Below are 144,179 nucleotides of genomic sequence, written 5' to 3'. Positions count from 1 at the left end.
GGCTAGAGCACACTTCTCGGCATTTATGGTCAACCCTGCATCACTTATGGTATCCAACACGGCCTGTACCTTACAGAGGTGACTTTCCCAATCAGGGCTAAAAATGACCACATCATCGAGGTAGGCGGCTGAGTAATCCCGATGTGGTCGCAGAATCAAGTCCATCAACCTCTGGAAAGTTGCAGGCGCTCCATGTAACCCGAATGGCATCACTACATACTGGAATAGCCCATCAGGGGTGGAGAATGCAGTTTTCTTTTTAGCCTCGTCAGAAAGTGGAATCTGCCAGTAGCCCTTTGTGAGATCGAGGGTGGTTATGTACCTGGCGTTACCTAACTTCTCAATCAACTCATCTACCCTGGGCATAGGATAAGCATCGAACTTGGAGATCTCATTCAACTTTCTGAAATCGTTACAGAACCTCCAAGTTCCATTGGGCTTTGGGATTAGCACAATCGGGCTGGACCATTCACTCTGTGACACCTCAATTACCCCCAGATCAAGCATACGTTTTACCTCGTCAGATACGGCTTTTCTACGTGCCTCCGGTATCCTATAGGGCTTTAGGTTTACTCTGCTTCTAGGCTCAGTTTCAATGTGATGATGGATGAGGTGGGTACGCCCTGGGAGGTCAGAGAACTTGTTTTTGTTTTTCTGTAAAAATTCCAGAGCCTCCTGTTTCTGTGACACTGATAGAGCATCACCTACTTTGACTGGAGGGATTGGTGGTGACAAATTATTAACAGTATTTGTCGCCACCAAGGATTCCCTGTCTTTCCAGGGCTTGATCAAGTTTATGTGATAAACTTGGAAAGGCTTCCTTCTACCTGGTTGGTGCACCTTGTAGTTCACCTCACTGATCTTTTCAACAATTTCATAAGGACCTTGCCACTTCGCTAAGAATTTACTCTCAACAGTGGGGACTAGTATAAGGACCCTATCGCCTGGGTTGAATGTCCTGATTCTTGCGGACCGGTTGTAAATTCTACTTTGGGCCTCTTGAGCTCTCTGGAGGTGTTCCCTTACCAGGGGCATTACAGTGGCTATACGGTCCTGCATTTGTGCTACATGCTCAATAACACTCTTGTATGGGGTGGACTCACTCTCCCATGTCTCTTTTGCAATGTCCAGTAGACCCCTAGGGTGACGACCATAGACCAACTCGAATGGTGAGAACCCTGTGGATGCTTGGGGCACCTCCCTAATAGCAAACATGAGGTAGGGTAATAAATGATCCCAGTCACAACCATCTTTTCCCACCACTTTCTTCAACATATGTTTCAAAGTTTTATTAAATCTCTCCACCAATCCGTCCGTCTGGGGGTGGTATACAGAGGTACGGATGTGTGAGACTTTAAATAGTTTGCATAATTCCTTCATCAGTTTTGACATAAATGGTGTACCTTGGTCAGTTAGGATTTCTTTGGGGATCCCAGTCCTAGAGAACATATAAAACAACTCACGTGCAATTGTTTTAGATGCAGTGTTTCTTAAGGGTACAGCCTCAGGATAGCGGGTCGCATAATCTATGACTACCAAAATATACTGGTGTCCTCTAGCTGACTTTACCACGGGACCCACTAAATCCATGGCAATACGCTCAAAAGGCACCTCTATAATAGGGAGCGAAACCAAAGGACTGCGAAAATGTGACACTGGGGCACTAACCTGACATGTGGGGCACGACTCGCAGTATTTTTTAATGTCATCATATATCGCCGGCCAAAAAAACCTCTGGAGAACCCTCTCTCGCGTTTTGTCAGTCCCCAAGTGTCCCCCAAGAACATGGTTATGTGCCATGTCAAGCACCTGACGCCGGTACGGCTTAGGTACCATAAGCTGTTCCACAATCTCATCCTTAACCTTATTGACTCTATAGAAAAGATCATTAGTCACCGAAAAATGTGGAAATCTTTTTTCAGCATCTGGTTCCTGAGGTACCCCATTCATAACAGCAACCTGCTCTCTCGCATTTTTGAGAGTGGGGTCCTGTAATTGTGCAGCGCCAAAATTATCCCTAGACACCTCTAAGTCTAGTATATTTTGCTCAGTGGGAGGAGCCTCCTCCTCCCCAGCCAGGACCTGCAAAGGAGAACAATCATTTTCATCCTGCACACTTCTATCATTCACAGGGGACAAAGCAACCCCCTTAGAGGTATCCCCACTCCTTTTGGGGATTTTTCTTTTTTCCCAGAGAGCCCAGAATAATGGAAAATCGCGCCCCAATATTACATTATGCATGATGTTTTTTACCACACCCACTTCATATTGTACGGTGCCTTGTTCAGTCCCGACTTTAGCCAGCACCATAGGGTACACTTTTGTATCACCATGTATGCACACAACACTCATATGCTTTTTAGACTCTAAGTCCCCAGCCACCAGGCTAGCATGCACCAAGGTTACGAGGCTTCCCGAGTCCATTAACGCCTCAACGGGAAGGTCATTGATGGTAATATTGCAGATTTGCGGTTCAGTCTCTAGTCCAGGAACTGCAGCACAAGATGGTTCCGCAAACAGCGACTGACGCCGGCTAGCGTCACACTCCATGGGTTCAGTGGTAAGAGGGCAATGGGCCGACACGTGTCCCGCCTCATGGCATCTCCAACACTGGATAGGGCCTGGTCTCTTTGGCAAGGAGTCCTTTTCAGAGCCCCTTAGCCACCCGGGACCATCACCAGTCTTTTGTCCCTGAGACACCACTTGAGCCCTTTTCCCGCCATCAGCACCCCTCCACACTCCCCCAATAGATGGAAGTCTCTTACCAGCTGACGGCACAGATCTGGCGCTCCGGGGAGGTGAAGATGCTGCAGGAACATCACGGAGGTAGTCCTCAGTCGCCTGGAACCTCTCCACAAGGTTGACAAGTTCGTTTGCACTCTTAGGATCACCTTGTCCCACCCAGCGTTGCAGGTCAGTAGGAAGCGCTCGGAGGTAGCGATCCATCACGACCTTCTCTAGGATTTGTGCAGGAGTAGAAGTGTCTGGCTCCAACCACTTTCTTGCCAAATGGATTAGGTCATACATCTGGGACCTCGCTGATTTGTCCAGACTGTAGCTCCAGTTGCGTACCCTCCGGGCACGGACTGCAGTAGTAACTCCTAGTCGGGCAAGTATCTCCTCTTTTAGCCGAGTATAGTCCTTAACCTCTTGCTCACTGAGGTCATAGTAGGCCTTTTGAGGTTCACCTGTTAAATAGGGCGCAATTACCTCTGCCCACTCAGCGGCTGGTAACTTCTCTCGCTCAGCCACGCGCTCAAATACTGTTAGATAGGCTTCAACATCGTCCTCAGCAGTCATCTTTTGCAGCGCTTTCTGCACAGTCCTTCTCCCAAAAAAAATCTCTGGAGCGGCTCCCATCACTGTGGGTGGATTAGCAACCACAGGCGCCTCTCGATTTGCTATCAGGTGCTCGATAAGTTGTTGTTGTGCAGCCATGGACTGTTCATGTCGTCTATTGGCCTCTGTCTGAGCCTGCTGTTGTTGCAAACACACTTGCATAAACTGCTTCAGCATCTCCTCCATGTTGCTGGACTGTTCTTGGAGTGTAGTTGCAGCTTTCACCCAGGACATCAGCAGCTGTAGCCAAGTCTGTCCACACCGTTGCCCCTAGCAACCGTGTTGCCCGCTACCTCCACCAATTGTAAGGGATCTTCCCGGGGTAGGGTGTGTTTGGACACAGTTCACAGCAGACTTGGACTTTATAAAGCAGACCTTGGCGTTTATTCGTGGTACAAACAGTCCAACAAACAAAGTATACAGCAACACCGTGCTTCTTGTGTATAACAGGAACAAAATAATAACAAAAACAAACAACCTAGCCCGGCTGGGCGCTTACTAACAGGTTCTTCTCACCTATCTGACACTTATAAACACAGCGTCTTTCGCCTGGATATCGCAGGGTGGATTTTAGCTCCAGCAGTGGCTGTGCTTGCAGCTTCCTCAAACACACAGACTGTTCGTTTCCCTGGCTGAGAGCAAACACCTGCAGGCCCGCAGAGCCTTTACCTTCCCAGGCTAATTAGGATCAAAGCTCACCTGATCCAAAACCCAGAACTGGAACGAGGGATGGGGGGTGTGGAATGACAGGTCCCTCTACCAAACCTACCTGCCATTCCATATAAACCCAGGCCCGGCAAGATTAAATAACAACTCAGCAGCATATTGCTGCTGAGAAACTGATCCATCCTGGACTTACCATCTCACACTGTGTAGCAACCTAGGTGAGATGTACACCCCCTCAACCACTTCTCCAGTGACATGTCTACAATATATATATATATATATATATATATATATATATATATATATATATATACAGTCTAGTATATATATATATATATATATATATATATATATACACATTATCTCACAAAAGTGAGTACACCCCACACATTTTTCTAAATATTTTATTATATCTTGTCAAATGTAAAGTAGTGAGTGTACAGCTTGTATAACAGTGTAAATTTGGTGTCCCCTCAAAACAACTCAACACACAGCCATTAATGTCTAAACCACTGGCAACAAAAGTGAGTACATCCCTAAGTGAAAATGTCCAAATTGGGCCCAAAGTGTCAATGTTTTGTGTGGCCACCATTATTTTCCAGCACTGCCTTAACCCTCTTGGGCATGGAGTTCACCAGAGCTTCACAGGTTGCCACCGGACTCCTCTTACACTCCTCCATGATGACATCACAGAGCTGGTGGATGTTAGAGTCCTTGCGCTCCTCCCCCTTCCGTTTGAGGATGTCCCACAAATGCTCAATAGGATTTATGTCTGGAGACATGCTTGGTCAGTACACCACCTTTACCAACAGTTTCTTTAACAAGTCAGTGGTCATCATGGAGTGTTTGGGGTAGTTATCATGTTGGAATACTGCCCTGCAGCCTAGTCTCCAAAGGGAGGGGATCATGCTCTACTTCAGTATGTCACAGGGCATTCATGGTTCCCTCAATGAACTGTAGCTCCTCAGTGCCGGCAGCACTCATGCAGCCCCAGACCATGACACTCCCACCACCATGCTTGACTGTAGGCAAGACACACTTGTCTTTGTACTCCTTACCTGGTTGCCGCCACACATGCTTGACACCATCTGAACCAAATAAGTTTATCTTACAGGACATGGTTCCAGTAATCCATGTTCCTAGTCTGCTTGTCTTCAGCAAACTGTTTGTGGGCTTCCTTGTGCATCATCTTTAGAAGAGGCTTCCTTCTGGGATGACAGCCATGTAGACCAATTTGATCCAGCATGTAGCGTATTGTCTGAGCACTGACAGGCTGCCCCCCACCCCTTCAACCTCTGCAGCAATGCTGGCAGCACTCATATGTCTATTTCCCAAAGAAAACCTTTGGATATGATGCTGAGCACGTGCGCTCAACTTCTTTGGTTGACCATGGCGAAGCCTGTTCTGAGTGGAACCTGTCCTGTTAAACCACTGTATGGTCTTGGCCAACATGCTGAAGCTCAGTTTCAGGGTCTTGGCAATCTTCTTATAGCCTATGCCATCTTTATATAGTTACATAGTAGGTGAGGTTGAAAAAAAGACACAAGTCCATCAAGTCCAACCTATGTGTGTGATTATATGTCAGTATTACATTGTATATCCCTGTATGTTCTGGTCGTTCTGGTGCTTATGTAATAGTTTCTTGAAACTATCAATGCCCCCCGCTGAGACCACCGCCTGTGGAAGGGAATTCCACATCCTTGCCACACTTACAGTAAAGAGCCCTCTACGTAGTTTAAGATTAAACCTTTTTTCTTCTAATTTTAATGAGTGGCCATGAGTCTTGTTAAACTCCCTTTTGCAAAAAAGTTTTATCTCTATTGTGGAGTACCAGTATGGTATTTGTATATAGAAATCATATCCCCTCTGAAGCGTCTCTTCTCCGGAGAGAATACATTCAGTGCTCGCAACCTTTCCTCATAACTAAGATCCTCCGGGCCCTTTATTAGCTTTGTTGCCCTTCTTTGTACTCGCTCCATTTCCAGTACATCCTTCCTGAGGACTGGTGCCCAGAACTGGACAGCATACTCCAGGTGTGGCCGGACCAGAGTCTTGTAGAGCAGGAGAATTATCGTTTTATCTGTGGAGTTGATCCCCTTTTTAATGCATGCTAATATTCTGTTTGCTTTGTTAGCAGCAGCTTGGCATTGCATGCCATTACTAAGCCTATCATTTACTAGGACCCCAGGTCCTTTTCCATCCTAGATTCCCCTCAGAGGTTCTCCCCCCAGTATATAGATTGCATTCATATTTTTGCCACCCAAATGCATTCTTTTACATTTTTCTACATTGAACCTCATTTGCCATGTAGTTGTCCACCCCATTAATTTGTTTAGATCTTTTTGCAAGGTTTCCACATCTTGCAGAGAAGTTATTGCCCTGCTTAGTATCGTCTGCAAATACAGAGATTGAACTGTTTACCCAAACCTCCAGGTCGTTTATGAACAAATTAAATAGGATTGGTCCCAGCACAGAATCCTGAGGGACCCCACTACCCACCCCTGACCATTCCGAGTCCACCCCATTTATCAAACCCATCTCTCCTCCGTGTTCTTTGTTCCTAAGATTTTGTCCCAATTTATGCCTTCTAGTAAGGTTCGTAGTTTAGGGAAGTTGGCACTTTTGAAATTCATTGTCTTTGTATTCCCCTTATGTTTCCTATTAGTGAGATTTATATGGAAGCCAATTGACCTGTGATCGCTGTTCCCTAAATTGCCCCATATTTCCACATCCGTGATCAGGTCTGTATTGTTGGTAATCAGTAGATCCAGTAACGCTTTATTTCTAGTTGGTGCATCTACCATCTGACCCATAAAATTGTCCTGCAAGACAATTAGGAACTGGCAAGCCTTAAATGAATGCACGGTTCCCTCCGCCCAGTCTATGTCTGGATAATTATGATAACACTTCCCATCCTTGCCGCTAATCCAAATTGTGATAGGAGATCTGTCTCCCCTTCTTCCCTCAGGTTAGGGGGTCTATAGCATACTCCCAGTATTATTTTCCCCTTCGCTTCATCCCTTTGGAGCTCTACCCATAAGGATTCCACCTCCTCTCTAGCTCCCTTAGTGATGTCCTCTCTCACATTCAATTGTACATTATTCTTGATATATAGGCATACCCCTCTTTCTTTTTTACCCTCTCTATCCTTGCGATAAAGGGTACACCTTTGAATGTTTGCCAGCCAATCATGAGAGCTGTTGAACCAGGTCTCTGAAATTCCCACAAAATCCAAATCCTCCTCGTACAATAGTATCTCTAGTTCACCCATCTTGTCCGCCAGGCTCCTGGCATTGGTGAACATGCCACGTAGTTTAGACCAGTCGCATATTATCCTCTTTTTGGATGTTCCGAGATTGCAACTAGGCCTTGCTACTATACTATACTTACCTTGGGTTTATGTGCTTTGGTCAACCTACCACTAATGCCCTCAATACTACCCTCTGGAATATGTTCTGCGCTGACTATGTCTACCTCTTGACCCTCCCCCCATCGCCTAGTTTAAAAACCCCTCTAAATTTTCGGACATCTTCATTCCCATCTGATCTGCACCTTCCTCATTTAGGTGCAGTCCGCCTCTTCTATAGCACCGGTTATCGACTGAGAAATCATCCCAGTCCTCCAGGAACCCAAACCCCTCCTTGCTACACCAGCTCTTCAGCCACTTGTTTACTTCCCTAATCTCCCTTTGTCTTTCTGGTGTGACTCGAAGTACTGGTAGTATTCCTGAAAATACTACCTTTTCCTCAATTTAGCTCCTAAGTCCCTAAAATCATTCTTTAGGACACTCCATCTGCCTCTGACTTTGTCATTGGTGCCAATGTGCACCATGACAGCTGGGTCTTCCCTCCAAGTAATCTATCCACCAGATCCGTGATCTGCCATGATTATCTAGAGCTACAATTCTTTTTTTCAGATCCTCAGAGAGTTCTTTGCCATGAGGTGCCATGTTGAACTTCCAGTGACCAGTATGAGAGAGTGAGAGAAATAACACCAAATTTACACACCTGCTCCCCATTCACACCTGAAACCTTGTAACACTAACGAGTCACATGACAACGGGGAGGGAAAATGGCCAATTGGCCCAATTTGGACATTTTGTTGCCAGCGGTTTAGACATTAATGGCTGTGTGTCAAGTTATTTTGAGGGGACTGCAAATTTCACACTGTTATACAAGCTGTAGACTCACTACTACATTGTAGCAAAGTGTCATTTCCTCAGTGTTGTCACAAACAAAAGTTATAATAAAATGTTTACAAAAACGTGAGGGGTGTACTCACTTTTGGGAAATACTGTGTGTATATATATATATATATATATATATATATACTCTGCATTCAGTGTAGACAATATATACAGAGCATTTGGCGGTGTACAGTATATAATACACTTCAGGAGGTGTATTATTATATATATAGTCTAGTGTGTGTGTGTATATATATATATATATATATATATATATATATATACTGTATATACTCTGCATTCCGTGTAGACTATATATACAGGCATATCCCACTTTTAAGTACACAATGGGGTTTATTTACTAAAGCTAGAAAGTGCAAAATCAGGCTCACTTCTGCATAGAAACCAATGAGCTTCCAGGTTTTATTACCAAAGCTTAATTGAACAAGCTAGGGTTAGAAGCTCATTGGTTTCTATGTAGAAGTGAGCCTAATTTTTCACGTTCTAACTTTAGTAAATAAACCTCATTGTGTTCTTAAAAGTGGGGTATGCCTATACAGTGCATTCGGCAGTGTACAGTATCTAATACACTTCAGGTGGCATATTAATATATATATTATTATTATACAGGATTTATATATAGCACCAACAGTTTGTGCAGCGCTTTACAACATCAATTAGAGCCGGTTCACACAGGGGCGACTCAGATCCGACTTCAGGTCGCCCCTAGTCGCCTCAGCTCGGACAACATGTAAAAATCAATGTAAGTGAATGAGAGCCTTCTTAATGCACACTACTGAAGTCGCTCCGACTTCAGAAAAGGTTCCTGTACTACTTCAATCTGACTTGTAGGCGACTGGTACCCCTTGATTTCAATGGAGGCTGCCTACAAGTCGGATCTCCGTCTATACAGAGGCGACTCTGACAGAATTATCAGCTCTCAAGAGGGAACTCCACGCCAAATTTATGAAAAAAATGTGGTGTGGGTTCCCCCTCCAAGAGCATACCAGGCCCTTAGGTCTGGTATGGATTCTAAGGGGAACCCCCTATGCCGAAAAAATGGCGTGGGGATCCCCCCCAGATCCATACCAGACCCTTATCCGAGCACGCTACCCGGCCGGCCAGGAAAGGGGGTGGGGACAAGCGAGCGGCCCTCCCCCTCCTGAGCCGTACCAGGCCGCGTGCCCTCAACATGGGGGGTGCCTTGGGGAAGGGGTGGCCGTGCGGCCCCCCACCCCAAAGCACCTTGTCCCTATGTTGATGAGGACAAGGGCCCCTTCCCAACAACCCTGGACGTTGGTTGTTGGGGTCTGCGGGCGGGGGGCTTATCGGAATCCGTGAGCCCCCTTTAATAAGGGGGCCACCGGATCCCAGCCCCCCACCCTATGTGAATGAGTATGGGGTACAATGTACCCCTACCCATTCACCTGTGAAAAAAATGTACAAAAAAACACACAACGCACAAGGGTTAAAATTGTTTATTGCACAGCTCCGGGGGTCTTCTTTCGTCTTCGGGGGTCTTCTCGCCAGACTCCTCCACTATCTTCTGCTCTTTTGCTAGCTCTTTCACTAGCGGAGGGGCCCGGCTTTCTTCTTCGCCGCCTCCCTCTTCTTCCGACTTCGGGGGTCTTGTCCCCCCGCATCGGTTCTTCTTGCCGGGCCAGCGTGCCTTCTTCTAGCTCTTTTACAAGCGGTGGCCCGGTCTTCTGTCGCACCCGCCGCCGCTGTCGCCATCTTCTGTTCTTCTCTTCTTCTGTTCTTCTCTTCAGGAGATGTTGCCTCGTCGCTGTCTCTGCTCACAATGACAGGGACGTGGCGTGCGGCGACTTATATAGGGACATCGCCGGATGATGTCCCCGCCCATTATGATGTCACAGTCCCAGAGGATGCTGGACAGATTTGACGTGACTCTGACAATAACAATCTGTGTCTATAGAACCCGTGGTCGAATGTGCCTAACCTTACCTCTATTAGTCCAAGATTATATAGAATATTCGACAGAGAAAAAAGATTTGACAGAGAGAAAATATTCTGCAAGTTACTGTCCTAAAAAGTGTTTGGGGACCTGGGTCCTGCCCCAGGGGACATGTAAAGTTTTAAAAATGGAAGTTTTTTCACGAGCAGGGATTTTAATGATTAACCACTTGCTTACTGGGCACTTAAACCCCCCTCAGTCCCAGACCAATTTTCAGCTTTCAGCGCTGATGCACTTTGAATGACAATTGCGCGGTCATACAACACTGTACCCAAATGAAATTTTTATCATTTTTTTCCCACAAATAGAGCTTTCTTTTGGTGGTATTTAGTTACAGCTCGGAGTTTTATTTTTTGCTAAACAAACAAAAAAAAGATGCAAAAAAATAAAAATAAAAAAATCATGTTTTAATAGTTTGTTATAAAATTTTGCAAACGGGTCATTTTTCTCCTTCATTGAAGTGCGCTGATTAGGCGGCACTGATAGGCTGCATTGGTGGGCACTGATGGGCTGCATTGGTGGGCACTGATAGGCTGCATTGGTGGGCACTGATAGGCTGCACTGGTGGGCACTGATAGGCATAGTTAAGGCGGCACTAATAGGCACAGATAAGGCGGCACTGATGGGCAAAGATGGGCACAGATAAGATGGCACGGATGGGTGGCATGGATAAGTGGCACGGATGGGTGGTACGGATGGGCACTGATAGGTACCACTGATAGATGGGACTGATGGGCACTGATAGGTGGCACTGATGGGTGGCTCTGATAGGTGGCACTGCTGGGCACTGATGGGCGGCACTGCTGGGCACTGATGGGCGGCACTGCTGGGCACTGATGGGCGGCACTGGGGTGCAGCACCTTTGAGGCTGATGTCCCGATCACGGCCGCCGGTGATCGGCTTTTTTTTTTCTCCTCGCGCTGTCAGCGCGAGGAGGAATAATAGCCGATTACCGGCTCCGTTCTATCACATGATCAGCTGTCATTGGCTGACAGCTGATCACGTGATAAGGGGTCGGGATCGACCCCTTGCACGGATCGGTGATCAGGCGAGTCTCATGGACTCGCCGATCACAGAGCGCGCCGCGCGCGCCCCTCAGGGGGCGCGCAGGCCGCTCGTACACGGGACGACGTCAATAGACGTCGTCCCGGAAAAAGTAGGTCCGCGCTAATGCCGTCATTTGGCAATAGCGCGGATCCCAAGTGGTTAAAGTGAAACAATAAAAGTGTAATATTCCTTTAAATTTCGTACCTGGGGGGTGTCTATAGTATGCCTGTGAAGGGGCACATGTTTCTGGTGCTTAGTGTCATTTATGCAGGAAAAAAAGTCCTTTAAAATCACTCGCAGCTATTATGAATTGTCGGCTCCATAATACAGAGAACACTCATTGAAAGTCATTGATAAAAAAAAAAAAAAAAAAAAAAGCGTGGGGGTCCCCCAAATTCAATTACCAGGCCCTTCAGGTCTGTTATGGATATTAAGGGGAACCCTGAGTCAAATAAAAAAAAAACATTTGACGTGGGGTTCCCCCTAAATATCCATACCAGACCCTTCAGGTCTGGTATGGATATTAAGGGGAACCCCACGTCAAATAAAAAAAAAACAGGCTTCCCCAGTGACGTATGGGTGACACCGCCCCCTCTGATGTAACGGAAACCTGCCTGTGTTACATCAGAGGGGGGCAGGGTCACCCATACGTCACGGGGAAGCCCGGGTTTCCCCTTGCGTCAGAGGGGGCGGGGTCAGGTGAAGGGTGGCCCCGCCCTCCACATATAACAAACGTCAGGCCGCCGGGATCCCCGCAGTGTCGCAGTGTCTCCTCTGTGGAGACAGAAGATGGATGGATTTGCTGCACTGGATCTGATCATCCGTCGCTGGATAGCAAGAGTGGATTACCACCGCTGGAATCTTTTTTTAATTTTTTTTTAATAAAGGAATTTTTCAAAAGTGTGTTTGTCTTATTTAACTATTTTTTACACTTTCTTTGTGAAATGGTACCCCCTTACCATTTCAAACAGGGGGGGGGCGGGATCTGGGGGTCCTCTTGTTAAAGGGGGCTTCCAGATTCTAATAAGCCCCCCGCCCGCAGACCCCCACAACCACCGGCCAGGGTTGTGGGGATGAGGCCCTTCTCCACATCAACATGGGGACAAGGTGCTTTGAGGGGTCACAGACCCCCAAAGCATCCTCCCAATGTTGAGGGCATGTGGCCTGGTACGTTCAGGAGGGAGGGGGGCCGCTCTCTCATCCCCCCCTCTTTTCCTGCGGCCTGCCAGGTTGCATGCTCGGATAAAGGGTCTGGTATGAATTTTTAGGGGGACCCCCACGTCAATTTTTTTTTTATTTGACGCGAGGTTCCCCTTAATATCCATAACAGACCTGAAGGGCCTGTTAATTGAATTTGGGGGACCCCCACGCTTATTTATTTATTTATTTATTTTTATCAATGACTTTCAATGAGTGTTCTCTGTATTACGGAGCCGACAATTCATAATAGCTGCGAGTGATTGGACTTTTTTTCCTGCATAAATGACACTTTGTGCAGGGACAGTTCTAAGCACCAGAAACATGCGCTCCTTCACAAGGCATACTATAGACACCCCCCAGGTACGAAATTTAAAGGAATATTACACTTTTATTGTTTCACTTTAATCATTATTAAAATCACTGCTCCCGAAAAAACAGCCGTTTTAAAACTTTTTTTTGCATTGATACATGTCCCCTGGGGCAGGACTCAGGTCCCCAAACACTTTTTAGGACAGTAACTTGCATATTAGCCTTTAAAATTAGCACTTTAGATTTTGAACGTTGGAGTCCCATAGACTTTAATACTCTAAAGTTCACACGAAGTATGCTATATACTAGCTCCGTCGAATCTTCTTTATACATTCGACAGACACCATAAGCCTTCAAAGACAGATTCGACCGTAATTCATGTGGATTTTTGGACGAATGCAATTTTTGAACGAAAAACAAAATAAATAAAAACGAATTTCGGGAGTAACTAAATAAATACATTTTTCGGACGAAAACGAAATTACAAAACAAAATATTTTACTCTGTACATGTCTAGTGTACACAGTATATAATACAGTGTGTACAGTTTCTAATAAACTTCAGGTGGTGTATACAGCATATAATACAGTGCAGGCAGTGTACACAGTGTATAATACAGTGTGTACAGTTTCTAATACACTTCAGGAGGTGTAAACAGCATATAATACAGTGCAGTTGGTGTACAGTACATAATACAGTGCAGGCGGTGTACACAGTATATAATACAGTGTGTACAGTTTCTAATAAACTTCAGGTGGTGTATACAGCATATAATACAGTGCAGGCAGTGTACACAGTGTATAATACAGTGTGTACAGTTTCTAATACACTTCAGGAGGTGTAAACAGCATATAATACAGTGCAGTTGGTGTACAGTACATAATACAGTGCAGGCGGTGTACACAGTATATAATACAGTGTGTACAGTTTCTAATAAACTTCAAGTGGTGTATACAGCATATAATACAGTGCAGGCGGTGTACACAGTGTATAATACAGTGTGTACAGTTTCTAATACACTTCAGGAGGTGTAAACAGCATATAATACAGTGCAGTCGGTGTACAGTACATAATACAGTGCAGGTGGTGTACACAGTGTATAATACAGTGTGTACAGTTTCTAATACACTTCAGGCAGTGTATACAGCATATAATACAGTGTAGTGTGGTGTGAAAAACAAAAATCCCCATCATGTCTGGAAGGCCACCAAGTAGAGGCAGGGGCTCACAGGCCATTAAAAGAGGGCAAGCGGCCTCTATGTCTACAGGGAAAAGGGGTGGTGACGGACATGGTGCATCCTCTGCAGGCGGGTCACGCTTGTGTTTTTTTCTGCTGCTGGCTGTGTTATTGAGGCACAACGTACATAAGAGTTGGTGGAGTGTATAACCAAGCCGTCCTCGTCCTAATCCTCTGTCACCCAAGCTCATACTAGTTTGCCTTCCAATGCAGCTGCCAAAGTGGCCTATTTCACCCGCTCCTTGTCCACACTTACTCCTTCCTTAACCCCACCATCATGCACGAAGAAGTCACCAGAATTATTCAACCATAGTGCTGGTTACATGCTGATGGAGGATGCGCAGCAATTTGAAGCCTCCGATACTGGTTCCCAGGTTGAGGAAGGGAGTAACGTGAGCCTAGAGAGAGGGAGTGCCACAGAAGGACAAGAAACTAGCAGTCATTAGACATGTGCATTCGTTTTCGTCCGAATGCATTTTCGTCCGAATTTCAGCTATTTTCGTTTTCGTTTTGACAAACGATAACGAAAGCACAAAATCCGAAAAATGAAAGATCCGACATAAATAAATGCTTTATTTTCGTTTTCGTTGTTACAACAGTTCGATATAGAATAGGAGATTCGACATGACTCTGACAACGTGTCTATAGAACCTATGGTCGAATGTGCCTAACCTTACCTCTATTAGTCCAAGATTATATAGAGAAAATATTCGACAGAGAAAAGATTTGACGGAGAGAAAAGATTCTGCAAGTTACTGTCCTAAAAAGTGTTTGGGGACCCGGGTCCTGCCCCAGGGGACATGTATCAATGCAAAAAAAGTTTTAAAAACGGCCGTTTTTTCGGGAGCAGTGATTTTAATAATGATTAAAGTGAAACAATAAAAGTGTAATATTCCTTTAAATTTCGTAGGGGGGGGGTTGTCTATAGTAGGCCTGTGAAGGGGCTCATGTTTCTGGGGCTTAGAACTGTCGCTGCACAAAGTGTCATTTATGCAGGAAAAAAAGTCCTTTAAAATCACTCGCAGCTATTATGAATTGTCGGCTCCCGTAATACAGAGAACACTCATTGAAAGTCATTGATAAAAAAATAAATAAATAAATTTTAAAAAAAGCGTGGGGGTCCCCCAAATTCAATTACCAGGCCCTTCAGGTCTGGTATGGATATTAAGGGGAACCCTGCCTCAAATTTAAGAAAAAATTTGACGTGGGGTTCCCCCTAAATATCCATAACCAGACCCTTCAGGTCTGGTATGGATATTAAGGGGAACCCCGCGTCAAATTTTTAAAAAAATTGACGTGGGGTTCCCCCTAAAAATCCATACCAGACCCTTTATCCGAGCACGCAACCTGGCAGGCCGCAGGAAAAGAGGGGGGGACGAGAGAGCAGCCCCCCCTCCCTCCTGAACCGTACCAGGCCACATGCCCTCAACATTGGGAGGATGCTTTGGGGGTCTGTGACCCCTCAAAGCACCTTGTCCCCATGTTGATGAGGACAAGGGCCTCATCTCCACAACCCTGGCCGGTGGTTGTGGAGGTCTGCGGGCGGGGGGCTTATCAGAATCTGGAAGCCCCCTTTAACAAGGGGACCCCCAGATCCCGGCCCCCCCCCTGTTTGAAATGGTAAGGGGGTACAAAATTACCCCTACCATTTCACAAAGAAAGTGTAAAAAAATGGTTAAATAAAACAAACACACTTTTGAAAAATTCCTTTATTAAAAATAAAAAAATAAAAAAAAGATTCCAGCGGCGGTAATCCACTCTTGCTATCCAGCGACGGACGGTCATCTCTCCAGCGATGTCTCATCTCTCCAGCGCAGCGAATCCTTCGTTCTTCTGTCTCCGCAGGGGAGACAATGCAAGGATTCCGGCTGCCTGACGTTTCTTATATACGGAGGGCGGGGCCACCCGTCACCTGACCCCGCCCCCCTCTGACGCAAGGAGAAACCCGGGGTTCCCTGTGACGTATGGGTGACCCCGCACCCCTCTGATGTAACACAGGCAGGTTTCCGTTACATCAGAGGGGGGCGGGGTCACCCATACGTCACGGGGAACCCCGGGTTCCCCCTTGCGTCAGAGGGGGGCGGGGTCAGGTGACGGGTGGCCCCGCCCACCCTATATAAGAAACGTCAGGCAGCCGGAATCCTTGCATTGTCTCCTCTGCGGAGACAGAAGAACGAAGGATTCGCTGCGCTGGAGAGATGAGACATCGCTGGAGAGATGACCGTCCGTCGCTGGATAGCAAGAGTGGATTACCGCCGCTGGAATCTTTTTTTTATTTTTTTATTTTTAATAAAGGAATTTTTCAAAAGTGTGTTTGTTTTATTTAACCATTTTTTACACTTTCTTTGTGAAATGGTAGGGGTACTTTTGTACCCCCTTACCATTTCAAACAGGGGGGGGCCGGGATCTGGGGGTCCCCTTGTTAAAGGGGGCTTCCAGATTCTGATAAGCCCCCCGCCCGCAGACCTCCACAACCACCGGCCAGGGTTGTGGAGATGAGGCCCTTGTCCTCATCAACATGGGGACATGGTGCTTTGAGGGGTCACAGACCCCCAAAGCATCCTCCCAATGTTGAGGGCATGTGGCCTGGTACGGTTCAGGAGGGAGGGGGGGCCGCTCTCTCGTCCCCCCCTCTTTTCCTGCGGCCTGCCAGGTTGCGTGCTCGGATAAAAGGTCTGGTATGGATTTTTAGGGGGAACCCCACGTCAATTTTTTTTAAAATTTGACGCGGGGTTCCCCTTAATATCCATACCAGACCTGAAGGGTCTGGTTATGGATATTTAGGGGGAACCCCACGTCAATTTTTTTCTTAAATTTGAGGCAGGGTTCCCCTTAATATCCATACCAGACCTGAAGGGCCTGGTAATTGAATTTGGGGGACCCCCACGCTTTTTTTTTAATTTATTTATTTATTTTTTTATCAATGACTTTCAATGAGTGTTCTCTGTATTACGGGAGCCGACAATTCATAATAGCTGCGAGTGATTTTAAAGGACTTTTTTTCCTGCATAAATGACACTTTGTGCAGCGACAGTTCTAAGCCCCAGAAACATGAGCCCCTTCACAGGCATACTATAGACAACCCCCCCCCTACGAAATTTAAAGGAATATTACACTTTTATTGTTTCACTTTAATCATTATTAAAATCACTGCTCCCGAAAAAACGTCCGTTTTTAAAACTTTTTTTGCATTGATACATGTCCCCTGGGGCAGGACCCGGGTCCCCAAACACTTTTTAGGACAGTAACTTGCAAATTAGCCTTTAAAATTAGCACTTTAGATTTTGAACGTTGGAGTCCCATAGACTTTAATAGGGTTCTAAAGTATGCTATATAGTATATATACTAGCTCCGTCGAATCTTCTTTATACATTCGACAGACACCATAAGCCTTCAAAGACAGATTCGACCGTAATTCATGTGGATTTTCGGACGAATGCAATTTTTGAACGAAAAACGAAATAAATAAAAACGAATTTCGGGAGTAACTAAATAAATTACGTTTTCGGACGAAAACGAAATTCCGAAACGAAATATTTTACTCTGCACATGTCTAGCAGTCATGTTCCCAAAGCTGCAGCATACTGCCAAGTTTTCTCCAGTGACAAGGAGGGAGGGATGATGAGGTCACTGACTGTACTTGGGTGCCTGAGAGAAGAGAGGAAGAAAGTGAGGAGGAGGAGGCACAACTCCAATGAGGCAGGATGTCCTCCAGGGGTCAGCTCAAGGGCAGCCATCCTATTGCATCGCACCACAGAGCTCTACAGGTGCAGGGCGCTGCTGACTCACTACTGATTTCCAAAATGTCATCGGTGTGGGCTTTTTTTGACAAATGTGCAGTAGATCTCACCTTTGCTGTTTGCAATCTATGTCTGAAGCAGATCAAGTGTGGCCAAAACAGCACTCGCTTGGGCACCTCATGCTTGACAAGACATATGACAACCTGCCATGCAGTCTGTTGGCAAAAGCACCTGAAAGACCCACATAATGAAAAAAGGCGGACTTCTCCTTGCTCCTCATCTGTGATCTCACCTCCAAGTCCAGTCCACTCAAAAACCTGCACTGGGAGGAATGAAGGTATAGCAATAGGTGCCACAAGTGCTTGCAGCCAATCTGCTAGCAGTACAGCACCAGTTGATATCAGCAGGCAAATTTCGCTACCTAAGTTGCTGAATTGTAAAAAAATACTGTCCCAGCCATCCACATGCTCAGTGCCTAAATGCTAGATTGGCCAAATTGCTAGCACTGCAACTGCTGCTGCTGCTTTTGTGAATTTGCAGAATGTGCTGTACCACAGTGGCAGGTTCCAAAACAATTTTTTTTCAGGTAAGGCCATTCTAGCTCTCTACCGTCATGTCGAAGGCAATGTTTTGGCCTCGTTGGACAGGGCAATCAGCAGCAAGGATCCTTCATGGCACACTGTGTAACTCTGCTGGCAGCTAGGAAGGTTGCAGGACAGGGTTCAGTGTTGGAGCTTGTTCCGCCATCACGCCTCCAAAAAGCTGGTGGTGATTCTGCCACATCTCTCTGCTCCACCCCCTCCTCTTCTTCTTCCTTTATGGCCTCTTCTGCAGAATTTTCCTCTGAACCAGCAGTGCTCCGTAAGCATTCAAGGGCTTACACAAGCAGTCAGGCTAAAAGATGCCATGCAGTGCTTCAGTTGGTCTGCTTAAGCCTGGGGCAGAGATTCTGTCATCTCTGCAGGGGCAGGCTCAGAGGTGGTTGAAACCATGGCAGCTTGAGCCAGGAATGGTTGTATGCGACAATAGCACCAACCTTCTCTCCGCCCTCCAACAGGGACACTTGACCCATATTCCATGCTTGGCACATGTCCTGAAATTGGTGGTGCAGGATTTTCTTGACTGGGTACCTAGGCTTACAGGAACTTCTGAGGCAGATCAGAAAAGTCTGTGGCCATTTCCAGCGGTCATACAATGCCAGTGCTTGGCTGGCTGACATTCAACAGTAAATCAACCTGCCCACGAACTGCCTCATTTGTGACTTGCCCACCAGGTGGAACTCAACATTGGCAATGCTGCAGTGGCTGCACACACAGCAGAGGGCCATAAATGAGTACCTGTGTGAGTATGGCACCAGGACAGGCTCAGGGTAGCTTGGCTTCTTTTTGCCATGTCAGTGGCTACTGATTAATGATGCACCATTTGAGGAGGCCACAAGGATAGTGAGCAGTGACAATGCTTGCATCAGTGACACTGTCCCACTAGTCATCCTGCTGGAGCACACACTTTGTGGAATCATGGACAGGGCACTTGAGGCAGAACAGTGAGAGGAAGAGGAGGACTTGTTTCCTCTTAAGGCCCTCTTTATGCAAAAAGCATTTCTGTGGGCCCAAACACACAGGAAGAAGAGGAGGAGTATTGTGTCAGCATGGATGTGGAGGATAACATGTAGCAGTCTTCAAGGGCTGGTTTTTAGTCCCCAGAAGCCCAAGGAGTTGTACGTGGCTGGGAGGAGGTAGTGCCTGACAATGTCATCCTCAGTGACCCAGAGGACATAGAATCTCATGCCTCTGCAAACTTACGCTGCATGGGCTCCCTGATTCTGCAAAGCCTGTGAAAGGACCCTAGGTTTTGTGGTATCAAGGAGAGGTATCATTACTGGCTGGCAACCCTTTTTGATCCATGTTACAAGAGTAAAATTGCAGGACTCATCTTGCCTTCGCAGAGGGAGCAGACAATGAAACATCTTCAGGAGGACTTGAAGAAAAGTTTGTGTAATGCCTTTCCAGACCCTGGGAGTTTACCATTTCCTGGTGCTGGACGTGTTTCTGAGGCTTCGTTCAGTCAGAGAAAGAGTGGTGGAGAAGGTGGCTGGCTGACCGATGCCTTTAAACAGTTTTTCAGTCCTTAGCGCCAAGGGCTGATAGGTTCAAGCAACCATCGCCAGCATTATATGGGGCAGCAATATCTAGGGGGAAGAGCAGACTTACAGACTTTTCCAACAGAGCATCCACTGGGTTACTGGGTCTTGAGGATGGACCACTGGCCAGAACTTGCTCAATATGCAGTCGAGCTACTGGCCTGTCCTGCATCCAGCATGCTTTCTGAATGGATATTCAGTGCTGTTGAAGGGTTTGTAACATCAAAAAGTACACCTGTCCACAGACTCCGTTGATAGGCTCACATTTATAAAAATTAATCAGTCTTGGATAAGCAGCTATTAGGCCCCTGATGGTGATGTAACTGATTTGAATTTGCTAGGTATCTGGGATCCCTTGAAGACCGCCTATGCTGCCTATCCTATTCCTCCTGAATCTTGATAATTCCTCCTGAATCTTGATGATGCTAGATTCCAACAATATTTTTCGTTTAGGGCACCACCAACACTGAAGGCCACATTCTTCTGCCCCTGTTTAACAGGGGCATGTAATTTAAATTTTTAAAATAATTGTTTACAGCAGGGCCCGTTCCTGCACTCAACAAGAGTAACTGTGAGGAGGCACCACCAACACCCAAGGCCTAATTTTTCTGCACCTGTTTGACTGGGGCATGTCATTTTAAAATAAGGCCCAATTTTGCATAGTATATAGTGCAGTCTGTCTAGTATATATATTGCAGTTCAGAGTATATAGTGCTATCCGTATAGTATATATATATATATATATATATATATATATATATATATATATATATACTGCAGTTCAGAGTATATAGTGCAGTCCATATAGTATATATACGGCAGTTCAGAGTATATAGTGCAGTCAGTGTAGTATATATAATACAGTGCAGGGTATATAGTGCAGTGTACAGTTTATAATATAGTGTATTGAAGTGGTTAAGGGGAACCCTATGACAGAATTAAGAAAAAAAAACGTGCTCCTGGAAGAATGGTTAAACATATGCATAGATACACTTCTAAACCTTGTGGACAACCTTCCCAGAAGAGTTGAAGCTGTTATAGCTGCAAAGGGTGGGCCTATGGACTAAGACTGGGGTGCCATTAAAACTCAAGTGCGTGTAAAGGCAGGTGTCCCAATACTTTTGGTTGCATAATGTAGTCAGTTATGCCCTGTACACACAAGCGGATTTTCCGTCGGAATAATCTTGGATGGTTTTCCTGACGGAATTCCGCTCAAGCTTGGCTTGCATACACACGATCACACATAAGTTTGCTGAACTTTCTAATAACCCGGTGACATACAACACTACGACGAGTCGAGAAAATTAAGTTCAATGCTTCCGGGCATGCGTCAAATTGTTTCCGAGCATGCATAGGAATTTTGCGCAGACAGACGATCAGAATTTCCGATCAAAACTTTTTCCAACCGAAAAATTGAGAACCTGCTCTCAATCTTTTGCTGGCGGGAATGCGGCCAGCAAAAGTCCGATAGAGCATACACACAGGCGCATTTTCCGACGAAAAGCTCTCATCGGTCTTTCGCTGGCCGAAATTCCAATCGTGTGTACGTGGCCTTAATGTTGCTTCTCACATGTTTTCCAGACTAACCTTGATTGCATTGTTAAAAAATCTAAAATGCATACAGTTAAATGAGTTGGAAGAGTAACTTATACCCCACATTTCTCTTTCTCTCTCTGATGTAGAACTCTGTTCAGACTAGGAATGACAATATATATACACGCACACACATATACACTGTATATATGCACTAATGCAATTGAATATTACAGATTTACTTTTTTTCCAGCCAGGAGGTAGCACTCTTTTTATTTTTGCCTGTTAATTCACTCAATTGTAGAAAATATGTTGTTTACTGAACAACAGCTCAAGCGCAATTCTACAACACATCCAAATGGCCCGTGGGTGGGCCGGGTGTCACATGCAGAGCCGGCCGCGCATTCCAACATGCGGGGGAAACCGCAGGTTCCGATATGCAGGGCAAGCCGCTGATGTTCTGCATATGCTGGGTGGAGGTGGGAGAGTGGAAAGAGTCTCCTCAATCCCCGCCTACCAAGCCGATCCATGGCTACCCAGGCCGTCACTGAACAGGAAGTCTGTGTTCGCACATGTGCCCCACAGCTGACGGTCACCTCCAGTGTGGCCAACTTTCCCTAGATATTCTACTGATCTCCTCATGAGTCACACGGGTATATCTGACCTCTCCGCTCCGTATATTCAAGGAACATTCCGAGCCGCGTAGAGAAGGTCGGGATTACAGGGATCAGAATCAGTGGCTTAACTAGAACCTTCAGGGCCCAGATGCAAGAAACCATGAAGGCCCCCCTGAACCCCAGCCAGGGCCCTTCCCTCCAAGTCTAGCGGTGGAACTCCAGGGCGTGGTCACAGGTATGACCTTTGTGAGCCCTGTAGTTCCACCACTGGCATCAGTAGTTTTTTTTTATTTTTATTTTTTTAGGTGCCCCATTAGGGGACTGTCCCTAGGCAGGATGGGAGCCGCGCACTCATCCATGTTGGCCTGGGCTCTATCCAGTGTGCTGGACGGGTGATCAGCATATCTCCCAGAAAGACCTTTCATCATCTGTGTATGACGGGGGAGGAGGGGGGCTGGCAGACAAGCCTGCAGTGTCCTCCGGGAGCCGGCTCTCATAGGGCTGCACTGCATCTGTGTGCTTAAAGTTTGTTTACCCGGGAGAAGTATGCAGTGCAGTGTGGGCCGGACTCGGGGGGGCGGGACTCTGGGGAGAACAGACATCGGACTGAGCGGCAATGCATGGAGCAGGAGAGGGGCAATCTGAGGAGCCGGCTGAGGACAGAGGTAATGCGGGGAATGCACAACTAAAGAGCAGCCAGTGCGATAGTCGAGCATGGAGCTCTGCTAGTCACCCTCCACCTCCAGCCACCCGTGTGCATGGTGCACTGGTACCCCTAGCTGCCTATGCTGCTGCCGGCCATATGTAGAGGGGGCTGCATGGGCCCCCTGCAACACAGGGCCCAGTTTCAGTCGCGACTGCTGCACCCCCTATAGTTACGCCCCTGATCAGAATGATTCTGTTCTGAGTCACCCCAGAGGTGAAGGTATGTGACTTCTCTAATAATAGATCCTTCAACTACACAGTTCATTTCCACTTTCCAGGATAGATGCATAAATATGAGATAGATAGATAGATAGATAGATAGATAGATAGATAGATAGATAGATAGATAGATAGATAGATAGATAGATAGTTAGATATGAGATATATAGATATGAGATAGATAGATAGATAGATAGATAGATAGATAGATAGATAGATAGATAGATAGATAGATAGATAGATAGATAGATAGATAGATATGAGATATATAGGCATGCGATAGATAGATAGATAGATAGATAGATAGATAGATAGATAGATAGATAGATAGATAGATAGATAGATAGAATAAGAAAAAAGTAGACAGATAGATAGAATAAGAAAGAAGATAGATGGCAAATGGTGGTTTCTGTTGTGTTCTTTTGAAAATCCCACAATGCTCTGTAGGTCCAATGGCATGGGTACACTCTCTAATAAATATTTATTTTAAAAACAAAGATTCTATGGCTAGTGACATTGCATATATAGTAAACCAGTTTAAAGCTATATAGGAGAAAAAATGTAACTGACCAAATATCTTTAAATATAAAACTCCATGATATTTAATTAGATTTAAAGATCCATTTACTATGCCTCTTACATGATGTACCCCTTGCAGCTAAGGTGTTAATAGAGACGTCTACAAGGGAGTTCATTAATTAAGATCATTCCCACCCAGTATATTGGCTCTTGACAGAAAACGTGTTCATCAAGAAGAAAGTAAATTAATTATTTGAAGTGCACATCTAATTCCAATGCACAGTCCTGTGACACTGCTGTCACAGCGGCTGATTTACAAAGGGGTGTAATTATATTTTCTCTGTGTCCTTAACATTCTGCACTATTTAAAGCCCACCACACCAACCTGCTTTTTTAAATCAATGGGCAGCGCTGCCAAAGCGCCTGCAAAACGCTTCGGCAGTGGCGCTACACGGACACTAGCTGGAGTTAAAAGTGGGTCACTAGCAGCCGAAAAAAGTGATGCTAAAACGACTGTAAAGCACCGCTAAAAATAGTGCCGCTTTACCACCGAAGACCCAACCACCTCTGTGCCCTTAAAGTATATTTAATTATATTCAGAACTGCATTAACTGGAGTCTTGTATTTGCCTGAAGTTCTGCTTTAACGTATGAGTTAGAGCAATGATTACGCCCTCATTCTACCTGAAGGCTCCATATGAAGAGTCACTAAAGCCAGCCATAGACGGATCGAATTTCGATCCGTCTATGGGCTGGCTGGTTGTGCTTCAGTTTCTCTATCGATTGACTTCAGTACATCCAGCCTGTTGATTTTTTTTCATACAATTACTGCCACTGGATATGGCAGCAGTGATTATTATATTCTGATGGCAGGGAAACCTCCTACTGTCAGGATACAATAGCGCAGTGGATGGGCACCCCCCATCAACACAGTCAAGTGATTTTCTTTCCTTCAAACCTTGGTGACATCCCAGGATTCCCTCACTTTAGAGGGATTTCCTCTCACTTCCCTTAGACCCCTTTCACACTGGGGCGCTTTGCAGGCGCTACAGCACTAAAAATAGCACCTGCAAAGCGCCCTGAAAGAGCCAATGGCTTTCACACTGGAGCAGTGCACTGTCAGGATGGTATAAAAAAAGTCCTGCTAGCAGCATCTTTGGAGCAGTGAAGGAACGGTGTATAGTGAAGGAACGGTGTATACATCGCTCCTTCACCGTTCCTGCCCATTGAAATGAATAGGGCAGTACGGCTATACCACAGGTGGTTTTAACCCTTTCTCGGGCACTAGCGGGAGGGTAAAAGAACCCCGCTAATGGCCGAATATTGCTGCAAAATTGGTGGTAAAGCAACGTTAAAATTAGCTGCGTTTTACCGCCGATGCCGCCCCCACCCCAGTGTGAAAGGGGTCTAAGCTCTTGTACACATGGTCGGACATTCCGATGGACAATGTCCGATAGGACCGTGTTGTCGGATAATCCGACAGTGTGTGGGCTCCATCGGACTGTTTCTGTAGGAGTATCCAACGGACCAAGTTTTCCAGCTGGGCTATAAAATTTTCTGACAACATGATCCGGTCGGACTTTGTCCGATCATGTGTAGAGAATTCCGATCGGACAAAGTGCCACGCATGCTCAGATCAAATTCCTAGACCAAAGCTATTATCTACTAGCCTGAATGTAGTCCCGGCCTAACGAAATAACGTCATCACGCTAAGTACGATCGGATTTTCAGACAAAATCCGTCTGACAAAATCCGACGGATTTGGTTGTCGGAATGTCCGACCGTGTGTACAAGGGCTTGCTCTATCCAAAATGAAAAAAAAATAAATGTTTTGCCTTTAGTGGCACTTTAATGTTTATTTATAAAACCAGGAAAACATATCTCAATTTAAAAAATAATTAAAATTGACCAAAATATATACCAAAACAGAACAAGGTTATTTATGTGCAGTAGTTGTTTGGTAGTCAGGGGCAACTAAGCTAAAGGCACACTTTTCCCATATGCTGCTTAGCTATAATCTCATATGTAAGAACACATTTATAGAGATAAATGACGGATAAAAGCCTCTCGCTGGAAATAGTATACTAAAAGAATTTTTCATTCAAAAGACTATTCTTGGCTCAAATTCAACATTTCTGCACAGATCTAGTAGAAAGAGGATTAAAAAATCTATATCAAGGGATTATGCTGGAGAGAAAAGCTCACCTTTTCACCCTGCACTTACTTTCTTCATTTATATAGTGTTGCCACTTTTTCTGCAGCCCTTCACAGATCCAAAAATCATAGTCTCTCTTTGAGATATATTGCAGTCTATTGTCGCTAGCAAAACCCACATGCGCACACATACAGTAGTAGGGTTGCTTTGGCTGAAAGCTAATTATGTTACAAGTATGATATTGGATTGAAGGAGAAAACCAGAGCACATACAGGAAACCCACACGCAAGGAAAACAAAAAATTCCATGCAAGTTCTGTTGTATATGTATATGTATTTAGTGTATCTTAACTCCTACAGTAAGTCCAGTGAGGAACATTTAAATCTGACATTTTTATTTTTGCATGTGACCCTCTTCTCTTGGGTCCCTCATTTCCTGTGACTATGACATGAGGTTAAGAAATGTGTGATGAGGTCATCACTGGCAGAGAAAGGCATATCACGTCCCCAGCATCCTTGTCAGGAGCTGCTAAACCAGATGCGGACAAGATTTGTACAAATCCTCACATTTGAGAAAATGCCATCCACGTTTTAGTTAATATTCAGTCCTATACATTGGGGATGATTTACTAAAACTGGATCGTACAAAATCTAGTGTAGATGTGCATGGTAGCCAATCAGCTTCTAACTTCAGTTAATTAAGCTTTGACAAAAATAATAATAAATCAACCTCATTGTCTTCTATTCCAAGCCCTAATAAAGATGCGTCTTTGGATCCCTGAAGCATGTTGACTACCCTTTTGCTTGTTCATCGGACCCTACTAGAATAAAGTTATATCGGTAGTATTGAGCAGTGGGGTGGTGTCTTAGTTCTTATTTTTACTGTATATTACAAATATTTTACTGTATATTACACTCAGTAACCAGATCACTTACACCAACATTGTTACATTATTGAGGTATACCCAAATCCGCAGCTCCACTCAAGACTTGCCCCTCCTGTACATGGAGAACCTGTGTGCTGGCCACTGTCACCACTTCCCATCAGAAAAACTGTATCACTCTACTCTTAGCTCCTCTTTATTTATTAGTTGTCAGCAAAATGACTGTCTCCACCTGGGAACCGGTGGGGGCTGGTGTTTTTTTTTGTGGGAAGGGGGCGCAAACAACCGCCCCCGGTCAGCCGGTGGCAAGATCCACACCCCCCGCTCCCACTCAGTCAGGCCACCGGCACCCTACCTCAAGGTCGGTCATCCAGCCCCACACTTACCCCATCTAGGTTCTGGGCGGGCAGCATTTCTATGGGCGGCAGGTGGGCATCTCCCCCTCCTCTGCCTCACAGAATCAGTGTGAGAATAATGGACATTCATTCGCTATTCTCGCACAACTGGGTGGGCTCGGAGAGCAGAGCCTCTGGCTCTAATCATTTGTTTCAAACCCCCCATTGGAATCCATGTGCATGTAGATTAGGGGGCCAGATAAATGGATAGGGGGGGCAGCACCAATGCGCTCCTAATGGATGGGCCTCCACTGCTGGGAACCAACCTTCCTTGATGCTTTTCACCATTCTTGGCATGCTTACAAAGATAGGGGAAGTCCCTTCCCCCCCACTTCCCCTATCCCTGTGAGCAAGCCAGGAGTGGTGATACTCTCTTTTCTTTATAGCTACCCAGGAAAGACACCAGCTCACATGTTTTTCAGGCCATTATTTAGACTTAGGGCCTCATTTGGGTATCCATTATTTGCTCTGTTGTAATTTTTTTATTCATATTTCTCAACATACTGTATATTCTGACCTGCATCAGCTCATCTAAAGCCTCATACACACGATAGGACTTTGTACAAACTTTCCCTTGGATTTTTGTACAAAGGGCGTCGGCCCTGAACTTGTATTGCATACACACAGCAGGACTTTTTCAGCCAACTTTCACCAAATCACGTGTTTTTTCTGCTCTTTACCGCCACCTTTGGTCAACTTCTGTATTGTCGTCTGATCTTTTGCATTGGTTCTGAGCATGGCTGTTTGTACTTTGTACAACAGTCCTATGGTTTTCTGTACACACGATCAGACTTTGCTCCATCAGACTTTTGTTGCCAGAAAGTTTGTCCGTTCGCACAGCCAACAAAAGTCAGAAGAAAACCAAAAAAGTTTGTCCGATGGAGCGTACACACGGTCGGATGTTGCTCCAAAACAGCTAATTTGCATGTTTTGTTGTCAAAAAGTCTGATCGTGTGTATGGGCCTTTAGGGTTCATGTTAAATCCCTTTGGTAGCCGATTATTGCCAATCTCTTGTTTGTTGGTCAATATGGGGTTCATTTTTAATTTATTTTACTGAGGAATGGGATATGTGTTTCTTTTCATATCTACTTTGTAATCCATAATGACGAATGTATATTATATTTGAGTGGTGCTGAATATTATTTAGGGGATTTCTTTTTTCTCATTTGTGTGTATCACATTAATAAAAACATTGTTCTAACCTTCCTTACTACACTAAAATGTTTTTTTTTATTGTACATGTCCCCATTTGAGAGATTTATCACTTTATATATATAGATCACAGTATCTCACAAAAGTGAATACACCCCCCATATTTTTGTAAATAATTTATTATATCTTTTAATGTGACAACACTGAAGAAATTACACTTTGCTATTATGTAAAGTAGTGCTTATACAGCTTGTATAACAGTGTAAATATGCTGTCCCCTCAAAATAACTCAACACACAGCCATTAATATCTAAACCGGCGGGCAACAAAAGTGAGTACACCGCTAAGTGAAAATGTCTAAATTGGGCCCAATTGCCCATTTTCCCTCTCCGGTGTCCTGTGCCTCGTTAATGTTACAAGGTCTCAGGTATGAATGGAGAGAAGGTGTGTTAAAATTGGTGTTATTGCTGTCACTCATACTGGTCACTGAAAGTTCAACATGGCACCTCAAGGCAAAGAACTCTCTGAGGATCTGAAAAAAAGAATTGTTGCTCTACATAAAGATGGGCTAGGCTAAAAGAAGATTGCCAAGACCCTAAAACTGAGCTGCCGAATGGTGGCCAAGACCATACAGCAGTTTAACAGGACAGGTTCCACTCAGAACAGGCCTCACCATGGTCAACCAAAGAAGTTGAGTGCCTGTGCTCAGCGTCATACCCAGAGGTTGTCTTTGTGAAATAGACATATGATTGCTACCAGCATTGCTTCAGAGGTTGAAGGGGTGGGGGGGGGGGGGGGGGCAGTCTGTCAGTGCTCAGACCATATGCCACACACTGCTTTAAACTGGTCTCCATGGCTGTCGTCCAAGAAGGAAGCCTTTTCTAAAGATGAGGCCCAAGAAAGCCTGCAAACAGTTTGCTGAAGGCAAGCAGACTAAGGACATGGATTCCTGGAACCATGTCCTGTGGTCAGATGAGACCAAGAGATGGTGTCAAGCGTGCGTGGTGGCAACCAGGTGAGCAGTACAAAGACAATAGGGTCTTGCCTACAGTCAAGCATGATGGTGGAAGTGTCATGGTCTGGGGCTGCATGAGTGCTGCTGACACTGGGGAGCTACAGTTCATTGAGGGAACCGTGAATGCCAACATGTACTGTGACATACTAAAGCCAAGCATGATCCCATCCCTTCAGAGACTGGGCCGCAGGGCAGTATTCCAACATGATAATGACCCCAAACACATCCCCAAGACAACCACTGCCTTGCTAAAGAAGCTGAGGGTAAAGGTGATGGACTGGCCAAGCATGTCTCCAGACCTAAACCCTATTGAGCATCTCACACGGAAGGTGGAGGAGCGCAAGGTCTCTAACATCCACCAGCTCTGCGATGTTGTCATGGAGGAGTGGAAAAACACTCTAGTGGCAAGCTGTGAAGCTTTGGTGAACTCCATGCCTAAGAGGGTTAAGGCAATGCTGGAAAATAAAGGTGACCACACAAGATATTGACACTTTGGGCCCATTTTGGACATTTGGCCTGGTTCATACCTATGAATGTTTTAGTGCATTTTCAGTTTTGCAGAAACACACTACAGTCCATTTAACATGATTTCCTATGGATGTAGTTCACATCTGTGCATTTTATGGAAAGGACCAGGGACTTTTTTTGGGTCTTTGGTTCCATAGACTTCAATGGATTAAAAATGTGTATTGAAAAACGCAAAATGCACCTGCAATATGCAAACTGCAACCTGTATAGGTGTGAACCAGGCCTTAGGGGTGTACTCACTTTTGTTGCCAGCGGTTTAGACATTAATGGCTGTGTGTTGAGTTATTTTGAGGGGACAGCAAATTTACACTGTTTATACATGCTGTACACTCACTAATTTACATTGTAGCAAAGTGTAATTTCATCAGTGGTGTCACATGAAAAGATATAACAGAATATTTACAAAAATGTGAGGGGTGTACTCATATATATATATATATATATATACACTACCATTCAAAAGTTTGGGGTCACTCAAACTATTTTGTGTTTTCCATGAAAAGTCACACTTATTCACCACCATACGTTGTGAAATGAATAGAAAATAGAGTCGAGACATTGACAAGGTTAGAAATAATGATTTGTATTTGAAATAACATTGTTTTTACATCAAACTTTGCTTTCGTCAAAGAATCCTCCTTTTGCAGCAATTACAGCATTGCACACCTTTGGCATTCTAGCTGTTAATTTATTGAGGTAAGCTGGAGAAATTGCACCCCACGCTTCTAGAAGCAGCTCCCACAAGTTGGATTGGTTGGATGGGCACTTCTGGCGTACCATACGGTCAAGCTGCTCCCACAACAGCTCAATGGGGTTCAGATCTGGTGACTATGCTGGCCACTCCATTACCGATAGAATACCAGCTGCCTGCTTCTGCTGTAAATAGTTCTTGCACAATTTGGAGGTGTGTTTAGGGTCATTGTCCTGTTGTAGGATGAAATTGGCTCCAATCAAGCGCTGTCCACTGGGTATGGCATGGCGTTGCAAAATGGAGTGATAGCCTTCCTTATTCAGAATCCCTTTTACCCTGTACAAAGCTCCCACCTTACCAGCACCAAAGCAACCCCAGTCCATCACATTACCTCCACCATGCTTAACAGATGGCGTCAGGCATTCTTCCAGCATCTTTTCATTTGTTCTGCGTCTCACAAACGTTCTTCTTTGTGATCCAAACACCTCAAACTTGGATTCATCCGTCCACAACACTTTTTTCCAGTCTTCCTCTGTCCAATGTCTGTGTTCTTTTGCCCATCTTAATCTTTTTCTTTTATTGGCCAGTCTCAGATATGGCTTTTTCTTTGCCACTCTGCCCTGAAGCCCAAAATCCCGCAGCCGCCTCTTCACTGTAGATGTTGACACTGGTGTTTTGCGGGTACTATTTAATGAAGATGCCAGTTGGGGACCTGTGAGGCGTCTGTTTCTCAAACTAGAGACTCTAATGTGCTTATCTTCTTGCTTAGTTGTGCAACGCGGCCTCCCACTTCTTTTTCTACTCTGGTTAGAGCCTGTTTGTGCTGTCCTCTGAAGGGAGTAGTACACACCGTTGTAGGAAATCTTCAATTTCTTTGCAATTTCTCGCATGGAATAGCCTTCATTTCTAAGAACAAGAATAGACTGTCGAGTTTCAGATGAAAGTTCTCTTTTTCTGGCCATTTTGAGCGTTTAATTGACCCCACAAATGTGATGCTCCAGAAACTCAATCTGCTCACAGGAAGGTCAGTTTTGTAGCTTCTGGAAGGAGCTAGACTGTTTTTAGATGTGTGAACATGATTGCACAAGGGTTTGCTAATCATCAATTAGCCTTCTGAGCCAATGAGCAAACACATTGTACCATTAGAACACTGGAGTGATAGTTGCTGGAAATGGGCCTCTATACACCTATGTAGATATTGCAGCAAAAACTAGACATTTGCAGTTAGAATAGTCATTTACCACATTAGCAATGTATAGAGTATATTTGTTTAAAGTTAGGACTAGTTTAAAGTTAGCTTCATTAAAAAGTACAGTGCTTTTCCTTCAAAAATAAGGACATTTCAATGTGACCCCAAACTTTTGAACGGTAGTGTATATATATATATATATATATATATATATATATATATATATATATATATATATATATATATATATATATATATATATATATATATATATATATATATATAATTTTTTATGGCAAGACTTATCATATCTCTCAACTGTGCACCCTGCAAGTATTCTGAAACATACCCTCCCTCTTAGATTGTAAGCTCTAAGGAGCAGGGCTCTCTGATTCATACTGTATTAAACTGTATTGTAATTGTACTGTCTGCCCTTATGTTGAACAGTGCTGCATAAACTGTATAATAATAATAATTTCTCAACACCAAGATTTTGGCAATATAGGAAATTAATTGATGATCCCAACATATTTGGGTACTGGCTGAGTTCTCTAGACATTCGTGCCAGACCGAATTCAAGGAATATGATGAATGGCTGTGCCCCTTTTTCTTCCACCAATCACTAGCGATTTCCAAGATAAAGCACCTTGGAGATTTCCTCTGGTTCTCCTCCTCCCTTCTCTACAGCCACAGACTTAAAAACGTTGGCAATCTGATGTGCATATTTATGAAAAGATCTAATGCAAGAAATGTCTTTTGGTGGTCAGATCATGCTGACATACTTTAACTGACCGCAGATGTTTATAAGTGGATTAACCGCTTTCCCTCCCCATCCATTTGTCTTTTTCCCCATGGAGCTTTAAAGGAAAGGTCTAATAACATGAATACTTACAGTCATTAAGTATGGCTGCATTACATATGCAAATCAAGAAGTGGGTTTGTATCTTGGAGCACTAGTGTCTCATAGGATCATCTGCATCTTTTGAGTGGAGAGGACATGGCATCTTGTAGACTCAGCTAACAGGAGCTGAGATACTTCAGAGGCAAACATACAAATGGCATCCTAGGCGGGGAATAAAAAGAAAGTGTTAGGTGTCAGCAGAAGTTCAGAGGGCATTTTATTTTCATAATGTAGCAGAAAAGTATGTATCTATTCCTAGTCATTCTATATCATATTGGCTTGCAATAGGCTCAGAGGAGCACAAGTTAACAATGAATTATCGAAAAACTGAGAAGTCTTGTCCCTGTACAGACCTACGGGTACTAGGGAGGAGTGGCATGATCCTGCTGAAAATTATTTATTCACAAAATTACTAATTTCACCTTCAGTGACATTTTGGCAAAATGAGCCTTCAAATTTCAATATATTTTCTGCATAGGAAAACATTTTCTTAAAAGCCTTCCCATGTTGTTTTGTATTTTCTTACATAAATCTGTATTATGTCATTTGCTTTTTTTTCTTAGAAAGAAAAAACAGGATATACAAAAAAACAAAAACAAATGTGTACTGTAACCTTTACTTTTTTATTTGACTTTTTTCATCATCTTTTTTTCTTTCTGGTTAAAAAGTTTTAATATTAACAGAATACACAAAAACAATGAGAAAAACAAACCCATTGGGAGTAATTAAAGGCCCATTACACCCTTCAATACCAAACACCACCTTACTTTTGCCTCCCCCACTGATTTATTTCAACAACAAATTTTGCTGAAATGTCTTGAATTTTGCCAAGATTTCAGCAACACAAAAAAGTAACTTTCAGTCTTCCCTAGCAGTTACCCTCAACTGAAATGGGAATAGGGACAACACAATGCAAATGTTTACAAAAGAAAAAAATAAAATGAAAATTAAAAAGCTCTTTAAAATCTTAATTTGAATTTGGATATGTGCCTGTATTAGATCCAACTACAGTAGATCTTAGTGTAATTTAAAATAGAAATTCAGAAAAAAAAAATTCTACATTGCCAGGCAGAAATAATTATCTTCACTCTGTGTTTTTCACATTCAGTGGTCCCACAAACCTCCCAATGACAACTATTTTGTCACCCAACATACTGTATGTACAACAGTTCATTTCACTTTAGCTACACAAATTGATGTCATTGAAAACTGAGGAACATGCTTTCAATGGGCAAATGCAGTTAGATTCTGACATCAGGTTGAGACAATTCTGAGATCGTTAGAATTCAGTGCAGTTGACCTGCATTTGACCCACTTAAGGCTCCATTCCCATCTAGGCATCCCGGATCACGAGTGGACTGGCTGTGCCATGTCTGGCGGAAACCAGGCACTGATCATCACCTGGCCAATACCATCCCTACAGTGGAGCATGGTGGTGGCAGCATCATGCTGTGGGGATGTTTTTCAGTGGCAGGAACAGGGAGACTAGTTAGGATCAAGAGAAAGATGAATGAAGCAATGTATAGAGACATCCTTGATGAAAACCTGCCCCAGAGTGCTCTGGACCTTAGACTGGGGTTAAGGTTCATCTTCCAACAGGACAATGACCCTAAGCACACAGCCAAGATAACGCAGGAGTGGCTATTTGACAACTCTGTAAATGTCCTTGAGTGGCCCAGCCAGAGCCCAGACCTGAACCCGATTGAACATCTCTGGAGAGAACTGAAAATGGCTGCGCACTGACGCTCCCCATCCAACCTGATGGAGCTTGAAAGTTCCTGCAAAAAAGACTGGGAGAAACTGCCCAAAAATAGGTGTACCAAGCTTGTAACATCATACTCAAAAAGACTTGAGGCTGTAATGGGTGCTTAAACAAAGTATCGAGCAAAGGCTGTGAATACTTATGTACATGTGATTTTTTTCGTTTTTTTTTTTTTTTTTTATAAATTTGCAAAACTTACAAACAAACTTCTTTCACATTGCCATTATGGTGTATTGTTTGTAGAATTTTGAGGAAAATAATGAATTTAATCAATTTTGGTATAAGGCTGTAACATAACAAAATGTGGAAAAAGTGAAGCTCTGTGAATATTTTCCAAATGCACTGTAAACAAATTGAAAAGTCAGTTCACTAGTAGAAGCGGTAAAACATTCATCTCTCTGGGGAACTGTTTATCCACTCCTTATCATCAGTCTCTTCAGCATTTGACACATCTAGTAGTGTCTGTTGCCTGTATTCCCAGCCCCATGCTGTGGTTCCTTGCTTCAACCCTCATATTATTGTGTTCTCCTATAAAGATGTACGGGTCAGAGGATAGAAGCACAGTGCGGGGCAGGGGGCACAGGAATTCAACACTCTTAAAAGGTGCAGAGTTGGAACTGAGAGAAGGTAGTAGACATGGGCCATCAGGGAAATGAGTTTACTACCTCTTCTACTGCAGGAAGCTGGCATTTTAATTTGTTTTGGAACCTAGCAGGGCCTTTTTAAGTAGAGATGGCTATTACTTGCATGGACTTAGATACAGTGGCAGGCATCTACAAATTCTCCATAGCAATAAGCAAAGTCACATCATTACTCTTTTAGACCTGTGCTATTTCATTATGCAAGGAAAAAAACCCATTATAGATGCATATTAAAGACTAATTTAACAAGACATATAAACTGTGTTGCTGGGTTGGACATAAAGAATACACAAAATAAAAAGTAATATAAGGGCTACAGTATGTTTCTTTGAGAAAACAGTGCTTCAATTCCTCCCTTTTCTCCAGTAAAGGTAAAAGTTTTATCTATTGTTCTTTATATTTCTAGATTTTCCAGTGCAGCTCTTTGTCTAGCCCAAGTCTAGGCTTTATAGTGTAGCTCTTTGCCTACATTAGGTGTAGGCTTTTCCATGCAGCTCTTTGTGATCTTGTCTTTTGACAGAACTATCAGCGTTCAAAGGTATGGAAATATACTGCAAGCACATAGAATAAAAACAGAACAATACTAAATTACAATGTGGTGATGGTTATCATGTGAATGCTACTTCTACAAAGAAAAACTTCTGAGATGTATTTAATTACTGCATTTAATAGGAGTAATTTTGATACACCTTCCTGCGACTTCAATTCATTAGTGACAAAAATATTACACAACATAAGCAAGCATTTTAATTTAAAGGGTGGTTTAAAGATATACTGATATAAGTAGCTGGATAAGTCCATAGGTACAATATGTAGTTAAAGTAATTTTGGATAGTGTTGGGAATGGTTAGGTTAGGTCAGGCTTTTCCAAGAGACACAACAGAAAGTAAAAAAGAAATCTCTACAAGGTAAAGAGAAATGTCCTCTTAGCCCTTGTACACACGGTTGGACATTCCGACGGAAAATGCCCGACCGGACCGTGTTTTTGGATAATCCGGCCGTGTGTGGGCTTCATTGGACTTTTTCCATCGGAATGTCCGACCAACAAAGTTTGAGAGCTGGATATAACATTTTCCGACAAAATGATCCGATCGAACTTTGTCCGGTCGTTTGTAGAGAATTCCGATCGGACAAAGTGCCACGCATGCTCAGATTAAATTCCTTGACCAAAGCTATTGGCTACTAGCCTGAACTTAGTCCCGTCGTAACTAAATAACGTCATCATGTTACGAACAATCAGATTTTCCGACAACTTTGTGTAGTAGAAATGGAACACACTGTATTAGATACTGTGTACACCACCAGAAAAGTAGTAGAAACTGTACTACGGCTGCACAGTATTGTGTACACCACCAGAAGTGTAGAAAAAGCTGTACAAAATGTATTAGATACTGTGTACGCTGCCTGCACTGTATTAGCATCTGTACAATGGCTGCACTGTATTGTAGACTGTGTACACAACCAAAAGTGTAGTAGAAACTGTACACACTGAATTAGATACTGTGTACACTACCTGCACTGTATTAGAAACTGTACTACAGCTGCACTGTATTGTATACTGTGTACACCACCAGAAGTGTATTAGAAACTGTACACACTGTATTAGATACCGTGTACACCCCCTGAAGTGCATTAGAAACAGTACACCATAGAATACACTGTAGATATAGGTTACACTGGATGCAGAGTATATATACAGTATCTCACAAAAGTGAGTATACCCCTCACATTTTTGTAAATATTTTATTCTATCTTTTCATGTGACAACACTGAAGAAATTACACTTTGCTACGTAATGAGTGTACAGCTTGTAAAACAGTGTAAATTTGCTGTCCCCTCAAAACAACTCAACACACAGCCATCAATGTCTAAACCGCTGGCAACAAAGTGAGTACACCCCTAAGTGAAAGTGTCCAAATTGGGCCCAATTAGCCATTTTCCCTCCCCGGTGTCATGTGACTCGTTAGTATTACAAGATCTCAGGTGTGAATTGGGAGCAGGTGTGTTAAATTTGGTGTTATCGATCTCACTCTCTCATACTGATCACTGGAAGTTCAACATGGCACCTCATGGAAAATAAATCTCTGAGGATCTGAAAAAAATAATTGTTGCTCTACATAATGATGGCCTAAGCTATAAGAAGATTGCCAAGACCCTGAAACTGAGCTGCAGCCAAGACCATATAGCGGTTTAACAGGACAGGTTCCACTCAGAACAGGCCTCACCATGGTCGACCAAAGAAGTTGAGTGCACATGCTCAGCATCATATCCAGAGGTTGTCTTTGAGAAATAGACTTATGAGTGTTGCCAGCATTGCTGTAGAGGTTGAAGGGATGGGGGGTGAGCCTGTCAGTGCTCAGAAAATACGCCGCACACTGCATGGCTGTTGTCCCAGAAGGAAGCCTCTTCTAAAGATGATTCACAAAAAAGCCCGCAAACAGTTTGCTGAAGACAAGCAGACTAAGGACATGGATTACTGGAACCATGTCCTGTGCTCTAATGAGACCAAGATAAAGTTATTTGGTTCAGATGGTGTCAAACGTGTGTGGCGGCAACCAGGTGAGGAGTACAAAGACAAGTGTGTCTTACCTACAGTCAAGCATGGTGGTGGGAGTGTCATGGTCTGGCTCTGCATGAGTGCTGCCGCCACTGGGGAGCTACAGTTCATTTAGGAAACCATTAATGCCAACATGTACTGTGACATACTGAAGAAGAGCATGATCGCCTCCCTTCTGAGACTGGGCCACGGGGCAGTATTCCAACATGATAACAACCACAAACACACCTCCAAGACGACCACTGCCTTACTAAAGAAGCTGGGGGTAAAGGTGATGGACTGGCCAAGCATGTCTCCAGACCTAAACCTTATTGAGCATCTGTGGGGCATCTACAAATGGAAGGTGGAGGAGCGCAAAGTCTCTAACATCCACCAACTCTGTGATGTTGTCATGGAGGAGTGGAAGAGGACTCCAGTGACAACCTGTGAAGCTCTGGTGAACTCCATGCCCAAGGGAATTAAGGCAGTGCTGGAAAATAATAGTGCCCACACAAAATATTGACACTTTGGGCCCAATTTGGACATTTTCACTTAGGGGTGTACTCACTTTTGTTGCCAGCGGTTTAGACAATAATGGCTGTGTGTTGAGTTATTTTGAGGGGACAGCAAATTTACACTGTTATAAAAGCTGTAAACTCACTACTTTACATTGTAGCAAAGTGTCATTTCTTCAGTGTTGTCACATAAAAAGGTAGAATGAAATATTTACAAAAATCTGAGGGGTGTACTCACTTTTGTGAGATACTGAGTGTGTATATATATATCGCCTGAAGTGTATTAGAAACAGTACAGCACAGAATTCACTGTAGATATAGGCTACGCTGGATGCAGAGTATATATATATAAAATAAAAAAGGATCCTGTGAGCCACCACTAACCAGATGCTAAAATAAATAAGTAAATGGCAAAAAAGCTGCTAACATTAAACATGTCACATAAATCATGCAAGGATAAATAGATTAAATATAAACGCTGCGCTACCAGTAAATAATAAGTGTAATGCACACTCTATCAGTATAAATACAAAAATGCATACATTACTATTAAATATAAAGTGTATCTTAAATAACAAATAAAAATTTAATAATATAAATGGATAATTGATAACTTAAAATAAATAACTGTCCTCCCAAATCTTCATGCAGAACTAGACCGCTATGGGGACCTCTCGGGTTACAAAATCAACACATCTAAATCAGAGGCCCTTACAATTAATATCCCGAAGTGTAAATAAAACACCTACAAATTTCTCCTACCACTGGAAGTGTGCTTCCTTGAAATATCTTGGAATACACATCACCCCAAAATTCGCCACCCTATACCAGGAAAACTTCCCCCCCTTTTTCACTCGATCAGAACCATGCTCCTGCATTGGAAAAAACACCACATTTCCCTCCTAGGCTGGATCGCTTCAGTTAAGATGACTATCCTCCCAAAGCTACTTTACCTTTTCCATCTCGGTCCCCTACAAACACCTGAGAAAACTCCAATCTGACTTACTTAAATTTATACAGAACTACAAAAGGGATAGAATACCCCAATCAGTCCTAATGGCGGCACGCTTGGATGGATGACTGGCATTCCCCAACCTCATCAAATATTATCAAGCCACCCAACTTTGTGCAATAGCGTCGTGGTTCACCCAACAATCCTATAATAAGTGGACAGAAATTGAAAAAAACTTGGCTAGCCTAGACCCACCCAAACAACTTGCTTTGGAGCACGAATGCGGAGGTGCCCCCCGAATGTCCCAACTCCGCCTGCTCTGGCGCAAACTGTCACCTTTGCACGGCCTATCCTCAGAAAGATCGCTCCTGACCTAATTTATCCACAATCCCAAGGTGCCAGATAGCCTCACACACCAAATGTCATATCCATGGTCATTGTGAAATTTATTTCACTATGGGAACTTAGTAGACCCTAGATCACGCAAGCTGTTACCCTTCTCTGAACTTTAGACCAAATATGACCTACTTCACCAGGTATTCTATAGTTATCTACAATAGGGCTTGACAAATTTGCTTGGAATCTAGGAGCCAATCTAAAAAAATTAGGTGCCAGGTTTTTTTTTTAAGGACCGACAAAACGCCCCCCCTTCTCCCGCTGCGCTCCGGTGCCCTTTACCGCTTACCGTGGCCATCGTAACGGTGGAGATGATCCGGACCTGTCCCTGGCCTGACATGGAGATGAGTGAGGGGGAAGATGGCCCCCCGCCCATCTCCAAGTTATTGCAGGGCGGAAGCAACGTCAAATCGTCACTTCTGCCCATAGCTCTTAAAAGGGACATTTTATTTTTATTTTTATTCTTTTCAAATGACAATTTTTTTTTTATTAATGCATTTTAGTTTAAATATGAGATCTGAGGTCTTTTTGACCCCAGATCTCATATATAAGGGGACCTTCCTTGTAATAGGAATAAAAGTGACACCATTTTTTTTTTTTTAAAGAACAGTGAAAAAAAAAAAAAAAAAATTAAAATAAATAAATAAGAATTTTTCTTTAAATGTGCCCCGTCCCGAGCTCGCGTGCAGAAGTGAATGCATATGTGATTATTGCCCGCATAGGAAAGTAGTGTTCAAACCACACATGTGAGGTATCGCCACGATCGGTAGGGCGAGATCAATCATTCTAGCCCTCTAGCATTCTAGATCTCCTCTGTAACTCAAAACATGCAACCTGTAGAATTTTTCTAACCATCGCCTGGAGATTTTAAAGGGTAAAAGTTTGTTGTCATTCCACAAGTGGACGCAATTTTGAAGCATGAGATGTTGGGTATCAATTTCCTTGGCGTAACATTATCTTTCACAATATAAAAAAAATTGGGCTAACTTTACTGTTGTGTTATTTTTTTATTTAAAAAAGTATTTTTTCCCTAAAAAAGTGCGCTTGTAAGTCCGCTGCACAAATATGGTGTAACAGAAAGTATTGCAAAGACTGCCATTTTATTCTCTAGGGTGTTAGAGAATAAAATGGTCCTACTGGGCCTATCCCCACTAAAGATCTCCACACCCCACAAAAAAACTAGTACGCCACATTCCCACAGCTGCGTGCTTGTTGCCCAAAACTGGAAAAGAATAAAAAATATATATAATATTTGGGGGTTCTAAGTAAAGGGAAGGAGATGGACGGGCAGTGAAAACAGGCAGACGCTCCATTAGCATTGGTGGTTGTATTGTCATACCAACGGGCACCACAAGAGGGCACCATATTCGAGCAGGAACCATAGAACTGCAGAAGGCCACAAAGCCGTGGCCTCAATTACCGGCGCGGCCCAACGCGATTGCGCCGGGGGGTCGCACAGGGACTGAATACCCCAGCTGTGCCGCCTCAGGCGCCAGGTCGCTAATTCTAGTCGCAAATGCGACCTGGCACCTGGGGTTTGTCGAGCCCTGAACTACAAATACGCCACTGCGCCCTGAACATATCCCCTTATCTGCAATTCTCCCTCCCAACCCCCTTTGAAAATCTAGTCCTAGCAGGCACGGTCCAGAAGGGCTTAATCTCTAACATCTACAAAATACTAAATGCCTACCCTCTAGATACAAAAGGCAAACACACCTATATGATTAAGTGGGAGAAAGTCCTCAATGCGGAAATCCCTATAGAACAATGGCAGGTGGTATGGTCTAAGGCGGCAAAGAGCTCACTCTGCACACTATGCAAAGAAAATGCGTATAAAATCATCCTTTTCTGGCACATGACCCGAGATGTGCTCCACACCATCTATCCCACTAGTTCGGATCGATGCTGGATATGCCAGGGAGATAAAGGCACCCTCCTCCACATTTATTGTAGCTGCCCGCTAATTGCCCCATTCTGGAATGCGGTCCAGCAGTTGCTGACCAATGTTCTAGAAACACCAGTCCCTATGAACCCCAAATTTGTCCTACTGGGCCTATCCCCACTAAAGATCCCCACACCCCACAAAAAACTAGTACGCCACATCCTCACATCTGCGCTCTGTCTTGTTGCCCTAAACTGGAAAAGAAGACCCCCCCTACCCCTGAGGCACTGTATGCCAGAATTAAAGACATGGATCTGATGGAGAAGATGACTGCCAGGATACAGGACAGGCTGGATTCTTATGACAAAGAGTGGGAGGACCCACCATGACCAGGTATATAAGCTACTATGGTGACCCTTTCCCTCTTTCTTTCTCTAGCCCTCTCTTTCTTCTCCACTATGAGTATTCTTTTGACTCTCACTACCCTACATGAATTCACCTGATCCATATCCTGATCCGTATTGAACCCGGCCTGTTCCTGACTTCGCTGTTTGCTGCCTGCCCCCGACTTTTGGCTTCCTACCCGACTACTCTTCTGGATTTCGTTTCTGTACCTGATCTGCTCGCCTGTGCCTGACCTGGACCGTTGTACTACTCTGCTACCTGCCAGTTTCCTGTTTACCGTTGCTGGACTACAGAACACCTCCCAGTCCGCCACCGTACCCGGCTGTTGTCTTCCACTGTGTCTTGTTGCCTCTTATCTCTTGCTGCGGACTATAGGACTCCTTCCACTTCCCGCTATATCCTGTTTGCACCTGCACTCCGCTGCTGGACTACAGAACTCCTCCCGCTGTCCGCTTTACCCTGCAGCCACCTGCACTCTGCTGTCAGACTACAGGACTCCTCTCGATGTCCGCTGTACCTTGCCATCACCTGCACTCCGCTGCTGGACTACAGGACACCTCCCATTATCAACGGTCTTCTGCTTCCTACACCGACCATCCAGTCAGGCACTTGTGCTCCTCTGTGCTCCCGAGCCCCTGTCACCTCTACCAGGGCCTCCCGAGTCAGAGGTCTACGAGAGGCCACTCCCTGCATTCCGGGCTCTGCCTTAAGGTACGTGACAGAGCTAGGAGGTCTTGAGGAGAGCGGAGAGGACAATTTGGGTGATATTTGGAGATAAGATTGGATCTGTAGCTCGGGGCAGAGTTGTGAATGGCTTTGTATGTTGTGGTGAGTATTTTGAATTTAATTCGCTGGGTGATTGGGAGCCAGTGTAGGGATTGGAGGAGAGGGTTGGCAGACACTGATTGGTTGGTAAGATGGATAAGTCTATTGTTATGTAATGTTAAAATGCATACACAATAACTTCAGATATGTAACTGCTGATGTCTTAGAACATACTAAATAAAGTATTGAGCATATGTTTGGAAAATAAATGCATAATACAATTTGTATATTTTTATTCTACTAATTCATGCATTGCAAATGCTAATAATAATAAAATAAATATTATTTGAAAAAAAAAACAGTGAATAGTGAGACAATTAAAAAAAATATATATAACATACTAAACTTAATCCAGAGTGCTCCTATGCATGGTTGTGCTCAAAATTCATATGTTAATAATATGTGAATTGATCATAAATCAAAAGTGCCCATGTGCATACGTGTCACTGGCAATCCTGCCAAAAAAATCTATATAACTCAAAACTAATTGGATTTTCGTAAATCAAAGTGCTCATGTGCATATATGTGGTATCCAAATGCATCACTGATGACCTTGGTGTGAAAAGTCCATATAACTAAGCAATTTGGGAGGTGGTTTAAAAAAATGCTATAGTGTCATCACTCAGGTACTCCCCTTAGGTAGTAGACGCTCACCTTAGAGAGCGCAACTTTGCAATTGAGCTCAGTTAATGCATGCATGTGAATCATCACTGGGCTCTTTAAGCCCAGTGATGTACCGAAATCCTGGACTCCTCAGTATGACCCTCTGCAGTATATGGAAATAAGAGAACTTGATAGTGTAATAAAGTTTTAAAACGTTTATTAAACAATGAAAATCCCCTTCAGAGGTACTCACACAGAACAGGTGCGCCAGTGCACCACTCTATGATAAGCGTGAATGGGTATATATCGGACTGGTATCAGGATGGTATGAGCCTCCTCCTCAGCAAACAAACTGCCTATCGTGCCGTCCTCTTCCCTCCCCAATGCGTGTTCGATATAGAGATTACAATACAGGGATTTTCCCCTGAAGAAGTTACCCAAAAATACAAAATTTAGGTCCAACTACACTGCTGTGAGCACAGACAGGTACAGGGAGCTCGCCCAAGCTCCAAGCTGTAGCAAAGGAATAGATCTATAAGCCGCACAACATGAAGCAGACCCATGTGCATGGAGTGAGATGAATGGCAGCCTCAGCCTGAACTTCACCTAGGCCACGCTTCCAAAGCATTTTTCTCTGCCCCATGGAGCTTAATCATGGGGAACATGTGTGCTTAACTTTTACACAGTTTTCTAGGATTAGTTGTAAATGTCCATTATAAAGAAACTACTGAGATAATTTTCTAATGGAGTAGGAATTACCCTTGCATTGCAGACCCCTGGGACAGGAATCATTCATTATAGTAAAAGTATATCTAAACCCAAGAGCAAAAATGTAATATATTGTCACCCCAGGACAGGCTACAGGACACCTCCCCTCTCTTCAACTCCCTACTTTAGGTGAGATGTTTTGGAGATCACAGAGATAGCTGGGAACAATGCTAACTGACAAGAGTGCAGCACACATAAAGAGCACAATAAGTTATAAACTCACAAGATTTCTGGCAGGATCAACAAGTATTTTTTGTACATGTCAAACAGATATAACAAAATGTTTTCAATGAACAGGCGCATGCGCGGAAGCTCCCAAGATGGCCGCCGGCATCTAGAGCTCCGCTCCACCGCAGCCCTGTTCTGACCACCGGAGCATACAGAGCGCCCCTACGACCCGCATAATTGGATATTAGGACAGGGGAACACACCAGGATCCCTCGGATGTCCTCCCCGAACGCTAGGAGGGACCTATCAGGCCGAATGATGGCCGAAAGCGGCCCCATCAGTTATGCCAAGATGGCGGCAGCAACACGAGGCCTGCCGACCACAGCGCCACCGGTCACATCGATAGCGGACCAGGACCAGGACCAGCTGCCTTTTCAAGGTACAGATTGTGCTCCTTTACAAACTGTTAACTCTCCCTCTTCCACGGAGTCACTACTGGGCGGATTGAGCACGGGATATCACACTACACTACTATGAGGGATCCCCACACAGGCCTGCTGCTCACAGTGAGTGAGGCACACGAGGATATTCCTACCCCCACAGACTTTCCTTCCATGATGACTGCGTTCTCACGCATGCTGTCCAAACGCCTAGCCTTACAAGCAGCACAGATCACTACTTCTCTGCAGGCAGATCTGCAGCAAATAGGGCTGAGGATGGACACTATAGAACGGAAAACTGATCCGGCGGTAACCCGGATAAATCACAACTCTGCCAGATTGGAGGAGGTTCAGGATCAATTAGAGACTGCCTTTGCAAAAATTGATGACCTCGAAAATAGATCGAGAAGATATAATTTCAGGGTACGGGGGATCCCAGAATCTGAAAAGGAGGTTCATAAGGTGGTTAAGTCCCTTATAAAGAACCTGGTTCCGGACATTCCTGACCACCATTTGGAATTGGATAGAGCTCATAGAGCACTTCAGGCTCCTCGCTCTGACGGTTTGCCCAGGGACATTATTGTCAAGCCTCATTATTACTCAGTGAAAGAGGAGGTCATGTGTAAATCCAGGTACGCGGATAATCTCTCATTCCAGGGCCACAAGATCCAGATCTTTGCTGACCTCTCCCCATACACTGTCCCAGAAGAGGCGCTCCTTTAAACCCCTGCTGCAGGTCTTATTGGACAAGGAAATCGCTTATCGCTGGTCATTCCCTTTACGGCTGAATTTCTCCTACAAAAACAAAAGTTTTGGTTTCTCCTCTTTTCTGGAAGGCAAAAGACTCCTGCCTCAAATTGGTCTGATCCATCTGGAACCCCCAGCGGAGCAATCTAACAGAGGAACCCCTGCGTCGGCCAAGAGACCACCCCCAGCGAGCCCGCTGCAACAGGTCTGGATGAAGCAAAGCTCCAAACGCTCCAAAGAAAATCTACCACCATAAAACTTCTCCCTTTCTCCCTTATTGGGATGAACTTTTTTTTCCTCTGCTCGTGCCTCATGTTTCGGGATACAGGGGAATTCCAGGTCTCCCTTTGCCTCTTCTTCCTTATAGAGGCAGGTGACGGGGAGGAACCCCTCATCCCAGACTTGTCATTTGTGCCTTTTTCTGCTGGCCACTGAAAGACAGTTACGTTTGGTCCATCGTTCTCCCAGAAGAGGATTATTTTTGTAATTTTTTATGCTCTTTTTTCTCTTTTTGTTTTTTACCTTGGTCCTGGTTCATATTTCTCAGGTTTTGACTATACGTAATATTTCACTTGCCTACACTTGATCTGTCAGCTCCAATTCCGCAAGGGGGCGGACTGTGATGGGACAGTATTTCTATATAATAGCGCTGGGACTGTTGCCAGTTGTTCCGGGGGACCCGCTTCAGTTATATCTATGGTTTTAAGGAATGGTTCATAGTAAGGAACTGTCCACCCGCTGTGTCCCCTATTTTTGGGGGGGGGGGGCTGGGGGGATGGTGGAGCGGGCTACTGGGGAATGCCCATTTAAAATGAGCTCATTCATAGTTGCCCTTATGTTCTAGCTAGTAGTGGGCGCTCTATTTACAGATGGATATGGGTCCTTTTAGGTCTCTCAGTTACGATAGTTAAAGGGTGGCGGGGCTGTGGTGGATTCAGTGCGCCTTGACTGGTTCAGAGGCCCTTTCAGCGCTTCTGGACCATTTATGGGGTACCCTTCTCTAAGGTTACCCCAGCTCTCTAAGGATGAGGGCTGGTTAGGTGGGTCCTGACCGCCCTGGGGGGGAGGGGTCAGGGGACCCCTGCGTTCATTTGATTGGTTACATAGTGGTAATGTGTCATTTGTTTGCTCATGCTGCTCTCTTTTCTCTTTCTTGCTCTCTACCCATCTCGGTATTCATCTCTTTCCTTCTTGTTTCTCCCCATGTCTATTGCAGAATTTTAGACTACCTCCTCTGCATCCAGTCAGCACACTCAGGCTCCTGTACAGCATCATGGTGGCTCTTGAATCGCAGACAGCGCGGTCCTCTTCATAGGAGCGGTAAGTTCCAGATCAACTGTATAGATCAGCCCCCTCTGGTACATGCCTGACACACCCGCTAAAGTGTCCACCCTTAAAGTTATCTCACACAACATGCAAGGTCTTAACTCCCCACTCAAACGTAGGAAGCTTCTAAAACACTATCGCTCCGTGCAAGCGGACGTTCTCCTACTGCAGGAAACGCACTTCCCTTCTACTTTCAAACCCACTTTTTTGCATCAGCACTATCCTCAGTTTTTTCTAGCATCCGCGGAGAACAAAACTAAAGGGGTAGCGGTGTGTTTTTCCAAGCATATCAACTTGTCGCAACCTGAGATTGTTACAGATCCTCAGGATCGCTACCTCTTGGTATCAGGACACATGGGGACCGGAAGCCGCCCTCATTGGCGCTTATGGAAATCCTTATTGAGCGACCACTCACTTTGTGCAAGTCTGGAGGCGTAAATACAAGAATACTTCAAGCTGAATGATACGGAGAGGTATCGCCTATCACACTCTGGGCAGTACATAAATCTGCAGTAAGAGGGAAATTAATACAGTTGTCATCTAACCTCAAAGCACAACTTTGTTAAAAAAAAAAAAAACCTCAAAGCACAACATCAAGCCGACACTCTTAAACTCACGGAGGAGTTTCGTTCCCTGGCAAAAACACATAAGCGGCACCCCACGGTGGACTCTTTCACCAAACTAGATACCGCCAGAGCCCGATTGAACATGTCTTTAACTACAGCAGCGGCACAACATCTTAGATGGACAGGGGCCAAATTCTATACTCAGAGAGACAGGATAGGATCACGGCTAGCGGTAAAACTGACCCCCAAGCCACGCTCGCAATCCTTCCCTAAAATTAAGGTACACTCTGGAGATCTTTCTCAGAACCCTACCAAGGTTATGGAAACTTTTCTGCGGTTTTACTCGGACTTATATAAACAGGGGCCCATTCCCCCCAAAAACCTATGCGAAAAACTCCTAAACACCCTCCCATTGCCTAAACTTGCTAAGAAACACTGCGATCTACTGGAGGACCCGTTCACCCAAGCAGAAGTCCTTGCCACCATTAAATCCCTTACTTTGGGTTCTGCAACGGGTCCAGACGGATTCTCCAATGGGTACTATAAAAAGTTTGGTCCTAGCCTAACCCCCTATTTGGTGAGAATGTTCAATTCTCTCAGGGATGGAGCCACCATGAATACGGATTTGAACTCGGCATATATTTCAGCTATTCCGAAACCGGGAAAAGATACCAGTGAGGTAGGCACCTACCGCCCTATCTCGCTCATCAACAACGACATTAAGATCATGACAAAAATACTGGCGAACAGACTATCAAGCTTTATCTCACGGTATATACACAAAGACCAGGTGGGTTTCATCCCTGGGAGACAAGGACCAGACCAGATTAGGCGGGCTGTCGACATTATATCACTTCTCAAGGGACAATGGGATGGGGGTCCCCCGCAAAAGGGGTTTCTGCTATCGACCGACCTGCATAAGGCTTTCGATTCGATAGATTGGACATACCTGACCGATATCCTGGAGAGATGGGGATGCGGGAAGAATTTTCTTAACCTTATCTCATCACTCTATTCTAACCCTACCGCTCAGGTGCGTCTGTTGGGCAGATACTCAAACTCCTTTCCCATTGGTAGGGGGACCAGGCAGGGCTGCCCCCTATCGCCGCTCCTTTTTGCCATGGCCATAGAAACCTTAGCCATTGCCTTCCGTTCTAATCCTGACATTAGGGGGGTCATGTCTCGAGAACACAAATGCGCTCTTTATGCGGATGATCTCTTCCTCTTTGTTACCTCGCCCTTGACCTCCTTGCCCATAATAACCCAGACTCTACTGGACTTTAGTAGGATCTCGGGACTTCGGGTTAATATGGATAAATCCTTAGCTCTGAATGTTACGATCACGCTCTCACAACTTTCGAATAATTTCATCTTCTCATGGGCACACTCTCAGCTTCCGTACCTAGGAATCAAATTAACCTTCGGACATACACACACTATTCCAAGCCAACTATCCCAACATGGTGAATAAATGTAGAACAGATATGGATCGCTGGTCTGGATGTGGTATTTCCTGGCTGGGTAGGATTCACGCGGTGAATATGACACTCTTGCCGAGGTTATTATATTTATTTCGTTCCCTGCCAATCCCGGTCCCAAAAATATTCCTGAACAAAATACAATCAGACATTTTATGGTTCGTATGGGGGAAAAAAGGTTACAGATGCTCTTCAGACACACTTTATCGTTTGAGATCACAGGGTGGATTGGGTCTCCATAACATCTGGAGCTATTATCAGGTGGCACAATTGTCCCAAATTTCCATGGCTTTCTCCGGTAACACGAAATCGGATTGGATATCGATGAAAAGACAGTCTGTTTCCCAACATACAATAGATTACTTGATGGGATGCGATCCTAAACGCAGACCTGCGATTATGGCCCCCACCCTTTCACACTCAATGGCGCTAAGCTCTAACCTTTTTACTCAGAGCTCCCTGATCTCCCCACTTAGACCTCTAACACATATCTTTCATAATGAGGATTTCCTCCCAGGAAAAATATAGAAGCCTTTAAATGGTGGACAGACAAGGGTTTATACAGAGTTGGACACTTCTTTTCCCTCGCAGGCCCTCTCTCTTTGACACACTGCAGAAAGAAACTAGATATGCCTGACTCAGAGCTTTATAGATTTACACAAATCTCTCATTACTTAAATTCCATCTGGACTACTAAACCACTTCCCCCTTCTATAATGCAATATGAACAGTGGTGTGTGAATGCAGTGGATCAGGGGGGGGGGGGGCATTTCCCTGATCTATACAGCTCTCATGACGAAGGACAACAAGCCCTCATATGCTTGAGCCTGGTAGGCTGACTTGGACTGCACTTGGGACTCTACACAATGGTTTCGAGCTTCGTTAAGAGCTCATAAAGGTATTCTTAATGTTTCTCTAATCAAGGCCGGCCTCAAGGTACTCTTTAGGTGGTACTATGTTCCTTCCAGGCTGGCTAGGGTTTTTCCGGGATCCTCGCCAACATGTTTCAGGGGTTGTGGACTAGAAGGTACCATGTTCCATATCTGGTGGTCCTGTCCGCGCATCTGCTCTTTTTGGCGGAAAATCTTTCGCACGGCCAGCTCCCTGACGGGGGTCACTATTTTGCCACACCCCAGTGAGGCCCTATTCAACCATATAATCCCGGAACTACCCAAAGTTTCTCAGACGTTGGCGTTTTTTATTTTTCTTGGGGCCAAAATCACAATAGCCAAGGCCTGGAAGAAACATGCTGTTTCCTTTAAAGTGGTTGTAAACCCTTACAACACACTTTGACCTACAGGTAAGCCTAGATTAAGGCTTACCTGTAGGTCCAAGAAATATCTCCTAAACCTATACGGTTTAGGAGATATTTGCCTGAAGACAGGCACCACTGTCTACAGGGCATGCACCGTAGACAGCGGCGCGCAGGCGTACTGAGTGCAGCATTTCCAACAACGGAGCTGCCGCGCATGTCAGCTCCCGTGCGCACGCACGGGAGTGACGTCATCGCGGCTGCGCCGGAAGACAGCGGCGGAGCTGCGAGACCCCACCGAGAAGATGGATGCGCCGGACTACAGGGGACAGCGGTGACTTCACTGGCTCCTGTGTCAGGTAAGTGACACATAATGGGCTACTATGCGATGCATAGTAGTCCATTATGCTTTGCCTTTGCAGGGAATGAAAGAGGAAGTAAACTCATCAGGGTTTACTTCCTCTTTAAGATGTTTAAAAACTGAGAGATTTCGGGCGGTCTGGGAGTCATGGGTCACGATGTGTAATATTTCCCTTATACCTGGGGTGCAACCTGGTAGTCTGGCCTCCCGGGTCCATTAGCACTGGAACAGCATATTCTGCTCTCTCTCTCTCCCCCTCACACGTTTTCCTTCTTTCCACCTTTGACACCTCCCTTGGTGCAGTGTGATGCTACCCTATTGGGTTGATTTGTAAGACAGCAGACACAGTACAGGCAAGTTAGTTGCTCTAGTTGTTCACCGGCATCTCGGGCTGTGTAACCCTAGTGGGACGGGGTAGGAGTTACCTGGTGGGAGTAGGCGGCTCTGGGGGGTCTGGGGCCCGTGTACTTTAGCCGGGCGTGTTCTCATTAGAGGAGTAGATTAAATGACACGGGTACATGACTTTAAGATCGGTTTACCGAATTAGTTAATGGTAACTGTGAATATAACGTTCCGGGATGTCAACGGCTCTGTCTTTGCTTGCCTCTACTGTCTACATGTATGAAAATGTGGATGATTATTTTTGCTTTATTATATTTTCACCTTCTCTGTTATGATGAAAAGCTTTTAATAAAAATTACTCAAAAAAAAAAAAATGTTTTCAATGGCCTACTTTACCATTTATTATATTTAAAGGAACCAAAAAATAGATACGCTACTACAGGGGTATTAAACCATAAAGCAAATATAATTATTCTTTAATTGCAGTTTACCAATTCTTCAATTTGGTGTATACATTTGTTTTCTTTTTTAGACTTCATTTTTTTTTTCACCTGGTGGTCACCCAGTAGGTAGCAGATGTAGCAGTTAGGGGGTTGGAACAAACTATTTAACATTGACAGGGGTTCTTACAATGATCAGCTTCTTTTATTTACTGTATGTATAACCTTTATCCCAAATTGAAAAAAGCTGCAAAAAGTGTTAGCTGATTGGTTTCAATTATTTTAGGGTATCTAAATCTGCTAATACATGTTGTACATCTAACACTCCTCTCCCCCAGATTAACAATGCTGATATCCAAAGGTGTCTCTGTTGCTCTTTCATACAGAGTGTAGGCGTTCCAATACAGGAGATGTGTTACTATCCACAAGGTGGAAAAAGAAGGATAAAAGCCTAAAAAAGAAAACAAATGCAACCACAACATCTAATGATTGGTAATATATTACACTTTGGTTTTGGGTTAAAGTGATTGTAAAGTCTTTTTTTATTTTTTTTAAATAACAAACATGTTATACTTACCTCCTCTGTACAGTTAGTTTTGCACAACGCAGATCCAATCCTCCCTTTCTGGGTTCCCTCTTCGGTGCTCCCGGCCCCTCCCTCCAAGCAGCTTGCTATGAGGGCACCCGAGCCGAGTCACAGCTCCCTGTGTCCATTCAGATATGGAGCCCTGACCTGGTCTGGCCCCCTCTCTTTTCTGTTTGACTAACTGTGTTTGATTGCCAGCCTCAGGAGCCAATGGTGCTGTTGCTGCGTCTCAGCCAATCAGGAGGAGAATCCTGGATAGCTAAGATACTTGTGGACATTGCGGGAAAGAGATGGGGCTCAGGTAAGTATTAAGGGGTGCTGGGGAGGATGCTACACACAGAAGGTTTTTTATCTTAATGCATAGAATGCATTAAGATTAAAAAAAACCTTCTGCCTTTACAACTCCTTTAAGGTTTATAATCATACAAATTTTACTACTATTAGAACATAAGCTCTTATAAGCAGGGTCCCCCGTAAACCTCTTAAATTGTATTGTAACTGTACTATATCCCTTTATATTGTAAAGTGCTGGGCAAACTGTTGGCGCTATATAAATCCTGAATAATAATAATAACAAATAAACCCATGCTAAGAAAAATATGTAGGCTGCCATTGCAAGTTCTTTCTTCTGAAAATGCTGCTTGTCCGGCTTTTATAAAGCTGCTTCCACTTTACTACTTTCTGGGTCAATAGCTCAGAACATTTATAAAAGTTGAGAAATACTGGATTTGTTCTGATGTTTATTTGACTCATTATTGTTTTGGGTCGGCTTGACATGGCCAAGCAACTAGCATTGTCAGAAGAAGCCCATGTCTTCATCTCATGCAAGTTACTTTAAGAGAAATTGGAAATATATCTTGAAATTAACAAAAAAAAGTATCTTGAATAAAATAATTAGATACTCCTTTGCTAGACCATGCTATACGTTTCTTTATTGCTATTGTTCATTTTAAAATATAGTGTTGGGCTTTATCAGAATAAATAATATAATGGAATTAATAAAATAGTATATTAATTAAAACTGACAACACTAGCATAGAAAACACTGTAAAATTATTTTCATTGTTTATCAAATTTGATTCCAGAGTGAAAAGTGAAAATATTTTTTTCAATACTATTTCTTGCCAGTGCTGACACAGACATGCACTGATGAGAGTGATGGGTGATGTTTTATGCAAGACTAGACCATGGCTTATAATTCAAGCTCTTTGTGATTTTGATCAAGCCTTTTATATCACTGGATAAAATGGTACTTCAGGCTCATTTGGGAAAGAATCTGTTAAATTCAAAAATGATCTGTCTCCATATATTTTATCCCACCCCCAGCACCCTTTCTTAACTGCAAGCCTCATTTCTGCAGCTGCCAGTGATACAGAGTCTGCATGAAACGTCTGTCCTATTGTCTGCTTAGTCTGGCATGGTGCCCAGTCCACACATCATAGGTCCCCTGGCATGCCGCAAACTGACATTTCTTGATATTCTACCATTGTTCTCTATCCCAGCTCACAGACGCTAGGGACAGAATGAAAAGCCTACTCACGGCACAAAGGGTTTATTGGGGTCTGGATGCATATAAACAGTACTGGCTAACAATGTAACTAATTAAGAAGGCTCCCAATCAGAGGGAAGGGGGGTCTGCAATTGCCAGCAGAGAATTAGGTACATGAGGAAATAAGATAGAAAAAACATGGAATAATAGGTTCAATGTCGATATATTGTGGTTGTAAAAACAAAAGAGAGACACAAAATAAAACATTTAAAATAAAGTATTTGAAATTCAGCCTGCATTTAATATAATTTTGATTTGGGCAATACTTAATATCTTTGTGACTGTTTATGCAGAAACAAAGGCTTATTTTATAACAGCAATATCAGATATACTATAAACTTGTTATACCTTAAATACACATTTTTTTAAAAGAATTGTGTAATGTTCAGTGATACACTGCATCCAATCAGCAATAGTTTTTATTGCTTTGAATGTTCTATGCTGTTGAAAGATGGAATATGATTGGTTGCTATTGCTATTTTGCATATCAAAATTCTCTTTGCACTGTCTTTACAATGCCTGTTCTAGATTCTAAAAAAGAAGAAACAAAAAGAATCGTAATAAGTAATATACTGTTAGAAGGAATGTATAAGTGCTGAGCTTGCCTGCTTGAGATGCAGTTGACAAAAGATGCCAAAACCATGTAGTATAAGCCTCCACATAGATTTCATCTGAGTTTCTCATTCATACATATATCAGTATTTGACAAATGTCTTAGCACACCAATTTATAGACCTTTCCTACACAAAGTTTATGGAAATGGGACTTGATTCACAGAGCCATGTCCCAGCTTAGGAGGTAAGAGGCAGGAAAGGCAATATTGGAAAGGAAAAGGCAACCTGAAATAAGATCTCTAGTTATTATAAGAGGTACTGTAGGAATGAGACAGACTGGGTGGGCCAAACTGTTTTTATCTGCTGCCACATGCTATATTTCTCAACAGCTCTAGACTAATCAGGAGCGTCTTCCCCCACCCCTTCAAAATGCTTTTAGTTGTCAGAATAAATTAGAGCAGAGAGAAAGAGACCAAGGAAACAAAAAAAAAAAAACCCACATGCTTAATTAAAAAAAAAAAAAAAAAAAATCCCCGCTTACCAGTGCTAATTAATTAGCATGAAATTACCTCCCTCGGATATGATAGCGTCTGAAGGAAATTTTCGCCGCTTCGTACGCCTGATACCAAAAGCGTCTCATCTGATATTTGTATCAGTCTAGTCCTCCTTTGGAAGCTTTAATATCGTTTGAAAATTTTGTTTTCCCCCCTCGTTTGGTCGCTGTGTAAAAATTCCGGGATGCAGAAGCAAACGAGAGGATTGGCAGCTCCAGTGTGTTCTGCTTCCGGTGCGAAGAGAGATGGTAAGCGCATCAGGAGTTTGAAGAGTGATGTGGATGCATGGGAAATCGGGTCATGTTAGGAAAGGGAGGAGGGGGAGACAGAACATTAGGAGGGAAGTGAGAAAGACCCACCCTAGGTTGAAGAACTTTCTGCTTTAGCCTGATTCGATATTAGGGTTATTTTTGGTTCCATGAACTGCACATACAGTTATTACTAATGTGGACATAACTGTCAAACAAATACATATTTTATTCATATTTTTAGGCTTAACTAGGATCTACAGTGGCATATAAGGAAACCGTTATTTTTATAGAATTGTGCGTGACAGGTCCTAATTAGATTTATTAAATTGGACCTGTCAATAACAATTCTGCATGAATAAATTCCTGGGATGTCACCATATACAGCAACAATATATAAAAAACTCTACCATTTATCATTAAAAGAGGTCCTTTAGTTCCAGTCAAGTGACTTTGCCTAGGCTGAAATTATGTCATCAGTCTGTTGCAGACAGTTGGAAGAATTTTATCATTCTCCTCACCCCCAGTGATCAGACTACTACATTGCAACTTTGTGCCAGATCAAAAGATAATAGGATGCAGCAGGGGATTATTTGTGTAAGACAATTACGAACATACCCAAGAACTGCAAGAACCAGACTTTGCATTAGTATTTAATCTCTGAGCAAGCATCTCAGTTCAGGAAGCAGAAAGTGATCCTGGATGATGCATGAACAAAGATGGCTCCATTCTTCTAGCTGGAAAAGGAAGAGGACTGCATTGCCTAGGGGAGTACAAGTATTCTCACTCATTTAGATTTTTCTCTCACTTTCAGTCCCAGTAACTAATGGCCACCAGAACAAATAGAGAAGTTAACCCTCCGCAACGGGGGCACAGGCAGCAATAAGGACCTGATGGGGGATTTAACCCACTCATACTGTAGAAAAAATGTTGGCTTTGAGTATATTTTATTTATTTATTTATATATTTGTATATCTGTATGACGTTCGTGCAGAGAACGCTAAGCCATTCATATATGTCCCTGCACAAAGGAGCTTACAATCAAAATGTTCTACTGAAGCCTTTCACTCATTATCCTTGCAGTATATAGTCTGTTTTTACCTTTTTTGTCCATTTAAAACAAAACTTTATTGCTCCCCAGCTTATTTATATTCAACATTCGTGTTGCAGCAGGTGTTACATTTAAATAATATTTTCTGTTCCCTCTCATAATTTAGATCCATCTTCTTCTTCATCTTCTCTTTCCCCCTTCTCCCCTCTCTACTTTCCATTATTGCTTTAATACCTTTACCCTTCCTTTATTTTAAAAACTACATAAACCCCCTGGGATTTACCAGAGCAATCAAGATGTGACATATTGTTCCTTGCAATAGTTCTACACTTATGTGTTGTTGTCTTGTAACAGATGTAATTTTTGTTGCTTACAAGGAGTTTGTACTTCACTTATCCATTTTATACTGTATGTCAAGCTCAGCTCTACAAACGTTTTAACTTTCCAATAGTTTAAAAATAAAGAATTATAAAAAAAAAAAAAAAAAACACAAATGTACATTTGCTATGCTATTAAAAACATTCCTGAATCTGTACCCATCCATGAAAAAATAGTGCCAGATTGTCTTGCCATTGACCTGAATGGATATTGCTCCAGCAATATGGATTTGGGGACGTTATTGTGTAGGCAGGTAGCCCAGCACAAGATTTTCAGAAGCCGTTCAAGAAGATACATACAAACCAACAGTGGGAATTTGTTTTATTGAGCTAGGAAGGGAGACTGGGGGGTGGTGCAGAAAAAGGGGAACTTGTACCTGAACATTCCCACAGAAAGTGAATGTTAGCTAGATCAAGATTTAAATTAATCCTCATCTGTTATATATGTCTGTTGTGTTGTATTAGCTGGTCTTTTCTTACAAACTATGTTTTTATCGTTGCATCGTTTGTCAGATTTTTTTTTTTTTGCTCCCTGTATCTTGTTGGAGAGATCTCCCCAAAGTAGAAGAACATTACATTTATTTTTCATTTTTTGTAGGGGGTGGGCCTTTTAACAGTTATTCCCATGGGTATATTACACAGTACTGCAGTAACGGTTATTCCTGTGAGTATATAACAAAAATAAATATCAGTATTTTAAAAAAGTTTTTTTATTATTATTTGTATATATAATATAGCTTATCAAAACACAAGGGCAACAAATATATTTACAAAAGGTAAATCCACTTTGCTCTGCAAGTGCACTTGAAAGTGCACTGAAAGTGCATTTGGAAGTGCAGTGGCTCTAAAGCTAAGGGGTAGATCTGAAATGAGTGGAAGCTCTGCCAATTTTATCATCCAATCATGTGCAAGCTAAAATGTTGTTTTTTATTTTCCTTGCATGTCCCCCTTGGATCTAGAGCAACTTTATTTCCAATCGCACTTTCAGTGCACTTTCAAGTGCACTTGCAGTGCAAAGTGGATTTTCCTTTAGTAAATTAGTGCAAACCGCTTCTTCAAGGCTTCATGATCCGTGTCTGTCTCAAAGTATCTAGTATTCACACAGTCTAGTATTCACACAGTCAAAAACAAAATGATTGACTATACAGAATTTCATACATTTATTCTAATACATATACATGTGCATATCCAAAAGAACTGTCTCCTGGCAGGAATGGGAGGGAGGTGGGGATGTTAAATAGAATTTTGATATGTGTTATTATACCTTAAAAATCTGCATTGGATGTGTTCAAGCTAAGGGGAGAATATCATTGAAACTGTATGCCACCCTTAGGTCACAATGCGAAGGCTGTGGTTCTTGTATCACTGATGTTTAATGTACATATCAAGTTCTTACACCGACACTTAAATCAACACCGTAGAACTAAAAAAAGAGAAAAAATATGCAGGACATATAAAGTCCTACATGCTTTTATCCTTTATCAAATAAATAGGGATGGAAGTATGCATTATATATAGTTTTTTATTAGTTTATTCTTACTATTCAGCAATAGTGCAAATGTATACTTTTTATACCAATTTTTTTCTCCCATGTGTCAATTTGGGAGAGGTTTACAAGAGTGTAGTATGGTATTACTATTTAGTCCCTCCCTGGGTGTCTTGTGGTCTTGTTATGGAGGTCTGTGAGTGCTGTGGATGGTTGATTCTGGCTGGTTTGCTTCACAGTTCTGGGAGCTGCGAGGCACACCGGACCCCCTCCTTTTTTACCCTCACTCCCTCTCTGGGACACAGGGATTTGGGCCATGTTCTAATGTGCATCGATGCCACGCCCCAGCATCCTGCGCATGATGCTGCCTTTGCTGACGTCAGTGTGCCGTCGCTGAGTTTTTCCATCGGCATCTCCTATGGAGAGTTTTGGCGCCATTGCGCTTGGCAGACTTGTCCGCTCGGGTGATGGCATCTCCCTTCTCATTGGCACCTGTGTGACATTGGTGGTTACCCAGCGTCTGTCCGCTGAGTATATATACTCCCGTCATTGTGTTCTGACACTCCGTTTGATTAGCTGTGTGGACAATAAGCACTATTGAGTCTAGTACACTGATTTAGACATCAAGGTAACAGTATGTTTTTTTCTCTTCCTGGCTTTTCACACTATGGACTTCTACTGTGATGGTTCCTTTCTGGGCTACTAGTATGACTCCCTCACTACTTGTTAATATTTTTTATTCACACCTTAGGTCCTATTTTCTCTACTTCACCTTATCTTGCCGATTTCACCTCTGATCACTGTCTAGTACCATCTATGGTTCACACCACAAATCTATTAAGCATATTACATTGTTATTTGTTCAATCACTAGCATATTTATTTACTTTTATAGGTTGTGGTGATGTCATTTGTATCATCCTTATTCTTTCAATTATTTTTATTGGATATTTAACATTAACAATTACAACAAGGATTACACAGCATAGATATATCAAGCATGCAAGGGTTTTATAAGAGAAGTTCTAGTACAGGTATATGAGTTGTATTACTAGAGACTTCTAGAATTCATATCAACAAACAATACTAGACCAAAACTTAACCTGGTCGCTGGCCTTTCCATGACACCCCTGACATCCCTTATTGGGATCTGGCTGTGTCTGGGGGGGGGGGGGGGGGGGGGAAAGGTTCGGCCCTTGTGTTATCTAGGATTTAGGTGTATTCTTTCTCCGTGTTTCATTAATGAGTTGTACAACTTATACTCTATTACCTTAGTCTCGTTTAAGCACATGTAATGTAGCCATCTCTCTCGCTCAGAAAGTACCCATTGTCTCCCAGGTCACAAGTGCGCTTTATCTATCTTAAGATATTTCTGTTACAGTAGTTTTAAGTAGTAGTTTCTGTGGTGTGCTTCTCGCCAATAGGTCTACAAGAGTTCTTAAGTCTATTAACATTTAAAGCTCATTGCAAATGAGTATGATTATTATACCATTTGATCCATGGGGCCCAAGGTTGTTGTTCTTTAAGATATTGATTTTTATTTGCTGTGATCATAAGTTCATATGTATGATGTGTTTGAGTTAGAGCGATAACTTCATTCAGGGTTGGAAGAGTAGCCATCTTCCATTTCCTAGTTATTGAAAGTCTGGCTGCCAATAGTATGTTTATTACTATCTTATGATATGCTTTAGGGATGTTATTCATATTTAGGTTAAGGATGGCTAGTTCTGGTGAGATCTGGATGGTGATGCCGGTAACCTTTGCTATTAAGTGGAATACTTCTTGCCAGTATGTATGAATAAGAGGGCATTCCCAAAGAATATGGATTAACGTTCCTACTTGGGCGTAGTTCTTCCAACAGGCAGTTGAGGTATTCCCCTTAAACTTTGTTAAAATTGATGGGGTTAAGTATCTCCTTTGGGCTATTTTCTGGGTTAATTCCCATAATGTGACGCAAGCTGTAGCTTTGTAGATTGATTGAAATGTCAATGCCCATTGTGTTGGTGAGAAGGTATGGCCTAAGTCTTGTTCCCATTTGGTTAGTGTGGGTAGTTTAGTAGGTATGTTTTTTTCTCTCAATATGAGATAAATAATTTCTATTCCTTTCATTGTTGTAGTATGGTTGTTTAGGAAGGACCATATTTTTATAGGGATAGAGACTCGAAGTTGAGGGTTGTGATGTAGGCAGTGAGCTATTTGAAGATATGTGAAGTGTTCAGAGGTCTTAAGTGCTAGTTCTGTGCGGAGTTGTGAGAATGATTTAAGAGTTCCTTGCTCATATAAGGAACTAATTTTGGTGTTTAGGTCTAAGTTCCATGATTTTATGCGAAGATCAGGGATTAGTGTTGTGAGTATCTCTATGGAAGGATTCTTTCAATTGGGTCAAAATAGTGGCGTCATAGTAGTCCATTAGATCTGGGATGGATGATCCACCTATAGATCTATGTTTAGTCAGTATGTGGTATGGGCATCGGGGCTTCTTTCCTTGCCATAAATATTTCCCTAGGGCACTTTGTAAGGTTTTAAAGTAGCATTTAGGGATACAAATTGGGAGAGATCTGAGTGGATACAATAGCTTGGGTAGCATCATCATTTTAAAAGCTGTCAGGCGGCCAGCCCATGAAAATTCAAATTTTCCTAGTGATTGTAGATCTGACTCAAATTGTTATCTATGTTTAGTCAGTATGTGGTATGGGCATCGGGGCTTCTTTCCTTGCCATAAATATTTCCCTAGGGCACTTTGTAAGGTTTTAAAGTAGCATTTGTGGATACAAATTGGGAGAGATCTGAGTAGATACAATAGCTTGGGTAGCATTGTCATTTTAAAAGCTGTCAGACGGCCAGCCCATGAAAATTAAAATTTTCTTAGTGATTGTAGATCTGACTCAAATTGTTTTTTAAAGGGGAGAAAGTTTGTGTTGAATAGTTGCTTTGTTGTCTTAGGGTGATTCCTAAGTAAGGAATACCCTTATCTTTCCATTGGTATGGGTATGCATTTGATAGTAGCTTTCTGGATTTGCTGTCAATTCCCAGGTCTAAAATGTTTGATTTGGATTCATTAATTTTATAGTAGGATATTGATCCTAATTCTTTCAATAAAGTTTGGATTTTTGGAAGGGAGGAAACTGGGTTGGATATTATAAGTATCACGTCGTCTGCAAATAGGCTTACGGTATTCTGTGATCTGTTTTTCCTATTTCCATCCCCGAGATTGCCAAATCGGTGTGTATGCGTTCTGCTAGGGGCACCCTTGTCTCATGCCATTTGAGATATGAAAGGGCTGGGACAACATATCATTTACATATACTTGTGCCGAAGGATGTTTGTACAATGCTAGGATATCGGATAGGATTGTTCCTTTAAAGCCAAATTTAATTAACACTGTCCTGAGGTACTCCCAGTGAACTCTATCAAACGCCTTCTCTGCGTCCAGAGAAAGGAGCAGAGAAGGCATTTGAGTTCGCTCAGCAAAATGGATAATATTAATTAGACGTCATGTCGCATCTGACGATTGTCTCCCCCTGTTAAATCCTGCTTGGTTTCTATGAATGAATGCATGCATGTATGTCATTATTCGTGTCACTATTGCTTTAGCATATAGTTTGAGATCAATGTTTAGTAGTGATATCGGTCAGAGGTTTTGGGGAGCGTTGGGGTCTTTGCTAGGTTTTGGTAATGTTATAACTAGAGCCTGTAACATTTCTGCTGGGAATGCTGAGGAGGAGGCGGCTTTGTTAAATAGCTGACATAGTTGTGGGGCCAATGTGTCTCTAAGTAGTTTATAGTATTCCCCTATCAGTCCATCTGGGCCAGGAGATTTGCAATTTGGTAGGGAATCTATGGTTTTAGCAATTTCATCTATAGTGAAGGTGGTGTTAAGTTCCATAAGTTGATTAGTGTCTAAAGAGGGGAGTTTGATAGTGTCTAGAAATTGATTTATCATCTTGGGCGTAGACAAATAGAGGGGGGAAGGGGAAATTGGGACTTTATATGAGGCAAAGAATGTATAGGTTCATCTACCTCCATCCCTGATCAAGTATTATAGGAAAAATGGGATGGGACTTTAAATGAAGCATAGCTGCAAGGTAGGTATGCAAGGACATATCTGAAATTCATTGGCTAGATATAAAATTTGAGGGTAAGAAATAATAACATGAGTAACATTAATATGAATTGATTATATTTCATATATGTATTCACACAAGTACATATTATAACATAATTTACAACGGTAATCAACATCTCATTAAAAAAAATGCATGATTACAAAAGACAGAAATAATCTTCAATTGATTGAAGCATAAGACATTGTAGATAAAGTCAGGGAGAATTTCAGACACATGCTTGCAAATGGTAGCATAAAAGCGCTCTACGCGTTTCGTGGAGTTCATCCACTCATCAGGAGCAGTTCCAAGGTTAAAATTATCTACAAAGAGATAAGTGAATGCATGAGGATCAGACAAAAGCAGCACGAAGGGCAAAGGAACAGAGAGAGGGAAGGAGACTCAGCTCCCCCAAACACTCTTACCTACAATGAGACTATTTCTTAGAAAAGAAACTGTTGACAAATAGAAGCGCTGTAAAAAAACTCGGGCGTAGAATGTGGGTTATGAGAATCTTCTTCAAGATTGTATAAGGAGCTGTAATAGCAGCTGAATGCATTTGCTATGGCCTGGGGGTCTTGTGGTTTTTCTTTGGTGGTAGGGTGGTATACATATGGGATTTTGTATTTGACATAGCGGCCTCTAATCTGCATTGCCATGGCCTTGCCTGCCTTGTTGCTAGTATGATAATATCTGGCTTTTAATTTTCGACGTTGTTGTCATATGTGTCTAGTAGTATCATTCTAAGTTCTTGTTTTAGTGTTTGAATTTTATTTTGCAGCTGCTGGGATGGATGGGATTGATTTTGGGTATCTAGTGTTTTTATTTCATTAGTAAGGTGTTCAGGTAGCTGTGTCCTCTTCTTTTTAGCCTGGGCATTTAACTGAATAAGAACCCCCCTACTGAATGCTTTGTGTGCATTCCATAGGGTTGCCAAGTCTGACACCAAGCCCACATTGTGATTAATCTGTTGCTGTATGGTGGTGGCATATGAAGGTATTTTTAAAAGTTGGGCATTTGTTCATTTGTTCTCCATAATTTATATATTGGTTGCGGATTTTTGGGTAGGATTGTTATACTGACGGAGACATGATCTGCCCAGGTTATGGGCGCGATGCCAGACTCCCCAACCTGTTGCAACAACCATTTGTCAGTCAAGATATAATCAATACGAGTATACATATTATGTACCGGAGAATGATAAGTATATTCACGGTCTCCAGGATGATGGCATCTCCATACATCATAGAGGTTGCTATTGTTTTCAGTAATTTGTTCAAAAAAAATGTTTGTCCGTTGTTTGGTGCATATAAGGTCACCAAAGTAGTGGGTGAGTTGTCAAATGTACATAACAAAATAATGTATCTTCCATTGATGTTGAAAATGAAATTGTGAAGTTGGAAATTGACAGATTGGTGTATCGCTATCAGCACCCTTCTTTTTTTCTTCGGTCTCGATGCGATAAAAATATGTGGAAAGTCTTTGTGTTTGCAGCTAGGAGTTGCTCCTGTTTTGAAGTGGGTTTCTTGCATGCATAATATTTGGCAAGAACGGGTCTTGGCTGTTTGCCATAGTGAAGCTCTTTTCGCTGGGTGATTAAGCCCATTAGCATTAAATGATAACATTTTTATGTTCATGTTGTGACAGTTGTGTTACGATGGGGTGCAGTACTCACTTTGCTTGTAGAGGCTTCTGGACGAGAGCGGCAGCTGAGGAGTTCTTAAATACTAAGTTGATCTTCTTCTAGGTCTTCCAATAGTTCACGTATTCAATATCTGGGACGTTGTAGTGCGGATGCAGTAGAGGACACAAACTTGTTCCACAGCGTAGATTCTGAGCTGTGTAAAGAGTAAAAGGGGAACAAAAAGAAAAAACAAAACCAAACTACAAACTTGGCTTGCAGCGATCTACTTTCTAGTTTGCACTGCAACATTGGAGTGGGGTATAAGTTCAACGGCCAACTGATATAGATTTTGAGGCCTTGTGGCACTGTGGGTGTTTGTTTTGTTCGGTGTCTTGCGGGCACTAGTTATGAGGTTCCAGGGATCTCGTAGTGCATTTTAATGCCATTGTGGTGTAATTTTTTTCCGGGTTCTTCTTTGCTCCCATAGGTGGAGCCGATTTGGGGATAATTCCCCAGGTGTGCAGCAGCACCGGACCCTTTTCTACAGAGGTTATCATGTAGGAGGTATCATTTTTCTGTATAAGGAGCTTGGACGGTTGTTTCCATTTATATTCAATTTTATGATTACGGAGTTCTTTTGTAATCGTTGATAGCTGTCTTCTCATATCTAGGGTGTGTTTAGACAGATCAGCATATATCTGGATCGTGTTGTATGGATGAGGGAGTTGTCCCAAATGTCTTGATTTATATAAAATTTGTTCTTTAATATGGTAGAAATGGACTCTTAGTAAGACATCACGTGGAATCTGTGGCGGGAGAAAGGATGGTTTTGGTATACGGTGTATACGGTCGATCGTGAGCTCTATGGATGGCGTAGCAGGTAAAAGATTGGAGAAGAGTTCAGTGGCGTATTTTTTAAGATCTGAAGGTTGTATTGTTTCGGGGATACCTCTGATATTGAGGTTGTTCCTCCGTGAGCGATCTTCTAAATCTGCTATTTTAGCTTTAAGCCATGCTCTTTCTTCTATATTCTCATCATGGGCATCTACTAGCTCATTAATAGTGTTAGTCATATCTCCCATTGACTGTTCAATATTATGCACTCTGTCTCCCAGGGAGTTAACTTCTCTGGAGAATTGTTTGGTTAATGTGAGGAGATCAGCATGAAGCGATTTGTGAAGGGTTAATAACATCTCTTTTAGTTGGGTGTCCATTATTGGCTGGTTTGCAGTGGGGAATGCAGCTATAGGGGATATGGCTGTTCCCTCGGGGCCTAGGGAATGAGCTTCATGGCTTACCTCCTGGCTTGTAAAATCCAGTTTGAGACAAGCCTTTGCTGGGCTGCAGCAGGAGGGACTAGGAGAGTCTTCTCTGGGTGAGGTATCTTGCTGTGCTGCTTGTTCTGCAGCAGCTGGTGAGTCATCTGGCATATCAGTATAGTGTGTGCTTGTTCTGTATGTTTCTTCAGGATGTCCGGCGCCATCTCGTCTGTTCCCCCGCGCTGGTGGGGGAAAGAATGCTGTTAATTTTTTGGATCTCCGCTCGTCCTTACGTTTCCTGGACATATTTGCAGAGGTGGGAAACTGTATCTGTGTGCCGTTTTCCACAATTGTAGCCGCTAGTTTCACATCTAGACTCCTACTTGATCCCTAGCCAGGTTTCCACTAACCTCTTTCTGTATCCCTCTATCCCATGCTGAGACATAGTGTAAATTGTAGGTAAACACTATCTATTTACATCTTTAGATACCCACATTGCATTCGCTTCTGATGGGTGGAGCTATTCCACGAAATGCGTATATCTAGAAATAATTTACAATCTGACTGTACTATGCTGACGTTATGTATATGTTTTACATTCTTCATATGGAACAAAAGAGTCTAGCAATACTATGCATTACTATTTTATTATGCTAATATACTTGTATGTCTTACTGTATGGAATAAATATTTTATCTCTATATAAAATTATTCCTTGTTTACAATTTATTATTGTATAGCAGTTTGCATATTACCAGTTATTAGCCAAGCATATTTGTACCCATTTACTTTGTATGCTTCATATAAAGTCCCACTGTTCTCCCCTACAAATAAATGGAACCGTCTTGCATCATTATTAATATAACCAAGCACAACCTTGGAGTTGGTCCAATAGTATTCACAGATACCACACAAGTCTAGTTCACTCTTGAGCAAATCACAAATTCTTGTGGCCACAACTGCAGCTTGTTACCCATTTACAATATTTGAGATGTAATATCTCTCAAATAGGATTTGGGTTAAATGAGACTTCTTGAAGTGAAAGCTTTAACACAATACAAAAAATGTATTGTTATATAGTAAAGTAGGCCTAGACTAATACACACAATCTATCTATTTGTACAGGGAAAGGGTAAAAATCATGAATTACATGAAGTATATTACAGAGCATATTCCTTACAACATCAATCTACAAACAGTAGGAAATAAAAAACTTAAGACCAACATCTTTAGATACAAGTACAAGGGAGATTTCCCATGTTTACCATTCTCATAGAGGTTCCATTCACGTGACTGCTCTGCCATAGAGTGTGTGTTTCCCTTCCATCTAGGTTGTGTATATCATTACAGGCTGATGCCTCATTAGTTGGCATAGCGTGGCTCTGATTGGTGGGCTTCCCTATTCCTGGTTAAGGGCTGGCTACATCTTCATTCCCTATACTTTGCATAAGTAAGCCCCCTTTAATGCAAATCATTGTGACTATTCTGAGCGGGAGATTAACTTGACCTTTTCCCGGGAAGTTAAGTATTGATTGCGTGTTGGCCTCCCTTCATTGCATATCCAAACATAGGATACTTTGAAGTAAATATGTGTAGAACAATGAGGTTTGGGTCCCATTGTTTATATATACATGCCTAGACATTGAATTGTCTGGTCTAACAGACACGTCTGTGAAGCTATGTTGCATGTCCTCCATAGATACAAGCTAAATGAAATACAGTTGTGCTCATAAGTTTACATATCCTGGCAGAATTTATGATTTCTTGGCCATTTTTCAGAGAATATGAATGATAACACAAAAACATTTCTTTCACTCATGGTTAGTGTTTGGCTGAAGCCATTTATTATCAATCAACTGTGTTTACTCTTTTTAAATCATAATGACAACAGAAACTACCCAAATGACCCTGATCAAAAGTTTACATACCCCAGTTGTTAATACTGTGTATTGCCACCTTTAACATCAATGACAGCTTGAAGTCTTTTGTGGTATTTGTGGATCTTATTTGTGGATCTTCTCAGATGGTAAAGCTGCTCATTCCTCTTGGCAAAAAGCCTCCAGTTACTGTAAATTATTGGGCTATCTTGCATGAACTGCACATTTGAGATCTCCCCAGAGTGGCTCAATGATATTGGGGTCAGGAGACTGAGATGGCCACTCCAGAACCTTCACTTTATTCTGCTGTAGCCAATGACAGATCGACTTGGCCTTGTGTTTTGGATCATTGTCATGTTGAAATGTCCAAGTACGTCCCATGTGCAACTTCCTGGCTGATGAATGCAAATGTTCCTCCAGTATTTTTTGATAACATACTGCATTCATCTTGCCATCAATTTTGACCAAATTTACTGTGCCTTTGTAGCTTACACATCCCCAAAACATCAGCGATCCACCTCCGTGTTTCACAGTAGGAATGGTGTACCTTTCATCAGAGGCCTTGTTGACTCCACTCCAAATGAAGCAGTTATGGTTGTGGCCAAAAAGCTAAATTTTGGTCTCATCACTCCAAACTGACTTTGTGCCAGAACTTTTGAGGCTTGTCTCTGTGCTGTTTGGCATAATGTAAGCGGGATACTTTGTGACATTTACATAGTAATGGCTTTCTTCTGACGACTCGATCATGCAGCCCATCTTTCTTCAAGTACCTCCTTATTGTGCATCCTGAAACAGCCACAACACATGTTTTCAGAGAGTCCTGTATTTGTTATTTATTAGAGTTATTTGTGGGTTTTTCTTTGCATCCCAAAATTTTTTACTGAAAGTTTAGTTGGTCTACCTAACCGTGGTTTGGTTTCAACAGAACCCTTAATTTTCCACTTTTTGAATTTGGCATCCTTAAATACTTGGATATCTTTTCCTGTTTTATACAGATCCCTTTCCTGTTTTATACAGTTCAACTACCTTTTCCTGCAGATCCTTTGACAATTCTTTTGCTTTTCACATGACTTAGAATCCAAAGAGGGGGGCGTGGCCTAACTCCAGACGAAGATGGATGCCTAATCCCTTTCCTCCAGCACTCGGGAGAACGATCTATCAGACACAGGGCTAATTACAAGGCATCCACGCCAGGGAAAGGACGATCGGAGCTCCCCATCACCTCAGGCTCAGATGGAGCAACAGCAGCAGCCGCCGGTAAACATTCCAGCGATGTTCTGGACGTTGCACAGTGAAGGCCTCAAAGCCGCGGCCTTGCCTAAGACATCTATGCCGCCCGGCGGCTCCACTCCCTTTGCGGACACTGCAAACAGCACGAACGGCGCTCAAAGCCCAGAATCACACCAACCTCAATCATTTAGCCTAGCAGACCTTCAGGCCAACCTGCAGGCTATGTCTATGGACATAAAGGCTTCCTTTTCTACAGCCATCAGTGAGATAAGAGCAGACATACAAAGTATTGCAGCAAGAACAGGAGCAATGGAGCAAGCTTCAGCTCATCAAGCAGAGGCAATAAAACAGGTACAAAAAAACGCTGACGTACACCTCAATCACATCATAGATATGCACCGCCGCATAGAAGATTTAGACAATAGGGGAGAAGACACAATATTAGAATCAGAGGAGTCCCAGAAATAACTGATCAAAGTCCGGTTGAGCAGACTGCTGCCGCATTATTTAATGATATCCTGGACAGACCCCCTGACTCCCCTATTGAATTTGAGAGGATCCACAGAGCTTTCAGACCCAGGGGTAGAGATGATGACCCCCCTAGAGACATAATCTGTTGTCTTGTTAATTTCCCCCGAAGGAAGCATTTCTTAAAAAAGCAAGAGAAAAGGCAGAATCATCTTTAATGGAAATTAAATTAAACTGTACCAAGACCTATCAAATATCACGTTGCAGCAACGCAAAGCCTTGCGCCCGATCACAGAGCAACTGCGCACCAGAGGCATTCCATACAGATGGAAGTTCCCTTTTTGCCTATCAGTCACGTGGAGAGGCCACACAGCGTTATTACACACACCAGAAGACCTACAATCATTTTCCGAAACTCTTGATCTCCCTAGGATTGAGGTACCGGACTGGTATAGTTCCTTTACACCGAACGAATCGTGGATCGCAATTTCTAATAACTACACTCCAAGAACCCAGAGGAATAGAGACCGTCACCGCAGATCACAGTCTCCGCATTACAGCAGAAGAAACACTGTCCAAAGAATCTCCCCACCCAGACGCAGAGACCGCATGGATCACCGAGAACAAATGGACACCTGAAAGCCTGTTTTCCAGGATAAGCCATACTCCTAGAGGCTCTCACAAAATGTGACATTGTCTACTCAACACTTCCAATACCCTTATCTTTTCTTGTTTTTGTTTTATTTTTATTTTTAATTTTTTTCTGTTTTTTGCTCGCCTCCCTCTCGCAAAGAAGGACGTCTCAATCAAGACCTGGTAAGAGATCCGGAGAGGGGGGTGGAGGAAAGAGAGGGGTTGCGGAAGAGAAAGGAGAGTACATTTCTTTCTTGTCTACTTTTTCTGGTCCCTTTTGAACTGATGTACTATTGGACAATATCACAAATAAGGGCTAGTAGAGCCCCCTCCCCCCCTGGTATTCACCTTTTGAGTCCCCACAGTAATGAACACTCCTTATACCAAGACAAATCTCTGAACGACTCAGACCAACCAAGTCTTAAAAGTAGATAAGCATCACTCATTGGTATGGTATAATACAAAAAAGGAATGAAAGGGACAGAGAGAGAAGACCGGGAGGGAAGAGTTAAGATTTATTGTTGAATGAGTTACTTCAATGTTTAAATATTTAGTCATACTGCTACTTTTAACATAATTACGATCAATGTTCGAAGACAAAGAATGCCGTTTTTATGCATTCTAATGAAAACGAACGTATTGATCTGATTGCAGCCTGTTATATATGTCTTTACATAACATAGAATGTTTATACATACATGTTTTGGGTACTAAAGATAATATTACCCTGATAATAGAGTTTGATATAAGGTGATTAAGATACATGCATTGTTGACACGGGTTAAAAATGTCTATAGCTCGGAGTTCTAATAGAGCTATGTTTTATGATGGTAAGCTCTGAGGAGGGTTCCTCTCCTTCAGAATTAGGAGTTGTTTATACAAGACGTTATATTATAACCAATCTTTACCCCTCCTAAACTCCGCTAGGAGAGACACCTAGTTCCGACCACAGACAACATAATCGATATTCAAACTTTGTCTGCTGTTACCAACATACTTCAAAGATACACACCTACACGCTATATACTGCCTCACATGGTTAAAAACAGACATAGAGGAAAGATCAACACTTGAAACCATAGTTGTAAGTTAAAATACAAATCTAGGTTACTGGCGTAACTCTATTTTGGTTTACTGTTCTTAGTATAATATACACCTGCTGCAAACAACTCACAGTTTTTCCGATACAATGGCTTCCTCTAAAGGCTACTCAATTGATCTACTAGCTTATTTCAGTCACTTGAAATACACGAATGTCTTAAACATGCCATATGACAAGGTACATCCTCACAACATCTGCCCCAATATGATTCTCCATTCTTACACAGGTGGTTGAACCACGTTAACTCTTCCCTAATACTATTTAAATGATATAAGATCAAACACCAATCCTTTCCCTGGCCCACTATATCAAGAAAACACCCTAAATCAATTAAACAATTTCTTACTGGCTTCTCCCGAGTGCGGGAAGTTATTTAATAGTAAGAAGAGAAATATAAAGGAAAAAAAAAAAAGGAAAGAGCTTCTTTTTTTTTTCAATTAACATATTTATTTATTTTCAAAAAGTGCATTACACGTCATGCATTACTACATCAGAATAAAACAGCTAGAACAGAAAAGAGTAGACCGCCGGGACCACCCACCTCTTGGCCCATCCCAGTAGGCCCCCCAGGGCCGGCAAATGCCTGCCCGGGGGGGCCCCCCGTGAACAACCGGGCCGACCCTGAGAAATAAAGAATGGCTTTACCCATCATAGGGTCCAGTGGAGTAGCCCCGCATCAAGTCATGGACCTCTTCTTACAGTATCAATCTCTCATAACAAACAGCATCCACAAAGTAGTGTGCTAAAAGAACAACAAAGCACGTACATACACCAGCCATGATAGAAAAGGAGAGAGAGGCTGGCAAAAAGAAATAGGGGTACTAAGCAACAGAGAGAGAAGAAGAACGAGAGCAGAGGTGAGAAGTATAGGAGATAAGAGGGATAAGAAGAAAGAAAGAGAGTTTAGCAAAGGCTAAAAAGTAAAGAGAAGGGGGGGAGGAGAGTGTGGGGGAGGAGGGGTAGGGAAAGGTAGGGGGTATAGTCACCGTGCGTGGTCTCTGCTTCTTTTTCACAGTTGGATCTCCCGGGAGTTCCATGGACTCCAGACCACATCATGGGCCTCGAGCCTGTCCTGTATCCTGGCGGTCATCCTCTCCATCAACTCCACGTCCTGAACTCTAGCATGGAGTGCTCCCAGAGCGGGGGGCAGCACCTTTTTCCAGTGTAGGGCTATTAGGCATCTCGCCGCAGTCAGGATATGCCGTGATAATTTCTTGCGGGACTTCGTCAATGTAGGGAGAGGGATGCCCAACAAGAAGGTCTTAGGATCCAGGTCCACCCGCCGATCCAAGAGATCAGCCAAGAGGCGCCGGACCCCTTCCCAGAAGGGGACCACTAGGGGACACTGCCAGAAGATGTGGAACAGCGTGCCTTTGTGGGTCAAGCACCGCCAGCATCTGTCAGAGGTGGTAGGGTAAATGGCGTGAAGGACGTCCGGGGTCATGTACCAGAAAAATAAAATTTTGTACGCGTTCTCCCTATAGAGCGTGCATAGAGAGCTTTTCGAGGCCTGGGACCATATCGTCTGCCATTGCCCATCCGTGATCTCCTCCCCCAGCTGTTCCTCCCACTTGAGCATGTAGGCATGTTTACCTACCGGAGCTAGCGGGGGTGCATTAAGGATTTTATATATAGCCGACATCAATCCCCTTTGGGCCGTGCCCTCAAGGATTATGGTCTCAAAAGCGGAGGGAGGGGAGAAGCGCAAATCAGAGGATATGGTCTGGGCAAAGTGTCGTATCTGCAGATAGCTGTAGAAGCTCTGTCTCGGGAGGTCAAATTTGGACTGAAGGTCTGCATAAGACAACATTCTCCGCGATCTGGGGTCCACTAAGGTCCCCAGGTGAAAGAGATTCCGGGAAGACCACGGGTGGGACATCGCACACGTCAGGCTGTCTGGCATCTTAGGGTGGTACAGGAAGGACGTCAGGAGCGATTTGTCCGAAGCCAGGACATATATCTTAGAAAGCTTGCGCCATAGGCCCTGTAGGTAGGACATAGATCCTAGCAGTTGGGCCCGGGGGGTTAGTGCTGGGGCGCTCCATAGCATACTATTAGGGTGCACTGGAGCCAACCAGAGCTTCTCAATTTCCGTCCATCTGTTGTACGACCTCTGGGTGAACCAGGAGGTCACTGCCCGGAGCTGAGCCGCTTGGAAATACTTTACCAGGTCCGGAAACGCCAGTCCCCCGGCTGAGCGAGAGGCTGTCATTACCGAGCGGGGGATTCTATGGCGTTTGTAGTTCCATGTAAAATCTAGCAGGTCCGCCTGTAATTTTCTCAGGTGGTGATATGGTACTGGGATAGGGAGGGTCTGGAAAAGGTAGAGGAGTTTCGGGAGAATCGTCATTTTCACCGAAGCTATCCTACCAAAGAGGGAGATCTGGTGCCTCCGCCATTGGGAAAGTAATTGCCTAATGACGCCGTATAGGGGCGGGAAGTTTGCCTGATACAGAGAAGCGAAGGTCGGGGTGATATGAATCCCCAAGTATTTCAGGGAATCAGTTTTCCAGTGGTATGGAAAAGTGGCTCGGAGATGTTCGACCTCCGGGGACGGCATATTTACCGGGAGGGCTTCCGATTTGGAAGCATTAATTTTATAGCCCGATAGGGCGCTGTAGCGGTCCAGTTCCTTATGTAAGTTAGGCAGGGATATCCTGGGCTGGGTCAGGGTGAGGATGACATCATCCGCAAACAACGACACCTTAAATTCCCTGCCCCGAACCGGGACGCCCCTGATATTCGGGTTCCGCCGGATGGACGCCGCCAGGGGTTCCACGCAGATAGCAAATAATAAAGGCGACAGGGGACAGCCCTGGCGCGTGCCATTGGAGACCGAAAACGCCGAGGAGGTAGCGAAGGGGGTCTTAACCTGGGAGGACGGGTTGGAATAAAGGTGGCGTATTGCCCGCAGGAACGGTCCCTTCATCCCCATGTGCTGCAACGTGGCGAACAGGAAGGGCCACCCCAGTCTATCAAATGCCTTTTCCGCATCCAAACTCAGAAGCAAAGACGGGATGCCCCCCCTATTCGCCACGTCGACTAAATCTATGACCTTTCTAGTGTTGTCGCCGGCTTGGCGAAGAGGGACAAATCCCACCTGATCTTTATGGATGAGGGAGGGTAGGACCCTATTGAGCCGGAGGGAAAGGAGTTTCGTAAAGATCTTCAGATCTGCATTCAGGAGTGCAATGGGCCTATAATTGGCACAGAGAATAGGGTCCTTATCAGGCTTCGGTATCAGGGTGAGGAAGGAGCGTTGCATATCGGAAGGGACCGGGGTATGTAACAGAAACGCATTGAACAATCTGCCCAAGTAAGGGAGCAGAAGGGGCAGAAACGTTTTATAGTATTCGTAGGGTAAACCGTCCGGACCCGGGGATTTATGAGCCGGTAGTGACTTGACGGTCAGTTCTATTTCCTCCTCCGTAATGGGCATATTCAGAGAGGCCATATCCAGGTCTCGAATGCGGGGGATCCCACTGTCTGTCAAATATTGGTGCATACGCTGGGAAAGCTCCGCCGACAGGGGAGCACTGGGTATGTCGTCGCTGTTGTACAGCTCCTCATAAAATTTCGCAAATGTGTCTGCTATCTCCTTAGGGTGAGAAACTACTGTGTTGTTTTTAGTTTTAATCTGATGTGGGGTAGAGAGGAGGGTTTTATCTTTAAGTTTCCTTGCCAAGAGTGAGTGCGCCTTGTTGCCCCTGTCGTAGTACGTCTGCCTAACCCGCAGCATAGTCTTTTCTACCCGGCGGAGCGCCAGATCCTTAAGCACCGTGCGAAGCTTAGTGATCTTCCGGAGGAGTCGCAGTGACGGAGAAGCCTGCATATTCCTTTCCAGCTGCCCCAGCTCCTTTTCCGTTCGCAATCTAGCGGCCTCTGCGTCCTTCTTTAAAGCAGAAGACAGAGCCATGCACTTTCCACGGATGACCGCCTTGTGGGCCTCCCACAAAGTGGGGAGAGCAATGTCCGGGGTCGCATTTTCAGCAAAGTAGAGTTTCAAGGTTGAGACCAGTTCCGCCTGCGATGGGGAATGTTGCAGGAGAGAGGTGTTGAGTTTCCAATTGTAGGGTCTACTTACTGGAGCCGCTAGATCCAGTGTTAATAGGATCGGCGCGTGGTCCGACCATGAAATTGGTAGGATATGGGCTCGTCGGGCCACTCTCAGCGTGGAATTGTTGGTAAAAAAGTAGTCTATGCGGGAGTGCAGCTGGTGCGGGGCTGAGTAGAACGTATACTGCCGGTCCGCCGGGTGAAGGGCCCGCCAGACGTCAAAAAGAGCGTGTCTGCGGGTCAGCTGGCGAAACAGTTTCGAATCCCTAAGTACTTTAGCGGAGGGGGGCCGGGTCGATGTCGCCAAACGGTCCGCAATAGCGGAGTGAGCCATATTAAAGTCACCCCCCACCACTAAGTAACCATGATCTGTCTTGAACAAGCGGGACAGGAGTCTGGAGAGAAATCTATGTTGACGGACATTTGGGGCGTACAGGGTACATAGGGTAATTGGCTGGGATCCCCACTTGCCCTTAAGTATCAAGAAGCCTCCCCCGGGATCCCCATAGTGATCAAGGTAGGTGAAAGGGGCTCCATGACGAATCAGGATGGCCACGCCGGCCTTCCTGTGAGGTCCCGAGGATAGGTAAGCTAAAGGAAAGTATCGAGAGGCGAAAGCGAAGGACCCCCCCTTATCAAAGTGCGTCTCCTGGACAAGGACGATATCCGCTCCCGACTGCCTGAATTCCCTAAGTGCCAGATGCCGTTTCCCGTTAGAATTCAGTCCATGGACATTTAGGGATAAAATCTTAGCCATCAGTCATGTCAGGGGAATGAGAACGTAAGCTGGTTCTTACCCGTAATCCACCATGCAGGACGACCGCCAGGAGCCAGGAGGTAGCTTGTTCCGGAGAAAGGGCTCTAAGAGGAGTTCCACAATGCCCACCAGCCACGACACGGTGAGAGTACAGGGAGGGGAGAGGGAGAGGAAAAAGCAGAGAAGGGGAGAGAAAGAAGAGGTTAGTATCGCAAACATAGGTGCACACATTAAATAAACAACTATTGTACATTACAAAATTGAACCATAGGAGACCATGAACAGGCAGATCGCTCAGGTCTGATCGGATTCCCAGGGGGCCACCAGGACCCGAACCCGAGGGCCGGGCCTGGCGGCCGCATGGGAGTCCAGCCCCCCCCGTCAATCGGCGTAGGTAAAGCCGGGGGCAAGAGGTGGGGGGGAGCTGAGGGAACGCCCCTGCGACGGCAGCCGCCAGACAGTTCCCAAAATCCCGGATGCAACACCAATGCATCCGGGTAGAAGGGGGGTGACACAGAGACAGTGGCAAACCCATGGTCTCAGTCTCACATTTACATCAGCCTTAAGAAAAACATAATTCAACATCAGCACGAAGGCACTTGGTAGGAGGAGAAAAAATAAGTAAAAAAACGGGAGCTCTTGAGGCAGAAAAAGAGGGCAAGTTCGGAGAGTCCGGACATCAGTCCACCGGCCAACCAACAAACAAAACGGGCCGCGATCCCTTACGCCCCGCGGGCCTACGGGATCAAAAAAGGAGAAAAAGATACACAAAACTTGCCGCCATGCAGAACTTCAGCCCTTTCCTTGGCGGGCCGTCTTCTTAGGGGCCTCCCGGTTGCGAGGACGTTGGCGGGAGGGGACCCTCTGCCACAGGGTTGGGGCGGGGGGCTGCGCAGCCACAAGATCCCAGTCAGGCAGCTGGGGGGGTTGGAGCCCCAGGTCCTCACAAAAGGTTCGTAGATCTTCCGGGTACCGCAAGGTTGCCGTCTTGCCTTGATGTTTAGCTGTAAGAGCGAACGGATATCCCCAGCGGTATGGAATATGAGCATCCTGCAATGTACGGAGCAATGGTTGAAGAAGTCTACGCTTCTGCAGTGTGAGCCAAGATAGGTCTGGGAAGAGCTGCACTGGGATGTCCCGAAAGGTCACCACCCGGGCCAGGCGGGCTTGTCTCATTATGTCCTCTTTAATGTGGAACGAAGTGATTCTACAGATGACATCCCTGGGGGTAGAAGTCGCGCCTTTGGAGCGCAAGGCCCTGTGAGCTCTGTCCATTTCAATAAACTTGGAGGGGGGTTCCCCCAGAAGGTTGTTAAATATTTCTTGCAGGATAATTTGGAGATCTTCCGGCCCATCCGCTTCTGGAATCCCCCGCACTCTTACGTTATGCCGACGCCCCCTGTTATCCAGGTCCTCCACATGACGCTGCATGTCTCTCAGGAGCATACGATGGTCGGCACCTTGTGCTTGGGTCCTGTGAATCGCCACTTTAGTCTCCTGTATCTCCTCCTCGGCCATCTCCACCCGATCCGCTAAGTGCTTGAGACCGGAGTGCAACATTTGTATTTCTGAGCGACAGGTTGATTTAACATCCTCTATCAATTGCCTAAAGTCCTCCTTAGTGGGGATTGCTTGTAGGTATTGCTGCCATTGTGGGAGCAGGTTCGGGGGGGGCCCCCCGGGGTCGCCCCCAGTCGGATACAGAAGGGACGGCAGTGGAGGTCCGTGGGGTCCATCGTCTGTCTCCCGTGAGTCTGGGGGGGGCCCGGTATGGGAATCCCACACCCCGTGCCGAGGAGGTGGTTGCGCCAGGGGAGTCATGCGGGTCCGTCCCACTTCTCGAAACGGGTCTACGCCCGATCTATGCGCAACAGGGGCCGGGGAGCCACTCCGGTGTCGCTGCGGGTTAGGGGCCCACGAGGAGGACTGTCTCTGGGGCTTGGGTGATGGGGACCGGACTCCTTGGTCCATTCGGGGCTCCTCCACACCCCCTTGTCCCCGCTGAGGCCAGGGTAGCGGGTTTCCCGGGGGGGGGGAGGGCTGGAAAATCAGTGTCCTCCATGGAAGGAGGGGACCCCAGGGAACTAGTGGGGAGGAGGGGGTCCGATGCCGCCCGCAGCAGCCTAGGGAGGGCCCCCGTGCATTGTGTGTCCGTTGGGGGGGGGAGGGGATCCGCTCCCCAAGTACCCTGGGTGCTGACCCGGCCTAGTGCGGCCACTTGCCTCCCCCCAGGCCTCCCCACTGACCTGCTCCCAGTCGGGCGTCTTGTGCGGAGGGGATCCCTGGCCCCACTGCAGTGGGCTCAGGTCCCTCATAGCCGCGTGTTGCTCAGAGTGCCGGGGGGGGTTGGATGCGCCAGCGTCCGGAGAGAGGGGCCTCGTTGTAGGCCTCGGGCCTGATCTGGTGGCCTGGTGTGCGGGCGGGGGCTGCCTAGCACTCACCGCTGCGGGAATCCGGTCGGCTGCCCTGGATTGAGGAGGCGTCCCGTCCGCCGCGGTACCCGACCGGTAACCGCTCCTCTCACTCGAGGCCGGGGATGAGGCCTGTAACGGCGCCTCCAGCGCGGCCGGCGCCATCTTGGGAGTCCCGCCGGCCGGAGCGTCCGACGGGGAAAAATAGGTCCGGAGGTCGGCTGCGGGCCCCGGAGGAACGGCAGAGGGTCCCCTAGTGGCCGTGGAGCGGGTGGCCCTCGATCTCCCCATCGGATGGGTGCAGATTGTCTCCCTACGTGCTGCTGTGGCTGGGCTGAGGAGAGAGCTGCCTCAGTGAGCGTCCATGGAAAGAGCTTCTTACTGTTTGGTATACCACCAATCACTCAGCAACAGCAAGCTTCCATTGAGTCCTGAGTGGACCCCGTTCTCACACAAAGAGCAACCCCCATTGCTCTTTGAACATACCGGATCCCTAATAGGGTAGACTAGCAGGTCTATCTCTACCCCCGGTCCACCTCCCACCACCCCCTTTTTAGTACAAACATACCTCTCTACCTAGAACTGTGAAACAAAAATCTAAGATGACTAACTGTAAACAAAAATCCACTCCACTAATGATTAAACTTCTCTCAATCAATGCCAAAGGACTTAACATACCTGAAAAAAGAACCAAACTCCTCAATGAGCTTAACAAACACAAAGCAAATATCATTTGTATTCAAGAAACACATTTCAAACCCGAAAAACCCCCGAAACTACAAGACAAAAGATTCCCAACTGCTTATCATGCCACAAACCCCGAAGGGAAAACAAAAGGGGTCTCGGTATTGATTTCCAGACAGACACCATTCCAACTCCAGGACACTATGAAAGACCCTGGAGGTAGATATATATTCCTAAAAGGCAAATTAGGACACCACCCCATAACTATTGCTAATATATATGCACCAAATTCCAAGCAGGTAGCCTTTTTTCGTAGAATCAAAGACCTATTAACGACCTTCGCTTCAGGAATTATCATCCTAGGGGGAGACTTCAACATCCCGCTAAACCCCACCAGACACTTCCAATGGAGCATCGAGCCTTCCGTACAGAGCATTAAAACAAATTAAAATCCAATTAAAAAACCTTATGCTACCTGACACCTGACAACCCTTAACCCTCAAACCAAGGACTTCACATTTTTTTCCAACGTTCACCAAAAGTATTCAAGAATTGATTACTTTTTTATAACACAACCAGGCTTAACCCTCCTGAGTAACAGTACCATCGAACCAATGACTATATCAGACCACCACCCAATCACCATGACAATAACCTTCCCAGAGAAAAACACTAGCACCAAAACATGGAGACTGAACACTTCCATACTGAAAGACCCTAAAGATATATCAGAGTTTAATGAAATATTAAAAGATTACTTCGCACGAAACGATAACGGAGAAACCTCCTCAATTACACAGTGGAAAGCACACAAATGTGTTATTAGCGGTGAATTTATAAAAAAACTAGCCATAATAAATAAAGAAAAACAATCCAAAATAAATTCACTGATAGCCCACATCCACAATCTAGAAATAACACATAAAAAAACTATTGCGATCTCAACATTTGAGGAGCTTACGAACGCGAGAAAACTTCTTGCAGAAGAATTAAATATAAAAACCAAAAGGCAATATGTCTTGAGACACAAGATATATTACGAGCAAGGAAAAAAGCAGTTCAAAACAAAAAAATATCAGCAACAATTCATCAGATAATGGACAAACAAGGCAAATTGCAATCCTCAAATGAGGAGATTGCAAAACAATTCGAACTCTACTATCAATCCCTTTATAATATCCCATCAAATCCCAAAAGTCCGCATAATTCAGACCTAAGAGCTAAACTTATCCAAGACTTTCTAGGAAAATATATTCCACCCCGAATCTCAGATACCACAGCCCAAAAACTCGAAGAACCAATTTCTGGCACAGAACTAGACAAAGCTATAAAAGAGATGAAAATAGGAAAAGCCCCAGGCCCTGATAGATTACCCCTACAATACTATAAGACTTTCATTGAAATATTAAAACCACGATTCTTGAAATCTTTCCAATCATTACATACTGAAAAACATCCCCCCAACCAACTACTAGAGGCACATATAACTGTAATACCTAAAGAAGGCAAGGACATAACCCAGGTCACAAATTATAGGTCGATTTCCTTAATCAACGTAGATGTAAAACTATGTGCAAAAATTTTAGCAAACAGAATCCTTCCTTTACTAAAATCCCTAATAACACTAGACCAAGTAGGCTTTATACCAGGCAGAGAGGGAAGAGACAATACGATCAAAGCTTTAAACATTAGTCACTGGTTAACCTCAAAACAAAAACAAGGATTCTTCCTTTACCTCGAGGCAGAGAAGGCGTTCGATAGGGTGGCTTGGGATTTCATAGACGCAGTGTTGAATCATATAGGCGTCTTACCTCAAATGAGATCTTACATCAATGCACTATACTCCAACCCGACTGCACGCGTCTGCGTAAATAACCACCTATCGAACGCCTTCAATTTACAAAATGCCACCAGACAAGGTTGCCCACTATCCCCACTTCTATTTGTCCTCACTCTAGAACCGCTACTAAATAAAATCAGCGCAAACAATGACATCAAAGGAATAGAGATCCAAAATAACACATATAAAATTGCAGCATTCGCTGATGATATGCTCCTTTTCTTATCGGAACCACACATTTCCTTGCCTAATCTCCTAAAAGACCTGGAGCATTTCCATCTTCTTTCCAATCTAAAAATCAACCACTCCAAGTCAAACGCTCTCAATATTACACTGCAGCCAAGCTCAGTAGAACTTTGCAAGAAAAATCACCCATTTACTTGGGCTGAAAAGAGTATTACATATTTGGGAATTGAAATCCCCTCGGATTTACAAAATCTCTACCACTTAAACTATCTACCCATTCTAAAAGAAACACGAGAGGATCTGAGAAGATGGAACTCCCTAAATATCTCGTGGTTTGGTAGATCCTCGCTGATAAAAATGACAATCCTACCTAGATACCTGTACATAATGCAAACAATCCCCATCAGAGTGCCAATATCCTTTTTTGAAGCCTTCTGTAAGGCGTGTTTATATGGAGGGGCAAAACCCCCAGAATAAAGTTCGCCAGATTAAACCTCCCTAAACACAAGGGTGGTATAGCTCTCCCGGATCTAAGGAAATACCATCCAGCAACACTTTTAACACGTATAGTTGATTGGAACATTCATCAATCTGTAAAGGATTGGGTGACGTTAGAGCAAGCTCAGTTTACCTCAACACTCAAATCACTTCCTTGGATTCACCCCAAACACTACTCTAAATACATCAAAATGCATCCCCTTGTTGGACCCACAATAGAAATCTTTTTCGCAACACATTCAAATCCAGGAATTCTACTCCCTGGTATAGCCCTCTCACACCTCTGAGAAACAACCCCGATTTCCCACCAGGCCTAGAAAAAAACTTTCTTAAACCTAACTGGCCTCACAAGGAAATTCTTACTAAACATTTCTTAAAAAATGGGAAAATACTCTCTAGAGAAGACCTTCATAAAACTATTACACCTCTCCAAATACCCCAATGGAATACCCCAATGGACCTACATTCAAATCAGACACTTCCTTACAACTCTTGAAGACCTCTGTACGAAAAAAAACTCCACACAGACATATTATCTCCACCATTTATAACTCATTATTTGAAGGGTTATCGGACTTCTCCAACACGGCATGTAAAAATTGGGAAAGAGACCTTGATATCTCAATATCCGAAGAACAATGGGAGAAAATACATATGTACGCACACAAAGGGTCTCTAAACGTAGCCACGCAAGAAAGTAGTTATAAGATTTTAACCAGATGGTATAGGACCCCTTCTATTTTACACAAATTCTCTCCCCTAGTTTCAGAAAAATGCTGGAGATGCAAACGGGAAGAGGGCTCGATGCTCCATATATGGTGGTCCTGCCCCTTAATCCAGACCTTTTGGGAAGCGGTTCACGAAACCATCAACGCAATCACCTCAGAACACCTGAGCTTTAATGCTGCACAATACCTCCTTCATATCAACGACATCCCCAGGAAAAAATATCTGAAATCACTACCAATGTTCATGGTTAACGCTGCACATCATTGTATCCCCTTCCACTGGCGATCCGAAGCCATTCCAACGAAAATTTAATGGTTTAGGAGAATAAATAACATAGAACAAATTGAAGAACTTATAAGTATATCTCAGGAGAATATTACAAGATTCTATGCAACCTGGCATGAATGGATAGAATATAAGAATTCCCAGGAATATAAATCAATTATCAAACAGTAACAAATGGTATTTTTAAGGGAAAAGCTCATTTAGAACTGAAGTAAAATATGATACTATAAGTATTATTCTCATTGTACTGTTCCCCCCCCCCTTTTTTTATCCTTTCCCCCCTCACCCTCACCACCACCCCCCCCCCCCCCATTCTGTTTATGTTCAACTTAACAATCAGCTGATCTTCATAAAAATGATGGAATACTATGTTTATATGACCACAAACTAAATGTATTATCCACCTGAATATAGATTCTATTTTGCTTTGTAACTGTACTTTGCAGCAAACACATGTTTATTTTGCTCTATTGTGTATTTCTATACTAAGGTGTATTATGTTTTCTTTTTCACCCAATAAAACTTTGTGAAACAATAAAAAAAAAGAATCCAAAAACATCAGTGCAGCACTGGATGAAAGATGCAAGGGTCTATCATGAGTCTAGAACTCATTGACCTTTTATACACACACACTAATTACAAGCAAACAGATCACAAGTCGGCGGCGCTCACGGCGGGAAATTTAAAGGGACATACCTGTATGCCCATTTTCCTGTCCGTGCCATTCTGCCGATGTATATCAGCATGTGCAGGTTGGCAAGTGGTTAATAGCCATTCAAACCCCTTTATGTCAACTTGTGTGCATGTTATCAGGCCAAAATGACCAGGGTATGTAAACTTTTGATCAGGGTCATCTGGATAGTTTCTGTTGTCAATATGATTTAAAAAAACGAAACACAGTTGCTTGAAAATAAATGGCTTCAGCCAAGCACTAACCATGAGTGAAAGAAAAGTTTATGTGTTATCATTCATATTCTCTGAAAAATGGCCAAGAAATCATAAATTCTGCCAGGGTATGTAAACTTATAAGCACAACTGTATATTCATAATTACAATATTTTACAGCTATTAATGGCTATTTCATATAAACTCATAAGGTAACAGATGGCCCCTTGTGGCTAGTTCAGAATATGAGACTCGGCAACACCTAAAATAATGGTTTATGTGTATTCTCTTTTAATATTTGGAACATTTGCCTTCTGAAACAAACAAACAAAAAAAAAAACTCTTTGAGGGGAAAAAACATGTTTAAACTCTTCATCTCTACAGTCCACATTTCTGAATCCCAGTATTGGTAGTCATCACTTGTTCTGGATGTAATAAGTCCATAATAAAGATCATAAGAGACAGAACACCAAAAAAAAAAGAAAAAACACGAACAAAAAATATGAGGATCCTTGTTCTCAACAGTCCAATAATAATAGTACGAAAGTCCATAATGCCAATCTGGTCATGTTGCCCTTGCTTCTTGGACAGCCTTCCCTGGTGATTCCAATTGTGCCAGTGTCCCAGTGTGCCGACCTGTGCTTGAGCCCCTCCCTCTGCCTGGCCCTTACCCCCACCTATGCAGGGCTCCACTGCGGTGGTCCGGAGGTGCCAGTCCAGTGGTGATCCTCAGCCATGGTGCTGGCACTGCCTGCTAATTGGCTTCTCCGCTGCTATCTCCCTCACTGTCTGAAACCAGCACCGCGATAGAGACTGAGCACTGACACCAGCACCGTGATAGAGACTGAGCACTGACACCAGCACCGAGATAGAGCGCACTGAAACCAGCACCGTGATAGAGAGCACTGACACCAGCACCGAGATAGAGAGCACTGACACCAGCACCGTGAGAGCACTGACACCAGCACCGTGAGAGCACTGACACCAGCACCGTGACAGAGAGCACTGACAACAGCACCGTGAGAGAGAGCACTGACACCAGCACCGTAAGAGCACTGACACCAGCACCGTGATAGAGAGCACTGCGACCACACCAGCACCAAGATAGAAAGCACTGACACCAGCACCGTAATAGATAGCACTGACACCAGCGCCGTGATAGAGAGCACTGACACCAGCACCGTGAGAGCACTGACACAGCACCATGATAAAGAGCACTGAGACCACACTAGCACCGAGATAGAGAGCACTGACACCAGCACCATGAGAGCACTGACACCAGCACCGAGATAGAGAGCACTGACACCACACCAGCACCGAGATAGAGAGCACTGACACCAGCACCATGATAGAGAGCACTGACACCAGCACCATGATAAAGAGCACTGAGACCACACCAGCACCGAGATAGAGAGCACTGACACCAGCACCGAGATAGAGAGCACTGACACCAGCACCGTGATAGAGAGCATTGACACCAGCACCGAGATAGAGAGCACTGACACCACACCAGCACAGAGATAGAGAGAGAGCACTGACACCAGCACCGAGATAGAGAGAGAGCACTGACACCAGCACTGTGATAGAGAGCACTGACACCAGCACCATGATAGAGAGCACTGAGACCACACCAGCACCATGATAGAGAGCACTGACACCAGCACCGTGATAGAGAGCACTGACACCAGCACCGTGAGAGCACTGACACCACACCAGCACTGAGATAGAGAGAAAGCACTGACACCAGCACCGAGATAGAGAGAGAGCACAAACACCAGCACCGTGATAGAGAGCACTGACACCACACCAGCACCGTGATAGAGAGCACTGACACCAGCACCGTGATAGCGAGTACTGACACCAGCACCGAGATAGAGAGAGAGCACTGACACCAGCACCGTGAAAGAGAGCACTGACACCACACCAGCACAGAGATAGAGAGCACTGACACCAGCACTGATACCAGCAACTCGCTGCGGAACTCAAAAATATGAAACCGCTCAACCTCTTCAAACAGGAGGGTATGGGCATATAGTACGGTGTGCTTTTTTTGTACAAGGAAGTGAGCCAAAGGTAGAAAAAAGGTCCGTGTGCTAGATTGAATAAATCGTTTATAGAGTTATGCATATACATGGTCTACTGGTCACGTGTGTTGAAGTCCTCCGAGATTCATGCCTCATTCATTTTTATAAGTGTAAGGTAGTCAACACTGTCGTGAGCTAGGCTTATCGGTCATGATCCCCCCTGCTGCGCTGAACGTCCTTTCGGACAGGACACTGGACGAGGGGCAAGCCAACAGTTCCATTGCAAATTGGGCAAGCTCTGGCCAGAGGTCAAGCCTGCCCACCCAGTAGTCCAGGGGTTCATCACTCCTCAGAGTGTCCACATCGGCCGTTAATCTGATGTAGTCGGACACCTGTCGGTCTTGGCGTTCCCTGATGCTGGAACCAGATGAGACCTGTTGATGGGTCGGCTGAAAGAATGATCTCATAGAAGTCACCAACACATCTTCAAACCGCCCTCTTCTTGCAGGCGCTGTTGGATTGGTACCCGCAACTCTTTCTCTGGGAGTGGGAATTCCTCCTCTGCCAGCGCACGCAAAAGCAGAATGCAGCATTTCTCAAAGAAAGGCTTGTAAGTGCTCCATTCTGACAGCCCTCTGTGATGGTGGTAAAATTTCCGTCATTTTGTGTTTGTACAGGAGGTCTAAGTACGTTGCCACCCAGTACTGGTCCTTGACCTTTATGCTTTTTATACGGGGGTCCCTGTTAAAACACTGGAGCATGAAGGCCCCCATTTGCACTAAACTGGAAGCGGTGTGGTGGCCTGGCTCCTGCTCATTATCCAGGATAATGTCGTCCTTCTCGTTCTCCTCTCCCCATCCACGGACAACAACAGGGATACCAGAAAGGTTTAAAGCATGCTCTTCTTGCTCCTCCTCATCACCGGCACCATCCTCCTCTGACTCCTCTTCAGACTCCTGTTGTTGACTTGTCTCAGATAGAGTAGCCCCCCCCGGGAATTCATCCAGCATTGCAACTTCCTCATCTTCCTGCTCCTCCATGGGTTGATCAATGACACGATGCAATGCACGCTCCATAAAGAAGGCATAAGGTACCATGTCACTGATGGCGCCATGGCAGCGACTGGCCAGTTTGGTGATCTCATCAAATGGCCGCAGAAGTCTGCATGAGTCGCGCATGAGCAGCCACTGGCGTGGTGAAAAAAAACCAAGCTCCTCAGAACCTGTTCTGCCGCAGAGTTCGTACAGGTAGTTGTTAACTGCACGTTTCTGCTGGAGCAGCCTATCAAGCATATAGAAGGTTGAGCTCCATCGCGTTGGGCAATCGCAAATAAGACGTCTGACCGGCAGATTATATCGCCGCTGAATGTCAGCAAGGCGAGCCATGGCCGTGTAAGATCTTCTGAAATGGGCCGAGATTTTCCTTGTCTGCTGCAAGATGTCCTGGACCCCAGGGTATTTGACAACGAATCGCTGCACGACCAAGTTTAAGACGTGTGCCATGCATGGCACGTGTGTAATTTTGCCCTGTTTCAATGCGCTAAGCAGATTGGCACCGTTGTCACACACCACTTTACCAACTGTCAAATTGAGCGGTGTTAGCCACTGATCTGCCTGTGAACGCAAAGCTGAAAGGAGTGCAGGGCCAGTGTGGCTCTTGGCTTCCAGACACAACAGATGCAGCACAACATGGCAACATCTCAACTGGCATAACAAACAGAAATTTCACCGCTCCAAGTCAAAACCACTGACAGGCTGCTAACTCTCCAAATGGATCGGGGTTCCAGGTGCAGGGTGATTGCATAAGCCAAATGTGTAGAAACAGAATGAAACTCTGGATAGCCGCACTCCGGATTGTGTAAAAATTAGATGCCTTTATTTCTTCAAAATGCAAGTGCAAAACTTCGTTGCACAAAACATCACAGCAAAAAGGGAACAAAAAAGGATTTTTGAATAAAATGCTAACGCGTTTCACGCTACAAACAGCGCTTATAGTATGAGTTTTGAAGAAATAAAGGCATCTAATTTTTACACAATCCGGAGTGCGGCTATCCAGAGTTTCGTTCTGTTTCTACACATCTCAACTGGCATGTCGAATAGGTTTTGGAGATCTTGGGTGGCGCAGCGGAAGAGACGCTAGCAGTGGAAAAGGAGGAGTCAGCCGAAGAAGAGAGGGAGGATGGAGTAGGAGGAGGAGAAGAGCCATGCCTGCATGCAATCCGTGGCGGTAAAACCAAATCTACACGGGTGCCACGGGTTACATGCTTGACGGCCATCAGAAGGTTCACCCAGTGGGCAGTAAAAGTTATATACCTTCCCTGCCTGTGTTTACTAGACCACCTGTCTGTGGTCAGATGTATCTTGGCATCGACACTGTGTGCCAGAGATACATTCACTTGCTGCTGAACATGGCCATATAGCTCTGGGATGTCCTTCTGTGAGAAATACTTCCTTCCTGGGACCTTCCATTGTGGTGTTCCAATGGCCACAAATTTTCGAAGGGGCCTCCGAGTCCACCAGTTTATATGGCAGTAGTTGGTGGGCTATCAGTTCTGACAAGCCAACCATCAACCGTTGGGCAAGAGGGTTATCCAGCGTCATAATTTTTTTTACGCTCGAACATTTGGCCCACGGAAGCCTGCCTTTTCCAACAAAAACGTGAGGACGGCATGATGGAAGGTGGAGTGGAGGACAATTGTGAGGAAAGAGGAGAAGGAGAAGTAGAAGACGAGGGAGGCTGGACGGTGAGAGCCTGGAGAGTGGCTTTGTGGGTTCCGTTGCTCCCACTGGGCTCGGTGATGGCAACTCATGTGCCTTCTTAAGGCGGTCGTCCCTAGGTGAGTGTTGGGCTTACCGTGACTTATGCGTTGACTGCAAAGATTGCAGATGGCAACACTATTGTCAGCAGCGGACACGTTAAAAAAGCCCACACTGTGGAGCCATGTGCCGGGGTCCTGGGAACACCAGATGTGACCGTACATGGTTGATGCCTCGCTCCTGATACATTAGCAGTCTGGTATGTCCCTCCTGTCCAAGTGTAAGTTCCGCCTGCTTCTCCTCCCTATCTGCTGGTCCATATCTCCCTCTGAACTCCCCTCCTCTTCCTCTCTTGTGGGCACCCACGTGACATCACTAGACACGTCATCATCGACGTCACCTTCCCCACCGCTATAATTAGAGATCTCAGAGTAGGCAGCAACACCGGGGACCAACCTCCTCCTTGGGCTGATCTGGGTACTGTCATCAGACTGCTGAGTGGCGGTTGTTGCTACCTCCTCTTCCTGATCCAATGCCAAGAGTGGCTGCGCATCGGCAATGTCTTGTGATGGATCGAAAAATAATTCCTGTGACTCAAGCGGAGGGTATATGGTGGTGGTGGTGGTGTTGGTGGTAGTGTCTTTGGGGGTGCACACAGCAGAGAGTGAAGAAGAGGGTGCAGATCGAGAGGATGAGGAGGGCGCAGAGGAGTAAGGCTGAGTGAGCCACTCAACCAAGTCTTGTGCATCCTTGGACGTAATCGAACGCACCTTCTGCAATTTCCCACTTTGGCTCAAGCCTGTTGCTCCTACCCTACCCCTGCCACCCCTGCAGAAGGGCCTGCCTCTTCCTCTGCCTGTCATTTTTTAAATGACCCTGTGACAAAAGTCTCTAGAGAAGTGTAGTATGTATGTGGAAGAAGGTATATAACACCCCGCTTCAATCTGTCATTTTGGGGGGCCACTGGTCTATCACACCAGTTATAATACTTTTTTTTTATTGCGTTTGTCACTCTTTGTAGTATCACTGCTTAACCGCTCAGCAGTCACAATGCTGCACAGTGGAAATGCACTATACTATGCTTTCTATATGTGCAAGTATTTTATACGTGTAATACACCACTATATACTGCACACCAAATAGTACACCTATACCAGTCCTTAAAAGGACCTTTGTGGACCTAATAGTAGCTAGCTAGTAGCTAGTGAATTGCAGACTGTCCCTGCTCCAAAACACCAAACTGTCCCTCCCTACACTGAGAAACGACAGCTGCAGAATTGGTCAGCAGCACAGCAGTGCAGTGCACTATAATATGCTTTCTATATTTGAAAGAAAGTATATTATATGTGTACAACCCTATATACTGTACACCTATACTAGTCCTTAAAAGGACGTTTGTGGACCTAGTAGCTAGTAATTTGCAGACTATCCCTGCTCCAAAACACCAAACTGTCCCTCAGTCTCTACACTGATAAAAGACAGCTGCAGAATCGGTCAGCACTCAGCAGCACAGCAGTCAGCAGTGCACCAAAATATACTTTGTATATTTAAAAGAAAGTATATTATACATGTACAACCCTATATACTGTACACCTATACCAGTCCTTAAAAGGACCTTTGTGGACCTAGTAGCTAGTGATTTGCAGACTGTCCCTGCTCCAAAACACCAAACTGTCCCTCAGTCCCTACACTGATAAAAGACAGCTTCAGAATTGGTCAGCACTCAGCAGCACAGCAGTCAGCAGTGCACCATAATATACTTTCTATATTTGAAAGAAAGTATATTATACATGTACAACCCTATATACACTGTACACCTATACCAGTCCTTAAAAGGACCTTTGTGGACCTAGTAGCTAGTGCTTTGCAGACTGTCCCTGCTCCAAAACACCAAACTGTCCCTCAGTCCCTACACTGATAAAAGACAGCTGCAGAATCGGTCAGCACTCAGCAGCACAGCAGTCAGCAGTGCACCATAATATACTTTCTATATTTGAAAGAAAGTATATTATACGTGTACAACCCTATATACTGTACACCTATACCAGTCCTTAAAAGGACCTTTGTGGACCTAATAGTAATAGCTAGTGATTAAACTGACTGTCCCTGCTCCACACTATTGTCGGGATCCTCGACAGCCTCTGATTGACAGTCACCAGTTCTCTGCTCACTGAAGACCGTGAGTTGAGCGATTAGTGGTCTTTGATTACTCAATTCTCAGTCTAGAGGCGACGGGGGACAGATGCAGCATCCGCCTACGTGAGTATTGATGTTTGGTTTTCTGAAAAGCCATATTTTTCTTGAAATGAAATCCGAACACTGGGTATAAATGAAAAAAATTACAGAACAGGGGATGACAGTGGGCTAATATGAAGACCTATAGCTTCATATTAGCAGCCCTTCATCCTCTGGTCTCAGACTGGGAGAAGGAAGAGCCAATCAGTGTGTTATCCTGCTCATTCATTGCCCAATCAGTACTTGTAAGCTGCAATATATATATATATATATATATACAGTGCCTTGAAAAAGTATTCATGTCCCTTGAAATTTTCCACATTTTGTCATGTTACAACCAAAAACGTAAATGTATTTTAATGGGACTTTATGTGATAGACCAACAAAAAGTGGCACATAATTGTGAGTTTGGAGGAAAATGAAAAATGATTTCCAACATTTTTTACAAATAAATATGTGAAAGGTGTGGCGTGCATTTGTATTCAGGAGGACAGTCATCACTGCACACAGAACGTGGCACCTTTGGGGTTACATAAACGATTTAACACTAGAGAATAAAATGAAATGGGTAGCAGCCCAATGACTGGAGTTAGATCTAACCAAAGGCCAAAGGTGATCGTACAATACAATATATGTGATACTTGTTTCCTTCTGAGGTCTGGATAAGATCCAGGAGGGAGAAAACTGGACCCAGCCAGGCCCTGCAGCAACAAATCATCTTTTACAATAGTGACCTGTTAATTTATAGTTTTGAGGCAGTGACAATACTTTGATCTTCAGTGCTACTAAAGTACTAGATTTTCACTTCTCTTTTGATTCGAGACACAGTCAAGAACATCCAGTGAACATAACATTTATTTGCTGGTGGACTATCTGAAAATAGCAAACATTTATTATATTGCAGCTTACCAATTCTTAGATGTGATGGCTGCATTTGTTTCCTTTTTTAGGCATTCTTTCTTCTATTTTCATCTGGCGATCCAGCCAGCAGTTCTGTTGTTTTTCAAAAGCAGCAGAATGTATAAGATAAATCAAGTAAAACTGGCAGGGGTGATTATATTGATCAGCTTTTATGTATTCATGCAAAACCTTTATCTCAAAAAAGATTATAAAGTGTTAGCTGGAGTTTGGCTTCTATTTGTGAGTGTATCTAAATCTGCTCATACATTTAACACTACCCCCACCTCCAGACTGACAATGCTGCTGTCTGCTGTGCCTTCTATTCTCATTCATCCTGAGTTGTGTCTCAATAATGCTGGAGGTGTGTTATTGGCCAGATCACCAGGGGAAAACAGAGGGGAAAAAAAGCCAAAGAAAAGAAAACTGATGCAGCCACCACATTTAATGATTATTAAGCTGCAAAATAAAACATTTTCGGTTTTGAGTTTAATACCACTTTAATTTTGCAACAATCGTGTGAACTTCCACGCTACCTCTAAACCACTGCAAACATATATTGTGATGTTCTAAATAATTAATTGAATATTAATTTTCCCCTGAGAAAGTCACAGGGGCAGTGACATAACGTGTGGAAGGAGCCAGGTGACGCAGAAGCCAATGAGTGTTGGAATGCGCCTGCACATTGAGTTTTAACCACTTCCGGACCGACTCACGCTGATATATGTCCTCACTTTGAAGAGGAATATCATTATTATTGCAGCAACTAGCTGCCATAACTCTGGTATGCTCTTCTTCAGTCGGTGGTCCAGTTTATGATAATAGTGGTCTCTGCGGCAGATTCGCTGCGAGATCACTTTTATATGTGAGTAGCACCCGCGTATGAAAAATGGTGTTCAAACCACACATGTGAGGTATCGCCGCGATCGGTAGAGTGAGAGCAATAATTCTAGCCTCAGATGTCCTCTTTTTTTCTTTTTTTTTTATATTGAACAGTTTTCCAACACATACATAACATACAAAAAGGTCAGTCCTCCTCCCCACCCTTCCCATCCTCTCCCTCCCCCCCTCCCAACAAACCCCCCCTCCTGTGCAGCCCTCCGTTCAACTTCTGAGCTCAGTCTATGTTCACCAACAGTACCTCACATAAAAAACATAAATTATACCGTTACTAATTATTCCAAGACCCGAGACGGGACGGGAGTCAACCCAAGCATAGCAACTCCCTGCCCCTCCCTTCACCCGACTCTCGAGGAGTTCTCCTCCCACCTAGCGATTAGTTCACAGTATCTTCGGCATCAAGCCAACACCGCCACACCCTCTCAAATTTATTAGGACATCCTCTACTGAGGTATGTGGCTTTGTAGAACGGCAGAGCTTTATTGATTAAACCCTTCCAATAAGACACCGTAGGAGGTTCAGGTTTCTTCCAACATAACAGGATAGCTTTACGTGCATAAAATAACGTCAGAGAAATCAGAGTCCTCTGCGCCTTTCGAGGTGCCAACTCCTTCACTAGTCCGAGGAAACATGCCGTGACTGTGACTGGGATCGGCACCGAAAGTACTGATTGTATAACTTGCGTTACTCCCTTCCAGAACTCCTCAATGCCAAAACAAATGATCAAAGTCAGCTCGGTTGGCTGTACAACACCAGCACCCCCCCCCCCCCCGCACCCGTACCATAAATTCTGGCTAATCTGGCTGGGGTGTAATATACTCTATAAAGGATTTTAAACTGGATAAGTCTGTCTCTAGCTGATACCAGAGTCTGGAACGGGTAATCCCACATGTCCTCCCAGTCCTCCCCCTCAAAGTCTGGCTAATGCCGCGTACACACGGTCGAACTGTTTGACGTACTTAGTCCGTCATACAATCCGACGGACAATCCGGCGTACTTTCCACTGAACGGACTTGACCACACACGGATACACAAACGTACAGCACGTACGACGGGACTAGAAATAGGAAGTCCAAGACACAGCAAAGCCCTGTAAATCCTTTCTGGGCATGCGCCATTCTTAGTCCGTCGGACTAGCATACTGACGACCGTATTGTCCGCTGAAACCAAAGTACGACGGACAGATTTTTGGAAAAACCGAAATTCTTAGTACTCCGGACTGCACGCTGAAAAAGTCAGCTGAAGCCCACACACGAGCGGATTGTCCGCTGAAATGTGTTTCAACGGACTAAGTACGTCAAACAGTTCGACCGTGTGTACGCGGCATTAGATGTCCTTTTTAACTCAAAACATGCAACCAGTATAATTTTTTAAACGTGGATATTTTTAAGGGTAAAAGTTTGTCAGCATTCCACGAGCAGGCGCAATTTTGAAGCGTGACATGTTGGGTATCAATTTACTCGGCGTAACATTATCTTTCACAATATAAAAAAATTGGACTAACTTTACTGTTGTCTTATTTTTCAATCCAAAAAAGTTTATTTAAAAAAAAAGTGCTCTTGTAAGACTGCTGCGCAAATACGGTGTAACAGAAAGTATTGCAACGACTGCCATTTTATTCTCTAGTGTGTTAGAAAAAAAATGTATAATGTTTGGGGTTCTAAGTAATTTTCTAGCAAAAAAAAAAAAACAGAGCAGCACCGCCCTTCCGTCATTTGACAGTGGATGGGCGACAAACGGTTAAATTTGGATGTGAACTGTCAGTTTACATTTGGAATGTTCACTTTAAAATATGAGTTTGTAGTTTGCATATATATGTTTATATAACGCATGAGATATTAATTATTGATTGTTTTATATCACACAGTGATCTTAGTTTTAGAGAGTGACCTGCATAATTACTCATGAGAACACAATTTTAAGTTTACCATAAGCAAACCAAAAAAATACATAATACGCACAAGGGACATTACTTACATTCAGTGTGATTTGTGCCTTGTGCTTCTGTCTTCTAGTTCGAGTAAGCTTCCTCCTCTGATGCCCCCCACCTCACTACCGTCACTTTAAAGAGGAGCTCCAGCCCCCCCTACAAAAATGAAAAGCCAACAGCTACAAATACTGCAGCTGCTGACTTTTAATATTAGGACGCCTACCTGTCCAGGGATCCCACGATGTCAGCACCTGAGCTGATTTTCCGATCGGCTCTCAGGTGCTGCCGCCACCATTCGTGGTAAGGGATGTCAACAGTCAAGCCTTTCAGCTTCACAGCCAGTTCCCTACTGCGCATGCATGAAGCATGCTGTGCTTTCTAACTGGTACAGTGGTGGAGGAAGGAGGAGGGGGGGCAAACTTCCGGGGGGCCTCGCCCCATCTCACCACACCCAGGTCTCCCGGAAGTGGGGACGGATACCTGTCAAAAACAGGTACCCGTTCCCCATCCCCCGAAAGGTTCCAAACAGTGGCGGCCCACTGATTAGGGACACTGCTTCCTAATCCATGCTTTCGACCCCTAATTTCCATGCAGGATGCTAGAATGCTGGATGCATGGATTTCAACAGCTACAGTATTTGTAGCTGCTGACTTTAACATTTTTTGGGGGAAACTGGAGATCCTCGTTAACATATTGTTATAAATTAAACATATTGTTATAAATCTCTTACCCAGTTCCTTCTCTGGGTGTAGTACTTCAAATTGTTGAATTATAGGAAAACATAATACATAATTACAACTCCCAAAATTGTGCATAGTTTAAAATACATCCATATGTGACGTAGCTAAAATTTAAAGAGGAACTACACTGCATCTGAACACCACAAGCCAAAAATGCCATTTATTTAATTTTTAAGGAAAATAGGAAAAAATGCCCCGGGAATTGTATGGGTGAGGGTCAATACATGTACAGTGAGTATGAAAGTAATGAAAAAATAAAACATTTTATTCAATATACAAAAAATACATGGTTTAAAAACAATATGTTGAACAATTCATATAGATAATCTTCTGAAAATATGGTAGAAAGGACTCTATAGTAAGAGAACACAATCAAGCATAATGATCAGAATACCCAACATGTTTCAGAATTTTGTTTGTACAGTTCTTTCTTCAAGCCTTTTGAAGATATACTGTATGGTCTATCAGAAAAATACATAAATGCGAAATAATCAACAAAAATATAAAAAACATATGCAACACATGGGGACAACAACATAGAACATAATGAATATTAGGAAGGTAAGGTTTGGAAGACCTAGTGCTAGAAATGTTCGTGTACAGTATCTGTACCACAGACAGATTATAGCCCCTTGATTTATCAGCTAACACTCCAGAATTTCAGTCTCCAAAAAGTAATGAAAATCAAAGCTGGTAAAGAAAACAGCAGCCCAATTTGAATGTTCAAAGGACTGAAGACAAGGGTGTAAAGTCACCTCATAGATTTGTCAGCAAAGATTTTCCACTGAAAGGACCTTCTCCGGGCTTGCAGCATAGCAACATTTGGAGAGCATGTGCAACCACATAGAGGGCACTGTGGGCCATGTACACAACCTGGGAGGTTGGGTCATTGAGTTCTGTGATGTCATCAGTTACTATTAGGGATGAGCTTGTTGTTTGAGTCGAATGCATGTTCGAGTCGAACGCCTGCTGTTCGCCCGTTCAGCGAAGCCAGAACTATGTGGCCCATTCACGCCAAATTCATGTGGCGCTAAGGGCCCACAAAGCACTGCGCCATCGCAGTGCATTGCTGGCTCATGATTGGCCAAGCATGCACTGTGACCCCGCATGCTTGGCCAATCACAGCGCAGGCAGCAAGGAGATCCATAATTGGCCACAGGGAGGATGCCTATGGCCAATTATAGCTCAGGGGGTTTAGAACACGCCCCACACTATATAAGGCCGCCAGCGCGGCGGCCTTGTGTAGTGTGTTCTGATGTCTGCAGGAGTTAGTGGGTGTTGTGTGCCTCCAGCGCAGTATACACCTGTATCTACCCTTTATTACTGTTCTCTAATAGAGCCATCTGCAGGAGTTAGTGGGTGTTGTGTGCCTCCAGCGCAGTATACACCTGTATCTACCCTTTATTGCTGTTCTCTAATAGAGCCATCTGCAGGAGTTAGTGGTTGTTGTGTGCCTCCAGCGCGGTATACACCTGTATCTAACCTTTATTGCTGTTGTTCTCTAATACAGCCATCTGCAGGAATTAGTGGGTGTTGTGTGCCTCCAGCACAGCACAATATACACCTGTATCTACCCTTTATTGCTGTTGTTCTCTAATACAGCCATCTTCAGGAGTTAGTGGGTGTTGTGTGCCTCCAGCACAGCACAATACACACCTGTATCTACCCTTTATTGCTGTTGTTCTCTAATACAGCCATCTGCAGGAGTTAGTGGGTGTTGTGTTCCTCAAGCGTAGTATACACCTGTATCTACCCTTTATTGCTGGTGTTCTCTAATACAGCCATCTGCAGGAGTTAGTGGGTGTTGTGTGCCTCCAGCCCAGTAAATACCTGTATCTACCCTTTATTGCTGGTGTTCTCTAATACAGCCATCTGCAGGAGTTAGTGGGTGTTGTGTGCCTCCAGCCCAGTATACACCTGTATCTACCCTTTATTGCTGGTGTTCTCTAATACAGCCATCTGCAGGAGTTAGTGGGTGTTGTGTGCCTACAGTACAGCACAGTATACACCTGTATCTACCCTTTATTGCTGGTGTTCTATAATAAAGGCATCTGCAGGAGTTAATGGGTGTTGTGTGCCTCCAGCACAGCACAGTATACACCTGTGTCTACCCTTTATTGCTGGTGTTCTATAATAAAGGCATCTGCAGGAGTTAGTGGGTGTTGTGTGCCTCCAGCACAGCACAGTATACACCTGTATCTACCCTTTATTGCTGGTGTTCTATCATACAGGCATCTGCAGGAGTTAGTGGGTGTTGTGTGCCTCCAGCACAATATACACTACCCAATTGCTGGTTTTCCTATCTCCCTGCAGGCCATTACTATGTCTGGAAGGCCAAGAAGGAGAAGCAGACAGTCACGAGCCGATAAAAGAGAGCAAGCAGGCTCTGTGTCTAGAGACAACAGTGCTGGTCGTGGACGCGGTGCATCGTCATCAGCACGTGGCCATGGGACACGCTTGTCCTTATTTTCGGCAGCTGGACGTGTTGAGCCACATCATGCCGAAGACTTGGTAGAGTGGATGACCAAGCCCTCTTCATCCTCCTCATCCTTTCTCACCCAGGCCCAGGGTACTAGCAAAGCAGCTGCTAACGCATCCTCTTCCCTCGTCTCAATGTCATCATCAGTCACTCCTTCCCTAGACCCACCATATCCTCCTGAAGAGTCCCCCGAACTGTTTGAGCACAGTGTTGGGTACATGCTCCAGGAGGATGCCCAGTGTTTTGAAGGCTCTGATGATGATACTCAGCTAGAGGAAGTCAGTAGCATGAGCGCAGAGAGAGGGGATGCTCAAGAAGGACAGCAATCTGGCAGTCATGGTCCACCAGCTGCCGCATACTGCCAGGTTTGCTCCAGTGATGAAGAGGGAGGAGATGATGAGGTCACTGACTCCACGTGAGTGCCTGATAGGAGAGAGGAGGAGGAGGCACATCCAGGGGCCAGCTTAGGGGCAGCACACCGACTGAATCACACCGCAGAGCTACCCCTATGCAGGGCGCTGCCTCTTCACGTTATTCCAAAAGTTCTTTGGTGTGGGCCTTTTTTGAGACGAGTGCATCAAATCGCACCGCTGCTATTTGCAACATATGTCTCAAGCGTATCTCGCGTGGCCAAAACATTAGCCGCTTGGGCACCACATGCTTGACCAGACATATTTTGACCTACCATGCAGCTCGTTGCCAAGCGTACCTTAAAGACCCACACCAAAGAACAAAGCGGACCTCTCCTTGCTCCTCAGCTGGGCTCTCCAACCCCACTAGACCTTCAGTCCTCTCTGAAACCTGCACTGAGAGAATTGAAGGTGTAGAATTAGGTGTGTCACAGCCAAGTACTTGCGGGCACTCTGCTAGCAGTACACCCATGACCGATTGTAGCAGGCAAATTTCCCTGCCCCAGCTGCTGACCGCACTATACACCATTATATCCACCTATATAGCTCTTCTCTAATTGAGCCATCTGCCATCTGCAGGAGTTAGTGGGTGTTGTGTGCCTCCAGCACAATATACACTACACAATTGCTGGTTTTCCCATCTCCCTTCAGGCCATTACCATGTCTGGAAGGCCAACAAGGAGAGGAAGACAGGCGCGAGCCGATAAAAGAGGGCAAGCAGGCTCTGTGTCTAGAGACAACAGTGCTGGTCGTGGACGCGGTGCATCGTCATCATCAGCATGTGGCCATGGGACACGCTTGTCCTTCTTTTCGGCAGCTTGACGTGTTGAGCCGCATCATGCCGAAGACTTGGTAGAGTGGATGACCAAGCCCTCTTCATCCTCCTCATCCTCTCTCACCTAGACTCAGGGTACTAGCAAAGCAGCTGCCAACGCATCCTCTTCCCTCGTCTCAATGTCATCATCAGTGACTCCTTCCCCAGACCCACCACGTCCTCCTGAGGAGTCCCCTGAACTCTTTGAGCACAGTGTTGGGTACATGCTCCAGGAGGATGCCCAGTGTTTTGTAGGCTCTGATGGTGATACTCAGCTAGAGGAAGGCAGTAGCTTGAGAGCGCAGAGAGAGGGGATGCTCAAGGACAGCAATCTGGCAGTCATGTTCCACAAGCTGCAACACACTGCCAGGTTTGCTCCAGCGATGAAGAGGGAGGGGATGATGAGGGCACTGACTCCACGTGGGTGCCTGGTAGGAGAGAGGAGGAGGAGGAGGCACATGTCCAACGAGGCAGCTTAGGGGCAGCACACCGACTGAATCACACCGCAGAGCTCCGCCTATGCAGGGCGCTGCCTCTGCGCATTATTCTAAAAGTTCTTTGGTGTGGGCCTTTTTTGAGATGAGTGCATCAGATCGCACTGCTGCTATTTGCAAAATATGTCTCAAGCGTATCTCGCGTGGCCAAAACATCAGCTGCTTGGGCACCACATGCTTGACCAGACATATGTTGACCTGCCATGCAGCTCATTGGCAAGCGTACCTCAAAGACCCACACCAAAGAACAAAGCAGACCGCGCCTTGCTCCTCATCAGCTGGGATCTCCAACCCCACTAGACCTTCAGTCCTCTCTGAAACCTGCTCTGAGAGGAATGAAGGTGTAGAATTAGGTGTGTCACAGCCAAGTGCTTCCGGGCACTCTGCTAGCAGTACACCCCACGTCTGATTATAGCAGGCAAATTTCCCTGCCCCAGCTGCTGGACCGTCGAAAGAAGTTCACTCCCAGACATCCACATGCCCAGCGGTTGAATGCTAGCTTGGCTAAATTGCTAGCACTTCAACTGCTGCCTTTTCAGTTGGTAGACTCTGTTGTGATATGGCTGAACCAGAGTGACTCCATCTTTATAAGTTCATATAAGATTAACTTGGGTTAACCTTACTAGTTAGCTTAAATTCTGTATCTGCAGACTGTAGCAGTTTTTCTATAAAACATGCATATAGGAAAATATAGCTTGCATAAGCAGTTTTATTCTGTACTGTCTAAATAAAGAAATTGTGTCACAATATGTCTATGCCACATATCCCATGACTGTGACACATGAAAGCAGATGACATAATTAATGATATGTAATGTACGCCTCTGTATTAACCACACCCATGTTCATAGTTTCATAGTTAGTAAGGTTGAATAAAGACACCAGTCCATCCTAAGTGAGTGTCTACAATTGTCCCTGTACATTGCACACTCACATCAGTCCCTACCCTCAAAGAGCCCACAATCCAAGGTCCCCATTCATATACTAAGGCCAATTTTATTTTGGACAGAAGCCAATTAACCTACCTGCATTTCTTTGGATTGTGGGAGGAAACCGGAGTACCCGGAGGAAACCCACGCAGGCACAGGGAGAACATGCAAACTCCAGGCAGGTAGTGTCGTGGTTGCGGATTTGAACCAGCGACCCTTCTTACTGCTAGGTGAGAACCACTATACCACTGTGCCGCCGTTCTATGCAATGAGTGGCTGATAAGGGTGCATATAAAATGCAGCCCCTCCCAGAATAAACCAGACAACTGCTGAACTGTAATCTTGACTCATCACCTTCTTGTGTAAGCCAAGATGTTGTCTCCTTAATACTGCAATGTTAAGTAAAGGGTTTCGTGAGTATTGTAATTGCGTTAGTTATACCTCTAGCTGGTCTTTGTCAGGTATATAGAAATACCATTTTAATCACAACAGAATGGAGGCACTCACTGAGATTTTGGAATTTAGGAATTTAGGACTTGGCAGGGTGTGGTCAAACTTTGAAGCTTTGAGACAACCCTGGTCGGATAGATTTTAATTAAGAAGAGAATTGTGAGACGGCCAGGCTGTTAAGAAGAGGCTCTTGGGAAACCTGTGTCCTGTGGGACTGTTGAGAAGTTTAAAACGTAATATTACACTCTTTTTGGGAAAGAGAATGAGAAAAGGGTAATGGGGCAATTACCAATTACTACCAGAACCCACAAAACTTTTGCTCTATTTGCTTAGATTAGATTAGATTAGAGTGAGGTAAATTTCCCTTGTTATGTTTAGGTATCGTGGAAAGGGTGAGTACTGTTATATAAGTTTGCTAAGGTATTCTTTGAAGAGTCAGTGGTATAGTATATGAATAATATGGTTTCTCCCCTTTGCTAGCATGTTGGTTATAGAGCTCTGGAATGATAGGTGCTTCATTCTGCTTGAAAAGTGCATAATTGTTTGGGCATGTTTAACATGTGTTTTGGTAACTCTTGGAAGGGTATCGGAATGGTATTTTTTGCAGGTTGTAAAAGTTATGTGTTAGATGGAAGGTGGTTGAAGACAGGTGGGTATTTGGTATGCCCACGAGTGATGAGATTTAAGTAAGTGAGTAGGGTGTTAATTAAGAACATCTTACATTTTGTTGAGGGTAAAGTAAGTGAAGTAAGAAGGTAAAAGAGACATTTGAGTTATTTATTAAAGGAAGGTGTGTATTTTGCAAGGTTTTTCAATGCATTGTTCTTTTTAGACAAGCCGATTTCAAAGCCGTTTTAAAACTGACACATAGAGGAAAGGAAAAAAAGTGAATAGAAAGTACATTTAAAAAGGGGAAGTTAGCAGTCAGCTTGTTTTGAGATTTAACCTCCTCCCGCCCGCCCTATAGCCGAATGACGGCCTTAGAGCGGGCGGGTTCCTTCGCCTGGCCTTCCCTGGACGGCCTGGTGTTTACTTCCGCAATGCGCACCGCCGGGGGCGCGCATCGCGGAAGTTTTGTATTCGCCGTGTCTCCCGGAGACAGGCAAATACAGATCGTCGTGAACGGCCAATCAAAGCGGCCGTTCACAGAGCGATCGCAGCTGCCAATGGGAGATGATCTCAAATGTAAACATATGAGATCATCTCCCATTGCCGTGTCTCTCCCTCCTCACACAGAGACAGCGTGTGAGGAGGGAGAGCGATATGTGAGTGATACATTGTTTCAGTGTCAGCCCCAGTGCCAATTGTCAGCCCCAGTGCCATCTGTCAGCCCCAGTGCCAGTGCCATCTGTCAGCCCAGTGCCATCTGTCAGCCCAGTGCCATCTGCCAGTAGTGCCAGTGCCGCCAGTGCCACCTGCCAGCGCCAGTGCCACCTGCCAGTGCCACCTGCCAGCGCCAGTGCCACCTGCCAGCGACAGTGCCATCCGTCAGCCCCAGTGCCATCCGTCAGCCCCAGTGCCGTCAGCCCCAGTGCCGACAGTGCCACGTGCCAGTGCCACCTGCCAGTGCCAGTGCCACCTGCCAGTGCCAGTGCCACCTGCCAGCGCCAGCGCCAGCGCCAGTGCCACCTGCCAGCGCCAGTGCCATCCTTCAGCCCCAGTGCCGTCAGCCCCACTGCCGTCAGTGCCAGTGCCACCTGCCAGTGCCACCTGCCAGTGCCACCTGCCAGCGCCAGTGCCACCTGCCAGCGCCATCTGCCAGCCGCAGTGCCATCTGCCAGCCCCATTTGCCAGAGCAAATAGCCAGCACCATCTGCCAGTGCCATCTGCCAGTGCCAGCCCCAGTGCCATCTGTCAGCGACATCTGCCAGCGACATCTGCTAGCGACATCTGCCAGCGACATCTGCCAGCGACATCTGTCAGCCCCATCTGTCAGCCCCATCTGTCAGCCCCATCTGTCTCCAGTGCCATCTGCCTCCAGTGCCATCTGCCTCCAGTGCCATTTGTCAGTGCCACGTGTTGTCAGTGCCACGTGTCGTCAGTGCCACCTGCCACGTCAGTGTCACCTGTGATCAGCGTCACCTGTCAGTGTCACCTGCCACATCAGCGTCACCTGTCAGTGTCATCTACCAAATCAGCGTCACCTGTCAGTGTCATCTGCCAGATCAGCGTCACCTGTCAGTGCCATTTGTGATCAATAAAAATGTCACAAAGATTGTATTCAGCTGAGGAGGCATATGATATCCTTGCAGCCGACGAGAGCAACGGGGAGGTTTCCGCTTCGGATTCCTCCTCATATTCAGATTGTGACTCTGACGTGGACTACGAGCCTGTCCTCAGCAGCGGTACCATGACAGCCTCAGAGGAGGAAGATGATAGTCCGCCCGTCAGACGAAGGCGCACTGGTGAGGAGGCGGTACCATCCACCAGCACCGCAGAGCCATCCACCGGCAACCCAGTGCCATCCACCGGCACCACAGTACCTCGGCAAAGGCCACGTACAAGTGGGGTGTCAACTCGGCCCCAAAGGGTTAGGTCCCATGCCAGCCTTCCCTATTCCCTCCAGAACCCCTTGTGGCTTCCTCCTAACTCAGGAGAAGCCAATGTTCCCCCTTTTACTGCCAACCCAGGAGTCCAGGTGGACACACACAATTTTTCCCTGATGGACTTTTTCCACCTAATTTTTACAGAGGACATGCTTGAATCCATTGTGGTCCAGTCCAACCTATATGCCCAACAATTTATTGAAAGCAACCCAACGTCCTCTTATGCCCGTCCCTACAAGTGGAGAGCCCTAACAGTGGAGGAGTTTAAAAAAATTTTGGGCCTCACATTTTGTATGGGACTAAACAATAAAATTGAAATATGTGCATAATGGTCATCCCGCCCCATCTATCACATGCCCATCTTTTCCTCAATAATGTCCCGGACCAGATATCTAACGATAATGAGATTCCTACACTTTAACGACAATATCCAGTGCCTTCCCCGGAATGACGCAAATTTTGATAAACTTTACAAAATTCGGCCGCTAATAAATTATTTTTCTCAGATTTTCCCCCAGTTGTTTACCCCAGACCAACACATATGTGTGGATGAGTCCCTGATAAAATTTTCTGGCAGGCTGGGCCTAAAGCAATTTATTCCCTCCAAAAGGGCCCGCTATGGGGTGAAAATGTATAAATTATGTGATCGAGCCACAGCGTATACATATTCCTTCATGGTATACGAAGGGAAGGACACCCAGCTACATCCCCCTAATTGCCCCGAATACATCGGATCGAGTGGAAAAGTTGTTTGGGAACTCATAAACCCACTCCTGGAGAAAGGCTACCATCTGTATGTGGACAATTTTTATACCAGTTTACCCCTGTTCCGCAACCTCCATAGAAAGCAAACTCCAGCATGTGGCACCGTAAGAACGAACCGGAAGGGCTTTCCTCAAAGCCTCGTCAACAAAAGGCTAAGAAGAGGTGAAGCGGCGAGTTTACGGAACGAGGAAATTTTGGCTGTGAAGTGAAGGGACAGAAGGGATGTCTACATGCTTTCTTCGATCCACAACAACACTTTTGTTGAGATCACCAGGAGGGATGGCCCAATACAAAAACCCACTTGTATCCATGAGTACAACATGTTCATGGGGGGTGTCGACTTGAACGACCAGATGCTCAAAGCCTATCTTGCCACGAGAAGAACATACAAGTGGTATAAAAAAATTTCAATTTATTTCTTTAATTTGGCCATATACAACACATATGTAATTTATCGTAAGTCCACAGAAAGACCCATACCCTTCCTTGGCTACCAGGAGGAAATCACCACTGCCCTTATATACCCCAACGGCCCACCACAAAACATTCAATCCGATGTAATTAGCAGACTCTCTGAACGCCACTTTCCTGATAAAATCCCTCCCAGACCAACAGGCCGAAGACATCAGAAAAAATGTCGGGTGTGCAGCAAACGAGGAGTGAGAAGAGACACCACTTATCATTGTGCCCAATGCCCTTCCCAACCAGGCCTCTGCATAGGTGACTGTTTCCGCCGTTACCATACTTCAGTGAATTATAAGTGAAGTATGGTAACCATAACCCTCACTTCCTGCCATTTACCTTCAAACCCCTTATGCCTCTGCTTGCTCTGTAACTGACCCTGGCTTGTTATTCGACCACGCTTCTGCCTACTGATTCTGTTATTGCCTCTGCCTGATCTGGAACTGACCCTGGACTGTTATTCAACCACGCTTCTGCCTACTGATTCTGTACATACCTCTGCCTGATCTGGAACTGACCCTGGACTGTTTAACCATGCCTTTTGCCTGCCTCTTGGACTGATCTTGTACCCTCTGTGGACTAGTGGGATTCATAACAGGGGTCTCACATATGTGAGGGGCTCCAGAATAGTTTTTTTGGATGAAGAAGACAATTTCCTTTGTTTTCTCATTCCTAGATTAGGGTCTGGAGACTCGGAGGCTTCAAAGAGATTTGGGTGGGAGAAGCCTCTACCCCTATCCCCACTCTGTCCTGAACAAGGCCCTACTTCTGCCTGCTGCCTGTAGGACCTATACCATCATGCCTCTGCCTGTCGCATGAACTGACCACACCACATGGATGGACCATGTTCCTGCCTACTACCAGGACCAATATTTTGGCAATGCTGACGATCTCTGCCTGCACTGACCTTGGAATGTATATGGACAGTATCCCTGCCTGCTGCCAATATTGACTATGGACAGTATACCTGCCTGTTGCCTGGAAAATTGTGTTCACTTTTGCTGACCAAGTCCCTGCCTGCTGCCTGGACCAGTGCTATCATCCTGTGGACAACTGCGCTGCTAAAACCACAGGTAATCTTTTGTTTACTCTTTTCTCAGTAGAATGTATTTTGGGGTGTAATTCTTGGTATGTGCATGCTATGTGTCCCTGGAACACCTGAAGGTGTTCCTTGCATGTTGGGCCTCTGTATGTGGCCAAGCTGTGTAAAAGTCTCACATATTTGGTATCGTTATACTCAGGAGGAGTAGTAGAACATATTTTGGGGTGTCATTTTTGCTATGTACATGCTATGTGTTGGAAATATCTTATAAATGGACAACTTTGCGCAAAAAAATGCGTTTTCTTTTTTTTTTCACATTTTCCCAAAACTTCTGGAAAAAAATGAACCATTCAAACGACTCAATATGCCTCATAGATTATACGTTGGGGTGTTAGCTTTCCAAAATGGGGTCACTTTGTGGGCATTACCATTGTCCTGGTGCTTCAGGGCCTTCAAAAATGTAATAGGTGGTTGAGAAATGAGATGTGTAATTTATGCCCCTAGAACGCCTAATGGTGCTATTTCAATATTGGGCCTCTGTATGTGGCCAGGCTGTGTAAAAGTCTCACACATTTGGTATCATTATACTCAGGAGGAGTAGTAGAATGTATTTCGGGGTGTCATTTTTGCTATGTACATGCTATGTGTTGGAAATATCTTATAAATGGACAACTTTGCGTAAAAAAATGTGTTTTCTTTTTTTTTCCACATTTTCCCAAAACTTCTGGAAAAAAAATGAACCATTCAAACGACTCAATATGCCTCATAGATTATACGTTGGGGTGTTAGCTTTCCAAAATGGCATCACTTTGTGGGCATTTCCATTGTCCTGGTGCTCCAGGGCCTTCAAAAATGTAATAGGTGGTTGAGAAATGAGATGTGTAATTTATGCCCCTAGAACGCCTAATGGTGCTATTTCAATATTGGGCCTCTGTATGTGGCCAGGCTGTGTAAAAGTCTCACACATTTGGTATCGTTATACTCAGGAGGAGTAGTAGAACGTATTTTGTGGTGTCATTTTTGCTATGTACATGCTATGTGTTGGAAATATCTTATAAATGGACAACTTTCCGTAAAAAAATGCGTTTTCATTTTTTTTCCACATTTTCCCAAAACTTCTGGAAAAAAATGAACCATTCAAACGACTCAATATGCCTCATAGATTATACGTTGGGGTGTTAGCTTTCCAAAATGGGGTCACTTTGTGGGCATTTCCATTGTCCTGGTGCTCCAGGGCCTTCAAAAATGTAATAGGTGGTTGAGAAATGAGATGTGTAATTTATGCCCCTAGAACGCCTAATGGTGCTATTTCAATATTGGGCCTCTGTATGTGGCCAGGCTGTGTAAAAGTCTCACACATTTGGTATCGTTATACTCAGGAGGAGTAGTAGAACGTATTTTGGGGTGTCATTTTTGCTATGTACATGCTATGTGTTGGAAATATCTTATAAATGGACAACTTTGCGTAAAAAAAATCAGTTTTCATTTTTTTTCCACATTTTCCCAAAACTTCTGGAAAAAAAATGAACCATTCAAACGACTCAATATGTCTCATAGATTATACGTTGGGGTGTTAGCTTTCCAAAATGGGGTCACTTTGTGGGCATTTCCATTGTCCTGGTGCTCCAGGGCCTTCAAAACTGTAATAGGTGGTTGAGAAATGAAATGTGTAATTTATGCTCCTAGAACGCCTGATGGTGCTATTTCAATATTGGGCCTCTGTATGTGGCCAGGCTGTGTAAAAGTCTCACACATTTGGTATCGTAATACTCAGAAGGAGTAGCAGAACGTATTTTGGGGTGTCATTTGTGGTATACACATGCCATGTGAGAGAAATAACCTATTACATTGAAAATTTGAGAAAAAAAAAAAAAATCTTTATTTTGCAAAGAATTGTGGGAAAAAGATGACAACATTAAAAACCTCACCATGCATCTTAGTAAATACCTTGGAATGTCTACTTTCAAAAAAGGGGTCATTTGGGGGGTATTTGTACTTTCCTGACTTGTTCGGGTCGCAAGAAATGAGATAGTACATCAGGTGTGATCAATTTTTTATGATTCGCACCACAGCTTGTAGACTCTCTAACTTTCACAAAGACCAAATAATATCCACTAATTTGGGTTATTTTTACCAAAGATATGTAGCAGTATAAATTGTGGCCAAAATTTATGAAAAAAAAATTATAATTTGCAAAATTTTATCACAGAAACAAAGAAATATGAGTTTTTTTAAAAAAAATTCGGTCTTTTTTCATTTATAGCGCAAAAAATAAGAACCCCAGAGGTGATCAAATACCACCAAAAGAAGGCTCTATTTGTGGGAAAAAAAGGACACAAAATTCATTTGGGTACAGTGTTGCATGACTGAGTAATTGTCATTCAAAGTGTGAGAGCACCAAAAGCTGAAAATTGGTCTGGTCAGGAAGGGTGTTTAAGTGCCCAGTAAGCAAGTGGTTAAAGGGGACATTTTACTGGCGTTGATGAAACGATTTTAAAGGACAGCGGGGATAGGAGGTTTTGGGCAGGTAAGGAAATTAACACAGAGAGAGTTTTGTTTAGAATAAGGATTTTTAAAGTGTCACAGCTAGTTTCATTTGGATTATCAGATAAAAGATGTTATTAAAATAAGGATTTTTTTGTGTAGACTTGTTACCCTGTTTGTCTGTTTGTTGATTATTTGTTGTTGTTTGCTGAAGTTATAATGAGTCGTACAGGTGGGTTGGTGGAATGTGCAGATCCCTGTTTGGCAACGGGCACGGGAAAAGGGTCAACCAAGGGTAAAAAGAGAGAGAGCTGGTGGGGAGGCTAGAACCCTTGTTGAAAGCACCCTACCTCGTGCAATGAGCAGCCCTGGTGCTGGGGTCGCATGAGACTTTTGTGGGATTACGGTACCAGAGATTCGTGGTGACATCAAAATGTTGGTTTATTGGGCAGTGATTAGATTGCTGCTGGATGCACTGACGGGGGACATGGTTACTGTTTTGTGGGGTCTGAGTTAGGTAGAGGGAGATTATGAATCTTCCTCCTTCCCCCTCGTATTCCCCCAGATTCCCTCATCGCTCCAGATTCTCCATTGTTGGGTAGTTGATATATGTCCTATGATCCTATGATGTCCTATATGTCCTATGATCCTGCCAAGACAGAGAGCATTGCTAAAGTGAGCAGGTGAAAGGGACAGGGTAGGGTACTCATCTGTGTGTGGTGCTTTAAGAGGATTGAATCGCAGATTTGGAAAAAGACAGATTACTATTTGAGTGGTCCCTCCTGTCCAAAGTACTGTTTGGCACAGTGCAGAGATCTGCTATTTTGTTTTGGGTGGAAGAGGGGAACAAACCATACCTTCACCACCACTTTTGTGGGAAGCATACTTCTACCCTGTTTCCCCTAAAATAAGACCTAGCGTGATTGTCGATGATGGCTGCAATATAAGCCCTACCCCCCAAATAAGCCCTGGTTAAAGTCCTTCTATGTCTTATTCTCAGGGTAGGGCTTATTTTCGGGGAAAGAGGGTGGGGTTTATTTGGGGGTTAGGGCTTATATTGCAGCCATTATCGACACTCATGCTAGGTCTTATTTTAGGGGAAACAGGGTATATTTGCATTCCATAGTCAGCAAGTCAGAGACTAGCTGGGGTGGAAAATGAATGTTAAAGAAGGATCTGATTCAGAAAAGTTATCTATAAAAGGTACATGTTTATTGTTAAAATGTTGCAACTAGTGTCAGTCTATTCATGAAATGTGTTGGGCACATATTAAGCCCATGTCCACTCCATAGTAAATTGGGAACATTAAAAGGGGAATGTGACATGTCACTGATAAAATTATATGTATACGCTGGTACCATATGTTTTTTTTAACCACCTTCAGACCGGACCATTTTGCTGGTAAATGACCAGAGGTCTTTTTACACTTTGGCACTGCGCTGCTTTAACTGGTAATTGCGCGGTCATGCAATGTTGTACCCAAACAAAATTTGCGTCCTTTTCTTCCCACAAATAGAGCTTTCTTTTGATGGTATTTGATTGCCTCTGCGATTTTTATTTTTTGCGATATAAACGTAAAAAGACCGCAAATTTTGAAAAAAAATGATATTTTCTACTTTTTGTTATTAGAAAAATCCAATAAACTCAATTTTAGTCATACATTTAGGCCAAAATGTATTCAGCCACATGTCTTTGGTAAAAAAAAAGTCAATAATTGTATATTTATTGGTTTGCGCAAAAGTTGTCACATCTACAAACTAAGGTACGTTTTCTGGAATTTACGCAGCTTTTAGTTTACGACTGCCTATCTCATTTCTTGAGGTGCTAAAATGGCAGGGCAGTACAAAACCCCCCCAAATGACCCCATTTTGGAAAGTAGACCCCCTAAGGAAATTGATAAGAGGCATGTTGAGCCCATTGAATATTTTATTTTTTTGCCTCAAGCGATTGAATAATGACAAAAAAAAAAATATTTTTTTTTTTTACACAAAGTTGTCACTAAATGATATATTGCTCACACATGCTATGGGCGTATGTGAAATGACACCCCAAAATAAATTCTGCTGCTTCTCCTGAGTACGGGGATACCACATATGTGGGACTTTTTGGGAGCCTAGCCGCGTACGGGGCCCCGAAAACCAAGCACCGCCTTCAGGCTTTCTAAGGGCGTAAATTTTTGAGTTCACTTCTCACTACCTATTACAGTTTTGAAGGCCATAAAATGCCAAGATGGCACAAAACCCCCACAAATGACCCCATTTTAGAAAGTAGACACCCCAAGCTATTTGCTGAGAGGCATGTTGAGTTCATGGAATATTTTATATTTTGCCACAAGTTGCGGGAAAATTACAAACTTTTTTTTTTTTTTTTTTTTCACAAAGTTGTCACTAAATGATATATTGCTCATGCATGCCATGGGCATATGTGAAATGACACCCCAAAATAAATTCTGCTGCTTCTCCTGAGTACGGGGATACCACATATGTGGGACTTTTTGGGAGCCTAGCCGCGTACGGGGCCCCGAAAACCAAGCACCGCCTTCAGGCTTTCTAAGGGCGTAAATTTTTGAGTTCACTTCTCACTACCTATTACAGTTTTGAAGGCCATAAAATGCCAAGATGGCACAAAACCCCCACAAATGACACCATTTTAGAAAGTAGACACCCCAAGCTATTTGCTGAGAGGCATGTTGAGTCCATGGAATATTTTATATTTTGCCACAAGTTGCGGGAACATTACAAACTTTTTTTTTCACAAAGTTGTCACTAAATGATATATTGCTCACGCATGCCATGGGCATATGTGAAATGACACCCCAAAATAAATTCTGCTGCTTCTCCTGAGTACGGGGATACCACATATGTGGGACTTTTTGGGAGCCTAGCCGCGTACGGGGCCCCGAAAACCAAGCACCGCCTTCAGGCTTTCTAAGGGCGTTACAGTTTTGAAGGCCATAAAATGCCAAGATGGCACAAACCCCCCCCAAATGACCCCATTTTGGAAAGTAGACACCCCTAAATTTAGGGGTACACTAGTGAGACTAGGTAATAAATGGCGGGTGCCCTGAAACTATAAAAAAATAACTAACCAACCAGCGTCACCTGTAACAGTTATATGGTGATCACTGGTGAAAGGGTTAACTAGGGGGCAATCAGGGGGCTTTATGCGGTAGTATATGGGGGTCCCTGGCGCTATAAAAAGCTGCGGCGAACCTAAATACCTACCTGCCTAACTAGCGTCACCTGTGACACTAATACAGCGATCAGAAAAATGATCGCTTATTAGGCTGGGTTCACACTGGAGCGATGCGGGAACGCCACGAATGCGCGGCGGGTTCCCGCATCGCATGCCTCCCGGCGGCAGTTCACACTGCCCTATGCGAACTGCTGGGAGTGTCAGTGAAATGTTACTGACACCCCCAGATCAGTTCGCATATCGCAGTGCGATCTGCAAACTCGGATCGCATGGTGTGAACACCCATGCGATCCGATTCTGCTGCGGGCCAAAAAAAGGGTCCCGTGCGAATTTGCGGCGGGTGCGGCGGGTGCGGCGAATGGCTGAACTCGAATCGCACAGAGATCGGATGTGATTTGCACTGCAGTGCGGTGCGAATCACATCCGTTCTCATAAACCGCTGCAATGTGAACCCAGCCTTAGTGACACTGGCGACGGGGGGTGATCACGGGGTTAAACCTTTATTGGGGGGGTTAGGGGGGTACCTTAGAACTAAAGGGGGCTAACCCTAACTGCCCTAACAGTTATTAGTCACAAATGACACCCGCCGGGTGATCAGGGGGTTAAACCTTTATTAGGTAATAAATGGCGGGTGCCCTGAAACTATAAAAAAATAACTAACCAACCAGCGTCACCTGTAACAGTTATATGGTGATCACTGGTGAAAGGGTTAACTAGGGGGCAATCAGGGGGCTTTATGCGGTAGTATATGGGGGTCCCTGGCGCTATAAAAAGCTGCGGCGAACCTAAATACCTACCTGCCTAACTAGCGTCACCTGTGACACTAATACGGCGATCAGAAAAATTATCGCTTATTAGGCTGGGTTCACACTGGAGCAATGCGGAAACGCCGCGAATCCGCGGCGGGTTCCCGCATCGCATGCCTCCCGGCGGCAGTTCACACTGCCCTATGCGAACTGCTGGGAGTGTCAGTGAAATGTTACTGACACCCCCAGATCAGTTCGCATATCGCAGTGCGATCTGCAAACTCGGATCGCATGGTGTGAACACCCATGCGATCCGATTCTGTTGCGGGCCAAAAAAAGGGTCCCGTGCGAATTTGCGGCGGGTGCGGCGGGTGTGGCGGGTGCGGCGGGTGCGGCGAATGGCTGAACTCGAATCGCACAGAGATCGGATGTGATTTGCACTGCAGTGCGGTGCGAATCACATTCGTTCTCATAAACCGCTGCAATGTGAACCCAGCCTTAGTGACACTGGCGACGGGGGGTGATCACGGGGTTAAACCTTTATTGGGGGGGTTAGGGGGGTACATTAGAACTAAAGGGGGCTAACTCTAACTGCCCTAACAGTTATTACAGTCACAAATGACACCAATGCAAAAAAAAAAAAAAAATGACATTGGTGTCACTGTGACTGGGGGGCAGGGGTAATTGGGGGGGTGATCGGGGGGGTGTGAGTGTGCCTGGCATGTTCTACTGTGTGTGTAGAGTGTTGGTGCAACTCACCGATCCGCTCTCCTCCGTGTCGGAACGAAAAATACCGACACGGAGGAGAGAATACATCACTTCCTCTCCTGTGTTTACATTACAGGAGAGGAAGTGATGTCACGGGGGATTTCTATTCGTCGGGAGCGATCGCGAGGGGGTGGCCATGAATGAATGGCCGCCCCCTCGTCCCGGATCGCTCCCGGACGAAAACCAACCGCCGCAGGCACCGGGCGGGGGCCCGATCGGGCCCCCGACCCGCGGGAGGCAAGGGACGTACATGTAAGCCCTTATGCCTGCCCGTGCCATTCTGCCGACGTACATCGGCGTGCGGCGGTCGGCAACTGGTTAAGGGAATCTGATCAGATACAAAGTCGTACTAAGACTGTTTTGGGTGTGGTTGCCTATCCTTACATTATTAAAGTTAGAGTGTGTTTTTTTTCTGATGACAGCAAATGTGCTATATTTGTGCAAATTGTTTTAATAGTGTTTAAGCTGTATTAACAATGACTTCTGGATTTTAAAATATTGATTTTGACAGGGTTGAGAATATTATAATTAAGAGTCCAGAATTCGAAAGTAAATAAAGGGAAGTTGTATATTCCAGGCGCTACGCCAGAGCAATTGTGGTTAGTAAAGAAAAAGAGAAGTAACTATGTTGTGTAATTCCGGACACTAGAGAGAAAAATATTAAGGTTTGAAGGTGTTATAGATGAATGAAGGCTGAATGGAATGGCCAAATGAATGTGGAATGAGAGAGTTGTTGTATTGTGTATAACAAATACACAGGGTATCATTTTGATTAGTAGAAATATTTTAAGTGTGTGTCTGGAATGTAAACAACAGGTTGTCTCATATTGTGTTTAGGCCCATGTTAAATTAAATTAAAAGAATTGATAAAGGGATTTTGGTAAAGGAAGGGTGAAAATTTGAAAAAATGTTTGAATAAGTTACTGAAAGTAAATGACTGTAATCAAGATACATTGCTGCGTATATTGAGTCCATGGGGTAGTAGAATGTGATGGGAAGGATTTATTTGAAATAAGCAATCAGAATGACTATTCTGGATATTTACCTTCTGAATTCCCAGGGTGTCAGTCATAAAGTGTTGGTGATGAAATGTTGTCTATCCATCAATGTTTTGTTTGTTGCTGATAATCAGACATATTTGCAAAGTTGGGAGACTTCTGAGTCAGAATATGTGTTTGGGTAAAATGTTCTGTCCTAAGTCCCTTGGGTCCACTTGGATCCTGGGAATAGAAGAAACTAAGAGGTTTAAGTTTTGTTGAAGTTCTGCTATAATACTGGATTTGGAAAAATGTTTAGTTAAATATATTGAATCTATATAATGAAAACCCTTGCTGAGAAACATTTTCATTCCTGCATGTTTTACTTATGTTTGAGTCAATTAAGAATATTATTTTTAGTATCTCCAATGGTTAAGGCCTGAATTGATCAGGTAGATTCTGTGATTACTCATGTCGGATGAGGAGTATCTGCCCCAGCCAGCCTGCATTCACCCACAGCCCTCTTCATATGAAGAAATGCCCACCCCAGTCATACCCTACACCCCATTCATACCCTGCCCTATAACCTATCCGAATGGAGTGACGACTACAGCTTTAACATGGAAATCTTCGTTGTTCATCTTCGTTGTTCAAATACCATAGGAGGTGCTCAGATGACTAAAGGCGGACTCCTGCTGGAAAATGTTCCTGTGAATGATACCTCAAGGGGGAGCCACATGACACAAACCTGGGGTACAAAATTCCTGTGAGCACCACATGAAAAAGATCCAGATGTGCCAGTCTCGCCCAACGCATCAGTTCCAGTCTGTCTGTGGATATCAAGTTCTGTCCTTACAAAGAGGCAGTGATTTGGGGTAGAGAATTCATGTCTGTACATATGAGTGAGCACAGAATTGAACCAAAAGGTTTTGGAAAAAGTTGAGCAGAATGAGAGTTATAATGTGGACATTTCCTTTTCCTTCCTTTTCTGCGAATCTAATGGACATTCAGAAGCCATCCAAGAGACTTTTCTTTTTGAGTTTTTCTTTGGGACTTTTTATTTGGCCTAAAGGCTGTCATGCCCCTCCCACTTGTTTCTATGGACTACCACGCCCCTTCCTCCCTTTTGCATTCCATGGACAATTGCTATACAGCTGAGATTACATGTTTGTTGTTTTCTATTTTTGCATGCTTAGAAGGTGGTCCGGGTGAGGGTCAGGGGGCATATTGGGATTGTTGTTGTAGTGTGCCCAGGAAATGCGCGACCATTTCAGTGTGTATACTGTTTGAAGGGATGCTGGCATAGGCACTGTATTATATATGTATTGGTTTACATGTCATCTACCAGCCTCTGTGTTCTAGGGGGAGCCTTAAGGTTATATGTGGCCCACCCGATAAAATCACTGGTAACACACTCATTGGACATAGAGAGGATGTGCATTCAGAGTCTACAGGAACTCCACAGTGCTTGACACCTTAGATCGTGCCCTACATCACACTTCATGCATGTCTCTGGCCCCCAATACTGAGATGGCCAAGCTACTTTCACAGCTTGCTTTTGCAGGATTTTCTGAAGGTGCGCAACAGGTCCTTAAGCAGACAGCCACTGGCCTTGGACAACAGCACGTACATTTGTTGTGGAAGAACATGCCATCCATGGATTTGGAATGATTCCAAGGGGTGGTGTTGCTTGGCCTCATTTGTTCCGATAGTGGTTATTCTCGGGGGCAGTGAGGAACGTCACTTGCTCAAGGCTAGTGTTTGTCCTGGATGCCCCCTCAAACACCGTTATGCTGGGTCATTGTTTCTGGAAAAGAACATGACCTGAGCATGGTTCCTCTCAGGAGCCTGAGGGGGTATTGACTTGATGAAAAAACAAAATAATTGCTTGGGAGCCCCCTGGGTAACATGGGGGGTTTGGTCTCAATGCTTGAATCCTGGATTAATCCTGGATTAGGGATATTGAAATGTGTGTTGTACTGATTTTACTTATGGTATTGCTTTTATATGCCTGCTTCAGGTTTATTATGAGCATGGTTTCCGAGGTACTTGACCTTCCAACCCAGCTGCAGCTAATAGAATATATCTTAACTTTTACTATGGCCACTGGGATGAGTATGTCACAGTGAGAAGAAGTAAGTCATGTTTATGGTTTGATTTCATGATTTAGAGGGGATTGTTGTGATATGGCTGAACCAGAGTGACTCCATCTTTATGAGTTCATATAAGATTAACTTGGGTTAACCTTACTAGTTAGCTTAAACTCTGTATCTGCAGACTGTAGCAGTTTTTCTATAAAACATGCATATAAGAAAATATAGCTTGCATAAGCAGTTTTATTCTGTACTGTCTAAATAAAGAAATTGTGTCACAATATGTCTATGCCACATATCCCATTAATGTGACACATGAAAGCAGATGACATAATTAATGATATGTAATGATATGTAATGTACGCCTCTGTATTAACCACACCCATGTTCTATGCAATGATTGGCTGATAAGGGTGCATATAAAATGCAGCCCCTCCCAGAATAAACCAGACAACTGCTGAACTGTAATCTTGACTCATCACCTTCTTGTGTAAGCCAAGATGTTGTCTCCTTAATACTGCAGTGTTAAGTAAAGGGATTCGTGAGTATTGTAATTGCGTTAGTTATACCTCTAGCTGGTCTATAGAAATACAATTTTAATCACAACAGACTCGGCCCCCTTCCGTGAGTTTGTACAATGTGCAGTTCCTCAGTGGCAGGTCCCCAAACACCACTTTTTCTCACGGAAGGCGATTCTGGCTCTCTACCGGCATGTGAAAGGCAATGTCCTTGCCTCGCTGGACAGGGCGGTCAGCGGTAAGGTGCATATTACTGCTGACTCATGGTCCAGCAGGCATGGACAGGGACGTTACCTGTCTTTCACGGCCCATTGGGTCACACTTCTGGCAGCTGGGAAGAATGCAGGACAAGGTGCAGTAGTGTTGGAGGTTGTTCCGCCACCATGCCTCCAAAATGCTACTACTGGTTGTGACACACCTCTCTCCTCCACCCCCTCCTCTTCTTTTTCCTCCATGGCCTCTTCCTGTGCTCTGTCCTCAGAACCAGCAGTGCTCCGTAGGCGTTCAAGGGGCTATGCAAGTATGCAGGCAAAACGATGCCATGCCGTGCTTGCGCTGGTTTGTTTGGGGGACAGGAGCCACACTGAGGCAGATATTTTGTCAGCTCTGCAGGGGCAGGCGGAGAGGTGGTTGACGCCACGCCAGCTTAAGCCAGGAATGGTGGTTTGCGACAATGGCACCAACCTCCTCTCCGCCCTCCAACAGGGACAGTCAGTCTTCCTGCACCACAACTAGAGTATATGGGAGAGGTTGCAGTGTCGTGGCACCAGCACCAGTGCCACCAGCCCAATTTTTCATCCCCTGTTTAACAGGAGCGTTTAATTACAATTTTTGATGCAATGCTTTGCAGCAGGGCTCATTCCTGCACCACAACTAGAGTATATGGGAGAGGTTGCAGTGTCGTGGCACCAGCACCAGTGCCACCAGCCCAATTTTTCACCCCCTGTTTAACATGGGAGTTTAATTACAATTTTTGATGCAATGCTTTGCAGCAGGGCTCATTCCTGCACTACAACTAGAGTATATGGGAGAGGTTGCAGTGTCGTGGCACCAGCACCAGTGCCTAAGGCCCAATTTTTCAGCCCCTGTTTAACAGGGGCGTTTAATTACAATTTTTTATGCAATGCTTTGCAGCCGGGCTCATTCCTGCACTACAACTAGAGTGTATGGGAGAGGTTGCAGTGTCGTGGCACCAGCACCAGTGCCTAAGGCCCAATTTTTCAGTCCTTGTTTAACAGGAGCATGTAATTACCTTTCTTGATATAATATTTCACAGCAGGGCCCGTTCCTGTGCCCACCAAGAGTAACTGTGAGGACTTATAGTGTTGTGGCACCAGCACCAGCACTAGAACCACCAAAGGTCCAATTTTTCTACCAATGTTCAACAATGGCATGTCATTACAATTCTTGATATAATCGTTCACAGCAGGGTGCTCCAAACCCCACCAAGAGTCACTTTGAGGGCTTACAATGTTGTGGCAACACCAACACCTTGTTCCGCCATTTCTGAAGAGCATATAGGGCAGGCCCTTACTTTCAAACATCCAACTTACAAATGTCTCCTACTTGCAAACGGAAGGAGACAACAGGAAGTGAGATGAAAAAAGATAGACGGCAAAACAAATTATACAGGGGTGATAACCCTTCCCTATGTTTTCCAAAAAGCTTAAAAATAGATTTCTTTGACTGGAGCTACACTTTAAAAATGTACCAGTTCAAAATTACAAACAGATTCTACTTAACACAACAAACCTACACAGTCCCTGTCTTGTTTGCACCACCTGTATACTGCTGTTCTGAGCATATAGGGCCTGGGGGCCCCACGTCTTTCCTTTTTTTAATATTGGTACGGGGTTCCCCTTAATATCCGTACAAGACCCAAAGGGGCTGGTAATGGGCAGGGGGGGGCTACCCATGCCATTTTTCTCAATGATTTTCATCCATATTGCCGGAACCAGATATTACATTAAAAACGCAAGCAGTTTGAAATGACTTTTTTTCCGTTAAATGTCATTTTGTGCAGGGACTGTTCTAAACACAGGAAAAACATGGCACTTCACAGGAATACTATAGACACCCCCCAGGCACGATATTTAAAGGAATATTTCACTTTTTTTTTCACTTTAATCGTCATTAAAATCAGTGCTCCCGCCAAAACGGCCATTTTTAAAAACATTTTAGGCATTGACCCATGTCCCCTGGGGCAGGAGCAATGTCCCCAAACCCTTTTTTAGGACAGTATCTTGCATATTAGCCATTAAAATTAGCACTTTTTATTTCGAACGTTCGAGTCCCATAGACTTCAATGGGGTGCTAAAGTTCGTACGAATTTGCGGTCCGTTCAAAAATTCTGATGCGAACCGAACCGGGGGGTGTTCGGCTCATCCCTACTTCTGATATGAGGTCATTCTTTCAGCCGACCCATCGACAGGTCTCATCCGGATCCAGCATCCGGGAACGCCTAGACCGTCAGGTGTCCGACTACATCGGGTTAACGGCCAATGTGGATGCTCTGAGGAGTGATGAACCCCTGGACTACTGGGTGGGCAGGCTTGACCTCTGGCCAGAGCTTGCCCAATTTGTAATGGAACTGTTGGCTTGCCCCTCGTCCAGTGTCCTTTCCGAAAGGACGTTCAGCGCAGCAGGGGGGATCGTGACTGATAAGCGCATTCACCTAGCTCACTACAGTGTTGATTACCTCACATTTCTAAAAATGAATGAGGCATGGATCTCGGAGGAATTCAACACATGTGACCAGTAGACCATGTATATCTCTATAAATGATTTATTTAATCGAGCACACAGACCTTTTTTCTACATTTGGCTCACTTCCTTGTACAACAAAAGCACACCGTACTATATGCCTGTACCCTCCTGTTTGAAGAGGTTGAGCGGTGTCATATTTTTGGGGCACAGCAGCGCGTTGCTGGTATCAGTGCTGCTGTCAGTGCTCTCTATCTCGGTGCTGGTGTCCGTGCTCTATATCACGGTGCTGGTGTCAGTGCTCTCTATCACGGTGCTGGTGTCAGTGCTCTCTATCACGGTGCGGGTGTCAGTGCTCTCACAGTGCTGGTGTCAGTGCTATATATCACGGTGCTGGTGTCAGTGCTCTATATCACAGTGCTGGTGTCAGCGCACTCTATCACGGTGCTGGTGTCAGTGCACTCTATCACGGTGCTGGTGTCAATGCTCTCTATCACAGTGCTGGTGTCAGTGCTCTCTATCACGGTGCTGGTGTCAGTGCTCTCTATCATGGTGCTGGTGTCAGTGATCTATATCACGGTGCTGGTGTCAGTGCTCTCACGGTGCTGGTGTCAGTGCCCTTGGAATCACAGAGGCACACATTACATCTGGATCAGGACAAAAGACAGATGGAAATCTGCCCTCACCCAGAACACCTCTACTACTGGAGTTGTAAGTGTAAGTGTATTTTAACAGTCATCCATGTCTTACCAAGACATTGGTTCCCCAGCAAAGGTCCCCTAACACCCTTGGAATCGCAGAGGCACACATTACATCTGGATCAGGACAAACGTCAGATGGAAATCTGCCCTCACCCAGAACACCTCTACTACTGGAGCTGTAAGTGTATTTTAACATTCACCCAGGTCTTACCAAGACATTGGTTCCCCAGCAAAGGTCCCCTAACACCCTTGGAATCGCAGAGCCACACATTACATCTGGATCAGGACAAACGTCAGATGGAAATCTGCCCTCACTCAGAACACCTCTACTACTAGAGCTGTAAGTGTAAGTGTAGTTTAACAGTCACCCAGGTCTTACCAAGACATTGGTTCCCCAGCAAAGGTTCCCTAACACCCTTGGAATCACAGAGGCGCACATTACATCTGGATCAGGACAAACATCAGATGGAAATCTGCCCTCACCCAGAACACCTCTACTACTAGAGCTGTAAGTGTAAGTGTAGTTTAACAGTCACCCAGGTCTTACCAAGACATTGGTTCCCCAGCAAAGGTCCCCTAACAGCCTTGGAATCGCAGAGGCACACATTACATCTGGATCAGGACAAAAGTCAGATGGAAATCTGCCCTCACCCAGAACACCTCTACTACTGGAGCTGTAAGTGTAAGTGTATTTTAACAGTCACCCAGGTCTTACCAAGACATTGGTTCCCCAGAAAAGGTCCTCTAATGCCCTTGGAGTGGCAGAGGCACACATTACATCTGGATCAGGACAAACGTCAGATGAAAATCTGCCCTCACCCAGAGCACCTCTACTACTGGAGCTGTAAGTGTATTTTAACAGTCACCCAGGTCTTACCAAGACATTGGTTCTCCAAAGGTCCCCTAACACCCTTGGAATCGCAGAGGCACACATTACATCTAGATCAGGACAAACGTCAGATGGAAATCTGCCCTCACCCAGAACACCTCTACTACTGGAGCTGTAAGTTTAAGTGTATTTTAACAGTCACCCAGGTCTTACCAAGACATTGGTTCCCCAGGAAAGGTCCCCTAACACCACTGGAATCGCAGAGGCACACATTACAACTGGATCAGAACAAACGTCAGATGGAAATCTGCCCTCACCCAGAACACCTCTACTACTGGAGCTGTAAGTGTAAGTGTATTTTAACAGTCACCCAGATCTTACCAAGACATTGGTTCCCCAGAAAAAGTCCTCTAATGCCCTTGGAGTGGCAGAGGCACACATTACAACTAGATCAGGACTAACGTCAGATGGAAATCTGCCCTCACCCAGAATACCTCTACTACTGGAGCTGTAAGTGTAAGTGTATTTCTTGATCATACATCACGGGACACAGGAGCTTCATTACATAGTGGGTTATATAGGCACCTCTGGTGATTGGACACTGGTTAACCCCAATTAAGGAGAATTCCTCCCCTATATAACCCCTCCCATATGGGAGGCACCTCAGTTTTTTCGCCAGTGTCTATGGTGGTTGGTCACGTAAAACTTTAGTTCTGTGCAGGTCCCTGCGGGGGCCTAAGGGCTACAACAAACCGGATCCATACCTCGGGCCGATATTTGACTCCCAAGATGGTATGGTACCCGGGTCTCGTCAGCTGAAGAAACAAGGTTTGGCCTGTACGTCCTCTCCCATTGGAAGACTGGGCTCTGGGAAAACCAGACTTGGTGTACTGTTTATACAGAGCGCACAAAAGTTTCTGGCAGAGTCTTTTACATGGTCCAGGTAGGAGGCTCTTCCGAGAAAGAGCCCCAGATAAACCTGGAGGTTGGCTAACACTGCCCGCCGTGATGGGTGAAGGCTGGAATTTGTCGGTTTCAGCAATTCCTGCGGCGAGGACAGGTAAGGGAATTTAATCCTATATATATAATTATATGATGGATTTCTTCATTTTGAGTAGTTGTATGTCTTACCTGGTTTCCACAACTAGAGGGAGTAAGAGCAGCCTGATGCATACTTACATGCCTTTCAGTACACACGCTCAGTGAAGCTTGGTTCTCCAGCTGTCTCACGTCTCCACTGCAGTCCCTGCCACATCAAGGTAAAACAGGGGTCCCACGTAGTCTGGGGGTCCCACGCAGCTCCGGTGGAGTTCTCCTTTCTCCCCCATGGATCCCGCGGTCCTCGTGCACGCGCGCCGGGGGCGCGTTCCTGGTCTAATGGAGGAGGGGGGAGGGGGGTTGTGAGCTGTGCACGTCAGTGTGCACGGCGCTGTACTGCGCAGGCGCCAGGCGGCAGATTTAAAAAGCCCAGAGCGTCAGAGGTCTGTAAGTGAGAGACACAGGAGCTGTGGGCAGTAAGCTTCCGAGGGGATTGGATCCAGGCAAACTTAGACACCTACTCAGCATCAGGTTGTGCAGTTTAAGCATAAATATTATTGTGAGACTTTAAGCACAACAGTGATTGCACTTGTACTAGTACCTCTGCTTTGTAGCATAGGACTATGTCTCCTCGTAAGAGGGTCTCAGGGGGAGGTAGCAAAAGCACTGGCAAATCCCTGCCTAGGTCCAGGGGTTCTAAAAGTGCCTGTAAGTTACCATCCCCCCCTGCAAGACTGGAGCCAGCCTCTCAAGACGAGTCAGTGCCCCTGTCAGGTATTGCAGCCTCTCCTAATGTCCCAGCCCCGGTTTATGTCACTGAGGACTCCCTTAGGGCTACATTGGAGGGTTTTGAAGGGAGAATAATGAATTTTATTTCAGCTTCCCTGAAAGATAGCAGGAAAAGGGGTAGATCCCCTCCCTCTGCTGAAATTCCTCTCTCAGATGATTCTTCTGAAAATGAAGAGAGATCCCTGTCTTGGGACAGGGATCAGGAGCAGTCGGATGATTCAGAGGAAGAGGAGAGAGTCCCCTCCTCCCAGGCGCTCAGAAAACAGGTGCAGTATTATACTGAATTGGTGCGTACCACATTCAGAATGCCTGCTGCTGAAGTCGCTACGTCCTCTGTTTCTTCCCTGGGAGTAAGGAAAGCCCCACAGACTGCCTATTCCTTTCCAATTCATCCCTTAATGGATGAATTGTTTTATGAGGATTGGGGACATCCCGATAAACTGTTTGCTCCTCCTAAAAGGTTTTCTATGCATTATCCTCTGGAGGAAAGTTTCACCAAGAAGTGGGGGGCCCCATCTGTTGATGCGGCTGTTTCTTGCGTGAATAAAAACCTGACTTGTCCTTTGGATAATGCGCAGGTATTTAAAGATCCAACTGATAAGAAGCTGGAAACCTTATTAAAAGCCTCCTTTTCCATGGCTAGCGCTGTAGTGCAACCTACAGTCGCAGCCGTGGGGTTATGCCAGTTCCTCAAGGAACAGGTTAAACAGATGCTTGGGCTCCTTCCCAACGAGGAAGTAGAGAAGTATGCAGAGATGCCTCATATTCTGTGTTTCATGATTGATGCGATTTTGGATTCTGTCCAACAAGCATCATGTTTGTCCCTCATGTTGGTACACATGCGAAGGGCCCTATGGCTAAAGAATTGGGCAGCTGAGCTGTCATGCAAAAAGCATTTGATTGGGTTCCCGTTTAAAGGGGAACGTTTGTTTGGAGAAGAATTAGATAAATTTGTGCAAAAAATTTCAGGGGGTAAATCTACTCTCCTTCCAGTCAAAAGGAGCAAGCGTCCTTCATTCAGGCGTGCTCTCTCTCCTGGAGCATCAAGCTCCGTGGCGACGGTGGCTCAGTGGCGACGGCCTTCTCAACCCTCCTCTACAGGAAAGGCTCAGGGCCAGGCCCAGGGGCAGAAACAGGCTTGGGGGGCGAAAGCCTTGTGAAGGTGCGCCCCCGCTCGGCCGAGTGGGGGGAAGGCTCCTGCAGTTTTGCAGGAGCCTGGCGGGAAGAGATCCGGGACAAGTGGGTGATCTCTTCGGTATCTCTGGGCTACAGGCTAGAGTTTCAGGAGATTCCACCTTCTCGCTTTCTAAGGTCAAGGATCCCCAGGGATCCAGTAAAGCAAAAACCGCTATTTCTGGCCTTAGATCACTTACTATCCCAGGGGGTGATAGTAGAAGTGGACCCAAAAGAACAGGGTTCAGGGTTTTACTCAAATCTCTTCACCGTTCCAAAGCCAAATGGAAGTGTCAGACCTATCCTAGATCTGAAGGATCTGAACCGTTTTTTACGCATCCGGTCCTTCCGAATGCAGTCAATCCGCACTGTGATCTCCTCCCTGCAAGGGGGAGAGTTTATGGCATCAATAGATATCAAGGATGCATATCTCCATGTGCCAATTTTTCCCGCACACCAAAAATTTCTAAGGTTCGCGGTAGAGCGGCACCATTTTCAATTTGTGGCCTTGCCGTTCGGGCTTGCTACGGCCCCTCGAGTCTTCACAAAGATTCTGGACCCTCTCTTGGCAAACCTAAGAGCTCAGGGTATAGCCGTCATGGCTTATCTAGACGATTTGCTTCTCATAGAGAAAACAGTAGCGTTCCTGAACCACAGCGTCACCAGAACGCTAGAACACCTGGAACGCCTGGTTTGGATCATAAACCTAGAAAAGTCGTCCCTACAGCCTGCCACCAGGTTGGAATACCTGGGTATGATCATCGACACCGCTCAGGGCAAGGTGTTTATTCCAAGGCCAAAGGCCTTGGCCATTGGGGATCTGGTGCGCCTAATTCTGGGCAAAAAATCTTCCCCCATTCGGTTGTGCATGAGACTGTTAGGGAAAATGGTCGCCTCCTTTGAGGCCGTCCCATTCGCCCAGTTCCACTCAAGGCCTCAGCAAAGATGCATCCTTGCGGCTTGGAACAGGAAGCCCCAATCCTTGGATCTTCCTATGCGTCTATCCCCAGGGACACGCAGGAGTCTCATCTGGTGGTTACAAACCAAGAATTTGCTGAAGGGCAAAACTTTTCTTCCTCTTCCATGGAAGATTATCACGAAAGATGCCAGCCTGACAGGCTGGGGAGCAGTGTTGGAGGAGACGTGCTCGCAGGGGAAATGGTCTGCGATCGAGAAGCTATTGCCCATAAATGTCCTGGAGTCTTCATTTCAGGAGTGGAAAATTGTCAGGCGGATTTTCTGAGCCGCCAGCAGTTGTGCCCAGGAGAATGGGCTCTGCACCCCGAAGTGTTTCGGAACATATGTCACAGGTGGGGTACTCCAGACGTAGATCTGTTTGCATCCAGGTTCAACAGGAAACTGGACAATTTTGTGTCAAGGACAAAAGATACACTTGCTCAGGGGTCAGATGCTCTGACAGTTCCCTGGGATCAGTACAATCTGATCTATGCCTTCCCCCCGAGCCCGCTTCTGTCGCGGTTCCTGGGAAGAGTCAAGAGGGAGACAAAATCGGTCCTTTTGGTGGCCCCGGCTTGGCCCAGGTGACCATGGTACGCAGAGATCATGAAGTTGGCAGTAGGCAGGCCATGGATCCTCCCTCTCCGGCCAGATCTGCTTTCACAGGGTCCAATTTACCATCCTGCTTTACGCAGTCTGAATTTGACGGTTTGGCTTCTGAGACCCACATTCTGAGAGACCGTGGCCTTTCGGGGCCAGTCCTTTCTACTCTGGTCAATGCCAAAAAGCCGGCCTCCAGGCTTATTTATTTCAAAGTCTGGAGGGCATATGTTTCCTGGTATGAACTCAGGAAATGACATCCTAGAAAGTATGTCATTAGCAGGATCTTGGCCTTTCTCCAGTCAGGCCTAGAAATGAATTTGGCCATAAGCACTATCAAGGTGCAGATTTCAGCCCTGTCAGTATTTTTTCAGAAGCCACTTGCATCGCATTCCCTGGTGCGGGCTTTCATCCAGGGGGCCATGCGGATGAGACCGCCAGTCAAACCTCCAGTATGCCCATGGGATCTGAATTTGGTTCTCTCGGCTTTGCAGGGGCAACCATTTGAACCTTTGCATCTGGCTTCATTAGTTCTCCTGACTAAAAAATTGGTCTTCTTGGTAGTCATATCTACGGCTAGAAGAGTATCAGAGCTAGCAGCTCTTTTCAGCAAGGAGCCGTATCTAATTATTCATAAGGACCAGGTGGTCATGCGTCCCAACAGGTCCTTTCTACCTAAGGTGGTTTCGGGATTCCATTTGAATCAAGACGTAATCCTACCATCCTTTTTTCCGGACCCACAGTCCGCAGAAGAAGAATCTTTGCACACTTTGGATGTGGTTAGGGCAATCAGTATATATCTTCGGGCAACTGCTCAGATAAGGAAAACTGATTGCTTGTTTATTTTGCCGGAAGGCCCTAGGAAGGGCCAGGTGGCGTCAAAATCCACTCTCTCAAGGTGGATTAGACAGGTTATTTCTCAGGCCTATAGTGTAAAGGGGAAGATTCCTCCTTTTCAAGTGAAAGCGCACTCTACTCGGGCTGTAAGTGCTTCTTGGGCAGTGCATCACCAGGCCTCCCTGGCTCAGATCTGTAAGGCTGCAAATTGGTCATCAGTCCACACATTCACCAGATTCTATCAGGTGGATGTCAGAGGGCAAGAGGATATCGCCTTCGGGCGCAGTGTACTGCAGGCTGCAGTTTAGGTCCTCCGGTCCCTGGCAGTCTATAATTATGATCTGCGTCTCCCTCCCCTCAATCTGAGCTTTGCTTTGGGACATCCCACTATGTAATGAGCTCCTGTGTCCCGTGATGTATGATCAAGAAAATGGGATTTTTATATACAGCTTACCTGTAAAATCCTTTTCTTGAGAGTACATCACGGCACACAGGGCTCCCGCCCCTCTTGGGTTTTACGTGGTTTCTTATTGCTTTGCTACAAAACTGAGGTGCCTCCCATATGGGAGGGGTTATATAGGGGAGGAATTCTCCTTAATTGGAGTTAACCAGTGTCCAATCACCAGAGGTGCCTATATAATCCACTATGTAATGAAGCTCCTGTGTCCCGTGATGTACTCTCAAGAAAAGGATTTTACAGGTAAGCTGTATATAAAAATCCCATTTTTACAGTCATCCAGGTCTTACCAAGACATTCCCCAGAAAATGTCCTCTAATGCCCTTGGAGTGGCAGAGGCACACATTACATCTGGATCAGGACAAAAGAGAGATGGAAATCTGCCCTCACCCATAACACCTCTACTACTGGAGCTGTAAGTGTAAGTGTATTTTAACAGTCACCCAGGTCTTACCAAGACATTGGTTCCCCAGAAAAAGTCCTCTAATGCCCTTGGAATGGCAGAGGCACACATTACAACCAGGGCCGGACTGGCCTATCAGGATACCGGGAGATTTCCCAGTAGGCTGCCTGCCCTGGGGTCGCTTTTAGTTGCGGCTGCATTAGTGCTCTCTCCTATAGATCACAGCGCTCGCTGGCTCAGTGTTCGGAGGCTGCTCTGCAACACGGCCCCACCCCCCTAGATCTGCTTATGTGATAGTAGAGAGAATCAGCGCTCTGCCTATCACATGAGCCGATCTGGGGGGGTGGGGCCGTGTTGCAGAGCGGCCGCCGGACACAGAGACAGCCAGCTCTGTGATCAAGAGGATGGCATACAGCCCATACAGTCCGCCCTGTGTGCCTGGATAGGAGGATCAGCAGGGGGCTGCATATAGAGGAAATTAGCTTTCTAGGGAGAGGAGGAGAATCAAGCATTCAGCGGCTGCATGGAGGAATATAGAAAGCTTTTTTCCTCTATATGCAGCCCCCCTGCTGATCCTCCTATACAACTTCTTTTACTGCCCCCCCAGTTCACCTTGTGCTCCCTGCCCCCCCCACAGTTCTCTCCACCCCTGTTCTTTCTGCCCCCCCAACCAGTGCTCTTCACCCTCCCCGTGCTCCCCCCCAGTGCTCTCCCCCGTGCTCTTCACCCCCCAAGTGCTCTTCACCCCCCCAGTGCTCTTCATCCCCCCATGCTCCCCCCAGTGCTCTTCACCCCCTCCCCCCAGTGCTCTTCTCCTCCCTTTTCTCCACCCCCCAGTGTGCTCCACTCCCCCAGTACGCTCCAATCCCCCCAGTGCTCTCCCCCCTGTTCCCTCCCCCCGCAGTGCGCTCCACTCCCCCAGCGCTCTCCCCCCTGTTCCCCCTCAGTGCGCTCCACTCCCCCCAGTGCTCTCCCCCCTGTTCTCCCCCCCCCAGTGCTCTCCACTCCCCCCAGTGCTCTCCCCCCTGTTCTTTCCCCCTCCAGTGCTTTTCACTTCCCCAGTGCTCTCCCCCGTTCTACCCCCCCAGTGCTCTTCACTCCCCCCAGTGCTCTCCCTCCGTTCTACCCCCCAGTCCTCTCCCCCCTGTTCTACCCCCCCAGTGCTCTCCACTCCCCCCAGTGCTCTCCGCCCTTGCTCTTCCCCCCCCTGTTCCTTCCCCCTCAGTGCTCTCCCCCCTGTTCTCCCCCCCAGTGCTCTCCACTTCCCCCAGTGCTCTCCCCCCAGTGCTCTCCACTCCCCCCAGTGCTCTCCCCCCTGTTCTTTTCCCTCCAGTGCTCTCCCCCCTGTTCTTTCTCACCCCCCCAGTGCTCTCCAGCTCTCCCCATCACTCTCCAGCCCCCACCCCAGTGCTCTCCAGCCCTCCATTCTCCCCACTCCTGTTCTTTCTGGCCCCCTGGTGCTCTCAAGCTCCACCCATCACTCTCCAGCCCCCTGTGCTCTCTACCCCCCTTGCTCTCTACTCCTGTTCTTTTTGGCTTCCCCCAGCACTCTCCACTCCCCACCCCTGTACTCTCCACTCCCCCCCCCCTGCATTTTGGCCCCACCCATGTGCTCTCCAACCCTGCCAATGCTCTCCACCTCCCATAATGCTCTCCAGTCCCCGTGTTTTCCCCCTGTTCTTTCTGGCCCCCACTGGTGCTCTCAAGGTCTCCCACCTACTCTTTGTACCCCCCAGTACTCTCCAGCCCCGTGCTCTCATCCCTTGTTTTTCTGCCCCCCCAGTGTTCTTCGCCACCCCACACTCTTAGCCCCCTCAGTGCTCTCAGCCTACCATGCTCTCCACCACTGTCCTTTTTGGCCCCCCCAGTACTCTCAAGTTCCCCCCAGCACTCTCTGCTCCCCAACCCTGTGATCTCCACTCCCCCTGCTCTTTGACCCCACCCATGTGCTCTCCAACCCCACCAGTACTCTCTGATCCCCCTTCTCTGCAGCTCCCATCCAGTGCTCTCCACTTCCCCAGGACCAGAGGACAGGCTGGCTGGGGCCGGAAAACAGGGATGGCTGAAGGAGCAGGTGGCCAGGGACCATTTCATCTCACAGCAAACAGGTCCTCTGGAAGGAGCACCATCCTCATCCAAAACGAGAACAGACCCTGCCTGCTGCTGCCCATCATGGATAGCCTGCTGGCATGCAAGGTACCGTATCGAGCATCAATAACACACCTTCCCACAGACAGGGACTGCAGACTGGGACATAGGGCACAGGAGGGGCTGCATTCATGAGCACAGTGAGACTGCATTCATGGGCACAGTGAGACTGCATTCACAGCACAGTAAAGCTGCATTTGATGGGTACAGTGAGGCTGCAATAATGGACACAGTGAGGCCGCAATGGTGGGCACAGTGAGGCCACAATGGTGGGGACAGTGAGACTGCATTCACGGGCAGAGTAAAGCTGCATTTGGTGGGCACCCATCCCCCTTACCTTAGTGTATTCTTTCTGTGGAAGGTGCCCCCCCCCACGTTCTGAGTTCCTGGGGTTCCCCTTGATGATTGTCCACTTACCACTTTTAAATGGAATTTGCATATGTATATATATATATCCCTATGTGATTTCATATCTATATATAATACACTCTTCATCAAATGTGATTTAAAATGTATGGTTTTCCCTTTCATGAACAAGAAAATAATGACGTTATGCTGTTGGGCTGGTATAAATTTTTTTCCAGGGCTGGTTTTTATTCCCAGTCTGGCCCTGCCCCCCAGTGCTCTCAAGTCCCCCCCCCAGCGCTCTTCACTCCTCACCCCTGTGATCTCCACTCCCCCCTGCTCTTTGCCCCCACCCGTGTGTTCTCCAACCCCGCCACTACTCTCTGCTCCCCTTCCTTCCACTTCCCCAGGACCAGAGGACAGGCTGACTGGGGCCAGAAAATGAGGACTGCTGAAGGTGCAGGTGGCCAGGGACCACTCCATCTCACAGCAAACAGATCCTCTGGAAGGAGCACCGTCCCCATCCAAAACGAGAACAGACCCTGCCTGCTGCTGGCCATCATGGATATCCTGCTGGCATGCAAGGTACTGTATCAAACATCAACAACACACCTTCCCAAAGACAGGGACTGCAGAATGGGACATGGGGCACAGGAGGGGCTGCAATTATGGGCACAGTGAAGCTGCATTCATGGCACATTGAAGCTGCATTTGATGGGCACAGTGAAGCCGCATTGGTGGGCACAGTGAGGCCGCATTGGTGGGCACAGTGAGACCGCATTGGTGGGCACAGTGAGGCTGCATTGATGGGGCCCGTGAGGCTGCATTTGATGGGCACTGGTGAGGCTGCATTGAGCTCTTGCATCAAGTCTGCAGTCTCTGACCATCTCCTGTAGCATGTCTGCAGTCTCGGAGGGAGTCTGGAGAGGAGTCAAGAGTGGGAGCACCACTGGGATGGGGGTCATGGGAAAAGTCAGACTTGTGTGGACTGTGGACAGGAGACTATAGGATAAAACCAGAGCCACCAAGCTGGAGCCGACTGACTGAGCCCTGCACAGTGCACCTGAGAGGAGGTCATTGTCAGCACCGCCAGGCCAGTCGGGGGGGGGGGGGGGGTCACTGATATAAGGGGGCAATGATATAAAGGGTTTTGCTCCTTATATTTGTAACCCACCCCCCCCTTACCTTAGTGTATTCTTTCTGCAGAAGGTGCCCCCCCCACGTTCTTAGTGTGTGTGTGTGTGTGTGTGTATATATATATTTAATATTATCTATATTTAATACTCTCTTCATCATACGTGCTTTAAAATGTATGGTTTTCCCTTTCATGAACAAGAAAATAATGACGTTATGCTGTTGGGCTGGTATGACATTTTTTCCAGGGCTGGTTTTTATTCCCAGTCTGGCCCTGAATGTAGCTCATCAGTCACGTGCCCCGATTCGTTGATTTACTTCCCCCATTTATACCTATTTATTTTCTATGTATTATATAATCTAAATATTGTGTTTATTCTTAATTCCTATTCATATTTAATAAACTATTACTATTTAATATTTAATCTTATTTCTTAATATTTTGTTGCCTCTGTCTACGATAAAATGTCTCCTTTAATGCGGACTGGACGTATCGCTGGAGAAATCCCTGCAGTGCGAGACGTCACGTGATTGCTCCGTTCCGCTCCCCCCTCCAATCCTCTGAGTTACCATGGCGATGCTGGCTGAACGTGAGTGCGGGGTGATTGGTGTTCATTGCGTTCTGTGTATGGTGGATGAAGGGACTTCTCTGTATTGTAGTTATTATGATGGAGAGAATGAGATGTCCCTGTGTGGAGCTCTGATCTGTCTCCCTGGAAACATGGACAGACTGCTTCTATGAGTAATCTCACACACATATATATATATTTATTTATATTGTTTTCCTATGGTCTGGACGCCCGTCCATAGGGGGCGCCTGAGCAGTTAAAAAAATAATAATTATGTAAAAAATGTCCTTATGAGCACTGTGTCCCGGCGCCGGGCGAAGTGCAATATGGGAAGGGCCACGTAGATGCAATTATGAGATTGCAGACGAGGCGCTTCATTTGACCCAAAAAAACTCGCTCTGTGGCACGGTCGATCACCCACAGCTTCCAGCACGATGGACTGGCCAGGCGAGTGCAGTGGATAGACTCAGATTCATTGAGCAGCGCTACCGACGTCACTCAAGGTAGTGACGTTGGCACTCGTCTGCTCAGTCCAGCGTGAGTAGGTAAGTGGAAGCTCATACAGTTGATGTTTGGCGGCACAGACTTGAGGGCAGAACCCCCCCCATCCCCCCCCTCTTATCAACTAGATCTAGATTGGGTTTTTTTTCGTCGGCAGCCAGCACAGATCTGCTTTTTTGTATTATTGATTGCTGCCCACCGCTGGAGTATGCATGTATGCAGAGGTACTCCAAGGAGAGGTAGAGGAGAAATCTGAAGTTTGTCTTTAAGAGCCATTGCCCATAAATGTTTTTCGGTGGGCGAACAGCAGAACCCCCCCTCCTCCAACTAGGAGGGTGGACGGAAGCACACCAAACCCCTAACCCCCCCTCCCTCGCTTATCAAATTCATACATTTTTTTGGGAGGTTGGACAGCAGCACAACCCGCCACCTCCCCCCTGGTATATGATGCCACCTGCCCCCTGGTATATGATGTGCAGAGCCCGGTGTATAATGTACAGCCTGGTATATGATGTGCAGAGCCCGGTGTATAATGTACAGCCTGGTATATGATGTGCAGAGCCCGGTGTATAATGTGCAGCCTGGTACATGATGTGCAGAGCCCTGTGTATAATGTACAGCCTGGTATATGATGTGCAGAGCTCGGTGTATAATGTACAGCCTGGTATATGATGTGCAGAGCTCGGTGTACTGGAACCATGTCCTGTGGTCTGATGAGACCAAGATAAACTTATTTGGTTTAGATGGTCTCAAGTGTGTGTGGCAGCAACCAGGTGAGGAGTACAAAGACAAGTGTGTCTTGCCTACAGTCAAGCATGGTGGTGGGAGTGTCATGGTCTGGGGTTGCATGAGTGCTGCCGACAACAGGGAGCTACAGTTCATTGAGGGAACCCGTGAATGCCAACATGTGCTGTGACATACTGAAGCAGAGCAAGATCTCCTCCCTTCGGAGACTGGGCTGCAGGGCAGTATTCTAACCTAAAAGCCCCAAACACACCTCCGAGAAGACCACTGCCTTAATAAAGAAGCTGAGGGGAAAGGTGATGGACTGGCCAAGCATCTCTCCAGACCTAAACCCTGTGCATCTGTGGGGCATCTTCAAACAGAAGGTGGAGGAGCACAAGGTCTCTAACATCCACCAGCTCCGTGATGTCGCCATGGAGGAGTGGAAGAGGACTCCGGTGGTAACTTGTGAAGCTCTGGTGAACTCCATGCCCAAGAGGGTTAAGGTAGTGCTGGAAAACAATGGTGGTCACAGAAAATACTCACTTTTGTTGCCAGCGGTTTAGACATTAATGGCTGTGTGTTGAGTTATTTTGAGGAGACAGCACATTTACACTGTTATACAAGCTGTACACTCACAAAATATTTACAAAAATGTGAGGGGTGTACTTACTCACTATTGAGACACTGTATATGTGTGTGTATATATATATAGTTTTTATTTTTTTTTGGGGGGGGGGGGGGATATTATAGCAAAAATGCTTTTTTTTTTCAAAATGTTTGCTCTTTTTTTGTTTATAGCGCAAAAAAATAAAAACCACAGAGGTGCCTAAATACCACCAAAAGAGCTCTATATGTGGGAAAAAAAGGACGTCAATTTTGTTAGGGTAGAAAGTTGCACGACCGCGCAATTGTCCATTAAAACTACGTAGTGCTGTATTGCAAAAAAGGGCTTGGTCAGGAAGGGGGTAAATCCTTCTGGAGCTGAAGTGGTTAATGTAGATACAACATTTAGCAACTCACATGGTTGATGATTAAAAGAGGCACATCTAAGTATGCAGGCATCCGGGATAAAGCTGTCCACATAAACCGCCTTCCGCATCGCCGGCTCTCACCGCTGTCACCCTAGGGCGATCTGAAAGTGAAGCTTGAACTGCTCATGGACCGCAGCGTAGAAGAGATGATGTTGATAGCGGTGCAGAGGACGGTCTATGTCTAGCTTTACCCTAGATGCTTGCATACTTGGATGGGCCTGTTTAATTCATCAACCATGTGAGTTGCTGAATGTTGTATCTTCATTAAATGTAACCATTGTGACATGACGCTACTTGTATATCAAGTCGCAATTTATTTAAAAACTTTTCTTGTCTTGCAAAAACTCTCTCAAACCAAGGTTTTAGTGTGTGTGTGTATGTATGTATGTGAGTATGTATGTATGTATTTGTATATATACAGTATATATATATGTATATATAAACAGGGGTCAAGTCCTGGGGAAAAAAGTGTGGGAACTCCCACCCAAGATCCACTCCCCCACCAAAAAAAAATGATACGCTCATATGCACGAACGCTTCAAAAGTGGTATTTTTCATCCGATTTCGTATTGTGTGTATGAAGCTTAACTGTTAGTACATTAAAAAAAAAACAATCCTCAATAAACATAAATACGGTAATTCTCTGAATAATCAGCATTCATTCAATTGTGCTTCCATGCAAATGTGAACATCATGTTCTGATCTTTATTGGGGAATTTTATTTTGTATATAGAGTGTTTATGTGGTGAGTTTACACTTTTCATTGAACAGAGTTTGGATAACACAGGGTTAAACAGGTCATAAATTAACTGCATATTATCTGGACAGAATGCTTGGGGAGATAGTGATGTGTTCCTGTTTAGGAGATGTATGTTAGCTTGGGGGGCTGCAACACACACTCACTGCTATTCCAACCCTTCACATATCTCCACATAAACTTCCCTCCTGGCAGTAAACTTTGCCAGGTATTGTGCTCAGCTTACCACCTCAAACTGATGTTCCTCCCTCACCTCTCTCCCTGCATGTTCTGTGAGCATAAAAGCTATGCTCCTCTTCTGGGTTCTCTCATCATATGGCATTGAAGATAGAGGAGGGGGGATTCAGCAGGACACACAGAGCAAGTATGTAGGAGACTGGGGGGGGAGATGAGGGGACAGAAAATAAGGAGGGGCCGGCGGAGGGGTGGGGGGGGGCGCATCACGAGAGGTCTGACTAAATACAATCTCTTAGCAGCAGGGACCTGATCTACCCGTCAGCTAGCTGTGATTGACAGGTAGATTGAAACGGAAGCTGTCATGGGGCCCCTACTGGCAATGCCTGAATGATCAGGTGTGTGGCACTTACTATTGCGAGCTGTGTTGGCGGCTGCTGGTGTAGCACCTGCCATACAGCTCACATACTTCAAAGTCTTGCCGGACACGGCTGCTAACGGGAACTGAGTTTCTGTTGTGGAAAAAGTACAGGAACTCCGTTCCCATGCGTTCCTGCAGGACTTGAGCCCTATATATATATATATATATTATAATATACACATTATATGTATTCTCATACACACACATAATGTCTGATAGTCTTAGTCTTAGTTCTCTCTCCAGCCCGCAGGAAGCAGAAGTGGTCAGTTGACTCCAGGAACATCGCCTGGACCAATGACGACTCCAAGCTCAGGCAGAAGATGCTGGAGAAGATGGGTTGGTCCAAGGGCAAGGTGAGCGCAATATTTTAGAGGAGGCCATATATCAAGAGTCAAATTCACCCCCTGTTACATAGTAATGTTGAATAAAGACACCAGTCCATCCAGTTCAACCTGAGTGAGTGTCTATAATTGTCCCTCTCCCCGTACATTGCACACTCACATTGGTCCCTACCCCCAAGGTCCCCATTCATATACTAGGGCCAATTTTGGACAGAAGCCAACTAACCTACCTGCATGTCTTTGGAGCATGGGAGGAAACCAGAGTACCCGGAGGAAACCCACGCAGGCACAGGGAACACATGCAAACTCCAGGCAGGTAGTGTCGTTGTTAGGATTTGAACCAGTGACCCTTTTTACTGCTAGGCCAGATTGCTAACCACTACACCACTGTACCGCCATTATCCTTTTTAAAGTGTTGAGATCTATCTCTAGTCCAGCCTATTTGTTTTAAATAGCGCAGCAAAGGGTTTTCTTCCTGTTGGTGACCCCCATGTGGGAGATTTCTTCTCAGTTCCTTTTTGATGGGTGTCTGTCAGAATGATGTGATTGGGATGCTCCTGAAAAAGGACCCAGGCTGCATTTAGAACCTTTCTTTGCTGCATGCAAAACTATAAAGATATTTGTAGAGGACGCCATCAGTCCCCTCCTACCTCTGCGCCCATCAGTCCCCTCCTCCTTCTGTGCCTTTAGTTCAGCAGCACCATGTCTTTACCTCTGTACATACCTGAGGCTGGGGGAAAACACTGATAGAGCCAGAGTATTGCACCCGGGACTGACTGGAAGTGGTTGCAATGGTCTGCAGGCCTCAGTGCAATAATGAAGCACTTTTATTTTCATTCTATCAGTGTTGGCGCATTTACTAAAATTTAGCAGTGAACTATGCCTTTAAATTTAGAGGAGAAGGATTAGAAGTTACATCTGTGCCACAAAATAACGTACTTTGAATTTCGCCATGGGGGGGTACACTGTGCAGATATGTTCCGGGAAGAGACGGGAGGGGTGACCCCCATAGGGGAACTGTAGACTCAGGTGGTAAAATCTCTAGCCAGGCCGGCTGTATTATTTGGGAATACTCTAGAACTGATGATTTTACAGTTGGCTGGTGTCACTTCGGCTGTTTCCAGTGACAGGATTCTTTTTGGGGGGCAGCCATTGTCTTATCATGTGATAATCTGTTTAACCAATGCCGATGTTCTATTCAAGGGTCTTGGGGCTCAGGAACAAGGATCTACGTAGCACATCAAAGTTCAAGTGAAGAACAACACTTTGGGCCTTGGAGCTTGCAACAACTATGAGGTAATGAAGAAGTTTTGTACCAGATAAGAGCATTGGTGTCCTATAACAAAAACTAATAGTAGGTATAGAGGGCCTCATCTGGGGCCCCTGATAGCTACAAAGGACTACACATAACATTCATTGTTCAAAATAAGACTGCCAGATAATTTAAATGTATTGGAGTAGATGGCCGGAGACTGCAGACATGATACAGGAGATGGTCAGGGACTGCCGACACGATACAGTAGATTATCAGAAACTACAGACACGATACAGTAGATGGTCAGAAACTGCCAACGTGGTACAGTAGATTAGGGATGAGCCGAACACCCCCCCCCCCCCCCCCCCCGGTTCGGTTCACAGCAGAACATGCGAACAGGCAAAAGATTTGTTCGAACACCGTTAAAGTCTATGGGACACGAACACGAATAATCACGTTTTTTTGCCAGTGTCTAAGGTGTTGGGCATGAGTAAAGATGTGCTGGGCTGAGTAATCCTTGATGAGAGCCAGACATGCTGACCAGATCCATTCTGATGTCATTTCATAGACTAAATGAATGGTATCCGGGCCTCGTGATCTGAAGAAACTAGGTTTTGCTTGCGAACGCTTCTCTTTAGAGAGCTGGGCCCTGGGATCCAGTACTTTTTGGTAGTAAGGCCATAAAGTTTTACTGGCAGGGTGCTGTCGCAGGTCCAGGATTGTGGGTTAACCTGAGAGTTCCCTGGTTACTGAAGGTTTCCTTTAAGGTCTCGGGGGCTACCATGAAGGGTGAAGATTGGGTTTTTATCTCTGATAAAACCCTGCTGCAAGGTTAAGGCAAGGGAAATTTTCTCAGGAATTTCTCCTATGTATAGTGTTGTCATGTCTATGTGTCACCACTGGGGGCTGTATTGAGCACTCAGCATCTTGACGCTGGAAACAGCAGAAGCCTTCACTCTCCTCTCCTTCAGCTGGCACAGACCCTCTGGTAAGAAAAGGGGCGGTCTGGTCTCTTTCTGTGCCCCCAGATTGGCGTTATTTCTCTTCAGGGGACATGCCAGAGGGCAGACCGCGGCTGCTCAAATCGCTGAGGATTTACCCCCCCCCCCCCCCCCCGATATGCTGCAGACACTGCTCGCGTGGGAAAATGCTATTCCTGCGTGTGGCTAATGGCATCAGACGCTGGCCAGATGTCCAGGAAGTTTTTAAAGCACTGTGAATGAAGCTGCTGCCTGGCAGTGGAGGGAAGAGCAGAGAGGTTGGCTGGATCAGGTTTGGTGACACAGGCATTTGCCTTTTGACACATTGTACTGTAAGAAGCTAGGATTAATAGCAGCTATTGTGCTGTACTATAGCCTAGCAAGTTTACATTCTTTTGCTGGTAGTGCCTCTGCTTTGTGCTGTAAGCTATGAGTGGCAAAGGGACCAGGAACTCCTCTAAGGGTTCTAAGGGGTCAGTGGTTACACAACAAACTAAAACCCTTTCCAAAAGAATGTCATCCTCCCCTGAGAGGGAGACGGCTAGTCAGATTGGGCCATCAAAGGTAGAACACGTCAGTCCCTGTATATATCATAGAAATGTGTTTTTTTTCTTCTACCATTTAAAAATTTTTGAAAGAAGATTAATGCTATGATGTCTCCCCATAGTAGGACTAAACATAGCAGATTCCCATCTAGTCCTCAGGGCCCTTTTGTTGAGGTGCAGGAGGCTGGGGATCAGGTAGATCTTCCCAAATATTGGAAGATACTTATTTCTTTCTCATACATCACGGAACACAGAGACTCAGTAATTACTGATGGGTTATAGGGTAATGATGATTGGTGATTGGACACTGGCACACCCTAGACAGGAAGTTCAATCCCCCATATAACCCCTCCCCCTACTGGAGGTACCTCAGTTTTTTCGCCAGTGTCTTAGGTGTTGGTAACAAGAAAAGATGCGCTGTGCTGAGCTCAGCTGGAATATCCTTACTGGGGCCAGCTATGCAACCGGATCCATTCAAAGTGTCTTTTCCAGGCCGAATTGAATGGTACGCGGGCCTTGTGTCTGAAGAAACAAGGTTTTACCTGTAACGCTTCTCTTTTTAGAGAGATGGACCCTGGGACCCAGTATTTGTTTTTTTCAGCCATATTCCTGGCAGGGTGCTTTACAGGCCCAGAACTGCGGATTACCTTATTTAAGGGGGCCCCAGTCTCTGAAGGTTTTTTCCTAACGGAGCTCACCGTGAGAGGTGAAGATTGGGTCTTTTATTCAGACTCTGCAGCTGGATAAGGTAAGGGAAGACTCCTCAAGAATTTTTCTAATTCTAATAGGTTTTCTCCTTTTAAGTAAATGTATGCTATGCCTATAGTTGCCACCGGGGGCTGCCAAGAGCACATACCTTTCATGCCTGATCTGTCTGCTTGGTGTCCATGCTCTATGCTCCTCCAGTCATGCTCCAGGAAGGATGAAGGTAAGGTGTTATCCCTCCACGGATTAGGGGACTGAGACAGGCCTGGGCAGAGAGCGGTAACATACCGCACCACCAACCGCCGTTCACCAACGCCATTACAGAGGCTTTACATCCACCGGCCCTTCCCTCTCCTCTGCCCCAGCCTCACCTCCATGCTTGCCAGCAGAGTTAGAGCCTCTGCTCGCATGGGAAACGCTTGTTTTTAAAAAAGTGAAGGGGGTGGAAGTGGTCGGAGGAGGGGGGGGCGGAGCACTAGGCTACACAAGCTTTAAAGTGCACTCTTTTTCAGATGCACACAGCCTATGGAGGGACACAGAGCTGACAGGTGCATGTGGTGTGGAAGACACAGGCATTCCCAGGCAACATTTACTTGAGTCTTGGTAGCAGTGGCAGTTGCTGAACTACAGTGCTCAGCAGTCAATGCATTTTTTTGTGGTACCTCTACCTTTTGTTGCTTTGCACTATTGGTAGAAGAGGTACAAGTACCCCAAAGAATAGGGGCTCTAAGGGGTCTCTGAGGATCCCCCTCTGCAGCACCTCCCTGCCCCCCGCAGGACCCGGGGAGGCTGGCCAGGGAGAGCCGTCGGGATCAGGGGCTGCAGCTGCTTTTGGCACTTCAGCCCCTGTGTACATTACACAGGAGGTTTTTTCCTCAACCATAAATGGTTTAGAGGAAAGATTAGTGGCCTTAATCGCATCTTCACTCAGTGGAAGAAAACACACTAGGCCCCCCTCTGTCACCCAGGACCCTCAGAGTGAGGAACTCTGGGATAAAGGAGAGGAATCCTCAGAGGATCGGGAGGAGACTGATAATTCCACTTCTGAGGACTCTAGTGGAGAAGGGCCCTATTCAGCTTTTCAGGATGAGAAGATGGTGCAAATTCTTGCTGGATTAGTCCGTTCTATGTTTAACTTGCCCGTACCTGAGTCAGTTAAAGAACCCACTTCTTCTCTGGGTTCACTGAAACCTCCTCAAACTGCACATGCTTTTCCTGTTCATGGTTTACTGGAAAAGCTTATCTATTCTGAGTGGGATCACCCAGATAAACTTTTTTTTTCCTCCTAAAAGGTTTTGTACACTTTATCCTATGGAGGAAAAATTTACTAAGATGTGGGGTATGCCGGCAGGTGACACCGCCATTTCCTCCGTATAACAAAAGTCTGACTTGTCCAGTTGACAACGCTCAGATGCTTGGTGATCCAACTGATAAGAAAATGGAATTCCTATTAAAAATGTTTTCTCCTTGGCTGGTTCAGTAGCTCAACCTGCAGTGGCAGCAATTGGAGTCAATATTTGAGAGACCATGTTAAACAGGTGCTTAAAGCTTTACCTGAACAGCAAACACCCATAAATAGGCAAAAGGGAGGTACAAATAAGGTGCAATTAGAAAAAAGGGGTAAAAGAGGCAAGTCATCCATCAAAGTGTATTATCAATAAAGTACACTCACCACCTAAGATAATACAGCCAGTCTATGCATGGGCGAACATACAGGCGAGTTGTACAGGTATTATAGAGATCACAGAAGAATTTCTGGATATTCTACAAATATATAGGACATTCCTTCCTATAGGCACTAGGGAATTCTGAAACAGAATTAGACTGTGGGGTTCCGAGAAGGAAGCCGTGGGGGCCTCTGATATAGTGAGGGCTGTTAACACAAAGAGATGAAGCCATAATCACAGGAGCCCGATAAAATAGCAAAGTGTCAAATAACTACTAACCAGTCAAATAGGATGGTAAGGGTACTAACCTGTGTAAAGTATTGCCTGAACGAGCGCCCAGCATCAAGTTCCTAGTATTGCTCATTAGTGAGCTGCAAGCAGCCACTATTTGAGCTCCCCAACCCACGTGGCATCCTATGGCGCCGCCGAACAGCGGCGTCTGATGTCACAGGGTCAGCACGCCCCCACACAGCGCAGGTGCACGCCCAACTGTGCTTGCGCCAAAGGACTTCATCGACGGAAGCCCACCAGGGCCAAAGCAGCCAGCGTGAACGTGGCCCGCATACACGCATGAAGAGCACGCATGCGTGCTGACCCGCCAGGCCATGGGGAACACCGCCACGCAAAGAGCCCATGCCAAGTAATTGCACGGGCTCAAATCTACTGCGCATGTGCGCACAGGGTAAAATAGCCCCAGGGCACAACACCCAGGCCAAACCTGTGCAAGTAAGGACCATAAAAATATAAGGTCCCACCAGGACAGGCACGCATCCGCCGCCGGGGAACCCACTTAAGGGTGGAGCCCCGGAACAAGACCCAACTCACCACTAGGGATAGAGTGAGCAGATATCTCTCACAGCCAAAAGAATACAACGGAAATAAACAAACAAATATGGTAAACACAAAATACATAAGCTAGTTGATAAGAAATAATCAAAGGGGGAGGGAAAATTATCCCCCACTCTATCACCACATAAGCGAACAGAGGCATCCATATTCCTGAGACTGAAATTTTGAGTTATTAACATTGGGCAATATTTAGAAAGTTACAGAGTAACGACAAGATAGGTAGACGGTAGTCTAGAAGGGCAAATGCCCTTAAACAGAAAATACCATCCTATAAAAAAGATTTGTAGGAGATCATTTTGTTAAGTCCCGGGGGAAGAGTCGCATTGAGCCGTTCAATCCACAGTTTCCTTCTGTAGGATTGTTCGGTCCCAATCTCCTCCCCTGGGATTTGGATATACCACCTCCAGAACTCGGAAGCGGACCACCGAGATGTCATATCGGTGGTAGATTCCGATATGTATACTGATAGTGGTAAGTTTACTGCTTCCAGTGTAGTAGATGTGGTCGCCAATCCTTTGCCTAAGCTCACGGATGGTCTTTCCAACATAGTAGGCCTTACAGCTACAAGTCATCAGATAAATAACACCCGTGGTACCGCAATCTGTGAAATTGCGTGGTATAAAAGTCTCACCATTAGGTAGAGTAAAACGTTTACCCTCCTGGATCCAGGGACAGCGGGGACAATCCCTGCATTTAAAAGTCCCAAAAGGTCTAGTTTTTGGGACATTCACTGATCTGTAATGGCTACATGTCAACCGATCCCTCAGGGAACAAGCCCTCTGGAAAACTAGTTCCGAGGTGGAACGTACGTGTTTATTCAAGATATGGTATTCTGTCAACATATGCCAATTATTAGATAGGATGTTTCTCAATATATTATGATGAGCAGAATACGTAGTGATGAACCTTACAGAGTTAGTGGCAGGGGGTGCTACTGGAGCGATCATAGAGCAAAGAGCTCCTTGAACGTGCAACGTGCAGGCCTTATTGAACGCCTTTCTAAGGATGGTAGGAGAATACCGCCTACATAAGAGCCGTTCCCGAAAGGGCATCGGCCTGGGCCTTAAAGTCACTTTCACGTGTGCAGTTTCTACGCAAACTTAAGTATTACGCAAAGGGTATACTGCACACCAGTGACCGGGGATGCGCACTGGTGGCATATTACAGAGTATTGCCAGCGGTTGGTTTACGGTAAAGGTCCGTGCCGAGGGTACCATCTTGTTGTTTGACAATGGGCAATTCCAAAAACGGATCTGGCCATTGTCAAACTTAAAACTGAAGCTGAGGTTAAATTCGTTTTCATCCAATTTATGGAGTTTAGTTTAGTTTGTTTAGTTTGTCCTGGGTTCCTGTCCAAACCAAGAACAGGTCATCTATGTAGCAATACCATAGAAGAACATCAGTCAAATATTCTGTGTACCTTTCATCTGAGTGCACATATCTTTCCCAACCTCCTAGATAAAGGTTCGCATAAGCGGGGGCACAAGACGTCCCCATGGCAACTCCTTGGAACTGTAAAAAAAGTTGGTCATTGAACGTAAAATAATTTTTGGCCAAAATTAATTCATTCAGGGGCCAAGTAGTTGTATCTTGTTCATATAGAAAGGATACAGCCGTCAGGACGCCCCACTCTTGGGGGATACTAGAGGGATCTGGATCCCCTCAAGGTGTTGTAGGAGATCCACAGAATCCTTAATGTACAAGGGAAGACTACGTACATGGGGCATAAGGAAAGCATCAACAAACGTACTTGAATTGTCAGTCAAGGAGCCCATTCCCGAAAAATTGGTCTGCCTGGGGGTGTCTTCATGTTTTTGTTTGTTTTCGGAAGGTAGTGTGGGGACATGAGGAAATTTAGGAACCAGGAACTCCAAAGTGTCCTTGTCAATGAGGCCCGAAAAGAAGGCCTCAGTACAAAGGACACTGAGCTCCTGGGCAAAAGATGATACAAGGGATTCAGAAATAGGACAATGCCAATTTCCGGTTCTTGAGAATAGTCAGACACATGGATTGATATTGATCATGTGTCATCAAGACAATATTGCCCCCCCTTATCAGACTGTTTAATAATAACATCAGACTGTCGCTGCAAGGTTGTGAGCCCCTAATTTGTCTTTGATCAAGATTGGGGGTAAAGTCACCCCAATGTTGTGATTTTAAATCCCTAATGGTGGCTTGTACAAAGGCCCAAATCGTAGGGCAAGAATTAAGTCTGGAAACCGGTGTGATCGCAATCAAAAGGATTTAGGTCGTGTTCCATGTTCTCCAGCACCCAATTGCGATGGTGCAGTATGAGAGTTAATTTGTGAAGGTTGTGAGCTATCCACAACATTGGGGTGTTTGCCTTGTGATGACTGCGAGCTATCCACCACCCCTTGATCGTATAAGAGCATTAGATTGCGAAGTGCTCGGAATTCATCCATGCTAAAATATTTGGTACGTTCCGTTAGTTCACGTTCAAGATTTAGGTTACCGTGATCCTTATCAAAAATAAATTTGAAGGTCAGGTTCCGTGCAAAGAGATATAAATCTTTGATGGTCTCATTGACTTTAAGCCCATCTTGGGGGCAAAAGCCCAAACCTAGTTGTAATACCGAACATTCATCTTCTGTCAACTGATAAGGAGTGAGATTAATTATGTTAAAATATAATCATCCTGGGGGTGTTTGGTGGAAGTTGTGTGTTGTGTGGGGCTTGTGTAGGTTTGAGTACATAAGTGTCCAGGTTCCCCTGCTGCTTCTTTAGATCTAAAAAAATTAGGTCTTCATTGACCTTAGTGTACTTGTTTGTCATTAGTGCAGAATTAAGCACATTAGGGATGGTGCTATGTAAAGTGGAGTTACCCACCGCCCCTTCCAGTGAAGTAGTTGTGTCTATAGGGGTATGTGTAGGAAGTGTTCGTGGGGTTTTAGTAACTTTGTTTTATTTTTTATTTTACTATGATTATACCGCAAATCCTGTATCCTCAGCCTCTCATTGGAATGTCAATCTAATGCCGGCCATACACGATGCGAATTCCGAACGACCCGTCGAGCGATAAACGAAAGCGGCACTCACAACAACATGCGAATGTGCCATCAATTAAGTACGAAAATCGTACGTTAAAACACTATGTTTTAACGGGTTTTTTTTATTCCGTGTTGCGTTCGACCATTCGTTCGTTGTTTTATACTTTCCAGAGATCGTGCGCAGTTCATTTTCTTATGTCAAATCGTCCAACTCTGCCATTAACGATACGATTTTTGGACGATTTTTGAAAAAAAAACCAACATGTTGGATTTGTCAATTTGCCCTGTCGTACGAAAATCGCATGTCGCGCATACCACACTAACGATACGAAAATCGGTCGATTTTATTTTCGCTCGGATTTTCGTTCGGAATTCGCATCGTGTATGGCCGGCATTATTGTGAAATGTTTAGAGTAATATCTATCTATATCTTCCAATCTAAATGTGGTTTGGTTACAGTGGTGGTAAAACATTGATGTTTACATATTAACATGACTATTGGTGGTGATGTGTTTTTTTTTTTTATAAACCTTTTTGTAACAATATTTTTTTAATGAATAAAAACCTTGGTTGTAATCGGTGACCTCCTTCCCTGGCCTTTTTGATGTTCATGGGCCTATGCCTTCAGGACTGTATGTATCCCCAAACGATAATTTAAAGGGGACTATCCTTATTGGCAATTGTTTTCTATTTTTGGTGAGTGCTTTAATAGATCTATACAGATTTGGATAGATAGCCTGCAATGATAGTATAAGCAAACAAATTCTGTTGAACTGTAAATGTTTTCTATTTAAGGCTAGCAAAAATTATCTCTTTTCTTTAGGTTGCCTTTGATACCTTGCTGACTACTTTAATCTCAGGATCCCTTTCTAATATTTGAATACTTCTTTGCGATCCAATGTCATTGTCTGTGTATGGTCACTGTCATTTAGATCTTCAAGCTCCCCGAGTGTATTCTTGGGGTGACAAAATCTGCACATCCATAAGCAACCTGTTCAGTAAGTTAACCTAGGGTGTTGCTACGGTTATTTATGTTTATATGAAGACAATATTTTGGGGTACTTTCTTTTGTCAGTAACCCCTTTTAGGCTGCACTTATTATATTGTGTTATTCACGCCCCCACAGTGCCTTTTGGTCCTCTCCCTTGTTGCAAGAATGTTGGGTGATCCTCGCTGCCTGGGACACACCTGTTTAGCTCAAATATTTAACAACTGCATTTATACTTTTATTTATAATATTCATTTTTTGTACTTGAATGATTATCATATTATATATTTAATTGTATTCTATTTTTCTTCTATTTTCTGCTAGTGATCAAGTTAAAGCTCCAGAAGAAGCGTGCATACACGCGAAACATGTTGACCCATTCTTATACTGCAAATCCTGTTTCCTCAGCCTCTCATTGGAATGTCAATCTAATTGTGAAATGTTTACAGTAATATCTATCTATATCTTCCAATCTAAATCTGGTTTGGTTAAATTGGCAGTAAAACATTGATGTTTACATATGAACATGACTATTGGTGATGATGTTTGTTTTTTTTTGTTTTTTTGTTAAAAAACCTTTTTGTGACAATATTCTTTTTTTAATGAATACATTTTTTTTTTTTTTTGATAAGATTGTATTAGTGGTAACCAGTGACACTAATACAGAGATTAGTGCTAAAAATATGTACTGTCACTGTACTAATGACACTGGCTTGGAAGGGGATAACATCTAGGGCAATCAATGGGTTAAATGTGTGCCTAACAAGTGTTTTCTCACTGTGGGGGAGGTGCTTTTACTAAGGGAAGACCTAGATCCCTGTACTTGCTTTGCAGGAACACAGGATCATAGGTCTTCCATACTAACAGAATGGCAAACTGCCTTGTTTACAGACCACTAGGCGAGTCCGCCGGATCCGCTGATTGGCTCTGATACCCAGAAATGCAGGATTACGTATATAAGTGATCCTGCGCAGTGCGACTGCCCTGTAGCAGTAAATCGGCTATCAGGCGATCAGAAACTGGTTAAGATCATCATCATTATGATAACTCACAGGCAGTGGGCACTCTATCATGGCTCTGGCTGGCTCTGTCACAGTGTGGGGGTTCCGCCCCAGGTG

General features: G+C 45.0%; 1 protein-coding gene across 5 annotated transcripts; it reads left to right on the top strand.

Moving 5' to 3' along the window:
• Positions 1-53,964: 53,964 nt before the first annotated feature.
• On the top strand, positions 53,965-143,586 carry LOC143935414 (PIN2/TERF1-interacting telomerase inhibitor 1-like). 5 transcript variants are annotated; one of them, XM_077459263.1, is made up of 6 exons: positions 53,965-54,237; positions 56,264-56,329; positions 132,967-133,076; positions 134,268-134,360; positions 142,897-143,071; positions 143,386-143,586. In XM_077459263.1, the coding sequence occupies exons 1-4, from the start codon at positions 54,174-54,176 to the stop codon at positions 134,298-134,300; spliced, it is 273 nt and encodes a 90-aa protein (XP_077315389.1). In that variant the 5' UTR covers positions 53,965-54,173; the 3' UTR covers positions 134,301-134,360; positions 142,897-143,071; positions 143,386-143,586. The 5 variants fall into 5 exon arrangements, 2 of the variants coding, with proteins under 2 accessions (XP_077315389.1, XP_077315388.1); XM_077459262.1 differs by lacking the exon at positions 142,897-143,071 and having other exon boundaries at positions 53,974-54,237; XR_013263508.1 differs by lacking the exons at positions 56,264-56,329; positions 142,897-143,071 and having other exon boundaries at positions 53,993-54,237.
• Positions 143,587-144,179: the final 593 nt, after the last annotated feature.

Source organism: Lithobates pipiens, unplaced genomic scaffold (genome assembly GCF_037356315.1).
Source record: "Lithobates pipiens isolate NorthernLeopardFrog02 unplaced genomic scaffold, aLitPip1_a1.2 Scaffold_28, whole genome shotgun sequence".
Taxonomy (NCBI): domain Eukaryota; kingdom Metazoa; phylum Chordata; class Amphibia; order Anura; family Ranidae; genus Lithobates; species Lithobates pipiens.
The sequence above is the reverse complement of the archived record's forward strand: the minus strand, read 5'-3'. Positions and strand labels throughout refer to the sequence as shown.

Excerpts from the sequence above, each read along its gene's own strand:
- LOC143935414 (XM_077459263.1), top strand. The coding sequence starts at position 54,174 with ATGCAGAAGCAAACGAGAGGATTGGCAGCTCCAGTGTGTTCTGCTTCC. Across the intron at positions 54,238-56,263 it reads TTCCGGTGCGAAGAGAGATG|GGGGTGGGCCTTTTAACAGT; the intron begins GTAAGCGCATCA and ends CATTTTTTGTAG. Across the intron at positions 133,077-134,267 it reads TGGGTTGGTCCAAGGGCAAG|GGTCTTGGGGCTCAGGAACA; the intron begins GTGAGCGCAATA and ends GTTCTATTCAAG.